Source organism: Melanotaenia boesemani, chromosome 5 (genome assembly GCF_017639745.1).
Source record: "Melanotaenia boesemani isolate fMelBoe1 chromosome 5, fMelBoe1.pri, whole genome shotgun sequence".
In the NCBI taxonomy this organism is placed as follows: Eukaryota; Metazoa; Chordata; class Actinopteri; order Atheriniformes; family Melanotaeniidae; genus Melanotaenia; species Melanotaenia boesemani.
Window position 1 is genome coordinate 9567815 of NC_055686.1, and position 144179 is coordinate 9711993.

The 144179-nt window shown below is 38.8% G+C and overlaps 8 protein-coding genes across 11 annotated transcripts; 5 read left to right on the forward strand and 3 right to left on the reverse strand.

Annotated features, from left to right (window-relative positions):
* Positions 1-1334: 1334 nt before the first annotated feature.
* On the reverse strand, positions 1335-21479 carry LOC121639728 (zinc finger protein 561-like). The gene is made up of 10 exons (XM_041985190.1): positions 21216-21479; positions 19462-19926; positions 17136-17321; positions 16476-17050; positions 16283-16385; positions 15919-15979; positions 15752-15822; positions 10134-10188; positions 8248-8433; positions 1335-5666 (listed from the first exon to the last, which is right to left on the reverse strand). Exons 2-10 carry the CDS (start codon positions 19694-19696, stop codon positions 5015-5017), a joined length of 2124 nt encoding a protein of 707 aa, XP_041841124.1. The 5' UTR covers positions 19697-19926; positions 21216-21479; the 3' UTR covers positions 1335-5014.
* A 12825-nt stretch (positions 21480-34304) lies between these two features.
* LOC121639721 (mucin-5AC-like) lies at positions 34305-38935 on the forward strand. Its single transcript, XM_041985179.1, has 4 exons — positions 34305-34472; positions 35105-35381; positions 35495-35655; positions 35804-38935. Exons 1-4 carry the CDS (start codon positions 34328-34330, stop codon positions 38110-38112), a joined length of 2892 nt encoding a protein of 963 aa, XP_041841113.1. The 5' UTR covers positions 34305-34327; the 3' UTR covers positions 38113-38935.
* Positions 38936-44905: 5970 nt separating this feature from the next.
* slc10a7 (solute carrier family 10 member 7) lies at positions 44906-57997 on the reverse strand. Of its 2 annotated transcripts, XM_041985272.1 has the most exons (13): positions 57752-57997; positions 56132-56214; positions 55906-56042; positions 53361-53436; positions 53230-53268; positions 53110-53145; positions 50424-50507; positions 50176-50341; positions 48639-48690; positions 48213-48286; positions 47218-47363; positions 47017-47068; positions 44906-45734 (listed from the first exon to the last, which is right to left on the reverse strand). In XM_041985272.1, the coding sequence occupies exons 1-12, from the start codon at positions 57849-57851 to the stop codon at positions 47048-47050; spliced, it is 1014 nt and encodes a 337-aa protein (XP_041841206.1). In that variant the 5' UTR covers positions 57852-57997; the 3' UTR covers positions 44906-45734; positions 47017-47047. The 2 variants fall into 2 exon arrangements, with proteins under 2 accessions (XP_041841206.1, XP_041841205.1); XM_041985271.1 differs by lacking the exon at positions 47017-47068 and having other exon boundaries at positions 57752-57996.
* A 1333-nt stretch (positions 57998-59330) lies between these two features.
* ttc29 (tetratricopeptide repeat domain 29) lies at positions 59331-67905 on the reverse strand. The gene is made up of 12 exons (XM_041985247.1): positions 67856-67905; positions 67156-67259; positions 64750-64827; positions 63653-63712; positions 62902-63065; positions 62517-62693; positions 62215-62427; positions 60880-60965; positions 60116-60207; positions 59851-59977; positions 59675-59764; positions 59331-59582 (listed from the first exon to the last, which is right to left on the reverse strand). The coding sequence occupies exons 2-12, from the start codon at positions 67239-67241 to the stop codon at positions 59502-59504; spliced, it is 1254 nt and encodes a 417-aa protein (XP_041841181.1). The 5' UTR covers positions 67242-67259; positions 67856-67905; the 3' UTR covers positions 59331-59501.
* A 5008-nt stretch (positions 67906-72913) lies between these two features.
* LOC121639764 (endothelin receptor type B-like) lies at positions 72914-84715 on the forward strand. Of its 2 annotated transcripts, none has more exons than XM_041985241.1 (8): positions 72914-73046; positions 75273-76151; positions 76406-76533; positions 78183-78381; positions 81076-81228; positions 81302-81435; positions 81517-81625; positions 83957-84715. In XM_041985241.1, exons 2-8 carry the CDS (start codon positions 75522-75524, stop codon positions 84002-84004), a joined length of 1401 nt encoding a protein of 466 aa, XP_041841175.1. In that variant the 5' UTR covers positions 72914-73046; positions 75273-75521; the 3' UTR covers positions 84005-84715. The 2 variants fall into 2 exon arrangements, with proteins under 2 accessions (XP_041841175.1, XP_041841174.1); XM_041985240.1 differs by having other exon boundaries at positions 83913-84712.
* Positions 84716-85667: 952 nt separating this feature from the next.
* LOC121639765 (transmembrane protein 184C-like) lies at positions 85668-94036 on the forward strand. Its single transcript, XM_041985243.1, has 12 exons — positions 85668-85952; positions 86631-86799; positions 86914-87044; positions 89582-89618; positions 89868-90073; positions 90157-90231; positions 91217-91310; positions 91444-91556; positions 91634-91733; positions 91847-91924; positions 92511-92604; positions 93121-94036. Exons 2-12 carry the CDS (start codon positions 86683-86685, stop codon positions 93393-93395), a joined length of 1320 nt encoding a protein of 439 aa, XP_041841177.1. The 5' UTR covers positions 85668-85952; positions 86631-86682; the 3' UTR covers positions 93396-94036.
* Positions 94037-112522: 18486 nt separating this feature from the next.
* On the forward strand, positions 112523-121635 carry LOC121639767. Of its 2 annotated transcripts, none has more exons than XM_041985245.1 (2): positions 112523-112626; positions 119562-121635. In XM_041985245.1, exon 2 carries the CDS (start codon positions 120068-120070, stop codon positions 121331-121333), a length of 1266 nt encoding a protein of 421 aa, XP_041841179.1. In that variant the 5' UTR covers positions 112523-112626; positions 119562-120067; the 3' UTR covers positions 121334-121635. The 2 variants fall into 2 exon arrangements, with proteins under 2 accessions (XP_041841179.1, XP_041841180.1); XM_041985246.1 differs by having other exon boundaries at positions 112574-112649.
* Positions 121636-138666: 17031 nt separating this feature from the next.
* On the forward strand, positions 138667-140303 carry LOC121639812. The gene is made up of 3 exons (XM_041985353.1): positions 138667-138715; positions 138815-139177; positions 139731-140303. Exons 1-3 carry the CDS (start codon positions 138667-138669, stop codon positions 139946-139948), a joined length of 630 nt encoding a protein of 209 aa, XP_041841287.1. The 3' UTR covers positions 139949-140303.
* The last annotated feature ends 3876 nt before the right edge of the window (positions 140304-144179 follow it).

The window sequence follows — 144179 nt, forward strand, 5'->3', positions numbered from 1 at the left end:
ACTTTAAATTCAGTCAACTGTTTTAATAGCCCTCAAGGCTGAAGGCTGTAAATTAGAACTTTCACTTTGGCTACTTGACAAAAAAAGATGATAGAGATATATATTGTATATTATGATTCAGGCAAAAAAAAAAGAGATATGAAATTTGGTTCATATTGCCCAGCCCTAATGGTGACAATCTATGAACCTTTGTAACATTAACCACATTCATGCAACAGATCACTGGCTTGAGATTCTTGCTTTCCAGTCACTAAACTTCACTTCCCCACACTTGCAGTTCTTTACGTTTCTACAGTGCTTTTACCAAAGAATTGTTAGGTTAAAAAGGAAGTCATTAGGGTTTAAATTAATGTATATAGATAGGGCTACATGTTACAAAAACATAGTTACACAATTACAAAAATCTGCCCTGTTATGGTTTATACAATCTTATAGTGATGCATCGTGAAAGAGAAACAGCCTTGGAAATGGTCACCATCTACCAAACAGGGATTGTGAAGCTATTGCGTACTTGCCAAATGTACTTTTTCACTGTTGGCTGATTAAACTGGATTGTGAAGATATATTGTTTGTTTAAAATGAACACTTTTGGTAGTTTAGTGTTGAATTTGTTTTGTTTTATAATGTGTTTTCCATGAGTTAAGGGTAATTTTAGGACCTAGATTTTTTACTGAGCAATGCTGTTGTGAAACATGCAGAATGTGTTTTTCGTCTTACTGAATGTATGAAAACCAAAACAGGTATTTTTCCTAAACCTAAAAAGGTTTAGAATCGTCCTTAATCTTACCAGGTACATTCGTTTCTAACTAACCAGACGTTTTATGTTGTAAATCTTACCAGATATGTGCTTTCCTAACCCAACCAGATGTTTTATTTCCTAAACCTAACCAGGTATTTGCTTTCATAATGCTAACTATTTTTTTATTTTCTAAACATAACCAAATAGTTGTAGGGTTTTGGTGAAATCAAGAAGTTAAGAAAGAGGATTATTAAAGCAGCAGAAAATTAATAATTTGAAAATGTTACTGAAGGAAAAAAGTTATGTTCCTACTTGACATAAATACCCACATCTGACATTTTTGAGTTCCTGAAAAACACTTATTAGTTCTGGGTGGTATAACGGTTCATACTTAATAACATTTTAAATTTTTTCTACTATGTAAATCATTGGTTTAAATAACCTTAAAATGTCTGATGCAACAGGAAACTGAAGGGGGGCAATTTTAACTGCTGCAAACATGCAGTAGAGCAGTTGTGTTATTGGAGATATTGGAGAAAGTTCGGATGGTGACGCTGTAGCAGATGTTGCAGTTGAACATGATGACACAGAAGAATATTTGCACTATATTGCGTTATCTTAGTTGTATTTAAAGGGATGCACACGAACCAAAACAATAATTTACTGCAAATCCGGTCGACATGAGCAATTTGCTGCACCACAAACATGCTTTGGAGTAGCAGGAAAGTAATAAACTGAGACTAACACGCTCCACATCTTCTAAAACTGAAGAAGCTGGAGGACACTCCAGTCAGATGCCACTCGTAGAGGTACTATGACAAAAAAGTAAGCAGCATCAAGATCACCTACACCACCATCATCCATACAGCCAAAGACCTGGTTCTGATAAGTTCTGTAGAGAAAAAAAGATTCAGGGTGATGACGAAGACATTAAAATGATTTTGTTTCCTCTTATAATTCTTATAACAATGGAGTTGGTATTCTTAGCCACTTTACTGCAGTAATTTTCTCTCAGTCAGTAGATTGTCAAAAACTGGAAAAAATGCCTTAAAATCTGTGTAATTTGTAAAATTACAGTGATATAATTTTGGTCATACCACCCAGCACTTCCACATTTTGTCTTGGAGACTTTGAAAAATTGTTTTCACCATTTTTTTTAGATGAGGCGAATCTGAACTGGTTGCAATTTGCCAGTTTTTTTTCTATTTTTATTTCTGAAAGATTCATGTTTCCAGGCTTTTGTTGACCTTATCAGTTGAGTATTTTTCTTAAACATAGTCCAAACTTGAACCAGGCTTTTCAACAGCACTGAACTTCTGTATCAAATGTAGGTTTTCAATGATAAACAATTCATTTTCTTTAACATTTCACACAGCGTCCCAACATTCCTGCAGATGAAACTGCAAATAAATCTGACCATAATTGTTAACTCCCATGAAACATAATTCAGCAGAACACAGATTTTCAGCCTGGATCACTCAGTTTTAGTCAAATTTCATATGTTAAACTCATTTCTGGTAGCTCTCATGATACTTTCACAGTTAAATAACAGGCAATAGATGCAGTGATACTGAAATGTCCTTAAAAATGTAGCTTTGGATTTCTCATTATTGTTTGCTGCCCTCCACAGGAAGGGAGGAGGCAAAGTGTGCAGCATGGTTTTAAATCCAGAACCTGATAGGAAATTTGTACACACAACTTTGTTCACCTCTCTGTAACACTGCTAAAGCTCTACAATTTACTAAATAATAGTTTCTGAAATTAATGTGTCCCACTATTTAAACCATTAAACATGCCAGTCATGGATCTACTGGTAAAACTGGATATTATTATGAAACCTAACCGGGTTGAATTTATTTGGCCATAGGTTTCAGCTTCTCCAAAATAAAAGCTCTCATGGGTTAGTAGAGTTAAAGAAATGGCTTCAGTGTTCTTAATCATTTTTTAGTCTCTGCAATGGCAAAACAACATTATAGTGCAACTCTGAGACGTATTAGACTCCTCTAAGCCCAAAGTATGTAAACACAAATACATCATCAATATACAACACAAATATTAGAAATTTCCTCACTGTCCTCCAGAAACAATGCACCTTTAAAAATCCTCAAAGAAAATATGCTGAACGATGTTTTTTTTTAGTATAATCACAGTTACTTTTTAAACTGATCTGTGATTTGTAGAATTTTCCACCAAATTAAGACCCACCACCTCTGTGCATGCTAACCTGTTAACCTGTTAATTAGTTGTTCAGACTGGTGCCATGTTAAAAGCGATAATCCCTCACAAAGATGCGTCACATCCTGATCAAATATCAATCCTACTATAAACTATATCTAATGACACAGCTGCACTGCATATTTGATGCTAATCAGCAAATATTAGCATACTATGCTAATTTGTTAGCCTCCAAAGCTGGAACTCTGAGCTAGCTGGGAATGATGTCACTTTCAAGTTCATAATATTCCAGTTAAAAGTTGAAAAACCAGTAAGATTTGCGCATTGTTGTGTTGGTTAGTTGTTATTAGCTAAACAAAATAGTAGCAGCTATATTTTCTCTAATAGACGCTGGACAGTAAAATGTGTTCAGATGATGTAATGAAACACAATGTAAAAAACCTGCAAATAAAGAGTTTATTGGGCAACGGTTACCAGTTAACCTTTTAATATTCTGCTCTGCTGTTCAGTAGAGCCAATGTTTCTGTGACTATAGTAAATTTTATAAAAAAAACTGTGGAAGTAAATCTGCCTGAGCCATCTCGACCGCTTACTTTGGGTATGTAAAACCGAACTTTAGTACATGCTATTCCATTTCTGTCTCAGATAAGTGAGCTATTTTTAATGTATTATCAACTATAACCCCAGCAACATGAGTTTCTGCGTGTTCCGTGTCTTCTTCTCTGTTTTGGGTGTCGTTCTGTGGAATCGTTACATTGCCACTTACAGGCCTGGAATATGTACTGCAGTATTTTTAGTGGTTTTTGTGTGAACAGACACATTTCTTGAAATATTCTGTCTTTATGGACGGAAAACCCTTTAAAAACTAAACCGGTTTAGTCTCAGTGTGGATGTAGCCTGCCTGCTTAATGTCTGTACAGCCCCGTTTCCAACATGGATCCTGGTCAGTAATTTTTTTCTTTTTGCATGTCTGCCGGCAAAAACTGGCAAGGGTGCCAGGATATCCAATCTAACTGGTCCTACTTTTTTGGGGGCTCTTGAGTTGGGGTCCCTGTTTTTCCAATCTGATCCAACAGTGTGGAGCTTGACACACTGCAATCTGTTGGTTGAAAATAATCCTTTGCAACTCAGCAATAAGAATAAAATGAGACCTGCACCCAGATTAAATATAGCACAGATTTTCTGTTGTTTAAAACGACATGCCAAGAAGGAAAAAAACAAACTGCTAGATGTACACTATACTCTTCGTGTTCTTCGTTATAATTCAAGGAAGGCATTGCGCTGGTATGACATCACACCATAACGTAGCTGATGCATCTATTGCTATCCGGCCTGTACGCTGCATATCTGTTAAGGGTATAGTTAGCTGTAAAAATGCAACAGAGATCAGAATTCACTAAACCAAACTGTATAAACTGTCCTGTCCCGATCTGGATCCCTTGGTGGAAATGGTGCTTAAGTTAGCCTTGTCACTCTGAAGCTATTTTGATGTTAAAGCTAACCTTTAGCTCTAAGAACTGCTGTGTCAAAGCTTAGCCTCAAACAACACTGTGTGTATTTTCTTCCCTGAAACTAAAATGTTGTTCAACTTGATTTTAAAAATGTCTTTGAGCAATCACCACCCTACTGGTTTGACCTTTTTTTCAGTAAGACGTTCACTCTTACATCAACAGGAATGTTTTTCTTTTACTTAATGAGTGATCTTTACACCAAAGCACCTGGTGCTCTAAAGGAATGTTTTTAAATAGAATTTTTAAGCTCAGGGTTTCTGGAGGACGAGAGACAAGCAATAAATATGTCACACGGTTAAATAGCTAAGAATTTAGAGCTTATATGACAAGCTAAAGCAGGCAAAAATGCAGCAAAAATTACGAGCATAATGCAAAAGTTGAATAAATACAAAACGTTCCTATCTGTGTGTGTTTTCAGTGCACTGAGCATAATAGTAGCTGTTTGACATTCTCATACATAGTGCTGAGTGACAGTACCTTGGATACATTAGAGCTTTACATCCATCACTTAAATAGTCCAGAAGATGGATAAAAGGGATGAAGGGACAGGAAAGGAAGAAGAGAGGAAGGAGGATGAGAAAAAAAACATTTACAAAGAAGTTGTCAGACCGAGGTAACCGAGGAAGGAGTGTTTAGTTGAGGAAAAGGCAGAGGAGGAGGATGAAAGTGAGTGTGGTTTCAGAGAGATGAGCGTTGTGATGGGGAGGAGTGGGGATAAATCCCTCCATCCTGCGCGGTCAGAGAGCGATGGCTGAAAAGGAGGATGAGAGAAGAAGGAGGAAGCAGCAGTGTGTGTGCTGGGCGGCGTGTGCAGCCGCTGAACGTGCTTACTCGCACGCTGATTGTCTCTGGGCACGTATGACCGGTGCGTGTGCACGTCGCCGGGTGATTCTGTTGCGCTCCCGTTGCCGTGCGCGCCGTGTTTCACCTTGCAGTGCAGCCGCAGACTGTCCCGCCGCTTGGCGCTGTAGGGGCACAGGTCGCAGGTGAAGGGCCGCTCCCCTGTGTGCACGCGCACGTGCTCCACCAGCTTGTTGGCTGTCCGTGTCAGGTGGCCGCACCGGTCGCACCGGTACTGGTTGCCTTGGCGATGACCCTGGAAGTGAACCAGCAGCTCCTGTTGCCCTGGAAACAACCTCTGGCAGATGCGGCAGCGATGCTCAGAGGTGCTTTTCTCTGGCTGGGTTGCCACGGCAACTGCCAGAGCACTGCTGGAGGCGGCAGGAAGGGTGATGGGGCATCTGGAAGTCAGGAGGGGAAATTAATGACACACACACACACATCACATGAAGAAAAAAAAACTGAGCACACACACCCAAACTTAAATTAAAAATGACCAATTATAAATGTGTTTATCATTAATCACTTTTAAATAATAAATAAATCCCCAACCTTATTTTTCATTAAAAAATTATATTGAAGCGGTCTAATACACACATTTTGAATGATAATTTTTCAATTATTAACCCATTAAACCCTGAATTTATTTACAATTATATAAAATCAAAATAATACAGTAAATAAATGTGCATAAAAGCAAAGCTAAAAAGACTGGTTAGCTACACGTTAGCTACAATGAAATATTAAGTAAATAATAAACAATAAATGAATAATAAACTAACAATTAATAAATAAATAATATAAAAATAAACATATAAATAAAAGTAATTTATCAAAATTAAATTAGTTGTTAAAATGAATAAAATGTAAAAAGACCAGGGTTGTCGCAAACTTACGATACTATACCTCAAGTATGGAGGAGCGAAACTGCCAAAATTAAAAATAATTACAGAAATATAAAAACGGCAAAAAAAAAGAAAGATGTGTCAATAAATTATACAGTAAAATTTTAGTTTTTCAATTAAGAAACCTATAAAACATTAAACAAATTTAGATTTCTTTTGCTATTTTTCAGCTGTTTTAATTTAACTTTGTGCTAATATTCCTATTTATTTACTTTTCCATGTCAATTTCAGTTTAATTTATTTATTTAATTGAAGCTTATTTTTATTTTTTCTCATTTATTTTTATGCCTGTATTTATTTCTGCATTTTTTTCCTTTTACATTTTCTTATCCCAAACATTATTTATTTCTGTATTTTACTTTCATTTAACATTTTAACATCTAACATTTATTTATTGACACTTTTTTTTTATTCAGTCGTATTTACATCCTCGTTATTTCCAATCTTGCATTTTATTCAGTTTTATATTTTTCCAAATGTATTTATTTCTGTCTTCTTTTTTGCATTTCTGCCTCATTATGTAAATAAGGGGGGGCGGCTTTTCAAGGCGTGTCCTCGGGGCAGATCCTCGCCTATTGATCAATCAACACTGAGCCGGTCACAGGCTGTTGTTGCAGGCAGAGCTATGTAGCCGATCCTGTTGGTCTGGCTCTGCAGAGTGTGGCTTCAAGAGGGAAATTAAGGTTTTAAGTCAGTAGAACCCCGGCAGAAATGTCTGACTTTCAACAGGAGATTGAAAAGGATCGTCTTTTTTAGCTGAAAGATCATTGATGACTGTTTACTGTTTGGCATGGATGCAGTAACTGTGAGGCTGTTCCAGCTGCAGATGTGCACAACTAACAGGCTGAAGGTTGGCTGTGATGCTCAGAGAACGTTGCCTGGATGGTTGGGATGAGAACTTTTCTAAATGTTCTGTGAACATCCACTAAAGGTCACAAGTAAAATATGAAGAACCTTTCCCGACCACCTTTTCCCTTCTTCCTCTCTCGGTCTACCTCACCCACTGCTCCCAGAAAAAACCAGCTTCTCTTGGATTGTAGAGCATATCCAAGCCTTCATTTAATTCAGTCATCATACAAATTTGCCTTACTTGTAAGGATATACAGGGAAAATAAATAAATTCAACTACTAGGTGGTTATTTTATTTCATTAATTCATACATCTCTCATTGTCAAGTACCAGCAGTCAGGACAGGGCCGACTGACCGAATGCACTGACCCTTTCCCGGATGAATCTCCCAGCTCTTCCCCAGTCAACTTGGAGCATCATTTTCTCAGTTTTGCACCATCTATATTAACTCAACATCACTCAGCAGCATTATCCATCCATTTGTTAGCTGTACTTGCTTTATACACTTTGATTTAGTGAATAAAAATGAGTAAAAATTGTTTATTTCGACGACAGGGCACACTGCACTGCAGCGTCGCATTTGTGAAACAAACTATTTTTATTTACCTAATTGAACTGTATAAAACAAGTACAAGCAAGTAATTCTTTTATCATTATTATGTCAGTAAGCAACACTTCATAAAGAAAATATTCACTAAAACTTAATTAAGTGGGCCAGGGTTTGTAGGCCTTTAATTATTTTATATCTATTATCATATGTTTTAAATTCTGGTTTTATCCCAAACTTAATATTGCAAAACTGCAACCACTAGTAAAATCTTTAGAGAATTAATTGTTTATAGTACAAGAATTATAATATTTGTGTGAAAAAACAGTGGTAATCAAATAGATGGAAAAACAAAGATCAAGTTTATTATTGTTGAAATAAGGAAATATTCATATTTGAGACCAAATCTAAAGATTCTTACCTGTACAGTCTTAATGAATTTTAACTTTGCAGTGTTCAATATTTTGGCCAGTGTATTAGCAGAAATGCCTCCTGTTGAGTTACTACAGCAGCCCAGAAATGATGAACAGAGAACTGGCTGTTTGGAGGGACTGCTGTTGTCAGATTTTAAGATTTTCTGCACAACTGACCTTGAAGTCAGCTCATCTGTTCATCATTTCTGGTTGTCAAGGAACAACATGAGCAGGTTTTTCAGGACTTAGACTATAGAAGTGAACTCACCTCAACTCTCCTACATCTCCCTGTATGTGCGTGTCCATATGGGCCCTCATTTCTGCCTCCTGATTGGTTGAGAGGTCGCACATGCAGCAGTGCAGTGTGAAGGAGTTGTGCTCCCATTGGCGGTGCTCCGTCATGTGACTCTGGAAAAGGGCCTGGCCTTCAGTCTCAAAGCCACACACGTGACACCTGACAGCAACAATGCCAGACAGACGTGAGGCAAGCAAAGGATGTTAGTAACCATGGTAACAGAGACTTACTTTATATGGTACATCCAACCTTGGTAAAATCCCTTGTTGTACTGCTGGCACTGCTTAACATTTTTCTTTTATTTATTTACTCTCAGTTACTTTTTATAAAGAAAATAAATAAATAACTAAAATAGAAAACTTAATCACACTACTTGAACTATGTCCTGACTTAGAGAAAGTCCATCTCGCCCTTTGTTCTGTGTGGGTCACTGCTTTAACCTCTTCAGAAATTAGTTGCTTAATGAGAGGAGGGGAGGGGGGACGTCGGAGCAGAGGAAGTTACTGGATCTTCCTGTTTAGCTGCGAATGTTTTGCTACCAGCTTTCCGAATAAACACCACACAGCTCTGCTAGTTCCAGCAGAGTCCCATGTCTGCTTCACCACTGCTGGGTAAAGTGAAGGGAGCTAAGCCTGAAATTAGCTGCTGCTTCACCCAGGAGGAATCACCTCTCCACCACCTTCTGACCTCGGTGTGGAGGTGGAAGGTTTACCAATGGTTTCTGTCTGAGTTTTCACCGATAGTGGAACCAACAGATCAGAGCTGCACAGTTACTTAACGCTCAGAAATGTTGCTTCAGGAGCAAAAAGACCAGACGGAGACACGAGGAAAATAACTGCTTTTGTTGTTGCTTAGCTATCCTGTGGGCGAGGTGTTTAGCTCACGTAGCATAGCAGCTGCTCCATTTAAGCAGTTTGATCCCGACATCTTCCTGACCCACTTCCTCATCTACCCGCTAAACAATAAAGGACACTAGAACCCACACAATGTTCAAAATATGACAATGTAAAATGCAGCAGCACGTCTGGTCTTCAACCAGCCCAAAAGAGCTCATGTCACTCCGCTGCTAATCGCTCTTCACTGGTTTCCAGTTGCAGTGTATCAAACTCAAAACAATAACCCAAACGACTTCGGTCTACCTTCACTCCTTAATCCAGAACTGCAGAATAGAATAGAATAGAACAGAATATACAAATAACAACTCACACATTTTACAATTTCCATTTGGAGATAAAGTACTTTTTCGTTTAATTTTTGATGACGTCATAATGACGTCACAACTAAATGATTTTGAAAAGCCTGACTAGTTGACTTTAAAAAATAGCATAAAACGACCATCCCTAATAAACATGCTGGAGGTGTGAAATTTCACAGTGAATGTGTAGCAAGATAATAACGTTGCATGTTCAACATGGTACACAAGGTTGGCGTAAAGCACCAATAAAGAAGAGGAGCTGCAGAGTCATTTTACAGATCCTATTCATAAATGGAAAAGGTAGCTGTGCATTTGTGCTGTAATTAAAAAAAGCAAAATACATCAAAATATCTCTTTAGATGCAAAAGTCAAGGACTCAATATTTTCCAAAAGAGGACAAATGTGACTGTTACACAATTTCTGGCAGGACTGGCGTCGAGTTGAGCTGAAGTTAAAACAAGTTAAACTTGGGCTCTGTGAAGATGCTAATGTGTTACAATAGGAGGGAATCTGGTAGATGGCATCAAACCGACCACCTCAGGCAGGTTACCAGACGTTCTACAGACTGATCAACGTCCTGTCCTTTAAATGGCTGCTACCTGGCGTTCAGTATTGACACAGAATGAGGATTAAACCAGAGAAGAAGAAGAAAGGTGTGTTTTACCTGAAGAAGTAAGAGCAACCTGTGGTTTGATCTCTGCTGAGGCTGGTTTGGGTTTCTGTGGAAAAAAAAGGGAAAAGAAAGTTGTTTTTAATTCTGCTAATAAATTCATGAATAAGTTCATCTTTATTATAAACCCGAAGGGCGTTCTGTGGCAGCGTAAATCCAGAACACAAACAGAAGCAATGCACTGGAAGACAGTCATTAAAACCCAATAACAGTAACAACAAGGGAAACAATAAAAACACTGCAGGCAAAGTAAATGCACCAATTCCCTGAAAGTATTCATCAGGAAGTGTCAGCGCAGGATAGTTTGTGCTGGTAGAAACTCGTATGAGGCGGCCTGCAGTGACCGGAGGTTTACAGTAATGAGGAGCGTGACAATTATCAGCCTCCTGTGTCTGAACCTGCATCACTCAACACTTCAGATTTAACACACGAGGAAGGTGTGAATAAAAGCTGCATGTCTGCAGGGTGTCAGAAGGTGATGTTTAAAACGTTTTCATGTCTTTTAAAATGTCTATTTTATACCAGAAATATAAAGGAAGACCAGAAGAGACTCTTTGGAAACATGATTTGATTTAAACCTTTTTACAAACAATGCCATGTCCAGATTTGTTTAAACCACCTCTCAGTAATTATCCTCATCACAGCAATCAAACAAGTTTATCTCCTGGGATTTTACACATTCTTCTAATATAATTTCCAGGTTTTCTGACTCTGAGGCTTTTTTTTTTATCTGTCATTCCCTGATCTTTTAAGAAAAAATAGTACATTAACATTTTTAGGAGCCTATCTTTCTGCCGCTCCTCACTTTCTGCCATGGTATTGTCATTCTCAATCAGAGAAAGGCTGATTTAAAAAAGTGAGGGTAAAGCAAAATTTGGCCTTGATCGGCATCATTTTAGGCTTCACTGTGTGTATGCAGGATTATTCATGATGCATGCGAAACAAATCATGATAAAGTGAAGTTCTGGTAAGAATTTACTGCAATTCCTTTAGACAGATAAGAAATAACTAAAATATTATTTTTTAAAATGTATAATTCAAAAGTAATTGAACACAAAAAAGAGGGTTGAGCGTGAAAATCCCAGCAGATCAGCAGTTTCTGAAATACTCAAACCAACAACCACGCCACATTCAAAGTCACTTACTGGAGCGTCTTCTTGACTAGAGCCCCCTGTACATGAGTTACATGCAATACAGAAGATGTTTGCAGGCACCAGGAAGCAGCAAAGCTAACATGTTGCATAGCAACATGACGGAGAGAAACTCAGCTAAAAGACTCAACAAAGTACTGGCATCCAAACAAAACACAGTACAAGCAATTAAATGGGAATGTAAGAAAAGCATAATTTCTCCACAAACAAGGAGACTGCTGATTACAAACACGTCCGTCTCATCGCGGTGGGACAGAAACTCTGGGGGCTAGCAGCCAGAATCAGAAATCAGGTCTTACTTTTGCTGTTTTGTGGTGAAAAGCTTCATTCCAGCTCTTGAAACTCAGCTCATGTGTTCTCCCATGGTGTTTCTACGGTGAATGTAGGGACTGGATCCTCCTGACTCTGACCATTAATAGAGGTGTCCATCATCAACATCAGCCAATGGCTTCCTGAGATATTTACACCTCTATTAAAACACCTGGAAAACTGCTCAGGTTCACTTTTTTAGCCTCCATTTTTTTTTCACAGTTTCCACTCAAGACATCACTTTAGTCAGTTAAACTGGGCTGCTATCTTTTGGTTTTCACTGGAAGTAACGTGGTTTTCTTTGACGTGGAGATAACTGTGTTCCAGGTGAATTTACTCTTACACAGTAAAACATATCTTGATGCTGATACTTCAGTAGTAATCTCATGTCTCAGCTTTCTGTGGAGACCAAGATTTTACATACAGTTTTGTAGTATTTGCAGATATACTTAATTTATTTTGAATGTCATTTCTTTCTGATTCTGATGCTCAGTTTGAACTTATATACCTAATAAAATGGCCGGTGAGTGCATGTCTTCAGTAATAATCAGTGAGTTTTGGTCTCTCAGATTAAAGTACTAAGAGACAGACTTCATGTAACATCCAGACATCTAATATTCGGAACATCAGCATCATCCTCCAGTGAACGAGTTGAGTTTGAAATGCTGAAGTTTTGGGAGCTCCCATCTCTCCAGCTTGTGCCAGTTTTCACTGTAAGTTTAGTTGGATCAGTATTTCTGCCTGTCAGCTCCTTTAATCCCTCCGCTCTGATAGACAGTGTCATTTTTCATTCCTGCATACTACGACAGGATTGGCAGGCAAACACATCAATGATGAGCAGAACGCGGTGACTCAGTGTGTGATTAAAAGAAAACAGTCCCACGAGACACTTCTCAACACTCAGAGATTTCTACGCCTCTTCAAGCACAAGAGGAGTGTTCGCTGTTCTCACTGCTGCTGTATTCTGATCTAAACAATGTGAGAGTCGTGCATCCTACTGTATCTTAGTACGAGTGTGTGCGCTGGCTGTATTCTAAGAAAAGCATGCTTTATTCACCAGATGCTTTCACCTTTACCTGTGTGACGTCCAGGGTTGTTTCATTGGTTTGTCAAGTCACCGTCATCGTCATTACAAACATCATGGATCCATTTCCATATATCAACATTGGGTGTGTTATCTTTACACACAAACAGGCATTTAAAAATATAAAATCCTAAAATACTTTTTGTTCTAACCTCGTTTCACTGAGGCTTTTTAAAAAGAAAACATGCAACAGGAGTCATGAAATGTGATGAAACAGGCGGTGATACCTGTAACCTTTCTGCTACAGTCTTAACAATCGGAATTTACTTCATTTAGGTTCTTCTTGTTTAATTAAAATAAAATAAAAGTAAGAAGAACTGGTGCTATTTTGTGAAGAATCAAGTTAAACAGACACACCGGTCAGGTAAGGAGTCAGTGCATGCACATGGACATGTACCTGTTTATTATCCTCCTTTTTATTCTGTTGTTTTTAATTATTTTCTTTTTCTTTCTATCTTTAAACTCCAAAATTTCTCTTCTGCCCGCCACTAGGAGTGCAGATGGAAACTAAAAAGCTATAATTTGGTGCAGTGCATCTCTACTCAGTCTGGTCTGACTTTAAAGTTTTACTGTAAATGGTCTCTGACAAATAAACTATTAAAAAACATAAATAAATAAATAAATAAATAAAAGAGAGCTGAGGATCACCACCAACTCCTGCCAAACCTACAGCCATTGTATACCTGGTGGGTTTATAAACAGATAAACTGATGCTTCTGGTGAATCTTCCCGTTAGCTAACGTCTTGATCCTGTTTTGTTAGAGGGACATACCCACCAACTAATGCAAGTTTACTTCTGTACCTACATTAATCCTGAAGGTAACTTACTCCACAGCGAGGAAGTAACCATTACAAATAGTTTCTTATTTACAGCACCGTACAGGTGTCCTCCGTGGACATATGATCAGTATGTCCAAGCAAAGAAAACTGTTCATTCCTTTATGATTATGAAACCTAATGTAGAATTCTTGGTAACTATTTAAATCAGCCATGGCTGGCAGGAGTTAATATGACAAGTTTCTGTAGTTAGATAAATGATTATTTCTGCTTTACACACAGTTTTAGTTTTGGAAATGAAGAACACGAGGCTTAAAGTCACACAATCAAACAGGGTAGTTTAAAAACTCAGGGGTGTCAAACTCATTTTAATTTTGGGGGTCACATACAGCAGAATTTAATCTCATGTGGGCTGGACCAGTAAAATAAAAACCTATAAATAGGAAAAATTCTATTTTCTCTCTTTGTTTTACTGCAAAGAAGCACAAGTAGATCATTAAGTTGTTTACATTAACTTAACTTATTTTACAAAACATATTATGAACAACCTGAAATTATTATTTTATTTTATTTTCATGTGCATTACAACATTATGGATCTACAAGATCACAAAACATTTCATCACAGGTACATGGAACTGAAAAACACAGTATTTCACGTTATGATTAGGATAACTTGTAAAGATGAGTACATACATTTCTAGATCTGCGTACTCATCCTAACCACCTGAACTGACTGACATCATACAAACCTATGTATAAAAATGATATGAGATGAAAGATAACCTTTAGCTGATAAATAATGAATTACTTTTATTAAATAATTTATAGTTCATTTCTTCAATATAATTTCCACATTCTCCAAATCCATCCTGCAGTCCAGACTGCACCCAGTTGCGGGCTGGTTTTGGCTCCCATGGTTGTTAGTTTGACACCCCTGCTTTAACTAGAAACCAATTTCTGTCACAACAGTAAATTAGGGATGGGTGTACCAATACTCTGTAATCAATACTTCCATATCTGCCTCTCAAAATTTTGGATTCAATACTTCTTGGAATACTACGATACCTCTGTGTTGATAGAAAATGTGCTATTTGTTTTCATTTGTGAGAGTTTTAGGCAATAAAGTTATGTGTGAAACCCAGTTCCAGTCTATTCCTGCTGTCTTCCCAGTCACATGACTGTGGCAGCCTATCAGATGTCATGATGACGATGATGCTGTTGGTGTGAGTGATGATGTTTTAAAGCAGGTTCTTGAGCACTATGTTTGTTCAATTTAATAAAGCGTAATCATTTTATATTAATTTGTAGTTTAATATTTTTTATTATTATTTTAACAAAATTTATTTTCATCTTATTTCTATTAATTTACTTATTAATATATTTTATTATAATTTCATAAGCACTACTTCCAAGTATTTAAAATCATGAGTTTTATTCATATTGCACTTATTATATTAATGCACACAGTACAATCATGTGATTTTCCTTTAAGGGGCAAAGAGTACTGATATTGATGAAAAGTACTGTAAATGAAGGGTATTATATTATATCGTTAACTCAAAGATGAAATCATTGTTCGGAATATCTGCATGTACATTAAAACCACCTCATTAACATTGTGTTGGTAAATGCGCTTGTACTTATACAACGCTTTTCCAGTCAGTTTAACCCCTCAAAGCGTTTTACACTACCTGTCACATTCACCCATTCACACACACACACACTCATACCCCGACAGGCACATCGGGAGGCAGCGTAGGGTTAAATGTCTTGCCCAAGGACACTTTGACATGCAGTCAGGGGAAGCCTGGAATTGATCAACCTTCCGGTTGAAACACCTGCTCTTCCTCCTGAGCTACAGCCGTCCCTGTATGCTGACTAAAGAGCCAGACCATCAGGGTTGCGTCCTCTGTGGGTGTCTAACACCGAGGCACAAACTAGGATCTGGGAAGTTTGGAGTTTTGAGGGTAGGTCCATTCCTCAGCAGGTTTTCTGTTAGGACAAACTGTCGTGCTGGGGTATGAGATACTGTCAGAGAATACTACTACATACCAGAACTTAACATTCCCAGGAAAACACTGGTTTGTAACCAGATTATTAATAGTTGGGCAATAAATCAATGCCAATCAATCAAATGTAAAATTTAAAAAGATCAGAAAAGATCAGGTCCTCTGATGACCAGCTGATGCGACGGACATGACAGAAAGCATTTGGTGAATAAGGTAGACGTCACAGCTCCTGTTTCTGTTCTCAAACACAGAACGTGTCAAGATGTGCTGGGTTAATTACCATCTGAAGGTTCCTGGGAGGTCAAGAATGGGGAAGGGCGGAGTTGGTCCACGTTCACCTTCAAATCAGGACTAGAGAGACGAGCACACACACAGGATATCGTCAAAACAAAGCAGATCAGAGGTACGTGTGAGATTGTTGATTGATGACAGGAAAAGTGCCGCTACCTGCTTCTGATGGGCGGAGTTGTCCTCTCCACCTGCTGATTGGTGGACTTACTGACCTTCTCTGCAGACACACAATAGAAAAATTATTATGGTGCTACCACAGCACAAACAGGACAACGTATTGTGGAGAAAAAGGACAAATAATGAACCCAAATCATGTAAATCTGGGTGCTGAGCCTTGGCTGGCTTCCCGATGTTAATGGAAATTACTTTAAATGATAGGAACTAAAACAGGTGAAGGTTCAGATTAATTGCGATATTCTAAAACTGTGAATCAAGCTAAGTTCCTTTACTTTAACTCCAAAATTAAAATAAAGAACTGAAAATGATTGTAATAAGTCCTTGAGAAAGTTTGTTTGGTTACCTGACAGCTGGTGCAGCAACGTAGACGCCAGGTTCACCGACATGTCCTGCCACAGCACTGCTCTGAGGCACTGATCAGCCATCTTGGCTCCAGAGGTAAGCTGGTCCTCCATCTTGGCTCCAAAGAAAAGCTGCTCCTCCGTCTTTGCCCCGGAGAAAACCTGGGTGGCCATCTTGGCTCCAGAGGTAAGCTGGTCCTCCATCTTGGCTCCAAAGAAAAGCTGCTCCTCCATCTTTGCCCCGGAGAAAACCTGGGTGGCCATCTTGGCTCCAGAGACAAGCTGGTTCTCCATCGTAGCCCCTGAGGAAAATTGGTCCTCCATCTTAACTCTAGACAGAAAATGGTTGCTCATCTTCGTTCCAGAGAGCAGCCTCTCTGTGCTTTTCACATTCACGACAAGCTGCTCTTTCATAGTAACACCATGATGCTCTATTTTGACTGGAAACTGAAACTTGTTAGCTCCAGAGATGCCACTAGCTGCTGTTTTGGAGGCAGACTGGCAGCCTCCAGCGTAAAATCTGTCCTCCATTTTGAAACCAAGGAGACACTGGTCCACCATTTTGGCTCCAGGGTGCAACTGTTGAGCTACTTTGTTCCCAGTGAGATCCCGACCTTCTGATTTAACAGTGAACAGATGATGGCTCCCCATCTTTTGGGTCGACCTAGCAATCTCCTCTGTAACTGGTCGACTTTGGGCCACCGTGCTGACATCCATTGGCTCTTCTTCCTCTTTGAGCCGTAACACCTGGCTGCTGACTTCCTGACGCTCTGTAATAGACATGAAGTAAGTATGTAGGTATTTTTCCTTTGAATGAGTTTTATTTGTACTAGTTTTGTGAAAGCCTTTTGGTACCTGCTAGCTTCCTTAGAAGGTCTGAAGCCAGTGTGTCGGTGGCTGTGTTGCCATCGGGTGTGTGTGTGAGGGACGGCGGCTCTGGACTCGCCCCGGGGCTGTCTGGGGAGAGTGCAACCCCAGGCTCGTCCTGCTGCTCAGCCTCCTCTTGGCTCCCAGGATGCATCTGGGCCTTCTGAGTGGCCTCTATAGAGAGAAGAGGGAAGAGACATTGAGTTAGTGGATGTGATTTGATTCAAGTTAAAGTGAAAAGTGCTCTCAGTGTGTCACAGCAGCACATGTTTGATAACTGCAGGACTAAAAGTATGTGGACACCAGGACAATGTGTTACCAGCCTCCCCCCTTTTGGTTTCTGGATTTCTACAAAAAATGGCTTTGTTGAAAAGAGTCACATTTTCTAGTTTAACATAGATTGTCTTTTTTTAAATGTCCTGTTTCAAACCATTTGTCTTCCTTGTCCAAAATGTGGACATCACCAATACTCAAAAGAGAGTCCCTTATCTTTAATATCAAGGTGGACATGTGAGTCTTGACCTGAGGAACTTGTTTTCTTGTGCTGCACCATGAACTTTCCCTACAGAAATGTCTGCACCATGACATGTTGCCTACAACGTTGCTCAGCTTGTGTTTAGGCGTTTTATAACATTTTATGTAGCAGACACAAAAATATCTTTTTTATGTGTAAGAAACACAACCTAGTTCATACCAAACCCTGCAACAACCTCAGGCGGAAACTAGTTCATCATGTGGATAAAACCTCAAACAGCATAGGCTGAAATTCAGCCCCATACCATGATAGGGCCGCCACCTTTAGATTGACATTCTCTTGAATTCTTCCCTATATAATATAAACTATTTAAACCAAACTTTGTGAGACCTGTTGTCACTGATTTTCAGTCAAGTTCTTGTGTCATTTGGCAAACCTAAACCTTCCTTTCTTTTTCTAAAGAATAGCTTCTGACAGCCACCCTCCCATGGAGACAATTTCCTTTGAGGCTTCTGTCAATGGTGAAATTAGAGGGGAGGTCCTGGGGGGGCCAGGCCCACCCCAGTTCTGATAGGTAGCTTGTCAAGTTCATTAACTTGGAAACCAAATTAAATGTCAGTCTTCTTGCTTTTATCACTATTTATTTCATTATATGATCTGTCTATTTTTCAATGTAAAACTGCATGTAGAAGCTCAGTCCTGTTAATCCCAGTCAGCATGCAGACATGATGTTTCCAGGACGGCCTCGGCTGTCTGATTATGAGGCGAAAACAAAGTAAAATGAATGTATCAATAGATACTACAGCATAAAGGCCAACCAAAACAAGAAAATAGAATTTATGACTAACAGTACTTTGTAAAAATAACACATACAAATAACAGTGACCCAGCCTTTTCTCATCTGCACATCATTCTTGATATGTAGCTTATAGTCTTGCTTCAAAGAGAAAAATATTGGCATTGAAACAAACACGCAACAGAAACTATTTACATATTTAGACTTTTTCCTCCGGCTGTTTTTACATCCATTTAAGATACTATTTATCCTCAATATTCACAAAACCGACTATAATTTGTTTTTGGGCACCACTGTGCATCAAAAACGTGGTCTTCTTGACTTTATTCCAGCCATAGAGGAGCATTGTTTTTCTTCTTTTCAGACAGACAGAACTTCCTGTTACTTGTTGATCTTTGTTTGCTTCTGATTGGATGTTACAAATCAATAAGCAATCTAATTGGTCGCAAAGTTTGACATGAAGTAAAATCATAATAATCACATAGTAGTGATAATGATGTCCAGATACATCTCTAAGGTCCTGTGTCTTATTTCTGGTTTGGATTGTTCTTTTGTCCTCCATTTGTCCAGTGTCTTCAAATATTATCACACCATGCTAGGATATGCCACATTTTCAGCTAATCTTTGGGAATTAACTTGTTGGTGCAAATATATAATCTGCCAAACTGGGTTTTATTTACAGTATATATGTTTGGATCAGGACTTTTTAACAATACGTTTAATTCTGACAAATAACAAATATGCCAAAAATAATGTCAGTTTCTGAAACTGGCACACGTACGCATCATGGCAGCCTTCGTGTGCGAAGCTAATCAAGATAATTCAACCCTGTCAGGACTTAGTATTTCTAACCCTAACACAACGTCCTGTCACACATTTGTCATGAACTGGCAAACAGCTGTTGTAGATAAAGATGGTCCTGGTTATTTTAGTTTATTATTGTCAATAATAACATTAATCTCAACAATTCGGAAATTAAAGCTGCATACGAGGATATTTTTCATTAATTATGCCGGTGGTGTCGCAGATGAAGTGTGTGTTACCTGAAAGCCTGATGAGGAGGTCAGACGCCATCTTGGTGGTGACATCAGGGCTGAACAGAGAGGTGGCTGCTGGGAAAGGACTCGAACCTGCGGTGTGCGTGTCCGGCGTCCGTTCAGGCACACTCAGCAAGCCCACATCACTGCCGGAGTGTGTCTTTGTGCGTGTGCTTGCAGGGTGTGTGTGTCGTTTGGCTGCATCAGAGGGAGGCTGCAACACACTCGACCCACGCTTCATTTTCCAGAGTGTTTGTGTATGTGTGTGTTTGAAAAAAAAAAAAAAAGAGTCAAAACTCAGAAAGAGAGGAGGACAAGAGAGAAGGAAGAGGAGGAAGAAGAGGAGGAGGAAGGCAGCACTGCTAAAATAAGATGACTGTGTTTTCTAACATATGGAAGCGAGGAGGGCATGGTAGAGAGAGAAAAAAGGAATGTGTGTTTCACACCGAGCTGTTGCTGGCTCTCATTGACCTGAAAGGCAGAGAAAGAGAAGGACAGAGGAAACGAGGGTGAACAAGGGCAGAGGGAGGAAAGAAGATGGATCGAGAGAGGAAGACACAAGGGGAACAGAGCAGGCAGGATGAAGGGCGGAAGAGAACAGGGGAGAGAAAAAGAAAGGGAAAAGAAGAAGAAGAGGAACATGAACAAAGTGAATCTGTGAATGAATAAATTATTGAATGGATAGGGTCTAATAATAAGGGGATAAATCACTCTGTTATCACCATGGTAACAAACCCAGCTGTGTCATCTCCTGCCCTGACCTACCTGCTTGCAAACAATCATCAATTATGATCAATAACTGTCAATAACCACTTCAACCTGCCAGCATCTGTTAGCCCTGATTATTTAATGCACATGCATCACGACTCTGGATCAAAACGTATGTAAATTCCACAGAAATTATTCACATTTATATTTTTATTTGCAATACAAAAATATTTAAAAAAAAAACAATAAAAATATGGAGGTCAACTAAAATAAAATATAAAGTCAAATTGGAAATTTTTGCTGAATAACAATTCAATTAAATAACTCCATTGAAACAATAAATTTCCAAATCCCAACTCTTTTAAATCGAGTTGAGCAATAAAATAAAATAAAACTAAAAAAATAAATAAAAAATAAATGTAACAGGCAGGTGTTTATCGCCTCGGTTTACTCACCAACCTCGACCCCGTTTCGTTGAGCCTCGCGCCCCTGTCTCTAGGCGACACCATGCGGACTGCTGCCGCCGCATCCGGCAGGGGAGCGAAAAATCACTGGGCGCCAGTTTTTCCACAAACCCCCTTTCCCTCCTCCTCCTGTCCCCCCCATTGTCGGTCGGTCGGTGTCAGAACCCCCGGAGCCCCGCTGTTAGCTAGGCACCTCTTCCTGTTACTGCAACATGGCTGAACGGCACTCCGACTCCCCGCCACACCGAGTCAGAAAGTCATTCACCCGTGTGGGATGTCGGTGCGCTATTTAGTGTCGTTAACTACCAATTCAGATTTTTTCAACGGTTTTCCCTCGCGCTGCTTCCTGTTAACGGGAACAAGGGCAGGTGTCAAGAGCCCAACCGCCCCCCCTTCCACCTCCGCGCGCTCCCTCCTCCCTGTCTATACTCTCCTCTCCCGCAACATGGCTGAATGGTAACCCGACCTCACAAGACCTCAAAAGTCAATTTTCACGGGTCAGTTAGCATCATTACCGGCCATAGCTTGCACCAAGCCGCCCCGGGATGAAACAGTTCTCTCCCGGCTCAGCCTCCCTCCGTGACTTACCGGTACCATGGGGGCAGGTGGCGGCGCTGGTGGTGGTGGTGCAGTCCAGGGCATAGCCTATATATAGACTATAGATCTCTTCCATGTCAAATTCGGTCTTTTTTCTTTTGTCACACCAGTCCTCCACGGTTTCTGCTCTTGTTTCCGCATCCACGGTGTGAAAGTAATACAGAAATGACTCCAGCGAGGAGATGATCCGTCTCCTCTCCGAGCCCGAGGATGACGGGTCGGTCACCGAGCAGGGCAGATGGAGGTTTCCGCCTCCTCTATTTCTGTGTGTGCGTGTGTGTGAGTGTGTGAGGGGAGATGCAGTGTGTCTGTATGAGACAATTACAAGATGTACGTTTTAACAGAGTTCGCACAGCACTTTACATCAGTAGAAACCACAAAGAGATTAAGCTCTATAAAAAATAAATAAAAAGAATTTGTTGGAATTTATTTGGTGTCTTCTTCATTCCTACTCTATAGGCTACTGGCAGCAAACAGTTGTCATTTGGAGCCTGTTAAAGTCAAGCTGTTAGGTAATAATAACTTTTTTTTTACAATGCTCTGCCAATTTATTAAATCTATATTTTATTCCAAATAGATCTTAGCATAAGTTGAAACTGGGGCGTTTTTTCATTTTATGGAAAAATTAACTCATTTTGAATTTGATGGAACAGCGGCAACAAAAGGCTGGAAAAAACTATTGTCTCTAACAACTGGAGGAGAACTGAACAACTACTTAACTGGCAACTGGTCTGTAACATGACTGGGTAGAAAAGGGAGCATTTCAGAGAGGTAGAGTCTCTCAGATGTAAATTGGCAAAGTTCTGCTTTACACTTCCAGCATTTTCAGTATATACCTGTTTTATATGTATGCTTTGGTAAATAGCTAAAATAACAAAACTTTTGTAAGTTTGCAGTGTACATATCAGATGTTGAAACTGACACATTTTACCACTTTAATGGAAAATATGAGCTCATTCTGAATTTGATGGCAGCAAACATCTGTAGAAGTTGAAATGGGCAACAAAGGACAGGAACATAAATTGGTACAAATAAATAACCACTGGAGGAGTTCTGACAACTAATTAGTTAAATTGGCAACAGGTCAATAACATGACTGGATATAAAAGGAACACTGAAGAGAGGCAGAGTCTCTCAGATGTAAAGATGAAGAGAGATTTACCAATCTGAGAAAAACAGTGTCTAAAGCTGTGGAACAATGTCAGAAAAATGTTTTCTTAATATAAAAAACTAAACTTTCCTCTGTATCTGGTTGCGTGCAGGCACACGTGACATATGTATAAATGACTAAAACTGGCCTTCAAACTGTTTATTGTCGACATAAAAAATTGAGTCCCAAGGCTCAATGAACAACAAATCAAACTGGAAAAAGTTTGAGGAATTCCTTCACCAGGGGCAAAATGTTCTTCTCTGATTTACAATATTAATAGCAAATCCAACTGGTTCTCATTGCCTGATTCAATGAAAAAAAATCAAGTTTGCCAAATACCTTAAAAAGATGGGGAATCTTGGCAGTGAGTAAGCTAATTCTACAGGAGGCTAGCAAGGTTTATTTTAAAGTATACAGCATTAAAATGTGGAGAAACATAGGATGTAGCCAAACTTATTTTGTACCGGAAAACATAAGAATGAACAGAAAGGGAGATATTTCTGACTTTCTTGCAAAGAAGGACCCAAGACAGACCCCAGCCCCTCCAACTCTTGTTATGGAGCTAGCAACACAAGTCATTGTGGTCAGACACAAGGTTCCAGTCTAGCACCACCAACACACAATAAACCAGAATTGCTGGTGGGAGAAGTCATTGATCCCCCTACTACCACATAAAGCTCCACATACTGTGTCCCAAAACAACCAACCTAGCTTATAATGGACCTTTTTGAACTTGTTGTAAATATTTCCACTTGGTGATCCAGATTATTATTGTAAAGATATTTTATTTCTCATGTTTTTCTAAAGCCCCATTTCCACCAACAGGGGCAGGTCGGGACACATTTCCTTGCGTTTCCACACATGAAAACTGGGAAAGGTACCCCAATATCCAACCTGACCTGTCTTACTTTTTTGGAACCCTTTCATTGGGGTACCAATCTACCAGATCCGACCCATAAAGGTGTAGCTTGGCACCCTGCAATATGTTGATTGGTTGAAAAAAAAAAATTGCTTCCTGTGCAACCTGACATAGAAACAAAGCAGGAACGACTCCTTGTTTAAAGCAACAGATTTTCTTTTTGTTGATTAAATTTCCGTTTAAAGTGGCGTTATGAAGCACCACCAAGAAGAAAGAACACAAACTGTTGGATGATCACCATTTTCCCCTGCTTCTGAGTTGTGTTTTGGTTATACTTTAAGGAAGGTGTTGGGCTGTGATGCATCATGCTGTTATGTAGCTGAGACATCTAACGCTATCTGGCTGATACTACAGCTGTCAGGTAATGGCTGTGGGAATGCAACGAGAAAACAGTTTACAAACCATATCTGCACCCTGACCGTCCCATCCCACACACAGTAGAAACGAGGCTTAATGCGACCACAGTTATTACTGCAGTGGATGTGATCATGTGTGTTAGAGAGAGGAACACTTCATTTCCTTAGTATATGGCCCCCTGATTAAGTATTACCCGGCCACCCCATGTATGGAAGTCTAGCTCTGCCACTGCAGTGAGTACAAGCAGTGTGATAGAGAGGGAAGATGTAGGGGGATGTTGCTGGTTCTTTCGACAGAGCTCTGGTCAGAGAGAAGGGCACAGAGAAGTCAGTTCCAGGCACACTTTAATAGTGAAGTTGGTTCACAGGACGGTGGTGGAGTTTGTATAGGTGTGTATGTGTGTGGTTTTTGTTTCTGCACACACACACGGGTGACCATCTCTTAACATGTGGTTTCAGTACAGAGGATACGCTCAGAAAGGAACATCACTAATGCGCAAGTTTAAAAATAAAATAACTTGGAAACATAAAAGACTTTCCAACAAGTTTATTTCCTGGAGGCACAAACAGCTGATTCCCATATTGCATGTGCCTTACTCGTCTCCTTACACACCTTAACTCACCAGGCATAACACCTTTTTTGCTGAACTTATTATCCTTTCTTCCTGTTTGTGATTTTATTCAGCTGTTTCTAATGTGCAACTTTAAAATGTCAGTGGGATCACAACTATTGTCAAACCAACAAACATGCAAACAACACGATGTTCATTCCTAGATAACCAAAGGAATTGATCCTGTACACTTGCTGGTTTAGACTAATCATAGTTGGACACCTGGATCTTGGGCCCTAAAACTCTAAAGACAACATCCAATCAAACCCTGCAGTGCTGCTGAGCTCCTGTTTGTATTTTACAGCGTGCAGTACCCTATTTCAGCCAACAGGTGGAGCCACAGTTTTCTGTTTATGTTTATGTTATTCCAGGATTTACTAGAGAAGGAAGTAAAATGCAATGTTATGTTTAAAGTAATGCTTTTGTAGTTTGAGTTTAAACAAAAATACAACACACAATAACCTAAAATCCAGACAGGTATCGAACACATCCAACAAAAAAACACTGATGCATCAAGAACTTGATTCTTATTGCTTACATGGTTTTACAGAGATTGTTGGTTTTCACCAGATGCTTTTCAAAGAGGATGATGATTTAAAAAAAAAACTGATATTCTTTTATCACCTTTTTATACCTGTCTCTCTTAAACACAGTTTAAAAGAGCACATTTTATTTAAATAAATTTGCCTAATTTCTTCTTGGACTTAAGCTTAAAAATCTATAGTTTAGATATTGATTCCTGGTACTGGACAAGCTTTACAGTTCTTGGTCTTCTCTCAGTCAAAACTACAAATTACACAGCTGTGTTATAAACTGAATGAAGTGGAACATGTGCAAAGGGAAACCTTTGAATAAATGGGACAGTTGTACATGTGGATCAAAAGATGTTTCCATCTTGAAGTTCCTTTTTTGTCTATTTTTTTTTAACTTGAAAAAAATAAATAAAAATTTGATTATTTATGAAGAAACGGTTTACTTTCCGTAGGAATTTGTTTTCAACTCCTCCACCGTATCAGTTTCTAAATTTCAGGGGTTGTAAGTTGCTAAAAGATAAATAGAAATAACATTTCTGTCATTTTACTGTGAAACATAAAACAAACATTTTCAAATAAAAATGTTAAACATTTGTACAGCAATGTCGTAATGGTAAGATTTTTTAATGCAAACAATTCAGAGATGAATAGATTTTTTCCCCTTTATAACCATATCAGACAGGAGGAACACAGTGGTGTGTAACTGAGTAAAGTACCTCTGCTTAAAGAACTGTGGACTAAACTGAGATGTTTTGTCACTAATTGTTGTAACAGTCTTGCCAAAAACCCCATTATAGATTCAGTTCTTTCTTGGTTCTATTTTGGCCCCTTAGTACCAGAAAACCAAAGAAAACCACCAAACCCGTGTCACCCTAACCACCCTTCTAGCACTGCCCCTGATAAGTACTTTAATGATCTGGCCTCAACTCCAGGCTTAAATCCACTGGATGACGTTGCAGTTGGGAACAGGTGGCAGGATGAGAGCGAGGTAGTTTGAACGACATGACACAGAGGGAGATGCAGCAAACAGGATGTTTTCTGAGTGTAAAGTAGCTCATCTGGTTGAGCTTTAATCTAAAGCAACTTACAAATGAAAAGCAATGTACTGAGGGACAATGTGGAATTCAGTATACTGACTTTAGGATTTTAACAGCCTTTTGATTGCAGGGTGATCACCCCACTTCCTGAGCCGCAGTCACTGCAATCAGAATCAGAATCAGAATCAGAAATACTTTATTAATCCCTTGCAGGGAAATTCATGTTTCACCTTTAGGCACTAGTTCAAAATAACACAGATTTTGACTTGTGTTTGACAAATTTATCCAGTCTTCTGTAAATAAAAAACAGCAGAAAAATAAATAAACTGCAGAGAAACTGAAATTCTTTAAATGGTATGTGCGGTTCAGATGTTCTGTACAAAATGTTCCAGTGTTGCCTGAACATGCTACTGGATGGGCATGAAGGACATGTTGAATGTTCCCCTGAGGCAGATGGGCGAGGCCGTGCAAAGAATGCTTTTTCGTACTTCGTGACAGTATTTCTTTGTGTATGCTCAGGTTTCCCTCTCTGCTGGGAAACCAAACTGGTAAAACCTGTGAATGGACCGCCTCTGTGGACACAAGCATATCATTGCAGCGGTTGTAAAGTCAGGGACTCAGAGCTTGCAGCAGCATGAAGAAGACTCATCACAACTGAAATGCAGCATAGACGACACGAGGAAGAGTTTCAGACAAGACTCAGGTGGGTGGACTGGAGTCGTGCTCATACCAGATTATTACAATTTACTTCTGAGATTGTGGAGAAATAGAGTTAAAAGTAAAATTTAAATTTAAAAGTAAAGAAAAATTATGAAAATAAAGTTAAAAAGCTCAGAAGAATAAAAAAAACATTTACTATTGAGAATAACATTAAAAAGTTGAGAATAAAGTTGAAGAAAAAAGTCAAAATATTTAAATTAAATTGAAATCTAAGGAATGAAATGGGGAAAAAGTTCAATATTATTTTTAACAATTAAATCATACTGAGACTAAAGTCAAACTGTTGAGAGTAAAGGTTATATAATATTTCCAGAATAAATTTGAGCATTTACATATGGGTGGAGAACGGGTGTGCTAGCTGCATGTTCGCAATTAGTAAAAGGGAGTTATTTAGTCATGTAGCTGCAGGCTGTAATGTACAACATTCTTTAGTTGTTCCTCATATCTACCACAGTTTTTTTCCTCTTCCTTCTGATAAACACATATTCCACTAAAGCAAAGCTTGTCGTATCTTTACCTGCTACACCTGGGAAAACAAATAAACTGGTCTGGATTTATTATGCAGTCATATTTTGTGGTTTGATAACAGTTGGTCCAAATTTTAAAAGGTGAAAATTTTTAAAAGATAATTTGATTCAACTTTTTAAAGAAGCCACGCCCCCCAGATTCACAAATCAACTCCATAAATGCAGACTATTCCCTTTTTTCAGCGATCTGGTAGAAACTGGTGATCAGACTGGATATAAAATACTGATGCAGTGATTAGCTGATCTATAATTGTCTATGATGTCAGCTGTCTGCTGCTGGAATACACAGTTTCGCCTGCAAAACAGACACGCATACCACACACACACCTTCCTGCCAGGATCTGCAAACTCATGATACTTCCTTATTGCTATGTGGCTGTAAACAACAATAAAATGATGTTTATTTAAACATAGAGCCTTTGTTCCTAGAGCAAGTCACACAGAAAGTGATAATTGTTTCAGCCTCTTAACAGATTCAGGTGTGTCAAGCTCCACCATTTTGAGTCTGATCTGTAGGACTAGAAGCCAGACTGAAGAGCCCTGAAAAAGTAGGTCAGGCCAGATTGAATGTTTTGTCACCAGTCCCAGTGGAAAAGTTATAAAAATGTGTGCCAAGCCGTCCTGTACCGACCTGGATCCGTTGGTGGAAATGGGGGTTAATGGCGCATTTACACTGGTGTTGTTTGGTCTACTTTAAACAGAGCCCAGCTAACACTGGTCTGCTTCAAAACCAGGCATCTCAGGTGCATTCACACCTAAGCCTTATGTTTTACAAAATGCGGAAAAATACCTATACTTTTAAGAGTTTGCTTCCCTGATTTACATCAGACTTTGGTTGCACATTAAAACCTCCACAGACCTTTGGCTTTTCAAGCAAACAAGCCAGGATCTGAATCAGGACTGGTGTGAATGCACTCTTTGTTAATTTGCAAGTGAAACCTGGTGCAGTTCACTGTCAGTGTGAAAGCAAGTGGACCAACCAGGGAACCAAAGAGGGGGAGCGACATAGAGTGCATCATAGTACACCATTTTGGATAGCTCGTTGTGTCTCCTGCTGCTAATACTGGACAGCTTTTTGTGAAATTCACATTAGGTTTTGAAAACTAAAGTAAAAACAGAAACTCCAAGACTGCATAGACTAAACTTGGTGTTGCTCCATCATTTACTTGCGGTAAATGAGCTGGCTGAAGGATTTCCTTTTTTGGTTTTGGTCAATCAACAATTCATGTCTCTTCTTGCCTTTTTTCTCCTCAGTCATTGGTTTTCCATTAACCTTTAGGGCTGGGATATACTTGCTGTTAATGCAAGCGTAGACGTCAACGTTCTGCTACGTTTGTGTATTTACTTGCTGCAAACGACGGAAGCATGGCACGGTCAAAACATTCAATACTGTAATACCACAAAAAGGAGTACACAGCACTTGGACTTTGAAACAGTGAAAATGTCAATCTACTGGTCACATTGTATTTCTGGGTCATCAATCGCCAAAACATTTCCAATTTGTTGACAACTGTTAAGCCACGAATGTTTATCACTGTGCAATGGGGGTAAAAATCATGTCGGAAGTTGTGGACAAAGACCAAGAGACGGTCTTCAAAACTATCCGCCATTGTGTTTACATCTGATCTGTCTTATTCATGCTCTTGTTTGCATGAGTGACCCTAAGTCAATATTGCAACTCAAGCACGTGACATGTTACCTCGCATCAACGCAAGCGGCCTCCGTACCAAACGAATGCTTGGAACTCATGGCGGCCATGACAAGTATGTGGACGTGTCGCTAATAGCAAGTATATCCCAGCCCTTAGAGCTCAAATGGCTCGAATCCTTGCTAAAAAAGCAGCACATAAAAATCAATACTTTGTGAAAAAAATCCTTCCTTACATCTATTTTCCATCCATCTGTGTCAGAGCTGACCTGAGCTTCGTTTTGACATCCTACACTGCATAGAGCAAGAGAAATGTTTAATTTGAAACGTGCAATTTTGTGTTTGTAGGATTTTCTAAAAAATTTTATCATGACTGGATCAAAGTGTTTTTTTTTGTAGAGACAGATAAAATAAATGCATGGTCATCTGAAACCACTTGCCCTTTGCTTTTTTCCCCCCACAGCTGTTCTGTTTGTTTTTTGTTCAACCAAAGTAAGAACATGAAAGTTGGAAATGGTTTATATCTAAACTTTGCATCCGTGCGAAGTTGCTGTGGTCATGTGGGTGAGCTTGGCAGCCACATTTGCATGGAGTCAATGTCGTAAGTCAATATGGATGAAACAAAACTGTAGATGTGGATCATATTTTGACCAAATTTTTATAATCTGGGTAGAAACAAAGAATATTTTGATATTATCTAATGTGGTTTTAGATTTAAAACTAATGTCTGTTCTGTTTGTTACTGCTCGTATTTCTGTCTCTGCAGATTACTCCCTGATGGTGGGTAGAGTGAGTTTAAACACTATCCACTGTTTCCTGTTCCACGGTCTGCAGACTGCTGGTTCTTGTCCTGGAATCTGAAGCTTTCCCATCTGTTTCTTCCCAGGGATCTACAGACTACCTGCTGGTTCCTGTCCTGGAATCTGAAGCTTTCCCATCTGTTTCTTCCCAGGGATCTACAGACTACCTGCTGGTTCCTGTCCCAGAATCTGAAGCTTTCCCATCTATTTCTGTCCAAGGTTCTGCAGACTACCTGCTGGTTCATGTCCCGGAATCTGAAGCTTTCCCATCTGTTTCTTCCTAGGGATCTGCAAACTGCTGGTTCCTGTCCTGGAATCTGAAGCTTTCCCATCTGTTTATTCCCAGGGATCTGCAAACTGCTGGTTCCTGTCCTGGAATCTGAAGCTTTCCCATCTTTTTCTGTCCAAGGTTCTGCGGACTACATGCTGGTTCATGTCCCAGAATCTGAAGCTTTCCCATTTGTTTCTTCCCAGGGATCTGCAAACTGCTGGTTCCTGTCCTGGAATCTGAAGCTTTCCCATCTGTTTCTTCCCAGGGATCTGCAAACTGCTGGTTCCTGTCCTGGAATCTGAAGCTTTCCCATCTGTTTCTTCCCAGGGATCTGCAGACTACCTGCTGGTTCCTTTCCCGGAATCTGAAGCTTTCCCATCTTTTTCTTCCCAGGGATCTGCAAACTGCTGGTTCCTTTCCCGGAATCTGAAGCTTTCCCAACTGTTTCTTCCCAGGGATCTGCAAACTGCTGGTTCCTTTCCTGGAATCTGAAGCTTTCCCATCTGTTTATTCCCAGGGATCTGCAGACTACCTGCTGGTTCCTTTCCCGGAATCTGAAGCTTTCCTATCTTTTTCTTCCCAGGGATCTGCAAACTACCTGCTGGTTCCTGCCCTGGAATCTGAAGCACTTTCTACTGTTTTTGTCCCAGGGTTTGGGACTATCTGCTGGTTCCTGTCCAGAGATCTGCAGACTACCCTGCAGCCCTTGTCCATGGTCCTAAAGACTACCTGCTGGCTCTCATTTAGGGGTTAGCAGACTACCTGCCAAGCCCTTTTAAGGATTTTGAAAGGCTACCAACAAGCTTCTGTCTAGGACTCTGCAGACTACCATCATCCAGCTACTAGCTTGCAGAGGTCATACAAAACCCAAGGATTTCCAGTACTAAAACTTTTTAATAGTGTTGTCAAAGTGAGTGCTGGAGATTAATCCAACTTTTGCATTATCTCTGCAAGAGAAACTGATTTCTGGGCATGTATATGCTTTGTCACCAAGGTGAACCAAATCCACCAAAGTCAACTTTACCCCCCTTATTTTATGAAGGTTCTGATAGTTGTCAAGCCTTATTTTAAAGCATCAGTGTTATCACACTGGTATAATGATATTTGGATCGATCCACACAGCACTAGATTGAATGGAGATTTATTTATTTTTTTTTTTACAAAATGATTCAGTCAGGTCCAGAATTATTGGATTTCCTGATAAAGAGACAAACAGATGCATCAACATTAACACATGGACAAAAATAAAAAAAATGTATTACTTCTGTATGTTGTCAATAAACACCTACACAAAAACTGCCTCTGACACATTTTTACTCAGACGTATCTGACTATAAGCCCATAACCAATAACAGGCAGGCTGGTAAATAAAGTCTGAAATTTGCTGACTCACTATTAATGTTAATGAATGATGGTTAAAAAATGTTTTCACATTCAATAAGATGATTTAGTTAACCAATGAACAGCAGCTGTTCTCCTGCTGGAAAGACTGATGTCATAATATAGTAAATGTGAGGAGACTTGGCAATAAAACAGCTGTTTTATTGACGTATTTTCATAACTTCATCATCAGACTTACTTGGTTTATTGGGTCTCTTTACTCAGAATAGAAGATCAGTGATTATCATCATCATCCACGGTAGCTGGTGAAGATCCTGCTGTTGCAAACATGTTAATTATTTTTGGATATTTGACAGCATTTGTTTTTTCTCCATACATTTGGGGAAACATTTCTACAAAGTAAAGTCAGAGCTTACACGTAAAGACTCACTAAGAGTTAAGAAAAACAAATATTGGTCTTTCACACCCACCTGCTCTCAGATAAACTTTCTGTTCCAAGTTATTGTTATAAAAGCAATAATTTTAACAAGTGTCAACCTCTATTATGTCATGCTCCACTTCCATCACATATAACCATCAATATGCCACTTATTTTAATATTTGTTCTTTTCTTAAATTAATTGTGAGCAAATCTTTTCAATATTATTAAACTGAACGGCAATACAACTTGGATTTAAGCAGAACTAACAAAGCTGGTTGAGCTACCATTGTAAACAAACATCATCCTTCACTGAAGTGAGCTGTGCAAAGGCCAGAATAGAAATAGCTGGAAGATCCTGGTAGGGAGGTGGCTACAGCTGGTGCACATCCTGTTTATGAGGGGTGGTTTGGTGGTGGATTTAATCCCACAGAAATACCCTCACTAGAAAGAATCACATCTAATACAATGTAAAACGGATGGGATTTCTGTAGAGTCAATTTAGACATGAAATAACATGTGTAAAAATACACTTTCACTAACATATAAGCCTATTTATTAATGCACAGCTATGTTTAATCAGTTATATAACAAAACCTTCCTCTTAAAAATGATCACATTATCTATAAATGCACATATATGCTTATAGCTTAATTATATTGTATTACAGGCTTTAGTTACATATTTATTTACTATAACTGGGATGTAGTGTCCAAAAACATCTGATTAACATATGATTAACTATTTTGGCACAAAATCTCATAGCGTATGAAAAAAAATTCTAACTTTAAAAAATTAAGACATACTAGCAACTAGGGCAAGCATAAATAATTTTAACAACATGCTAACTAGCTAAAACTACTCTAACCATAATGTGTCATTTCTTCTGTATTGGAATTAATTAGACAATATAGATAGTTTGTGAGTTAATCTTAAAAAGCTAATTGAAACCTTAAAAAATAGATTAAACATAACAAACAAGCAAGCAAACAAACAATGTTTTACATAAAGAAGTAGCTCTACAGATCATTAGCCACTTTGCTAGCCCCAGAGAAAGAGTTTTGATGTAGCACACATTGACAAATAGAGAAAGTCTTTAAGCCTTTACGCTCATCAGATTACTGATATTCTTTGTGAATACACATTTTAAAGTAAATATATTTCTGAGTTTTATGTAAAATTACCTGAAAATTTAAGCAAATTATGCTTAAACATGAGCAAAAACAGCCTGCATGCTAAATGTTAGCATGCTATTTAACATTTTGATGTTTAGTAGTATTTAATTAGAATGGATGCATACACACAGCACCTAATTAAAAATTAATTAATAATTATTTGCTTGAGAACTTTAATAGTTGAAATATTCAACTGAGTAAATTTTCAAATGATTCTCTAGATGTTTGGCAATGAAAAAGAGAAAAAAATCATGTTTCCATACTTTGATATTGATAACTAACTAACTAACTAACTAAATAAATAAATAAATAAACATTTGATTGACTGGATAAACTCCAGGTCTACAGGTTCCAGTTCTATGTGTCCCTCCTCCCTCTATATCCCAGAATGTGAAATTCTTTTCAAACTTGAGGGGGCTCAGTCATCTCGCTGTATTGGAAGTCAAACACCCCAGAAGCTTTCCGAAGCAGTCAAGCTGGCAATTACAACTGATCTGACAGACTTGCTGCAAACTAAGTAACTTTCTGAGGCTTACAGCTTTGAAAAGGTAAGGATGCTCATGCAGGCATTTAGAACCATTTTGCTCTTACACTACATTACCCATTCATTTGTAAATCTTCCTTTAAAGAATTGTTAAATCTAAAATACTTTTACAAGTTAAAAAAATCCTTCTGTGTTATACCTGTTAAATTTATCTTTACATTGCATTCCTTTCAAATGACTCTGTGTAAAGGATTAATGCATTATCTTTTAAATAATCAATATTGTTGACATTAGGCCAGAAATATTAAATTACATTTGATAATAGTTTCTGTTAGTATTAATTACAATTATCAAGAATCCCAAAATAATTTAAGGCCAAAAATACATTTCAACTAGAAGTACAGCAGTTTGGGGGGCTCCTAATAGTCTCTCACACTGTTGCTGCATTTTCATTCTGTTGTTGTTAATGAATAATGACACAGCTTGAAATGTCGTGTTAGGTCATATTTATCTGGCAAGGACCAGATGTTTTTAAAGAAATACAATTTTTTAATAAAAGTCTGAAGCTGTAGTTTGAGGCTGTAGCCTACTGTGTTTATCACAAGACCAGGTTGTAGTTTAGGCCATGAAGTCTGTTTTCTGATCAGTTATCTTACATTTCTGAGGGATTTTGGTCTATATCTTTTCCAATTATATTTAGTAGTTTTAAGCCTCTTCATGGCTGTTTCTTATTGGCAATGTCATATCATTCCTTTGCTCTTTGTTTTTAAACATCTTTTCATTTGTTTATTGTGGTTATTTTTGTCTTGAGTTTTCTTTTTTACTATTTTGCTTGTGTCATCTGTAATTATTTTAATAGACATTTATTTATGTAAACTAAAAATGTCCTCTGTACCAGCAGGTCTGCTAAGCAATCAACATAATGTCAGAATATAAGTTTATCTGTGGATAAATAATTATTCCAAAATAAATTCTGTCCAAATTGTATGTGTCTGCTGCCTTTCTGTGCTTTGACTGAAACATATTTTTCTGTTTGTGTGTGCATTTAGAGATGCCTCCCATTTTTGTTTTTCACGGGCTGGTTGTCATCTTATGCTCGCTGGCTCCGCCCATCATGTCGTTCTCCCACGGTGCAAGCCACGCCTCATGTCGGGAGATGGCTCCTGGCCACATCAGGGCTCATCCCCTGGATCCGCAACACAGCTATGTCAGTGTACGCACATCCGCCTCTTCATACCTCCCTGGACATTTAATAACAGGTACTAATTAACTATCTGTTACCTCATGGATTAGACTGGCAGTTGCCATTTTAGATGATCTGATCATTTTTTCCGTTGAGGATACACAAATAATAACATTTGAAAAAAAAAAAAGTATAGATAGAAATAGAAATAGAAACCCACAAACACAACTTTTTTATCGGCCATAGTATCCGGTTTTACAAGGTCTATCAATGTCAAATAAAAACTGGGAGAGAGTTTCATATTGCATAATATGTAAACTGGTTGATGTTGGAAAATTCGTGAGCGTACCACTGGAGGAAACCAGATTGCCATCGGTGGTACGCGTAACACATTGAAAACCATGAGATTAGACCAACAAAATTGTTTCAGGTGCATTTAAAATGTTTGTCATTTAATTCTCATAATGTCTGACACATGAAACCAAATGTTGCTGTATTATTATGCACTTTATTTAATTTCAGATGTATTTTAGTTTGTAAAGCACTTTGGGCAGGATAACCTGTTGGAAATGTGCTACATAAATAAACTTGACATGACCTGACTTGATCTGTTATTTGAAATTTACTTTGTCAAACTAAACCCTGGGACACTGTGGTTCATGGTCATGCTTGGTCAACCTCTCGTATTTCATCCATACCTCTGTACAGTGACTGTCCGAAGCGCTCGAGACTTCATGGGTTTTCTGCTCCAGGCTCGCAGTGTTGAGGTTACGAAGAGTTCAGCTAGAGGACGTGCTGGAATTAAGTCTATGAGACTGGGCCTGCTCCTGGTGGGTGGCTCCTGGATCCTGACTCCCCCAGGTACCCACACCTTGCATTGCTTCTCAGAGGATGACACCGTCACACACTCCAACAAACAGCGAAAGAGAAACCTCTCGTTTATCTGGAGGGCTCCTGATGAACCAATGGGAGACGTACAGTTCCAGTAAGGCCGTCGCCATCCTGTTTTAAGTTATAAAGCAAGGACAAGATTTTGTCTTCATATTATAATAGTTATCTTAATCAGTAATGCACAAACATCTGTGTCCTGTGTTTCAGCATCACTGTGGTACAATCCTACTTTGTGTATTGGGCTGGTGTTGCATCTGCAGTGGTGCGTGATGGGAGTCATAGAGCTTGGAGAGGCAGTAACACCACAGTGGTGGATGAAGCAAGTACAGTTTTTGTGTTTCAGGAAGAAAAAGCAACTTCTCTGCAAGGTAGGCAAAATGCAGTGTTAAGTGACAGACATCTACCTACCTTGCCGATAAGAATGAAAACAGAGGGGTAGAGACAAAGGGATTGGTAAGGACTGCACCTATGTTTCAACCAAAACTCAATGATTATTCTTTCCTTAATGTCTCGCAGATCTCATAGCCCGCAGAGCTTCAAAAAAACAAAGAACCAGGATTACTAGTCCTGCTACTACCTCGACACAATGGACAAAAACAAGCAGTAGAACTCAGATTTCCAAATTTCTGAAAACATTTACAGATGTCAGTCAGCTTGCCTTGACATCAACCAGCTCTGTTACTTTGTCAAACCATCCAGTGAGCAAAGGGAACAACTTGACTTTAGGATCTCGTCAAAGTGAAGTAGATACAACTCCAGCATCTCTTTCAAGTGTCACCGAAGAGATGGGCATCCACTCAGTTTCTCATACCAATGACCCCAAGAGCTCCCTGCCTTGTACAACCTCTATCGTCCCAGCTGATGTTAAAAGGATGGATGCTTCTACAACACTCCTTCCAAACACCACAGAGCAAATCTCAATCAGTCCTCTTTCCCCACCGAACCCCACTCTTCCCTTCTTCCCTCTGAGTGATGTAGAGACTGAAAGGAAAGAGCCTACAACAAATTCCTTGGAACCAAAACTGAACACTGATCCTGAACTTAAAGCTGCAACGTTAACTTTGAAAACCACCACAGCAACATCGACCATACACAGCTTTCACAGTACAAACACCCCAATAGCCACAAAGCAAAGACGTCCAACTAAGTTAGAGACCCAGACTAGACCAGAAGAAATCAATGGACCTACCCCATCTGAGTCCCTAATAAGTACAATACAAGCAAAGAAAGGTACACACATCCAAATGTCTTCATCAAAACCTGTCCTCAAGTCCCATTCTAATTATAGTGAAGGCGCTATTTTCTCCCAATCTTCCCCTAAGCCCCAAACATCACCAGCAATGCCAGTTCTACCACCAAACACTCCAACTCTTTCCAAGTCCTTCCCCACTTTATTCCTTACTCAGGCCAAACTTCAGTCTATTAACAAATCTTCTGGACCCAAAAGTACCACAAAACAAACCAATTTGTCTCAAACAGCCACATCTCTAAACAGTATCGCTCAGTCTCAATCTCTTAGCAGCTTTCACCGAAGTGTAACAGAAACTACCCAAGCTCAAGATGAGGCTTTAACTCAATCCTCTGTAACTCCTCGGCTTGTCAACGCTCATTTCTTCACATCAAGGTTTGATCCAGTGTTCACTCTGGGAAAAGATCTCAAGTCTCAATCAAGTATCAAAACTGCAAGTGCTGACTTTGGTATTGTTCCCTCAGCCTCTCCTTCACCTTCTTTTTCAACTTTTCCTGGTTTTGAATCATCATCTCCCTCCACTGATTCTTACCCCACCGCTTCTATGATTCACCCCAGTGTTGAACCTCCTTTACATCCATTTGCAGCATCAACCCTGGTGCATCCATCTGTCAGGTCAACATTACTCACCCATTCCTCTTCCCCCTCTTTAAAAAGCCAACTCAAAACAGCCCCAGCTCTTTCTGCTGTCCCTTCTCCTTCCCCAATCCCCACACCTCATCAGTTATCCTCTGCCCAACCTTCCTCTGCTTCTCATCTGCCATTCTTTTTCACTTCTACTGCCATTCCTTCCTCCAACACCTCAAGCTATCCATCACCAGCTTCTTTGTTTTCTTCAGCCTCAGTATCTACTTTACCTCCCTTTAACTCTTCTCAGTGTATAACAAATGCTACCTCTTCATCTGCTACTTCCTTCAATATGGTCCCAGCTATCACCTCATCCTCACTGGCAACTTCTACTTCAGCTCCATCTTTTTTTTCACCAACCTCAACATCTTCCTTCTTCAAGGAAGGTTCCTCATCTTCTTTTACCTCCTCTGATTTAAGACCTTCTCCAGTCCCCCACCATTCTCTACACACCTCCCCGACATCCTCTTTACCCTCTGTACTCTCCCATAAAATAACTGTAGGTCACCCAAATTTCAACCCACCAAAACAAAGAACAGTTGTTCATCCAAACCCCAAACCTCATCCGAACCTCAGGCTAAATCATGGCCCAGACTTTAAACCGAAAATCCTGAGCGTTAAACCCTCAAAACCTGCTGAAACACCAAACAAGGAAGGGAAGTATCCAGAAATTATCCCCAGACACAGTTCCTGGGAGTTGGGCATGCTGTTGGGCTGCTCAGCTGGCCTGGGCATGGTGCTGGTCATCGGGGTGAGGTACGTGTACCGGCAGGCCTGTGGCAGGCGGACTGAGGTGACGCTAAATGACCGAGAGAGGGAATATGAAAGAGGGGACAGAGCGTTGATCCAAGTCCAAGAGTGTGGAGACTTGGTCAGAGTGCGGAAAATCCGAGAGAACAGTTTTGTGCTTCTGACAGAGTACGATGTGGTGGCATCACCTGGGTCCTAAAACCGAGATTTCCAACCATTCAGCACAAAGTTTCAACCAAGGCTGCAGTGGGAAAAAGAATGGGTTCTGCTGTCCTTCCAGTGGTCATCATTGACATGTGACTTATGTTTAATATTTATTTGCTGAAACTGTTACCAGTTACCTTGTTTTTACCAACTTCTCCAAATCTGCCTGGTAACACCCGATCCATGAAAAACTTAACTTCAGTAAAGACTTCAGGAAATCTGAAGTCTTTAATATTATTGATTAAATGAAGAACTTTGTAGCTGAGTTGATTTATACCTTGATTTTCTTTCCATAGTTATCCAGTGTTTTCTCTTCATTAGTGTTTAATAAATGCTATTTTATGTCTCAACCATGTCTATTAATATAATATAATCAAAACAGTGGGATTATTTCTTGTGTGTCTGTTATATGTTTATTTGTACGTTGTCTGTAGAAAACTGGATCCCATATTTTAAACCTTAAGTAGCTTCCTTTGGAAGACCCTTTCACTATATTTCACATATATATATATATATATATATATATATATATATATACACATATCAGTTTCATATACATTTCACTGTATTTTACTGTTTGAATAAAATAAACTAAATAGTAACACTGAGTAATGTTTTTAGCATAAAGTGATGCATTAGGTCTCAGAAATGTATCAAAAATGATTCATCAGGTGTCAAAAGGTTCATATATTGTTTTTACACTTATGACACAGTTCTGATAATCTGCTTTAAAACATTTGCCAATAAAAAAATATAAATATGAAATAACATGTAAAATGCAACAAGCCATATAAAACATAGTCGTGTATTATTTAATATCTTCGGCGTCTTACATTTTTTAGCAACTCATTTGGTCTGTGTGAAGTGCAGGACCTTCCAGGAAGGAGGCAGGGTATTTTTACTGGTTAATTGTGGATTAGTGTTTGTTGGCTTTAATTCAGTGTGGTAAATAGTGTAAACACAAACAATGTAATTAAATAAAATTATTTTTCTGTTTTTGACCTTGAAGCATTTTTGTCTCTTAGTTTGCCAGATGTTGCTACAGCAGTCCAGGTTCAAGCATCTTGATGGCTTCATGGTTACTGGTCTTGTGAATAAATTGCATGTCCATTCAGTTGCATTTCTATTTTCTATGAATTTTAGGGGTATATGGCCAACATGTGTTTAGCGCCATGTAGGTAATAAATAGATTGAAATATAGATCCTAAATGGGACTCTATGGGTTCCACATGGGACCACTGTTAAACACTGGTTTCGGTCAGGTACCTGGGTAAATCATGGGAAGATATCTTATTTGGGGCCCACTTGAGTCAAGATAAGTGGTCAATGAATGACAGAAATAGGGCCCCATTTGGATTCCACAAATATATTTCAAAATGAATATGGGCCCTGGTCACACCCAGTGTAATCCTACACCCTACCGACATGGGTTTTTAACAGGACCAATAAGAACCTGCGGACCGACTCATACAGGCTCTGATTTTCAGCTAATTTGGTAGCTATACTCAAAATTGTCTGGAATTTCGTTAATTAATGACACTTAGAATAATTATGGAGAAGTGTTTCATCCCTATACAGTACATGGAGCGAAGTTACATGCAAATAGCAATAAATGTGTGTTAAGAGGTAAAATTATGTGGGAAGTTATGTCGTTTTATGGGAGCAAGTTGCCCCATAGCTTAAAGTCGCTTGTGTTTAGCCAATAAAAGTTTTGGTGCCTGAAAGTTATGTAAACAGGGACCCTGACAGATTCTCACAAAGCTCTCCCTGGTCATGAGCCTCACGGGATGAATCTCTTTTTGTTGTTATTTTGGCCAAAGTGCTGCTGGATTTTATTCAGCATCATTTTTAGAGTTTGCATGTTCTTGGAGGCAAAGGCGTGATAAAAACGGCCCCACAATTATACTATTTTTATGCTGCCTGGGTGACAGAAAAGAATTTCATGTGCATTCATTCACATGACTGCTAGAGGTTGCATTCTTCTGAATTTTAAAAATAATTCATTCTTGTTTTAGAAACCACTTTTTGTGGGAAGCAGGTTTTAAACGTTACTAACTTAAGCTGAAAAGAAATTTTCTTTGCTAATTCTTTCAGTTATTCAAGAGATTTTTCTCAAACTAACATGTTCTTTCTAATAAAAATACAGCAAACTATCTAATTAGGATGGGAAAATGCATTATAAATAACTGTAGGTGTAAAATCATGCTGAAAGATATTTGGATTCCCATAATTAAATCACAGCTGTTTAAAACGGAGCTTTACATGCAAAGAAGTCAAACTGCTCATCAATAACTTTCATTATTAATTGTCAAATTATATCAATAGGAGACAATATTTTCAATTTGTACAATGTGTGTTTATTTTTAACTCTGTCTCTTGCAGTTTGAAGCTCTGTGGATGACAGAAACATTTTAAATGATTTAATTGGGCATTAAATGCAACACAAAGCCTCAATAAAGCCCTGGCAGTTTTCACAGGTTTGTTTAATCATTACTTCCTCCAAATGATGTGACAGAGAAGCCATCTGTCCTGAAGAAGTCCGGTCAGTGAAATGAATGAGCCGCCAACTTGTTCCATTTGGCCAGACAACAAATACCAGGATTTATTCTGGGCCCTGGGAACAAATTAAGCCTCATTAGTAATGTTTAAATTTAAAGAGACAAGACAACAAACTCCAGGTGCTGAGAGCTCAGATCTGAATATGTATGAGATTAAATATAATAATAAAGACAAGGAAGGAAGAGGTCCTGAAAAGGGAAAAATATGTTTATTTTGTTGTACTTTCTCAGCAAGTAAAGGAACGGAAAACTTATTTTTTCTGCACCAAAAATCTAACAGGAACATCAACCACACAGTAAACAGACAGAAACTGGCTGTAAACTTAAACTGATGACCATTGAAAACACCATTAATTCTGCAAAGGCTTCATTATTGTTCCCAGTACAAGTATTGCACTTTAATGGAAAATGTAACAATTTTAATGAGATTTGTATCGAAAATGAGCTTCGGTTTGTCTTTCGCTCAATTTATGAGCAAACAGCACAGATTTGTTGGCCAAAAAAACCAAAACAAAACATTACTGGGTCTGAAAACGGCTTTCAGAGAGGTACACGGCTTCAGCACTTTGTGAGAGATTGTGAAAGTACTGGACTACCGCTCACAATGTGGAATTAAAATAAGAAGTTAAGGATTTAATAATCTAGTGTGTGAATGTAGCCTAGCTTACATTTATTGGTGGGGGGTGGTAGGGGACCTGGATAATGGATCGTGGGGGAACTGGCTCAAAAAAATGTTGAGAACCACTGATCGACTTGACATATGAAATCTCTGTAGAGAGGGGATACCTGGGAGTAAATAATGAATGTTAATCATTTTTGAACCCTTAGGCTAAGAATAAATTCATGGGAATAAAAATTGAGTTGAAACTCCATCACGCCACAAAAACAAGACAAACAAAACAAAAACAAACTAAAAAGAACTAGAATGTCAATAATAGTGACCAATGGATCCTCCAAGCTAATGACAAATGTATCTTTCAGCTTGTCGGCATAGCACAGTAAGAAAAACAATCTTGGAATGAACTTTTACAAACTATGAAGGCTCCATTAATTCCGACAAATATCAGATTTGCAGCTTTATTTGCTGCCATTCAGATGGTGTTTTTTTCAGTGATGACTGCTTATTTCAGCAAGACACTGGCGAAACACATACTGTACATACAATACTTTGTTTATGTTGTTGTTGTGCTGTTGTTTATTAAATAAAGGGTTTAAATTAAAGCTGTCAAACAATTAAAGTTTTAATCTGATAAATCATTGGACAGCTGTGGATTAATTACAAGCTTGCGGTCTGCCAAAAAACTAGGTGTTAAACGTGAAATTAAAGCCTCAGCAAACGCATACTTGATCTGGAGATGGAGGTGCTTCGGTAAAATGAAGCAATAAATGTTTTTATTGTTTTTTTATATTCTCAAACTTCCCGTTTTAAGGGCAAGTAGGTTTCTTTTTGGATTCTTCCATCCCGCTCCAGTCACAATCAGCTCAGGCGGTGGGCACGCAGCGACGCTTTACCGCCACCAACAGGACGGTAGACCAGAATGTCAGATGCAATGACTGAGTGGTTTATTGTGTGATATATATGTTATGGGTCATCCTGTGCCTGCGTTAAATGAACACAATTCTACAAATTATTCTCTGCATTAACACGTTAATTTTGACAGCCCTAATTTAAATAAATTCAATCTAAACAACTGAATTTCAGATTTGGATGTTTAAAAGTTAAAAGACGCATCAAATTTTTCTACACATATTCTAACAGTAAGGTTTCAATAGACTGCTAACATGCTCTTAGAGGATGCTGTAACATGTTATATAAACTGGATTAACATGTGAAACTGAAGCTCATATCAGTTTTATAGAGTAGGGGCACCCAATCCAGTCCTCAAATGGGTGAATTTCTTCATCTGCATGTCACTCAGCTCTGCAGAGGCCTGCTAACGGGACATTCATTTGATTCAGGTGTGCTGAAGAAGAGTTGCATCTAAAAGCTGCAGGATAGTAGCTCTAGAGGACCGGACTTAGGCTCTCCTGAGTAGCGTTTTAGCTTTACTGATACACCACAAAAGCTCAGAAAATAAAGCAGCGCACTCTGTATTTAGTGCTGAACACATCCAGCAGCTCACGAGCCAGATATTTGCTGAAAGGGGGACCAACAAAAAAAAAAAAAATAAAAAAAAAAAAAAATCATGAACTGCTCAATACTAACAGTTAACACATGACCCAGAAGCAGAGGTCCCCAACCCTGGTCCTCCTGGCCCACTATCCTGCAGGTCTTAGATGTCTCCCTGCACTGAAAGACAGCTTGGTTTTGAGTACAAATCTTCTTTCCACTTTCTCAATGTGGCTAAAACCCCTCATACTCCAGTTTTGAGGTCACTGGGAGGTAAAACCACAGAATTCTGCACACAGTGGATTTTAAACACATTTTAACAAACATATTTCAGGCAGAAGTGTCTTTATCAATATTTCCAGACCTGTTTTGTGCTCTTACATACATCATTTATCTGATGGTGGTCTGAGGACAGAAATGTTGTTAAAAAAGGAAAATTCATGATCATCTCAATCTGATTATCTAGCATGGTTCTATAGATCATGCTTTATTGGCATTGTTTGTTTTCTTTGAAGGAGAGCAACAAAAGGCTCCTAACTAATTTGTTCACTTTCCATCAACAAAAGAAATGTGTAAAGTTTTTCATGTATTTTTAGGTGTTCTTGGAAAGCTTCTGCTTTGTGTGACTAATAATCTAATGAGAAAGATGCTTGATGAGCTCCACACCCCAACAATCTGTTGACTCCCCTGCACAGCCTCTGAATGTTGGCCCCGGAGGACCAGCTTGTTCTCCAGTACAAACACATTTCCCAGAGATTCGGGCTGGAAATGCTTTAGAAAGGCAGACAGCAGGTGTAAAAGCTGCCAACAAGCACGACTGGCAACGCTCCAACTCCCAGCGGTTAGCTAAAGAGCTGCTGCTCATGAAACTGATTGAAGGAAGACAACGACGATACTTTAAACACGCTAATTTTAACTTGTGACGCGTCACAAATACAGTCCAATGTTTACATATATGATGACACCAAATTAATCAACATGAAAGCCCTCAAACATGTTAAAAGGGATATAAGTTTGGTATAAAAGATATGAAGGAAACGGCCTAGGGAAGTCAGTTCTTTTGTAGGAAAGGATGCAAAATAAAAAACTTCTGAATATAATCTGCTGCTGCTGATTGCGATGATGAATTTCCCACTGAAAGAACTCTGGTTCAGATTTCCAATTCCATGCCCATGTCTCGTGACTTTTCAGAAAAATCAAGGCCATGAATGGACCGTAATCCAACAAATTCATGTGTTTAGACTGGGGCTGGGCACGTTCATGAGTTAAGTACGGGTGCCACCCATTTTACCCCCCCTCAAGCTCCGCCCCTGTTCGCACCACAGAATAACTGTAAAGCCGAAACGCCAAAATCTTTTTACAGCATTTTTTATTTTAAGGCTTTAAGTTTTACAAAGTTGTTAAAAAATGTTTTTTTCTTCCCAATATAGCCTAGAAGTGCTTTTCGTCTGTTCCAACTGGGAAACACACCTGATGGATCAGATACTGTTCCCTCTGTGAGGGTTCACATGCTGACCTGTATAATTTTACAAAAAAAAATCAAATTTTTTGTCAGTCTTTCCAATTCCAATTCCATGCCCATGTCTCGTGACTTTTCAGAAAAATCAAGGCCATGAATGGACTGTAATCCAACACATTCATGTGTTTAGAATGGGGCTTAAGTACGGGTGCCACCCTATCCCCCCCCTCAAGCTCCGCCCTTGTTCGTACCACAGAATAACTGTAAAGCAAAAAGGCCAAAAATTTTTTTACAGCATTTTTTATTTTAAGGCTTTAAGTTTTAAAAAAAATGTTAAAAAAAATGTTTTTTCTTCCCAATATAGCCTAGAAGTGCTTTTCGTCTGTTCCAGCAGGGAAACGGACCTGATGGATCAGATATTGTTCCCATGCTGACTTTTATAATTTTACAAAAAAAACAAAAAAGCTTTTGTCAGTCTATAATTTTTATCTCATGACATTAATATTCGGGATTCACAACTATTTAATCTGCTGCTGTGTAAAGGGAACACTGCTGCTAAAATGCTGATGTTTGTTTAAAAACACCTGAAAATTTATTTTGTGTACCAATGCAATTGATTGCAGAAAATATTCATTTTATCATCATTAATCAAGAGATTAAGTCAGGATTGAAAACTTTAATGGTTGCCCAGCAATAGTTTAAAATAAATTAAAGAATGTTGCATTATTTACTCAGAGTCATCGACGTATAGATGAGTAATTATAAGAAATACTAAATATTCATCTATATGCAAATGACTTATTATTAAGTTATATTTTGTGCTTTTTATCCATTATTACCTTTTTGTTCATTTCGATGCTGCTTGATAGAGAGGTTAGATCTCACAACCACATAGTTGGTTAAAATCCAAACAGGACAGGAAGTGGTGGAGAAATCGGGACATAAATGTTTGTATTACAAAAGAAAACAGCTTTGTTAACCCAGAGTTTAATGTTCATGTCTTACTTTTGCCACCATCCCTCACCTATGTCACAGCTTCCTCTAAAATAAAATCCAGATGTTATGATGCTGTAAATTAGTAGGATACTTGTTGGCAGTCACATCTGGACGAACAAGAGTAGAAAACATCATAAATAACAGAATGGTCCCAGTAACTCCAGCTTTCAGACGCTGTTTTCAAAGAAAGAAAAGTCCTTTTTCCCCTTCATGAATATTTCAATTTACATCATATAAAAATAAAACATTTGTTTCTTTTAAATATAAAACGATATATATGATGCAAATGTGTGTTCTTTGTTATTGTAAAAACAGAATATCAAGGCAAGGGGTTCATCTCGCTCCTGCCACGATGAGGTCTTTGTTGGCTGGTAATAAGGCACTTCTAGCTACTGTAACCCTCCATCGTCTGCTTTCGTAACAGCAACGTCTACACCATCAAAGCTGCCGTCTCATCCCCGTCAGATGGGCTGAAGAATCGAGAGCTTCATCGCCTGAAGAGAGAAACGAAGCGGAAGGTGTCAGACAGAAAGATCGTGTCATCTGAGAAGTCGTGGTGAAATGTGCACCGAGGGAACCGCCACCAGAAAGAAAGCATGAAAATTATTTACAAAGAGGAAATTAGGTGAGAGAGGAAAAATGTTTCACACATTTCTATAAAAGAAAATATTCATCTGAATTGAGCTGCAACAATTACTTTACGTCCCACCACAAAAAAAAAAAAAAAAACTAAACCGACTGATGCTCCGTCTGATGTTTAGGTTTCTGCCAGCAGAGGGCGCCGTCGCACCCACAGCTCATCTGCAAACACTCAGGACCTCAGATGGAGTTCAGATTCCTACATTTATCTGCACCCACAGGATTAAAATAGTATTTATCGCTCATTTTCATTCATTTCTAAGATAAGATTAAGGATTTAGCTCATTTTCATCTGCTCTGTGGAGGAGGGCAAAAGTTAGTATTAATCACATGACATCAACAGGATATTAGATATTTTAAAAAGTAATTAATAAAGATATATGAAAAATTATTTAATTTAAATTAATTAAAAACAACTTAATGTTTTAAATGTTTAACAAACAGTACAAATCTTAATGATATGATTTAAGAGGAAGATATTTTGTAGGTAAAAAAATTCAAAATTAAGATTTTTTCCTCAGTGAAATAAAACCTTTTCACAATTTATTATTTAAGAAAAAGACATTTTTTAATATGAAATCTTTATTTTTAATTTGTCTTCCAACAAAATGTTCTTTTCTTAAATGATTTTTAGTCATTTTATTTAATCTTTTACCATTTTTGCCAATTTTGTTATATTTTTAAGTTAAAGTCTTTTTTTTTAAATTAAGTCTGTTTTTTCTCATTTTATTTCATTTATTCACTTATTAGAGTTGTAAACTATTTTTGTGCTTGTTGATTTCATGTGATTAATACGTTTTTTGTAATGAGTGAAATTATTGGATAAAACTTTGACAGTAGCTGTCTTTGGTCTGAGTTTTGACTTCTAGTGTAATGTTTTACTTTTCACAGAAATATCAGAATGTATTAAAAACACTTGCCTCTAAGTTTAAATAAATGGCCATATCATTAAGAATTATCAGGAAAAATGGTTAAAATAAAATGAAAATGATCTCCCGTGGATTGAAAAAAGGATTGAAACTATGAAGCAGATGATTCAGAGCAGCCTGCTGGACCATCTGTAGTGATCTAAATATCATCAGCAGCATCCGTTTCCTCCTCATTAACAGGGTTATTTTTTCATCAGTTCTTACTCACTCAGGACAAACAGAAGAGTTGGAATGGGACCCTATCTCAACAACAGACTAGACTGTGAGGGAGGAGACAAGGTGAGGAGGTTAGTGTTGGAATGCAGCCGCCTCTCAGAGACAGGGAGGCAGTTTGTGGCCGGAGGAGCAGAGCAGCTCCCCGCTGCAGGAAATCTGCAAAGTCTTTAAGTTTGTGTGAATGTTTTTGTACCTTCTGTCGACTGGTCATCCAGCGCCGGATGGTCGGCACGAGGACGGAGCCGAGCAGGATCTGAGCTGGATGGTAGATCAGAAGTGGGACTGAGATCAAGGAAAGGTGCTCGTAGCCTTCGAAGACGATCTGTAACATGGGAATACCTGCAGGGAAAGAAAGCAAAATACTGATGCTACCTCTGAGCTTCAGTCAAAACACCAAGACATCGCATGAAAACAAGAACAAATTAATCTTTTAGCATGTTGATGCTAACATATTTGTGACATTTTCACTTAGTTCCTTCTGAAATGAGATTAATTCAAAGAACCAAAAACTTGACTTTTTGCCAACAGATTGTCATTTTCTACTTGAATTCTATGTTTTATATATGGTGCAGGTAATATTTAGTTTTTATACTGACATTTTGTGCAGTACATTGAAAGTAATTTATAATAAAACTCTTTAAATACAAACAAAAGTTGTAAAAGTGTGCAGGACTCGAAGGTCTTACTTCTGCCTACTACTCCATTTTTTATACCATAATAAATATATGATTACAGGTATCTTTTGTTTTCTTTGTTATTGAGTATGGACCTCTATTTCATTCATATTAATTTAATCTGTTTTCCCCCCTTTTCCAGCTTTGTTTTCTTTTATGTTTAAAAATGAACTTGATAAACTAAACTAAATGAATTCAATCTATAACCACTGCAGTCGCTAACTGCTGGCTGCAGTGTTTATTGATTGGTTAAACTTTTCAGAACTGTTCCTGTGGCTCGTTTTAGTCGATTTTGTTTTAATTATTCGTGGTGTGACGACTGTAAGACTGAGGTTGGAGTGAGCACACAGCAACATAGACAAGATATACATATTGCCAGTAGAAGCTTGTAGCAGAGACGAGCAGCAGATTACAGAAGCCTGAAATACTCCATTCAGCTCAGATACTCATGGTTACCTCTCAGTGATGCCTTTATGTGTAAAATCTGTGATTTAATGTAGAATCAGTGTCATACCCAGAGTGAGAGACTTGTGTGTAGAGCAGAACATGATGGCGATGGTGTCTGCAGGGCTGAATCCTGAGCTGGGCCTGTGGGGACAATCAGGAAGTTAAAACTGTCATTCGCTGCTCTCTGATCAGATTTTATTTCCTGCTGCAACTTCTATTACAGCTCATTGATTTCTCCTACATTTCTTACAGAAAATACTTCTATAAAAGCTGTTTTCTCACGATGAAATACAGTCTCAAAGTCTGGAAGATGAAGCATTTAAGCTAGTTTTGGGACAAATGACAGCAAAGTAACTTAAAGACTTATGTTCAAACAACAAGAACGTCTCTCAGACTGGTGTTTAAAATGGGAAAGTAGAGAAAAAAGTGGACAGAGTGAGACATGGAGACAAAGACGAAGGGAATCTAGACAACAGACGATGAGGAGACTCACCTGGTGGACAAGGCAAATGTGAGCAGCATGAAGCTCATCTGGATGGAGAAAACTGCAGAGGACAACCAGAGAGGAAGCTTTCATGACAGTCTAAAACTTGAACATACATATTAAGACTTTTTTTGTTTTTTATCTACTTGGTTTTCTAGCGAAGAAATGAGAGAAATTACAGAAATCAGGCAGTGTGTTGAAACAAAGGTTCAACATTTTGTAAGTTACGGTACTTTGATGGTTAATTAGCTAACCGGTGTAGCTAGCTTTATGTTCTCATGGAACTGCTGCATTAATTAAAACATGCAGAGGTTCATAAATTTCATTGTGCGAGGAGCTGTTTGTTTCAGGAATTATTTCTTGATCACAATCAGTTTCCAAACTGAAGGAAGTTGCTTGCACCAATAAAAAAAAGCTTGTTTGGATTTCATTCAACCCACCTTTCAGGAAATAAATAAGGTTGCTGCTGCAGTTATGCATAAAAAAAACGCTTCCACACACACTGATGAGATGAAACTGGTGAACTAATTCATATTATTTATATTATCACAGTATTTTTCTTTGTACTAAATACCATGTTAGAGTAAAAGAAAAAAGAGTAAAAAGCGTTTCAAAGTGGTTGGAAATTCACTGTTTCTACCATATATTTTATATAAAAAGGTGGCTGTAGCCATTCTGATTTTCTCCATTTTATCACCTAATTTTCTTTCAAATGAACCATAATTTACTAAGTAAACTTCTTGGAGTATTGAATCACAAGGCCACTGAGACAAAAATAATCTGAGAAGTCAGATACGGTATTGTTCCAATAAACCTGGTAACTCAGCCGTTATTTTAGCAGTTAGCATCCAGGCTACAAACAGTGTTTTGGGGATCGAGTACAGTATCTGGATAGAGGAACACATCCGGTTCCATGCAACTCTATGACAACATATTCAAACTTTTTTTTTCCTTTTTAATTTTCTAACTTATTGGTTTTATCCACATTCACCCAATTTGGTCTTAAATTAATGAATAATGATACTACTACTACTACTACTACTATATACTGATAATACTCAGGCTAGATGTGGAAACCTCAAAAGCATCCAGCAACTAAAAATGTGACTCCCTTCCAACAGAGTAAGACTTTTTTTTAAAAACTGATTTTCATACAATCCAAGTCATAACCACAGAAGTCGCCACCTGCTGGTTAGCAGAAAGAATGCAGTTTTAATTGGCTTAACTTTTCTGACCTGCAGGCTGTGTCTATTTTCGACCTCATGGTTTACACTTTCCATCTTCATGCTGCATTACAATAACTAAGTTTGTTTTACTCTGCAAACATACGTCCTAAAATGGCAAATTTAAATGAGATTAAAACCTGAGATAAGCAAAAGTGGTATAACCAGGTCCAATTCTGAAGAAAGAAAAAATTATCTTTCTCATGATGGTGCTATTATTTATTGATGTCACCAGATGTCACTTTAATTTTTCAGTTAAAACTTTTGTCTGACTAAATGCCACAACATTTTTTTAGTATTTAAAATCTCATTAATGTACTGACTGATGAGGATGACCAGCAGCAGGCTGGTGGCGTCCAGCTCAATGTTGGGGTTGCTGAAGGTGTCGCAGAAGGTGGTGTAGATGATCATGAGGAGGACGGCGCTGCTGATGGCGCCAAACGGAGGCTTCCGCCGCTCCAGGAACTCCCTGAGGAACCTACGACACACCTGCACACAGACAAACACATAAATTCAATGAAATAAGAACCAAACAGCTCAGAGAAGAGCCGACAGGCTCGTCTGAACCTACCTGACCCACGATTAGAGGCACTACCACCGTCATGAAGAGCTGCGAGAAGATGGAAGAAAAGGGAACGGAGGACGAAGAGCCGAGCTGGAGGAGAAAAGAAAAATAAGATAAATACACCTTTTTAATAAATAAATTAATTAAATCCAGAAACATTTTTCGTAGAAAACAAATCCAAACTACTAAGCAACACAAGTTATTTCTGTGTCCGAGTTTAAGAACCTCCTGTTTGCCCATGAAATGATTAGTTCAGGACCCGCAGGTAGGAAAGACCTCCTGTGGCGTTCAGTGGAGCTCCTCGGTGGTCTGGTCTACGACTGAAAAAGCTCTGACATGACGTCAGGGTGGCATGCAGGGGGTCAGAGACATTGTCCATGATACTGAGGAGCTTGCTCAGCATCCTCCTCTCAAACACCTCCGCCACAGACTCCAGTTCAACTCCTGGGACAGATGCAGCTCCCCTGATGAGCTTGTTGAGTCTGTTAGTGTCGACTGCCTTCAGCCTCAGCACACTACAGTGTAGAAGATGACGCCGGATACCACCGAGTGATAAAACATCTGCAGCAGGGTTGAAAGATCTAGATGTTGATTTTAATAATCAGTGTATTTTATCATTTTTACAAGTCAAATAGAGCTAAGAGGACAAAATTAAGAACTTGTAATGCAACAGAATCAGAGATTTGTACAGAAGCTTAGAGTGGCCATTTCTGCATTTATGAATTTTTTATGCCGTTATCTTCTCATCTTAAAATAAGTTAAACTTTCTGATCATAATGAAAAATCTGCCTTTTCTTCAGATAACCATCTACTGTAACTGGCTATCTCAAGAAATCAAGCATTATTTTCTTTTAATGAGAGGATCAAGGGGCCTTGGCACCAAATTTAACTAATAATTGCTGACATTGGTCATAATTTATGACGGCAAGTTGAAGAAAACATGTGCTATTTTGTTAGCTTCCTGGCAATGGCTTCCCTAAACTTTAACCATGATAGACCACTTTGTTTTGTTATAGTTCCTAAAACCTTTATAGTAAAGGTAAAAAATTATTCCATAAAAATGCTAAAAAGAAATTTCAGTCATGGCCTCTTTTGGCTTCTGTAGCTTTGCCGTCTATCCCGAGGTGATTTCAGAGAAATCTGTGAGTCCCACTGCAATGAGTCATGCTGAGTGAAAGGGTTTGATGTATAAACCAGGACGTTCTGTGTAACATTAACCATTAACCTTAGCACAGTCTACTAAAAATGATTAAACAGTCAACCAAATATATCCAACAACCCACTCATACAGTCTATTTTATGATCCAAAGTAGTAAAATCTGTAGCTGCAGAGCAACATCAGCTCCTCTCTGCATGGTGCACAGAGAGGATGCTCATGTTGCTGCTTCAGTGATTAAAAACATGTGGTATCTGACACAAGACGGACCACGAACAACAGCTGACAGATATGTTATGTTAACAGATATGTTAAAAAAAATAAGAAAAATATTAAAACAAAACGTATGTTACTGGGTGCTGCTGAAATACACATCCAACCACCTCTAAACTAACTTTTATGTCTGTGACATCATTGAACTATTACTTGAGCATTTAACAGAAAAAAATACAAGAAGGAAAATAAATATCATTATACAATCTCATTTTTTTAGTTTTTACAGTTTAGGGTGACTTTTATAAACATGATAACAAAAACTTGCAGCTACTCTCAACCGAGATGCATAATAATAAAGATACTCAAAGCTTTCGCACTGAAATGTTAAACAATATGTTTCCATATTACATAAAACATCCAGACACATTTAGTTCAGCTTATTTCAATTGTTTGTTTATATTATTAAAGCTGCACAGGCAGCAAATCTTCAGGAAAAAATTGTCTCAAAAGTCACAAAAAGATTGTTTATGACAGAGGGAAGGCATTACGGAGAGTTTCTGTTAGGGCTGGGTATCACCATTAACTATTGATTTAATCAGATTTACAACCACCTGATTCAATTCGATTTTGTTTAAATCTAATTCAATATCAATTAGTTCACAGATATTTATGTAACACTAAATTATCTTGAATATTAAAGACATTTTCAGATAAATATTTTTACATAATCAAACTGAGATTAATCGTATTACTGTAATAATCTGATATAACACGACTACATGCACTTCTGAAATATTCAAAAGAGTATTGTCTACATTTACTAGTGTATTATTGAATTTATTTTGGAGTATGTACGTGTCCTTTTATTTTTAAAAAATTCATTGTTTGTTGAACATGGGGTCCATGTTTTTAGCGTTAGCTGCTAATGTGAGAGGTATTAAGCTGCTCAGTGGTTTACAGGTGAATGTAATGCAGTGGTGAATGAAAAAAATCTGAATTTGGCATCATCTCTGAGTGGGAAGCTGATTTTGGACATTTACTGTAAGTGTCTTCTCACAGTTGTGAACACAACCCACCACATTATCCTCCTTATTTATGAGGTTTCTGGTAGTTTTCCAGCCTTACATTTAGCATTTTTATCATCAGGTGTCCAGAAACAAAGTTATTCCAAGTGCTATTTTAAAAATCGGAATTTGGCCTTATCCTGGCGAAAGAAGCTGATTTTGGATGGAAGTGGCACCGGCAACCTTGAAGTTGTGTACATATGCTAATGTGTGCTGTAAGTATATTTAAGCATCTTTTAGTGCAGGTGTTACTTACAAACAGCAGCAGCAGCAGCGGCGTCACCACGATTCCCTGCAGGAAACGCGTGAATGATCAGCTCAGACTCAGATTTACTATCAGAACCTGCACTTAACTTTAACCAGACCAGAAACTTACCAGAAAACTTCCAAACGCAGAGTTGAAGATAGCAGCAGCCTGCAAACACCGAAAACAATCAGTCTCCATAGCAACAACAACATGCCAACACGGTGCTCATCACTCTGGTCAAACACTGGTGTGTGTGTTACCTCATTGCCTCCGACAGCCTTAGTGAGAATAACAGCGGAGGACACAGGAGGGGGCATGCAGCTCACTGTCTGTAACCTAGGAAACAATAAGAGGATGAAGAGGAGGATGAGGAGACAGAACTGACTCACTTCCTGCCTCCTGGGATGCAGAGAGAAACGTGTCACGCTTGGGTGATTTTCCAGAGTTTATCGAGCCGTCTTGGGCCGTTTCTGATGGCTTTAACAGACCATGAGGGATAAAATAACACTTACAGACGTTCTGACATGGAAAAGGCTAAAGATGCAGCAACTAATATACTTAACGAGGTGCAGTTTGAGGCAAATTTGAGTTTTACATTCAATCATAGCTGCAACAAACAATTATTAGTTATTGCTAAATTAATGTATCATTAAATCCGTGCAAAGTGTTTCAGAAAGAAGTATCCATGCAAAAGGATGCTTGGTTTAAAAAATTTGATCAGTTTATTTTTCATCACTTCATCTGCAACCAACACGTCTACTGCTGCATTACGGCATTCCTCCCTATAGCTCCTACTAACCACATCCTCAAACTGCACACAAGCTTCACATTATTTATCTAACTTCACCTTCCTCCTGCCTGTGTCCTGGAACAATTTAGAGGAGATCTTAGTGAGTGAGGAAAGAGGAGGCTTTCTGGAGGAGCTATAAACCAGGACACACCTTTGACTCTTTTGTTAAAGTCTTTTATAAGAGATTTAAAAGTAAATATTTACCTTTAACAAACAGATTTTATGCACATGTAAGATTACTGATCTCATCTCAGGGGGGAGGAGCATCCAGGAATTAAGTGTTATTAGGTAAATGGGATTAAAACGGTCTCATAAAAAGCTAACACAGTTTCCATCTTTTTATTAAATCTACGTGATCTTCACTAATGTAATAAACCACCTTGTTCTGCACTGGAGAGTCGTGTCTGTTCTTGCTCGTGGTTGGACGTGATCTTTGTTAGCGATGCATCGATCTGCTTTCAATTCCAATATCTGCTGATACCAATGTTTTCCCACATCAAACCAGCTTACATGCGTTTTACAGTGACTATCATTATAACTGTTACTGTGTAAGATTTCATTAGGCTGTAGTAAACCACGCAACACTTATTAATAAGAGTAACTGAAACTAAATTTATCCAATTTAAATGTTTTCCAAAATTATACGGAAACTCTTTTGGAGTGTTTGCCGAGCGCTATTTTCTCCTCCCCTCTGAGCTGAACAACTTTGTAACCCAGAAAGCTTGGCTGGACGCACATTTCAGGTTACCATCTTGCTTTTTTGTTTTCAGACTAACATATCAAAACTAGTGACCTGCTAAAGCAGCAAAGACAACTCATCCCCGTTAGACATGAAAAGTCCTCTGTGGATCGGTGAGGTGGTTCTGGGAATTCAGTCCCATACACGATCCATAAATAAAGTCAATATCAGAGCCTGATACCAATATAGAAACTCTAATCTTTGTGGTTTGAGCTTTGTTTTGCTCAGTCATGGTGAGAGGACATGCAGCAGGTGGCGTCTCAGTGCTGGTTCTTGATGTCGGTTTGATGTGTTAAAGCTACGAGTCCTGTGAAACGTTTCTTCACAAGGAAGTTGTAAGCAAAAAAGTTTAAACAAAAATATGTTTTTAGTTTATATTTTCGTACCACCAGGGGGTGTGTGCTAGCAACATTCACACTCTGATCATTTTCATATAAACCTATCTTCATATTAAAGCAATAATGTGTGTTAATGCTGGGAGTGGTGGCAGACAGATGGCATTCATGTTATGTGTTTATGGAGACTGCAGATCCCAGTCTGACTCCGGGTGAAGGTTACTTTAGGCTAGTCTGATTCCAGCTGCAGTCCTATTGAGAAGAGTTAGTTTTAATGACTTTAAAATGTTTTCATACATGTGCTGTCCACGCACTCAACTCTAGCAGTGATTGGCTGGAGAGGTGTGGGTATGGGAGGGTTTTGGATAGATTACAACACTTGGAGGGAGAAAAAATATTAACAACCTCTGCAGACTCTTGTAATCTGTTGAACCTGACTTCCTGCTGCAGCATAATAAATGATGTAAAAGAAAACTCGAGCTTTATGGATTTATTTCTCACTGACGTGTTTATCAGACTGGATGTCTGATCTGTTCATGGATTTTAGAAGAGAAACAAGATGTCAGAAAATTGTATGATCTTCTGGCCTGATCGTCTTATTCCTGCAGCTTCTGTGTTTCATATATTTTAGTCATGAACTAACTGTTTGACATAGATCTATTATTACCACATACTGTGCAAAGTTGCAGCTTCTTTATGCTTTTACTGCTCGCCAATACTGCTGGAAAAGTAGATTATGTTTCACTAGCAAGACCCCCACCGACCTTAGTTTTTCCACTAGGTCTGAATATTTGGTTTGAAACCATCACAACGTCATACAGAGCGTTGCCTGTTATAACCCTCAATGTGGGTCTTTGTGTTCGTCCATAAGAGGCTCCTCAGGTAGACCTGAAGGACGGCACTCACACACACAAACCTGTAAACACACACACACAACTTACCCTCTGAGCAACCATTGGTCAATGGCTGTCAGCGCGAGCACCCTGAGCAGCAGCCAGACGGCGAGCGGGAAGAAAACGAGCGTGAAGGACTGAACAAACAGGTGGAGGCGGACGTGAAGCAGCGCGCTCGTCAGCTCCTGTAAAAAGAGATGCTCACAGCATCAGACACGTGGGAAACTTTTCCAGACTGCACCTGAACGCATCAGAGCGCTGCTTGGTTTCTTACCTCGGTTTTTAAAGACAGGCCGCTGTTGAAGAAGATGAGCGACACCGCTATGTAGGCGATGGTGATCTCTGGCTTTAAAGGACCTGACAGAGAGTCATTAAAGTTTAATAACATCCGCATTAAAACAGTCAGGATGGATTATATCCAATAAACATGCATAATGGATGCAGAAGAACACTATCATTAAATATGGGAGTTACAAATTAGCACAGTGGTTCCCAACCTGGGGTCTATGGACAACCAATGGAGTCTCCCAAAAAGCACAGGGGTCCCTGAGACTTTGACTGTTCAAGGCCAGTGTGATTTAAATTAAGGCCATGTCCACACAGAAACGAGCTGAGGTGTATTCGCTTAAGTTTTTTATAATTTATGTGTTTCACTCACATGGAACCAGTGTTTTGGGAGCCAAAATACACCAACTTTGCACCATTTCACTAATGGTCACAATGCTGATGATTTGTTCTTATTTTAAAGACAAAAGAAAGACTGTATGTTGCTAATTAGCTTAACTTTGGTTTAATCAACAGACAGAACTCAGTCAGAAAGCATCATTAATGGCGAGAAGCAGCTAAAGAAAGCAGAAAACCAAACAGGGTTTCAACTCGGCGCAGGCTGGGGGTTCACAACCAGTTTCATGAAGGCGGTCTTCAGGGAAATTAGGTTGGGAACACTGGTCTGGTGAATCTGCCTTTAATATCACTATGACTGATATATAAAAAGAAGAACAAAACTTTATAAATGAGGCAAAAAGAAATCACATCCATATTTCTGCTTTTGTGAATACACAATTTTAGTAAAGAAACAAAAACGTTTTATACATCTGGCCACACGTTTTAACAAAACACAACAAACAGTAAAAACTGTCCTGTATTTGAATGGATATCTTTGGATATGGATTAACTGTAAAACTATGTGATCTTTTAACAAAGAAACTAGAGAAAGGTTTCCCATGTTTGTTTCAGTGACTCAGGAGGAAAAAAGGTGACACAGAGGCGATATCTGGTGATCCACCAGCTCATTGTGTGCAAGCTTTCTTTAAATTAATAATAAGCTGAAATAAAGGAGTTGCCAGTAGCAGCAGATTATCTAATCTACAGGTGAGATAGCAAAGTGAAAGAGATCCTTTTATCAACTCAGGTTAAAACTGCCTTTTATAACTCTGATAAACGCTTTTTATCTTTAAACACAAATTTTTCTTTCTAAAACTGGTCTGACGAGTATGACGACCTGTTTTAGGGGCTGTCACATAAAAATACCAAGTATGACATGAAGGAGCGCGCGCAGGGTGCGCAGGTGTGTGTTGACATGACTGCAACGTGTCACTACAGCGCCAGGTGTGACACCAGGAAACATACACATCTAGGTCACAAAACACCTCCTAATTACACAGGAATATAATATTTTCAATAAATTATCTTTTTATTCCAACTATCTCCATCTTGGTGCGATTTTAAATATTTCATGTGTTAAAAGATTGAAGTTAGTCTCTTTTAAATAAAGGGATGCTATAAGTAAGTAGTAAAATAAATATATTTAAGCTTTTTGTAAAGTTAATATATATATATTTTAAGGCCAACGGTGAACTTCAGATGGGTGTATGCTATGATGAAACTCTCTCACCTCCTTTGACACCGACGCTGGGCTGCAGTTTGGCCGATAAGATGACGAGTACTATCCCGATAATGAACCACTCCTTCCGCAACCGTGCCAGGAGGCCCATGCTTCCAGTCCCGGGGCTCGGCTACTGGCCTCCTCGCCGCCGGCCGTCCTGTCACAGCAGCCGGGCCGAACTTCTTCAACTCCGCCGTTTCTTATGTGAAGAGTTTTCTATCGGAAAACACAAGTAGAGCATCCGAAGATACTTCCGGTCACGTGGGCCACAGTGCGGCCGTAACGACTGGAGCCGAGACGCAGCCCATTTTTCATGTTTTTATTACCGTAAAAAAAGTAGTGTATGTACAGTTAAAATAATTATCTTAATAATGAAAATAATAATTAAATTAATATGGATAAAATATTACACACATTACCTGAAAAACGCTAAGTATATGAGGTAACTCCTACCTTTTTCTCTCATAGTATGGAGTCCCTAAAGTGCCATTAATACATTTTATAAATTTCTTTTATATTTTATTTTTAAGTCCTGAGCACACAGAACGCGGAACAATAAAATAAATAATCAGAGGCTGTACCTTTCTAATAACAAACCTGTATTTTTTTCTCATGAATATAAACAATATCACATTTTCTAATTATTTCTGGACTGATAAGAATAAAACATGACATTAAAACTGTCATGTAAATTTTATCCATAAACACAGTAATTATATTGTTAAGGGTACTGAAAGAACACGAGTCTATTTATTTTTGTTTGATGCTGATTGATTACAATGTCCTGTGGTGTTTATTTGTAAGTTTACAAGACATTTAAAAGCGATGTGGGTTTTTTTTTTAAGCATTCTTGAGTACTTTTGTTTACTTGACCTCTGAAGCTTAACCACAATAAAATTATTAATATCACATTCACAAAATTTGTTTAAGAATATGTTATTCTTTCTACATGAATAAATTGTGGTTCATTAAAAAGTTTAACAAATCAGAGGTAAATTTAAGAAAAACCTAGATAAGCTCACAATGTATATAAGATTTGAGTAATTTTACTGTTATTCTCTAGTAACTTTACTGAAACAATACAAAACATTCAAGACTGAAAAGTAGGTTAAGATCTATGTTTAATATTATGAGCAAGATTCTGTTCTGTTTATCTCATATCAGGTTTATTCTGACTTTGCTTACTAACATGTCGAATACTGGACTCGCATGATCTGAGTAGTGAATGGTTATTAAACTACCTGCAGAGGAGATCCAAAGCTCAGTGTTGATCCAGAAGACCACCACTTCTGTCTGGACCTTTTTTCCCATAGTTTAACCAGGATGACTCTTTCACTCCCTTTAGACCCCATGTCTTCCACATATCCCAGACTGAGGACATAACTGTCTTCAAAGGAAAGGAAGGTCTGGCTCTGATGTGTTGAGCAAAAAATTTCTGTGTTGTTTAGATTCTCCTTCACAAAGGTCTGACCACTCCAAAGAGCACAAATACACAGAAAAATGCCCATTATTGAAGTGGACATGTTCTCTTAAATTGCTAATTTGACTCAATGAGGAGATGAAATTCAATAAAAGGGATTCACAGAGGAACAAAACAAATCAGAAGTTTTTATTTAGTGTAAAATGTGAGTTGTTTGTTATGAGAGCAACTCAGTATGTTTCTCCATCTTTGAATTATCAGATAAAGAGTACCAGGCAGCAGCAGAGTCTGTGCAGAGGTCCCGATGTCCTCTGGTCTCCTTTTAGGCCACCTGTTGTTTCATGGAGGCAGAGGAGGCGACTCCATGTCAACGCTGTATTTTCCTATAAAAAGCAGAGCGCGAGTGCTGCCCACCAACACCTGGCAGAGACAACAGACAGGCAGAGAGTGAACAGCTGCTATCATGTGGAAGGAATAAAAACATCTGGACAGAGATGTTAAAAACGAGTCACCTGTGCTTTCTGCAGCAGAGCTACATCTCCTGCTTCAGAGGCGAATTCATAACTCTGCAGGAAGTACTCGTACGCTCTGGCATACTGCCTCTAGAAAGAGGGAAAGCAGCAGTAAAAAACCTCTTATGCTAACAGTATCAGTTTAATCAGCCAGTGTGTGTGTGTGTGTGTGATACCATGTTGAGGTGGATGTTTCCCACATACAGACAGATGTCAGATGCCAGTCTGTTCTGCTGCCCGCTGCTGCAGCAGATGTCGACTGATTTCTCCAGATACTCCAGAGTTTCAACCATGTTTCCTTTACTGTTACACACAAACACACACACACACAGGGTATACACCTATATACAACAAACTCATACATGCAGAATCAGACTCAGATATGAGCAACCAGTGATTAAAAAGATCAGAAAAATAAAAATAAAACTGAAATGTGTGTACTTTTCTGATGACTTTGCCATAGCTTTGTAGGTCTCTGCCAGTCCGCCTGCATCTTGCAGTGCGCCGTAAATCTGTAAGCAGGTGCTGAAGAGCTGAAATACACCAGAAAATCATCTCCTGTTGTTGCAGGACTATTATAGATGATCTTTAAAGAAAATATTTAAACCAACATTTAACTAACTTACAAAATGCAGAACTATTAGTTTCTGATTCATCTTTTTGTACGTCTGTTACTTTGTAGTGTTTCACAAAATAATTTAGTTTTGGAAACTAAATATTTTGTTTTATTGTGTTTTTTTCATTTGAAATAAATAAATGTTCAAATAAACTGTTAACTATCAACAGATTTTCCCGCTGAGTGGTACAGTTCGGGTCGGTACAGTACAGCACACTATTTTGTGTATTTCTGTTATTAAAAAAGTGCCCATACAACTGAACAGATATGTGACCTCTTCAGATATAGATCCAGAGGAGAATGGTATGGTACGGTTAGAACGGAGCTACTGGCGTCTGTTGCTTGATGGACAGAAAAATGTCACTTCAGAAATGTACATAAGGAAAGTCAGTGTACCATCAAAATGAGTCAGAGGCACAGTTTCATTTTTTTAATTATACCACATATTTATGAGCTACATGATGATATGCATATTTAGTTAAACTCGGGCTTGAGATCAGAAATTGTTAACACAATATTATAAATATATTGGCTTGGGTTTCCTTTATGGGAGCTGAAGACATTAGGTCCTGATTAAGCTCATATTTACCTGTTTTGCTGAGTCATGGTCTCCTGAACTCTGATAGGTCAGTCCTAGTTTAAGGGTTGCTCTTCCCTCGGTCTGTTTGTCCTCACCTGAAACAAACCATGAGTTGTTGTAATGAGTTTTAAAGCAGAACTGTGCTAAACATTTTTTTAATGTTGCCAAATGTATTAACTGAAGAAATAAGGGATGGTTTAAAACTTTACACGGTCCTGACTTTGCATGCAGGACATTGCAGTGTTGCTACATTTACCTATTCTGACCCTTTCAGACCGCCAGCGTGCACGGCATCGGGAAGGATCCCGTCAGAAGTGCTGGGACGCCTGATGTCGGTGTGACTTTAAGACCATGAGTTTTAAAGGCTTACATCAGCTTACATATTTTCCTTGAAAACCCCTCAATGCAGCTATCAAGAAGCTGTGATTCTCCCTCAGACATGTTTTATTAATGAAATGTTGAATGAAAAATTAAACGAACTACTCCAGCACCGTAGCTCCACCAGCTCAACGACCTCACTGAACCAGAGTACATAGGTCAAAGTAGATTGAATGCACAAGGTTTGACTTAATAAGTAGCTTTTTTTAAATTATTGACTAAGGATATATGCTTTAAAATAGTTGTATAACAGATTTTGATGACCTCTACTTATTGACTTTAAACCTGGCTTATTGTATTTTTTTTTTTTATCTTTGAAACCTTTAAAGATTTTAAATCTGGTTTTAAAAATGAGAAGTTTCAGGTTTTCAAAACACCCTGTGCTCTTTGGGGACTCCGTGGTGGGTCAGGAACCCCAGTTTGGGAACCACTGTATTAAATAAAAACCAAAAAAACAAAAAAGACTGCCTTTGCTGATTGCTCTGTGCATCTTTGAATAACTCTAGAAGTATAGTTTCATCCTCTGTGTGTATAATTATATATAAACTGATCAGTGAAATATTTCATATTATTATTTTCGTTTTACTGTTTTGTTAATCGGTGCTGTCAAAGTTTGTTTTCTCTGCTCGTTTATAAGAAATGTGACTTAGATCAATGGCTGGTAAATGTTGCTGTCCAAAAATTCATATAACTGCCTCATCATCATCATCCCCATGAAAACTAAAACACAATATATGTAAGAGTAGAAATATTTTTTGGAGTTCATGAACATTTTGGAGAAACATTGAATGTTTTATGTTTTCACTTCTTTTGTTAGTGTAAATCTGTCAGCACTAAAACCACCTACTGTATCTAATTTAAGTGTAGACGCTGTTTCGTGGGTCTGTATGTTTCTGTGTGGTCATTCTCTCACTCAGACCTTCCGCCTTCCAGTAAACTCCCAGCATGCACTCCGCTTCCACCTACACTCTGTGGCCATGCTGTAGCCCTTGAGGTTCAGCGCTAGGGCTGTGCTGCGGTCGGTGCTGGCCAGAGCAGCATCAGCCAGCCGGTTGTAGATCTTCGCCAGCACCTGACAAGACCGGCGCCTCAGAGGCCGACCTGTCGAATCCAGCCAGCCGCCCTCCTCCGCCTGTTTCAGACACAACTCCGCCTGCTGTCTCGCCTCCTCCACATCACCTGCAAATCCAGTTTTTTTTCCACCATGTATGCATATTGTTTTATCTTGATCTTTTCCAAAGGTTTGAAGGACACTGAGTGCTGCCCACCTTGCTGCAGGTAGATGTCAGCCAGGCAGGCCCGGGCCTCCGTGGCCCATCTGGAATTTCCTCCTTTCTTTCTGTCTGCACAGCTGTGGTAAAAGTACAAACTGAGCCAAATATCCTCTGGAGCAGAGAAGTACTGGCCCAAAAGCAGACGCTGCTCACACGCAACTGACCAGGAACCTGCAAACAAAACCTCTAACTGTAACTCGTCCCACCGCATGGACAACTCCAGGACTCAGACTTGTACACAGAGCTTAATCTCTCCCAAAGTGAGAACAGCCCAAAACTAAAAATGCTTCTAGTCCAAAGTCTGTAGTTTTGTCTTTAAAATAAAAACAGCAAAAAATGTTTATTTGGAAACTGATAGATTATACTGCAGTACAATCACCTGTCCTTTCAGCCTGCTCGGCTCGGGTCAGGTGCAGCTTTATTATCTCCAGTTTGTCCCGTTGCTCCTCCAGTGGTGGAGTCTGACGCCTGGCTGATTCTGAATGTGCTGCTGCCCTCTGGTCCCTATCCAAGCCCAGCAGAGAGAAGAGCTCCGAGAAGGATCTGACAGACAGACAGAGGTTCCTTAAGCTGGATTGATGGATAATCAAATCAGACATGAATAATTTGGTCAATTTCATGCTAAGATCTGATTATTTTGTTAAATGATGATATTTTGGTGCTTGAAGTGTCAGGAGAAATAATGACATATGTAAGAGATGTTTAATGTTTCAATAAGTGTTGACCCATAAGCCGGATATCAAGGAAGCTTATTCCAGAGCTCCTTATAAAATAAGCACAGCCAAGCAGGCAGGTAAAGTATCAACACACGCAGCAACAAGGTAGGAAAAAATAGAAAAAGAACAGGCAGGAAACAATAAACAAAGAGAAAATGATAAGTGGAGGCTGAACATGAGATGAACAATAAGTTAAGGCTGCTGAGGAAAAACAGATGGAAAACTGAACCAGTGGTGAAAACTGGGCTGAAGTAAGAACAAAACACTACAAAGAAAGATTAGTCAGCACCAAAAACCATGACGGTACATAATCACATTTGATGAGACTTGCTGACAGTAAGAAACACAAGAACAACCTGATAACAAACCAGTTTGCAGCGCATCAGCTCTCAGTGCAGGTGGAAGCGGACGTACCTGTGGTAGCCATCTTGCAGCAGCTCCACACAGACGAACTGCTTTGAACTGTTTCTGAACCTGAGGCGAAAGAGGAGGAAGACCAGCAGATGTTATGGGAATGAGTAGCAGGCTGCTGATTTCAGCAGTAGCAGGAATCAGAGGTTAGAAATGAGTCCTGACGTGTATCCTCAGTGGCAGCAGAGGGCGCATGAGACTAAGGCTGAGCTACATGCCTGGTGTTTACTCCTTTTTCCTTTTTCTGGGTAAAACCTTGACACAAACATAAAAGTCTAACTAGTCTAAATAGTCTGTTGGACAACCAGACGTCTTCGACTGTTGATTATTTAAAAAGGAGTTTAAGCCTCTTTTTTAAAATAGCAAAAGCTTCTAGTTATATTGGTTTTATGACATCATATAAATTTGTTTTTATGTTATCTCAACAGTATTTTATTATCTTAATATTTCTGATTCTTTTATTATGTTTCTGTAAAAAAGTTTAAGATTTCTACCTGTGATATATTAAACTTTACTCAATTCAAAAGACAATAAGTTTTGATGGCGACAGGTTTTAAGTTACTATGGAAATAAAAAAAGTTCTGAAATTCATAGAGGGGAGCTTCAGACTTAAACCACAATCCCCTGAGAAAACCAACCTAACAGGAAAAACTTGGTAAAGTCGAGAGGAAGAACTGAGGGACACGACGTGATAATGAGGTAAAGAGGCTTGTGAAAGTAAGTTATTTAAAAATAATTTTTACTAAAGAAAGTGAAAAAAAAAAACATTTATTTACTTATTAACTTTAATTTGCTTTGGTCTAAAGCTGTGAGGTAGGGAAGTATTACTAACGCTTGGAAATAAAGTCGTCACTGTTTCAGTTTCAGATATTTTGTTCAGATTTTCGTTGCTGTCTTTATAATTATTATTCTACATCCTGAATTAAGTTTTTATTACAGTGTAACTCAACTAAAGAATAGGCAAATCACTCGTAGACTGAACTGTGTTTGAGATCATTCATGTAAATTAAATAAACAAAATTTCTAAAATAAAAGTTTTCTTTGGTTGGCTGGGTAGCTCTCCAGGTACAACACCTGGTTACCATGGACACTGAACTTACAGTGCTATTTCCTTCTTGGACAGAAGCTGAGAGGATCCATCTGAAAGCCATCTCGTCTCCTTTGGCTGCTTCGTCCTGCTGACCACACACACGTCACACAGAGTTTAAACCCTCCGGGTAACATTGCGTTTTCATCACAGAGATTCACAGCCGTCTGATGTAAAACAGATGCCAAAAAGCACCATCAGTATTATTGTAAAAGCAGATTTATGTCACCACAATATGAACAACACATGTACACACACAGCTGTGGCTGTATATTCCAAACATGCCAAAACACAAGTTGATTATCAGCTCAGTGTACTTTAACTGAAGTAGGGGTCGTCTGTATGTACACATTAGGTTACTTATATAAAGTTTCTCATTTCGATGCCCATTCGGGTTCAGTTTCAGCGCTCTATTCTGTCTTACATCTTCACCAAATCTTTACAGAATACAATCTGAACCCAATCCTTCTGTAGTGCATATGTTGTTGTGTTGTGTGTATTTAATAGTAATACGTTTGTGTGTGCCAGTGTGTCTCCTCCTGAATGTTGGTGAGATGTTTGTCAGTCCAGACACTTGACCCGAAGTCAAATTCCTGGTGCACGTAAACAAACTTACTGAAAAAACGTTTAAAATTAATCAAATTCTTAAGTTAGTTTTTTTTTTCTCAACTCTATAAAATCATTTATTTTACATTATGTTTACCTTAAAGCTGTTTAACATAAATCAAATGTTTATGTTAATATCAAAATAGTAGAATATGATACTAAACGTGGAGGCCACCTACAATATTAGAACAGTTTAGTCCTGATAGAAACACAAGTCAGATCAGGAGTACAGATGTTACGTGTATATCTGTGCTGAAATATTATCTTTAATGTGAAATTTCTGTGATTTTCTTTAGTATTCTCTTTCATTGTGTTATGGATGGACTCCTCTGAGACAAAGAAGAATTAACAATACTAAATGCTGGTTTAAGGTTTCTCCTTTTTATTATTTGTTCTGACCTAGATTCCCATTTTACTCCAATCTTTAGGTTTTAAAGTGCTTTTAACGTATTAATCCCTTAACACCTGCTAAACTAAAGAATATATCATACTGCAGTATACAACGCTGCAGTATACAATCTGATGCTTGTCTTCTGCCCCCTAGTGGAGATATTTTGCACTACAACAATTCTGACATTGCATGATAAAAAACCAATGTAAAATAATTTTGTTTATTTTAATTGATCTCCTTTTGTGTTTGTTTTTTTAAATCTTGTTAGGGGGACAAATACAAACTTCAGATATTAAAAAAATGGGAATTTTCAACCCATTATATCAAGGGTCAGGGGTTAAGCTGCAGCTTTCAGTTACTTTCACATGTTGAAGATCCTTTGAGCCATTTTTTAATTTAGAGGTGGAAACAAACTTTTAAAGTAAAGTCAGCTCCACATCAGGCATTTTCTGTATGATTTATTCTTTATTATTTATTTATTTTTATGATTTATTTATTCTTTATTCCTAAAGATTTTTACTGCAAAGAGTTGTTCCTAGATGCCAAATTCTAAAAATATTCTTAGAATCATGTTTTCTTAGAATTTCCCCTAAACGTGAAGAGTAGATTCTAGTAAAGATAAAAGGCATTCCTAAAGAATCCTAGCTCTTAAGAGAGCTCCTAAGTTGAGATCTGTTAAGAGCAGGGAAGAGGACCTTGAAGAGGTTTCGGAGTTGCCTGAGTGGATGAGAAAATGGTGACAGAAGAGGCAGGAGACATATTCTCCAAACACTGGGTGACTGATTGGATCGTGCAGGATTTTTGTGGATGTCCAATTCAACCAGAAACAAACACGTTCCCCTGTCTGTTTGGGTTTCCCTGTTCTTTTCTTCTCCATTGCTGTTCACTGGTAACCAACACTGCTTCTTATAGGTCGCTCAGTAATAACAGACAATGATGGAAACTGAGCCCTTTTATGAGCCCATTATTAATACAAAATGGTGTTGAAAAGCTGAAAGCGCAAAAATGAACAGCATGGCAAATAAATGTAGGCAAAAAAATATAACTAACAGGATCATTTTAGCTTACTATAAATTTAACAGAGATTTTCTTTTAATGTAAAATATTATTTGTAATTACACAGTCTTCATAGAGATTAGATTCTATAATTAAGTCTATTGATCTGATGGCCCATTCTATGCCCATTATCACTAAAAGTGTATTTTTATACACTCAACCAATCACAGCCTCTGAAATGACTCCCAGCTATGGGGTCAACCACAGCTCCTCACTAAGACAAGAGTTTGGGTCCATTTCAGCTCTCTGTGAATGTTCTCAATCACTCCTAAAAAGACTGTTTGCTGGAAGTTTTAGGCTAAGTTAGGAGCTCTCTGAGAGGATTCTCAGAATCTTTAGGAAAACCGGCCCAGATCTGTAGTCTACCTTTGCCGGGAACTTCTCTGTTTGTTGCTGTTTGTTGAGATTTCTGGTAGAAATGGCTCATTGGGTTGCAGTTCTTCTGCATACATCCTCAGCTTGTATTTAACCTGGAGGACAGTCAGAACAGGATCCTTTTAACTATAGCAGACAATTGGTTTATTGAATTAATTAATAAAATAGAAAGAAATGCTATTTTGTTGATATTTTACTATAAAATCTACCACAAATTTTCTGCTAAAACGTGACAGTCACGTAAAGCTGGTAAATAAATGCCACTTTATTTAAATTAAAGTAAAAGATAAGACAATCTTAATTACACTAAAAGCTATACAGAACTGAAGAACAAAGCTAGAAAGTAAAATTTGAGCTGTAATATCGTTTAATTAGATCAGATACCTGATAATATTTATTATGACTAATAAGCTAAAGTGACACGTTAGCAAGTTTGTTTTAGAGCACCAAACTGTGATTTTCATTTATGTTTTTAAGCTTTTTTAATCTCACCTGAACGTCCTGTTGTTTCCGTGGACAAGTCAATGTAAATGTAAATATACCGTTAACAGAAACAACCGACGTTCACAAAGAGTTCCTGTAGGCTCATTTAATTGTTGCCGTCAATAAGAAAACTCAATGTATAAAGCAGTATTTTTCTAACCAGTTTAAAGAAGAACACACTAAAATATGGACAGAAATGTGAGCTTACCGCACTACTTTGTTTTAAAAGTTTCCACCGCAGACACAACTTTCGGTTAAGCTGTCACCATGGCAACGCAGAAGGGACGCATTCCAACATGAAGTGTTGTAAAGTTGTTTGTCTGGTTCCATTCAGAAGATAAAACATGCCCATTTTTGTTATGTGGTGTTAGTTTACTTGTTAATTCATTTAAAAGAATTAATATAAGGTAAATACATAAAAATAACACTATCTGTTGTCATAATATCCAGCTTGCTAAGTCACTTTAGAACCAAATAACAAGTTCAGCTGTCATTCACTCATATTTAGTTTTATTTAAGAAAGAGCACTATTGTATTATCAAGTTCCCATGACTGAAGTATAATATTAACTCACAGAAATACCATTCATTCTCTAATTTGTAGTAGAGGATTTGAAGTTGTTTTTGTTGTTTAATTAATATTCCATATTGTATTCTCTCGTGTCTTTAACATGCGTGCCATTGAAACGTCACCAGAGCTGCATGCGCCGCCAGGGGTAAAAAGGTAGTGCTCATCCAGGTTTATTTGATAAATCTGAGCTGATACTGAGATTACATGGACATTAACTTTACCAGTTGCCTAAAAATGTTGGCTTTAAAATTATTATTATTATTATTATTGTTGTTGTTGTTGTTATTGTTATTTTATTTATTTATTTTTTACAAAACTCTGACAAGCTAAAGAATTTTCTTAAGTTTTAAATTATTTATTCAATTTGACTATTTATTTGGCACAAATTCAAAGAAATTATTTTCACTATTAACTTTTAACTTTTGTTTTTAGAAAATATAAACAACATTTAAAGCAATGTACTCAAAAAGAAACTCAAATATATATATACCTCTGCAGAAAAATTGGAGATTGGTAAGGGTGTCAGGATTGGGTATAAAAGGAGCAGTGCCCAAAAGCTAAGTCTTTGGGTCTTGGTTCATCACTATCAGAAAATCATCACTAAGTTAAAAATATAATTTTTCAAAGCATGATTGCAAAGAACTTTAGTTGTTTGTCATCTTCAGAGCCTTACAATATGAAAAAATTCAGGGAGTCTGGGCAATTCAGGTGCATAAAAGTCAAGAACAAAAATGACTGGATCTAGATGAACCACAGGCCTTCAGGCAACACTGAACTATTCCTTCGTCAAAAGATCCACATGGGTATAGAAGTTGCTTGAAAATCTGCTTTCATTACATTGCTGCATCCAGAGTTAGACCCTTAAACTGTATTAAAGGAAGAAGAAGCCATACTGACCCTATGCCTGAACATTACTGTTATTTGGAAATGTGATCTGTGTATAACACACTGAAGAAAAGGGTTACACCCAGATGACATACACTGACTTCTTAACACTATCTTTATTGAAATGACAGTAACTGATTACAAAGTTTACTTTAAGGAACATCTTTACATGTTATTTTATACGTTTGACCATGAACAAATGAAATATATAAAACTTTTTACTACTTTCCAAAAACATACCGAATTTCAGTATGACAGATGAGATCACACTTGTTTTTTTTATTAGAAATAAAAGAGATCATTGTTTTGATGGATGATGTCATAAACACATGATAAGATTTGATGATAATCTTTCAGATCAGCATTTATATAATACCAAACTATATAGACTTTGCAGGATTTTACAAGAAATTGTAGATGTTGACACACAGCAGGGTAAGCTTTAATATTCATGATTCAATCTGTGATGGAAGGCCTTCCATAGCTCCTTCTTTTTTTATTGTGCATTTATTCATACATGTTACAAACATATATGTTATTGGCAGTATGAACACGCTCTGATTCCCACATCTGCTGAACAAACATAAAGCTTTTCTTTCTTAGATGTTTTGATTTGTACAAAGCAGATGTTGATCTTCCATCAAACTTCACCCCAGCCGGGTGGAAACTTGTTTGGAGTGGGCCTGCGCTCGCTTTGTGGTGGTAGACGAGTTTCTCGTCTTCAAAGAGTTTCTAATAAAATTTCAGATTCAGGGTGGAAATCATCAGCGGCTGTGAACAGTGGCTGTTTCCTGTTTGCTCTCACTGAGTATCTGCGCTCGATTTGCTCCCTTTGAATTTGGCTTGTTTGTTCCTCTTGTTTTAATTACTTTCAAGAGTAATTTGTCCATTTACCAGCGGTGCTTTTGAAGAGAGAAGTGAGAATTAAATAGTTTTTTTCCTTCATAATAATTCCACAAGAGGAGACTAACAACATTAACAGGCAGTTGATGGTCTAAGAAACAGAATACTGTCTCTGGTTCAAATTAAATGTACTTTGTTTTTCCAGTTACAACATGCCCTTTTCATCTCTGTAATTGAGTCAGGGAATAGTCTAATAAAACAAAATTAATAAAACAAATGCTTGCTTCCCTGTTTGCCCAGTCAAGCTTCCTGTTCTCAAACCAACATGATGCTGTTTGTGAATACAACAGATAAAACTGTCAGACATGTGAGTTATCTTTGGTCTCATGTAGTTTCATGTATGGGTGGAAAAAGAGCAAAAAATCTTGGAAATAATAAATAAACTTTATTCATAGTAACGTTTGCATATTTCAATCTAAAATCTTTGTTCTCTACGGCCAAAGAAACTCTACGGCCAAAGAAACTCAAAACATTTAGTTTAAATCAGAGTTTAACAGCTTTTTTTCCCTTTATGTTTAAAATGTTTCCCCATCCCACCTGATTAAAATGATCAGGTTACAGCATCAGTGCAGACACATGTAAAACATGCAGGGCAGGGGTCCATGAGACCAGGACCAGGCTTGAAAAACACATCTCTGAATGCTTGTTGGACTTTTTATCGCTTATGCTGACACGGTACACCCTATGAAATGTTTGTAAAAATAGGATAAAATATACTTTAAAACTAGGAAGGAATTTTTCTTTGTAACTTTTCTGAGTATTTTACCTGTATTTAAGACATGCACTGCATCTTGGGAACAAAAACTCTTCTCCAAACTATATATATATATATATGTACAGCCTTTAGTGTTGATGGCTTCAATGCTGGATAGAGTTCGCTAACACTCCATACACACCTCTCTGCTCTGCTTTGTTACCCTCTTTTGGAAAAAACCGCACTTACCATACCAGACCATTTTATTTCTACAGCACTTTAAAATCAACATAAATAAATTAAAAAGATAAAAAAGCATAAAAACTACACAAATAAAGAACACGGATAAAAATACAAATAAGACTATAAATGACCACAAGCGATATTCTTACACAATATTATTTCTTTTGGGGGCGGGGTGCTGCATTGTAACTGAGCTTTTAATGGTGACGGTAAAATATATCTTGTGTTGATAAGATGGTTACTATAAATAACTACATGTGGTTTATGCCTCTTTATTTTAATGCCTGGTAACTACATCAATTGGGTGAAGCATGAACGTGACCTGCAGTGTGAACGCAGCCTTGTTTTAACACCTGCTGGTAGATTTGGCTTTCAAATGCTGTGCTCCCCCCCCAGCAGATGGCGCCCTAGGAGACCGCCTACGTCGCCTACAGGAAAGACTGGCACTGGTAATAATGATAACAAAAAATAAATAAATAAAAAAGCTTCCAAACACAATGTAAGACATCACTTTGAAATTCAGTGGTGATCATCTGCTGCCTTCGGGCTTCGAGCCAGAGTGTTACATGTGTGTGTGTGTGCCGAGAGATTCATTATCTGGATGCATGGTTCAAGTCACGTAGAGCTTTCATCTGTTTATTTCTGTGCTTATTGTAATAAATAAACAACACACACACACACAGACTCACACACAGATGCACCACATATCTCTGCTGGCACTTAGTAATAAAGATAATGCAGACTTCTTAAAACAAACTTAGCTGTGACATCAGCTCCCCAGGGTCAAAGGTCAGACTGAACTGAGCTTAGACAGAGACATGCATAAATATTACAGATAACATGTGTGTTACAGATGTGTGTGTGTGCTATGACTGAACCAGTGTCAGAGTCATAGGGTGGTCCCGGGCCATGTTGATGAGGCCAGTTGCAGAGGGAAAGAAACTGTTTTTATGGCTTGAGGTTTTGGTCCTGATGGACTGCAGCCTCTTACCAGAGTAGAGCATCTCTGGCAAGAGCAACCCTGTTGCTAAGAGACCTCCATTTTGAACAAGAAATCAGACTTTCCACCAATCAGGGGGATATTTCAAGAAGTGCATGTACTTGTTTAGATTGTTAACCAAGTCTAAAAAGTAATCTTGGGTTTTCTGTTCCAGAATAGCTAATCTGGGTGAATTAATACGGAAACATGCTGTGAAAATAGTCTGGTAGGAAGCAGGCTTTGTTCACTCTATGCCCAACATATCTCCACATAATGATTTAAAGGAAAATCATTGTGTTCAGATTTCTATATTTCTAAACAAATGTCTTTTGAAAACATGATTGCGTACCAACATCCAACAGCCTATAAGGATTTGCACAATGACTCATTAGTTTGAGTCAGATGTGTCGGTGCAGGGATGCATGGAAAACCTGCAGGTTTGTGGCTCTTGAGGACCGACATTGGCCACCACTGCGTAATTACTGTAAACTGTATTGTTTTTTATGGTAAAATAGATTAAAAAAAACTTATAAATATATACATCTGTTTCACTGATGTCTGGATAGATTGGATTTATTGTTGAATCAGTATGAAAAAAGTTTTCAGAGATGAACAGTAAAGTCTCTAAGTGGTTACAATAAACTGAGTCTGTGTTCAAACACTCGTGAAACACGGGCAAAGTTTACAACCTGAATTTCCACAACATTGTTTTATCAACCAGATCTTAACTGGGAAATTTGGTTTGGCGCCCGTTACATTCAGCATGTGTGAGTGTGTCAGGCTGTAAAAGTTCAGAGTCACTTCTCGTCTTCACAGCTTTTATGAGATGTTCCACTGAAACCGAGTGAAGAGGAGAGGAAGAGGAGGGAGGGAGGACGGAGACGAGGAGGAGGAAAGCTGAAAATACAGCTGATGAAAGATGAGAGAGGACGGATGACGAGGAAGGAAGGAGGAGAGAAGAGTGAGGAAGGGGTGAGCAGGAGAGAGAGAGAGGGGGAGTAAAAACTGAGCTCCATAAGACTTGATCAGTTTTGTCTTGACTGAGCAGAGCGAACATTTCTCCCTCTGCTTTTGAAGAATCTGGATGGAATTAAGCTGACATAAAATCAGGAAAGACACAAACAGGTGAGATTTTAATACTGTTTTCTTAACATAATGACATTTATTCTAAAGGGATTTTAAGTTATTTAGCATCGAGATCACATCTAAAAAGAAAACTATTTGTTTTTATTTGTATTTTTTAGCCATATTTGTAGTTGAATGGCTCAGCACTCTTTCCAGTTTTGTTGCCCTTTTTAATAAAAATCCGGACTGTCTTTTACGTATAGAGAAAAAAAAAGATTTATTTTTTTATTTGATCACAGCTCCTCCAGGTTAATGCGTTCAAACTAAGTTCAGGCAAAAATTCACAGGAATTTTATCGATTTTGTAACTTGTCATTTACAATTTCAGACTGCAGTGATCAGTATGTTCAAACATAGTTTAAAGTAACTGTACAACCTGTGGAAAAGCAAACTTTTCCAAAGGATTTTAGCAAAATGTTTAGTGTTGCATCTTCACACTGGTACTGTTATGGTAAACCTGGTGGTAAACCATTAAAAAGGCATAAAACAGCAATATTAACAGTAGGTTTCTTCATGTTTACATCTTGTTTGAGAAAATGTCTCAGAAGTTATCTCTGAAATATTAATGTAAAGGTGGAATAAGTTTCTAAACAAAGTCTGACCCAAAGTGAGGAGATTTTCCTGATGTTCGGTGTGCTGCAGTGTGTCACCAGTACCGACCAGACCTCATTTCTACACTCCCAGACTTTCTTATATTCTTTGAAATTGTTCTTGAGCAGAAGTTTCCAGCTTCTTGGAGATCTTTAAAAACATTTTCTTTGAATATTAGTTTCTTTTTCACTCATTTTCAGTCTAGTTCTTCTATTTATTCTCAGAAGAATGTTTCTTTTGTTTGTTAAGCTATTTAATACTGAATTTTGAACCATTCAAGAAGAACAGAAGTGCTCACACTGAATATTAACGTTTGATCTTGTTGAATTGGTAGAAACTCTGGTCTACGTCATCACTCATGCTTGCACATGTTTCAATATATCAATGCACCCATTCTCTGTTTTCTGGAAATGCTGTGACTCAGGACTTTTGCACAATACATGTCATAGCTTTGGATAAATGTTTCTATGTTTTCTGAAAAATGTGACATGTATTATCATGGGGCATTAATAACTAGCTCATTATGTAGTCAGTTCCTTTTAAAATCAGCCACTGCTCTGTCTTTCTGGTCCACCATATTCAGTGCACAAAAACTGCTTCTCAGTGCACTATTTATTTCATAGTGTTGCCTGGTGTCAGTCGACTCCACCATAACTGTGATCTTGCATACCCTAAAGCTTTGCATATCCAGCAATATTCCAAACTAAACTTTTGGATTGGCTTTATTAAATCATATTTCAGGTGCATTCAGTTTATGTTGATTTGAGATTTATAAACCACAGGTGCTTAAATCAGAGATGGATCTGGTATTCAGCCTGATAGATTATATGTTCAGATGATTTTGTTACTTGGATATGAAAATACTCTTTAAAATGATCTTAAAATCAAGTACAAATTTCAGAAAATTTGTAAAAAATGAGGCTCTTCAGGCTGGTCTAAATCTATGAAAACTACCTGTGATATTTGGTAACAATAATTATTTTGATTAAGGTCTCTTGACACTAGCTTTAAAAATTATTTAATTACACCATAAGACCTAGAAAATTGATGGGAAGCCTGCTGAGGTACAACTATGTATTTTAACCCTCATGTTTTGGACTGAAATACAAAATCATTACAATTTCTAAAGACTGATTTTGCCACTTTCTGGAAGTCCTCACCTTTCAAAGATGACTGTTGATTGGTTTCTTGTACATCAAAAGGTAAACTAAAGTGTCTGTTAGCACATGTCACAGGTTAGCATATGCAGCATGTTAACCAAAACAAAAAAGACAAAAGTGATAATTTAATCTATAACTCACTAGATGTGTGTGGTGGTGTATTTCTCTGCTGTTACCATGGGAACACATTGCCTTGCACCTAAGACCAGGAGGCCCCACTGCATCTGCTTCCCTGGTTTTTCATTCTCCAGTTCTAGGATGTTTTGGGGAGGATGGTTCTGGATTATGATGATAAATATAGCAAACAGTTCAGATCACCTTTAACACCTTCCAGGACAGGTTTGTAGAGATGTGGATAACCACTGTAAAATGACACTAAAACGACATTGTGTTCCTTTAAATAAACATATTACTTACTATTTTCCTTAAAGACTTGTCATCTGATCGACCTCTGCTTTGTTTTTATTTCTCTCCAGGTTTAGTCTGAGCCCACAATCACCACCATCACCTGAGAACTCCAAACAGTTCCTTTTCCCTTCAATGTCAACGTTACAGCTTCTTGAAGAACACAAGCCCTAACCCTAGAATCACGGTGGATTCTTGATTTATTCTGAGATTATAAACGTCTGGAAATACTGCAGGTTCCAAAGTGGTCAAGATTTAGTTTTCCAGGAACTTGGTTCAGGCATCACAACAAGCACCAGAATTGTTGTGGAGTCACAGCAATGGATCTAGTAAAAGGTTTTGGAATCAAAATGACTTTCAGTGTAGGACAAAAAAAATCCTCTATGCTCAGTAAGTTCGCCCTGCTGCCAGTGGTCTGGAGTTTGGTGTTTATCAGTACTGTTAGCTGTGAAAGTAACTTAACATCTCAGCCTCATCTTCATCTATCAGACCTCAGGACACATGACTTCGTCAGCACTGATCTGCCTCTCCCAGACCATCACATCCAAACCTCAAATGGAGAGACGTACATCTCACAAGAGACTGTGCATCAGCCCTCGATCTTGATGGAGTCTGAGCCAGAAAAACTAAAACATTCAAGCAAGCTAAAGCACAAACATGAACGAAAGCCTCCGTCTCCCTCATCTTCCCCCAACTCCTCCGTCCTTCATCATAAGAACACATCACCCCCCACCTGCTTGCAAACCACCTCTATAAAAACAGCTTTTAAATACATCAACACGGTGCTGTCCTGCCTGATCTTTGCTGTGGGGATCATTGGTAACACCACCTTGCTGAGGATTATCTACCAAAACAAAAGTATGAGAAATGGGCCCAACGCCCTCATCGCCAGCCTGGCCCTGGGGGACCTGATTTACATTGCTATAGACATACCAATCAACGTCTACAAGGTAGAGCACTGCATGTATTTTATTATCAAACTGTGTTTATCACAAACAACATGATGGATTATTCCTGGTTGCAGCTGTGTGTGCTGAGAGTCTGTCAGGAGGTTGAGTGTCACACTGATAACAGCACAAAAATATCCCTCTGATCATGATAACACACCAAACACTCACACTGAGGAAACACGAGAATGCACACACTCAACGGTACCACGTCAATCCGTTCATTCATGCTTTGTTGTTGTTTTGTGCATGTGCAGCTTTTGGCGATGAAGTGGCCCTTCGCCGACACCACCTTCGGTCTCTTCCTCTGTAAGCTTTTTCCCTTCCTGCAGAAAGCTTCAGTAGGCATCACCGTCCTCAACCTGTGTGCTCTGAGTGTGGACAGGTAACAAAAAAGACACAGCCTGCAGACACAGCACCCACAACACAAATGTCCTCATAACAACTATTGTTTACACAGGTCCCCGCAGTGCAACAACTCTGGAAGGTTTCTGTGTTTCTATAACTGGTGTCAAGCAATAGAATAACCTAAGTGAGGTCCAAATATCAACCAGTTCAAGAAAATGTACAAAAACATGCTGTTTAGTGGGTATAATGGCAATAATCATTAATGATTTTAGTAATTATTTTTCATTACTCCTTAAACATGTAAACATGTTATTTTTTATTTTTACAATGTGATGGGAGCTAATAAGCTTCATCTCACTCCTTTTCAAACATGTCAACTATTTTCATTTTTATGTTTTTATTTTTGCTTCCTTTCATTTATTCTACATTATCATGTGCAAAGAACATGTTTAGTAGTAATTGGGAAGCCTAGTACTGTCTGCATGCATGAATGAATGAATGAATGAATGAATCAGTCAGTCAACGATCAGTAAGCTAATAGAACTGACTTAAATACAAATTTTAAACCTTGATCAAACATAATAATGATTAGTGTGAAACACTTAGGAAAGAACATGTATAACTGTTTACATTTGCCTTGTTGCTTTGTTGTAGATTGATGTTATTTAAATGTTTCATTGAGCTCAGAAATAAATAAATAAAATTTATATTTTAGTTGCTTTTGTGATTAGATACAAATGAAAGTGTTAAATCTGTCTGTGATATTGTCTCATATTGATCATTGGCTCCTGAAATTTAATGGTATAGTGGTAGAATTTGTGATTCTTTCATTCGGATCTCCATTAGCTGCCACTAAGGTGGTGGCTACTCTTCCTGGTGTCTGCATACATAAAAGGAAAAAAAAGCAAGCATTCAATCATTATGCACTGAATCAATTTAAGACGGTATCAAACTTGTGATTTACTGGATATATTTCCTGGGTGAAAGTTCAGTCCCTTTATAAAGATTATCTGGGTTTTATCTATTCATAGAGTAATCACAGAGTCTGATTATATCATGAAAGCTACTGTAACTCCAGTTCAGTTAATTAAAAGTTAATAAATGATTAATAGCAACATTAATTAATGCTCCATGCGACACATGTTGTGTTTAATATATTTTGTGCTGCTGGCCAACACAGCTGTGACATCTTAATAACTTTGAGAGAATTTGTTGACAATTCATCACATCTAAAACTAACTCTACACTTAACCCCCAAAATAGTCCTGAACCTTCAATCAGCCTCAGTGGAGGTTCAGATAATCCTCATGATGATCTAAATTTAAATAGGTCCCCACAATAAAATAAAAGAAGGAACACAAAGAAACTAAAACGATATTTTCTTATTAGGATCTTCATATTTTTTATTACTGGAAGTTAAATGGGCTTGTTTGACCCTATGGATGAAATAAAATAAGATTAAATTAAATGAAAATAATCCCAGAGGGTATGAATTCTATGAATTATCCAGAACTATCTGAATGTGTAATAACAAGATGAGTACTACTTATTCATGAAGTATTTTTTTGCAAATTTTTGGCTTTAAATGTGAGTTTTCTGTCATTTACAATAAACATAAAAATCCAACAAACACTGAGCTTTAAAACACTGAAAGTCATTTAGAAGTTTGTAATACGTTGCATACAGGTATCGTGCGGTTGCCTCCTGGTCTCGGGTGCAAGGCACCGGTGTTCCCACGGTAACAGCAGTGGAGATCGTGGTGATCTGGCTGCTCTCCATCGGGCTGGCTGTGCCTGAAGCCATCGGCTTCAACATGGTTTCCTTCGAGTACAGGAACGCCACCATCAGGACCTGCATGCTGCAGGCCGAGATGCCCTTTATGACGGTGAGTGTGAGCATGCATCTGTTTAAAGTGTGTGTGGTCTACGTGTGTGTGGTTACGTCAGCATGCTGATAGACATCTGAAAGGATGGGTGGCTGCAGCTTCTTCAGAGACTTCAAACAGATCTGTTTCTGTGCTGTTAGGACACAAAGACGCACAAATACTTATGCAAAGAAAGTTATAATTTTTAAGGAAATGTGAGTTTATTTGTTTAAGATGTTTCTTATACAAGACAATTTGAAGTATTACAGCAGGGTTCAGAAAAAGATAAAAATGAGATAAAAATGAATCTAAATAATCACAGGCTTCACAAAAAAGTCATAATTTATCTAAACTAGGTTATATTGGTAAACAATGTGTTAATGTTTTCTAACATTAAATTTCCAGGTCAAGATGGTGAACAACCAAAAATAAATCTCGGTTCTATCATTTAATAGATTTTGGGTAAACACTTAAGTGCGGGTGGAGGTTTGATCCTGACTCCTCTGGATGACGCATGGTCTCTGTGGGAAAAAGAAGCCATTAGTCTGGTCCATTTCCACGATCTCTCTGTTGCTGAGTTTCTGGGCGAGGTCACAAAGTCCGATAGTTTGGAACAACATTTCCTGTTTATGTCTCCAGGTCATGACCGAACTAAACAAGTCCAGCACACACACTTGAATCTGAACCTGAGTCAGCTGACCTGCCGTCAGATTTTATCCATCAGTCTCTAGAACATAACAGCTGGAACAGTAAAAATCTAACTCTTAATTAGTAATTGAGTTATTAACTGAGAAATCAGAGGTTTAGGAAGTGCTGCTGGGTCTTTTGTGGTGATTTCTAAATGTGCTTTTTTGATCCTTTAGGTGTGATGACTTCTTAATGTGGAAAAGAATAAAAAGTTGTTTAAAAAATCCTTTTGCAATGTCAAAATATTTATTTATTTTTTTTAAACTTGTCCTGTCCAGCATCGTAGCAGCAGAAAGATGATCTGGCTGCACAATTGTGTTGAACAAATTTTATTTAGATAATAAAAATAACATTTTTTTTTATTTATAAATTAGTCTGTTGCTGAATTTATATATTAATGCTGGACCTGACAAAAGAGGGTTTGAAAAAAAAAATCATGAATCACAACAACAAAAACATCAGCAACACAAAGAAAAAACATGAAGATAACTGTAGTTGTTGGTGATTAAACCCACACAACAATGATGGTATCAGCAAATTATCCGGCATGAATTGAACTTTTTGTAGGCCATTTGCTCTTTTGAATAAAGTTTTTTTCACCTTAAGCATACAGTTAAAATGAGTTACTGCAACAATTATAATCAAGGATCTGGAATAATTTGAGATGGCTGGTATGGAAACATATAGTTTTCCATTTTAAATAAATAAAACTTTTTCTGAATCTATGGGATAATTTTGTAAAATGCACAAAAGGATGGGGAGCTCGGGTGTTAGCAAAATATCAGGCCACAATTTCTGTGTTTACTTTTAGTCAGTGTGTGAAAAACTGTTGAAATAAATTACACGTTCAAGCTTACACACACTTTGTTGTGTTTGAATCCCGTCACACAGGGGGAGAGTTTAGTTATTTTGATCCACAGCCACACAGGTAGCACATTAGTGGGAAACCCATTAAAGAATGTCTCTTTGCAGTTTACATCTTAAGAAAAATCTGTTGTATCTGACTCAGTGTGCCACCCAACGGTAGTGTGTCCTGTGCTTTACATCAACTTACCATGGAATCTTAATGAGACCTAAATATTACCCAACCAGGAATAAACTAGGACTAAAAATCAACCCAAGACTTTGTCCTCAACAGGTCCACAATAAATAACTCGAGCACACACAGCCACCACCAAAGCTATTAATTTTACATCATATAAGTCAAAGTAGAGGATTTACAATAATAATAGAGGAAAATACAACCAGATATGGATTAGAAACTATTTCTTACTGTCAGCTTTCATAATCTACTAAAAGTATCGTCCTCCTGTGGTGATATGTTTCTTCACCAGGCTGGAGGCGACTATATTTAACCAGGAGTGCACTGAGAGAAGCACATCACTTGAGTCCAGCCTCAAACTTTAGAGATAAAGGTCACAGTGCAGAGGTTAGCAGGTTGTAAAGCTATAAGGAACAATGGAATAACACACTGTCAGAAATCTGTGTAAGTAATAACATAATAGATTTATCTCAAGAATGAATCCCTTTTGTTGTGTTTTGCTTGTTGTTTGCATTATATCTAATTTAAATGTGTTTTGTGGGGATTATTAGCCAGAAGTCTGAAAAAACAAAATGGTTAAGTAAAAGAAAAGAAATAATAATAATAAAAATAACTATATCCATCCACCTCAAAGTCCACTTTCCACTGTAACTAAAAAATTTCCATCCATCCCATTCATCCATGTTCTATACCGCTTTGTCCAGTTAAAGGTTGCTGGGAAGCTGGAGTCCATCCCAGGAATTCACAGGCAGAATTTCCTAACATGCTAATTAATCCTAAATTTGTTGTATATTTTGTGGCTGTATATTTATTTTGCACCTGTAACTGTTCTACTTGTACTCATTTCACTAGACTGCAGCTAATTTTATACATTATGTGGAGACCAGGGTTTCTAACGTTGTTCCTCACCCTGACTTAAAGTTCGTTTGTGGGAGCAGCTTTTTGTCCTGGTTCCTGCTTTGAATGTGTGTTTCTGTGTGTTTCAGTTCTACCGGGATGCAAAGGACTGGTGGCTGTTCGGGTTCTACTTCTGCGTTCCTCTGACCTGCTCGGCCGTTTTTTACGGCCTCATGACCTGCGAGATGCTCAGACACCAGAAAGGAAGTTTAAGGATCTCGCTGAGTGAACATCTGAAACAGGTAGGAACACAAGATGTGAGTAAAACAGGTTATTTTTAAAAAGGAAGGTCATGATAAGTTTTCCTCTCTGCAGCGTCGAGAAGTGGCCAAAGCCGTCTTCTGCCTGGTGTTGATCTTTGCTCTCTGCTGGTTTCCTCTTCACCTGAGTCGCCTGCTGAAGAGGACCGCCTACAAATCCTACGACGCTCATCGCTGCGAACTCCTAAAGTACGAGCAGAAAATACACAAACCTTTCTACTTCTACTTTGTTGTTGTCAGCGTACTTTAAATTCCTCATCTCTTCTGAAGCTTCCTGCTGGTGCTCGACTACTTCAGCATCAACATGGCGACCATCAACTCCTGCATCAACCCCATCATCCTCTTCTTCGTCTCCAAGAAGTTCAAAAACTGCTTCAAGGTAAAAACCAAATGAATCTTTCTAATTTGTTTGTTACATAAAACATAAACATCAGCAATTTCACTAGAAGTCAGTGTGACATCACAGCGAGGTCACAGGGTCAGAGGGCGTGAGACATAGATAGCACACTGTGAGAGAGAGACCTTTAAAGATGTTTTGAGATTGCAGTTATCTGGAAGACAGAAGGGAGTTGACTAAACTTAGAGAGGTTGTGACCTGTGATAAAACGCTTATGGGAAGTGAGCAGCGTCATGTTGGTTTAAAGGGGCACTCCACCAACTTTGCACGTACAGTCACGACGATGTTCTTCGTAGATCTGGTAACCTTCAGACCTCTGCTCCAGCTTTATCTCCGACATCATGTGGGGAGTAGCTGAAGTGTCTCTGAAAAGTTCTCATGTAGGAAGTTTGCTCTGGGATGATTGTCTGCAATTGTCTGTGTGGTTCTGAACTGAATAGCTACTGTGTTACATGCAGTCTTAAAGGGTAAGAAATGTAAATTAAATCATTTTAAAATAATTTAAATGACTTATCTGGTAAAAACTGTACAACAAATCAAATGTTGAGATGGAGATATGTTGTTGTGTATTAAAATGTGTTCATTTTAATTTAATTTAAGCAACATTATTTAAAAAAACAAACTAGTTTGAGGGCATTTTGTAGTAAGGAGATGAACTAAACCTCCACTTCAGCAGCACTTGCAAATTTTCCAGATATGCTCCTACTTGTGTTGTCAAAGTTTTTACCGAAGGTTTTTTTTTATATATACATCTTATTCTCACCATGATTTAAAGAAGATTTCATCCCAAAAATATAGCTAAAATTGGGATTTTTCTGGTTGTTGACAGTATTTTCCTGATTTGTGATAAATAGAAATTTCTAAAATTATTTGCAAATTAGTGCACATTTGACTATATAATATCTAATTATCATATTTAAAGATAAAATTAAAGAAAACCAGCAATATAAAAATATAAAAAGTAAAATATATAAAAAGTAAGTCTTCGTGTGGCTGTTCTGTTATAAATGTCGGCCTATCCACCTGTGATGTCTTATCTTAATTCCAGCAACATTAATAAAAACAAGCTGGTTTGTAGTCATTTAGGAAGTAATGAGGTGAACTGTGGTCTTTTCTATTCTGGTTGTCCAGGAGTTCAGCAGCTAAATATTTCTGCCCCTTTTTTCTTCTATTGTTTTTTTGCTAAAACATGATATAAAGCTGTGTTTATTTACTCATATCTGATCATAAAAAGTCTAACCATGTTGGTTGTTTTATTGTCAAGCCTAATCATGTTGTAATTAGTACCTAAATATAACCAAATATGTTATTATTTCTAACCCAAACCAACCGAGACAGTGAGATTATAACACATAATGCAAAATGTAGCCGGCTTACTGCCATGGAAAACATAGGCTGGTATTGTCTCTTCAGACCTTATAAACCTAATTTTACAACTTACATGCATGACAGTTTTGCATACACACATCAGATGAATATCTTCAAAAGATAAAGCTCAGGAGCTGTAGCTCAGAAATTGTTGTAAATTTTCATTGTTTTGATCTTGATAATATGAACTGCTGTGATTTGTAAAGCAAACAAACACACTGTAACCACATCTGCAGTCTGTCTTTGCATGTGTGTGTGGCAGCCAAAACTCAGCCTCCCATGGGCCGTGTGGAAATTGTCACAATCTACATCCAGATCAGAAACTGACATCTGGATCACCTCTGGCAAATACAACATTTGGTAATGCCGTAACTGAGCCATAAGCACCAGTGTGGCCCAAATTAGCCTCAAACATGTTTGCTATCTTGGTCTGGTGTCAGAGCGCAGGGACAGCGGACAGAAAGCTGTACTCATCTTGTTGAAATCAGCCAAATCTTCCGCGAAAGTGATAAAATGTGGACGGCAGCAGATGCCTCCCAGGTGATGTCATGAATTCATCTCCTCATGGATGCTTTCTTTTGCACTGTTGTGATAGCATTTAGCCTGGAGGACACAACATCCCAAGAAGAATTCTGTATGGTTTTATACTATATGTATAGTTTGCTGGTTGAGAAACTTTATTTAGTGAACTATTTTTCACCGTTTGCAGAGTGTGGAATTTCACATCTTTACTTCTGGGAGTCTCAGCCTCTCCAGGATGCTCTATTTATACCCAGTCATGTGACTAAACTGATGCCAGTTGTGAGGTGTCCCAGCAGGTTTAATGGTAAAGGAATTAAAGTAAAATGGTTGGAGTGCTCCTTTGATCTAACTGTCCCTGTCTCTCTCTGTTTCTCTGCAGTCCTGTCTGTGTTGCTGGTGTTACTCTGGCTCTCTCTCCAACAGCATGCTGCCTCTCCACCATGGGACGAGTCTGCAGTACAAACACACTGACCACTGAAACCAGAGACTCACCTCCACCTGCCGACCGATACCACAGAGTCTTTACCTCATCCTGGGCACTTAGTCTGTTCTATGTATTATATTCATGTACATATTAAATGTGATGCAGTACTGGGTCATGTGGTTCCAGTGGGGGACCTTTTGTTTTTGAATAGAACCATTAGAAGGATTCATGATTAAATAGTCTGATAATAATAATAATGTTGTTGTTCTTTCTTCTTGCTATATGTGTGTTTTATCTTGTTTTATATGTAAAATATTTCAAAGCAATGCCCCATGTACATATAGGAAGCAGTGTGGGTGCATTAGCAGCCTCTGGAGGCTGAATTTTACATCACATGCAAGAAAAACTATATTTTTTTTCTGTTCAGGGATCTACAGCTACAGCTGCAGAATAAATTTAAAATGTGACTTGTTGTGCTAAAGGAAAAAGAAAAGCACTAAAATAAAATAAACTTCACCAGAATAGTTTCTTTTGCATTTATTGTTTTGTTTTTAAATTTTAATTTAAAGTCATTTGTATTTATCAATAAATGACTCTTAATGAGCTCATAAGAACCTGTTTAGGTATATATATGTGTGATGATTTATTTCCTGTTCTTTCCCCTGCCACACACACACACACACACACTGTGCACAGTTCAGAACCACAAGTCTGCAACCAATTAGTTTATTTTAGGACTTATGGCATAATTTCATTTCTTTATCAATGCAACTTTAAAAATTTGTACTTTAATCTCAGAAATTATTACAAGATAAGAAATAAATAATTGATTTCAAATTTATATACTTTGTAAATTTTATTTTTTCCAACAAATAATTTAATTACATTAATTTTAATTTATTTATATATCTTAAATATGTGTATTATAATATACATGTATTATAAATGTAACATTTTGTTTTAAAACTTTAACTTTAACTTTTTCATTGACCCCTTCTTAAAATAAAAACATTTTTTCTAAACGCAACATCCTTTTATAGTTTTATGTTTTAATCTCAAATTTTGTAGTCATAAATTCCATGATACACACCCAATAATCTCCACATCTTTATTATATAATTTTTTAACATTTTTGTTCTCCAGATAAAATATTTCAGAAGCAGTGCTCATTAACAAAAAAGACCTCACCAAGAGGCTCCATTTCTACCATTTATAATTTATATATCATTTAAACAAACAATCTATTGTTTTTAAATTATTATTAAATGCCATTAACATTTAAAAAAATAACATTTTACAAATTATCATTAAAAATGTCCCTTGAGTACTAATAAAGTTTTTTATTGTTTCATTTCAATCTATTTTTATTTTTAAAAGTTGCATTATCACACAATAATGGTGTGATATGAGTGATAAGTGCATTTTCCCTAATATTTTTCTTATATTTTGACTTTTAAGTCTAACATTAGATATGTAAAATATAGCTGGAAAATGGAAATTTTGTCTCCTAATTTTCGTTATTACCTTAAAAATTTAGAACGTTTGACTTATTTATTCATTCATTCATTCATTGTGTGTGTGTGTGTGTGTGTGCACACGCAACTTCAAGTGCTGGAAAAAGGTTTTCGTGACTTTAAAATGTTCAGTTTGGGATTTAATTTGCTTGTGAAAGCCTGTTTGTGTCTGTTCCGTCAGTCACGTGACCGCTGTGCAGAGACGGAGATGGCTGAGATTCCTGACGGTGACGTCGGGACGTAAAACGGGAGAGGAGGACAGAAGGAGGCTTGCGGACATCTGTCGACACGGACGGTCGCAGAGTGATTTATTGATCAGCCGCTGATCGGGAACGATTGAAGGGGTCATAATTGGAGCTGATCGGCGGTTTGCGCGTGCGGTGACGGGCGGAGGAGGGATGCGTTGCCTGGTAACAGAAACGGGGCTGAGGGGGGAAAACAGGCCAACCGTCACTTTGAGTGAACGTCTCCAGCTTCAACGGTTTCTCTCTTTCACTTTCATTTAACAGCATTTTAACAGTTTCCCCAAAACGTTCATTATATTTTCGCTGTTTACAATATAAATGCGGTCGTAATGGAGTACTTTAGCCAACAGGAAACACGCTTTGCTGACCTCACTGTACATGATGCGAATTGTTTTTGTTAATGACATTAAATATTTAATGTTATTTTAAACGTTTAAAAAGCAAACAAAACTCAGAAAATGAGTTAATTCACTACGTTAACATGTTTATCAGTAGTCCAATATTAACCCACAGGCAGTTTGTGACAATAAAAAAAAAAAAAAAAAAGGTTAATAGCGACGCTGGACGTCTGTTATATATAGTTTGACCTATGTTTACTTGGCGCATGCTCACACTGTCATTTTTAGGAAACTTATGTCCCAGATTTCTTTCATTTTAATCACATTTTTCTGTTCTGTCTGCGTTAAAGTGAAACAACACAGGAACCATAGAAAACTTGTAGGACCCACCCAGTTTAATTAATTCTCAGTTATTTTATACATGAATAAATTTGTCAGCAGGATGTTACAACAGGTTATATCTGTTCAACCATTTTCCCAGAGTTAAAAAGACTTATAACAAGCAAAACTAGGTTTTCTCATTCTGCTTCAGTGTAATAAACCACCTGTGTGACTGGTAACCTGCCTGCTGTCTAGGTGGTGTAGGATGTGCCAGTAGTCGGTCGGTGCTCAGGGTGAAGCAGTCATCATGCCGTGTACCTGTGCAGAGTGGAGGAGGTGGATCCGCCCGCTGGTTCTGGTTCTCTATGCTCTTCTGCTGTTGGCTGTGCTGCCACTGTGCATTTGGGAGCTGCAGAAAGACAAGGTGCACTTCATCACCTCCACCTGAGCCACACCTCTTTTCTCAGACTTTAATCTTTTACATCCTGACTGAGGATTTTGTGTTCGGGAGTCTGAAGCTCTAAATCTGTCTGTGCAGGTTGGGACTCATAGTAAAGCCTGGTTCATAGCTGGTGTGTTTGTGTTCCTCACGATCCCAATCTCACTGTGGGGTATTCTGCAACACATGGTGCATTACACCCAGCCTGAGCTGCAGAAACCCATCATCAGGTAAACACACTTGCACCTTTCCTTCAACCATCAGATTCCTGAATGCACATGAGAACAGATTCTGATTATTTAAACTAATCAATCTCTTTCTGAACTGCATCCAGTCTGGTACAGGGAATTTTATTCATTTCAATATTATAATTTATCACTTATTCTAGACAGGAGGATGCGTCAGCCAGTTGAATAATGTTAATTTGGTGGTTTAGTGTCCAAAGTTTCCTTGCAGTTTTGAGTTGCAATGACAGAACATAAAGATAAAATTTTCTGCTAATAAGGGCGTCACTTTGGAAGCTACCTATTAAACTGAATGACATGTGTACTTGTATTTATACAAGCCTTAGACCATCTTCAGTCAAACAGAAAGAATCACAAACTTGACAACACCCAAGAAAGGATCTGATAATGGACAGTGTAATCAGGAAGCATGATTACAGCAGCTGCTTTCAGAGGCTTCTGATGGTTGTTTTTTTTACTTCTTGAGAATATCCTTCAATCAGAAATACACTTAAGTCTTTGTTTTATCAAAATGATAGAATTTAATGATAAAACAATATATCAAATAAATCATTAGGTTCTTCAGTTGATGCAGCAGACATATTTATTGTGCTTGTTTCCAACTAAAATCATACTAAATAAAACCTCCACAGTAACAAAAACAATTAGATCTATATACGCTGCATTTGATGAAACTTAAGTTAAAAAAAAAAGCAAATGACTGATATAATTAAAGAACCAGAGTGTATTCAAGGATGTTAGCCAACTTTTAAATATTTCCAACAAATTCATCATTTTCCTTTGTGTTCAAGAAGTAAAATAAAAAGGAACGACCAGGTTGTAAGACATCAAGACAGGATGAATTTCAAAATATCCTCAGTTCATTTAATAAATGCAGAGAAATCATGAGTGATCTAAACAAACCACCCCAAAAAAGTGAACTCCAAACAACACATAAGGAAAGCAATAAAGAGTTGAAGAACAGGCGAAACGAAAGTAAAAAACAAGTTTATTCACACACTCCAACTATTAAGCTACTTTCTTTAGGAAGCACAGGACGGGAATACATTTATTGATCCAAGTATGTCAGGATACACAGGTTACACATCAATAAAAAATTAGTTTGATTGATAGTTAGGAGTTAAATTAGGAGTTAAAAATGTAAAATGTATTAGAAACCAAACAGAGATCATTGTAAGACAGAGATCTGGTTGTAATCATGGACTCTGACCTCGTCTTGGTCAAGTCACTGTTACCTGAAGAGTATTTCTAACGTCTCAGAGTGAACTCGTCGATGCATTTCTCTTTATTTAACATGATTACTGCGACAGTGTGTTTAAAGATCAGTAGAACCGCTGATCCAGGATGTTGCTGCCTGAGTTCTCACTAAGACCACAACGGTAGATCAGATCTCTCCAGTCCTGAGATCTCTACTTCAACTTCCTGTCCATCAGAGTCCATTCTAAAATACTGCTGCTGGTTTATGAATGAAGACCAGTATCGATTTCAGATCTTTTTGTTTGTTATTAACCTTCCATCAAGAACAGGTTGACTTTGTGTTTCCAGAGTTAAAACTAAACATTAGGATGATGCTTTCACCTTTTATGCTTCATAAATGGAAAACTGACTCCTCTGGACCCACAGATCTGACCTTCCTGTTCACTACTGCATCTGATTGAATTAAACTAAAGGGATGTGCTTTTTAATGCATTACATTCTCTGTAAAGCACTTTCAGTCACTTTGCTGATGATGTAGCACATTATTTATTTATTTATTTATTTATTTACAAATGAGACACACACAAACTTGTAGTTATTCTTTGTCTCACCTCTGGGTCAAAATCAAGGTCAGGAACTGTGGAGCTAGCTCAAATGCTATGGTCAACTGACCTCCCATCAAATGTTTAAAAGCAGGAGTAATTCAATTTCCAGCTGAATGGATGCATCAGTCTAACTTTTAGAGATTAAATTCAGTATTATTTTAATTGACTTAACATGTTAATGTGTAATCTAAAAATCCAGTTTTACTAAACAAATGAGGGAAGAGCGGTAAACCCGGTTTGTCCCTTTCACTTGTTATCTGAGTGTTGGATGTGAAGAGGAGGGATGAGGAGGATGGAGTCCAGGCATTGGAGAACATCTTGATAATTGAGATGAAGGATAGAGGAGAACAGGAGCTTCATATTTGACATATAAGATGAAGCACAAAAACACAAGGCCAAAGATGGAAGCTGATAGCTGATCCTCAAATATTTCATTATTCGTTCATGCTGTTTTGTTGTTTTTGAGTACAAAAAGTGTACTTATATGGCACTACATCTGGACCTGATGTCGCAAAGCGAATCACGGTAAAAGATAAAAGAGACATAATGAAGACGTGGTATAAAAATAAAGAAAATTGAGATTTTTTAAGCACCTTTCTTAAAGCATTCAGAGAATCTACAGATTTTGTGGCACCTGGAAGCTGTTCATTTAGAAAAAACGGAAAATTTCAGAAACTCAAATAAACAACGACTGGTTGCTGTCCTGTTTTCCTCTTCCAGGATATTATGGATGGTGCCCATCTACAGTTTGGACAGCGTGAGTCATTAATGCACACACAAACACACAGTGAGCAGCACCATTCAGCCGTTGCCTGGCAACTCAGTCTAATTGGAAACGATGGGGGCAGTGTCACAAGACCGGGCATCACGTTCCACACAGACTTGTCTCATTTCAGTTAATTCCATTACAGCAAATAACATTCCCTCTTTTTGTCATGTGACTGCAAACATGCGGGAAATTATGTTTCATCCCTAATCTCCTCTTTATCCTCCTCCTCCTGTTCAGTGGCTGGCCCTGCGATACCCCAACCTGGCCATCTATGTGGACACATGCAGGGAGTGCTACGAGGCCTATGTCATCTACAACTTCCTGGTGTTCCTTCTGAACTTCCTCAGTAACCAGTATCCAAGCCTGGTGCTGATGCTGGAGGTGCAGCAGCAGCAGCCACACCTGCCGCCGCTGTGCTGCTGCCCACCCTGGCCTATGGGAGAGTAAGACGGGGGGAGCAGCACGAGGTCACAGTTTATGATGACGGGATTAATGTAAAGCTGTTAATGCTCTGTCTGTTTGTCAGGGTGCTGCTGTTCAGGTGTAAACTGGGAGTCCTCCAGTACACAGTGGTCAGACCCGTCACCACGGTGATAGCACTGTAAGTTTCAGTATGTATTGTGAAGAAATGTAACTTTTGAAGTGTCATATTGGAAATTAAGCTGTATGTTTACATCAGTCGCCATGGTGATGTGGCTTTAAGTCTTATTCTATCACTACAAACCAAAAGTTTCCTCCTGTAACCATGGTGATAGTGTTATAAATTTCCTCTTTACAGTGGTGATCGTAGTCCTAAATTCTGACTGTAACTGCGGAAACAGCATTAAGTTTCCATTTGTAACCATGGTGATAGCACTTTAACTTTCCTACTGTTACTACGGTGACAACACTGTAAGCTCTTCTGTAACTTGCCAAAAGTGCTGAAAGTTTCCTGCTTTCATGTGGCAACATGCTTAAATGTTTTCAGAAACCCTAGAGATGTCAAAGTAGACTTTACCTACTGTTACCATGGTCATAGGGATGTAAGTTCTCCTCTGTAACCAGGGTGATTATGCGGCAAGTTTCGTGCTTTCACCATGACAGCATGCTTAAAATTTCTTGACATCATTATGGTGATCAAACTTTAAGTTTTTACAGTGTTGTAGCTGCAGATTTGGTATGAATGTGCATATCATCCTGTAACCACAGTGATGAAGCTGGAAGCAGCTATTTGTAACCATAGTAACAGCTTTCCAAATTTGATTCCTGTAACCATGGTGATAATTATTTTCGGTGTGAACATATGTGAAACTATGGTGTTTTTTTAAATTATATCTGTGGTGAATTAACTAATTAGTGAAACACTTGGACGTGCAGGATTTCCAAGCTTGTAACGTAACAGTCACAGAATGCATCACCATAGTAACATGGAAAGTGATGCGATGTTTTGTGCAATAAAATATAATTCACTGTGTACCTTGTGGTCTTCTTAACTTTAAGCAAGTACATTTAATGCCTAACAAAGTGCACTTTCAGTCAAACTTGAATTATCTGAAGTTTGTGATCTGATGAGTTTAACATGTGACTCAATGTTTCTGTCTGTGCAGCATCTGTCAGCTCTGTGGAGTTTATGATGAAGCCAACTTCAGCTTCAGAAACGCCTGGTCCTACTTGGTCATAGTCAACAACATATCACAGCTGGTATTGATACACTACAGACACAACACCTTGCTAGAATAAAGAATGAAAACACCACTCTAAAGAAATTAGGATTGTGATTCACAAGAATTAAAATTCTGCATGCTGTTCCGTTTACATCTCTCTCTCTCTACAGTTTGCTATGTACTGTCTAGTGTTGCTCTACCGAGCTCTCAGAGATGAGCTGACTCCCATCAGGCCTGTGGGCAAGTTCCTCTGCGTCAAACTGGTTGTGTTTGTCTCATTCTGGTAAGACTGGTGGCTTCTGAAGTTTCATGTATATTGAATACATGTTTTCAGAGCTGATGAGCTCATTTTCCCTGCAGGCAAGCAGTTCTGATAGCATTTCTGGTGAAAGTCGGTGTGATCTCTGACAAACACACGTGGGACTGGGACAGCGTGGAGGCCGTGGCAACTGGGCTGCAGGTGAACACATTTATAAACAAATAATATCATTGTTGTCTCCCAGTCAGATGACCTCTGAATTACCTCAATCTTTGTTTGTTAACCTCTGCTTGCTGATGGATCAACCAACACAGGACTTCATCATCTGCATAGAGATGTTCCTGGCAGCCATCGCTCACCACTACACCTTCACCTACAAGCCCTATGTACAGGTAATGCTTGTTTATTCTTTCACCCAGAGGGCTGGCTGATAAATAGATTTGATCAATTCATTCAAATTTGTTATTTCTGATATTTTGCTTTTATTAACTTTTTGTTTTTGTTTGTTTTACAACTTCTGACTTGGAACAAGTACTGACATATAAAATTAGTTTAAAAGCTGTTGATAACAAACGTTACAACACCTTAAGCAGACGTGATTTTAAGTCAGAGACACACTGTCCTTTACGAGAGACAAGATAGCAGCAGCCCATCAATTCCTGCTAAAAGATGACCAACATTAAGGCGATAGTTTTCAGTGTGTAACACGTATGAGACAGTGGCTTAGTTTTAGACATCTGGAAAATGTGTAGTCAAAGTTGTTTCACCCCACCTCTACCACTGCACATGTGAAAAAAAGTATTAAGAGAGTTGGAAGAGGTATATTTTGGACAGCACATTTCATGATAAAATTATCCTGATTACTTCTTTTTTTATACTTTATATTTAGATAAACTACAGGAAGGGATGATTTTGAGCCGTTTCACCAAGTCCTCCCATCTCTCACTTATCTGTCTTACTCTTTATGTGATGCTTCAGGAAGCAGAGGAGGGGTCGTGCTTCGACAGCTTTTTGGCCATGTGGGACTTCTCTGACATCAGAGCTGATGTCACAGAGCAGGTCCGCCATGTTGGTGAGTGTCAGAGTATTTGTAACTGAGACTGTTAAATAAATAAAAACAATGTGCACATGCAATTTGTTTATTTCAGATGATATTTAACCATTTAATGCCTAATGCATCATATACACTGCTTCTGAGACAATTGTACCACCATCTGGTATAAACTGAAGTGGTTTATACCAGATGGTATGAACCACTAGGGGGCAGAAGTGGTCTTGCAGAAGACCTGGTGGGTCTTGTTTGCACTGCAAGAATTCTGGGATCACATACACATGTAGTGTACAACCATTTTGTTAAAGGGCCTAAAAAATACTATCCATAATTTCTTAGTTCAGGCAATAAAACTATGAAATTTGACTTGATAAATGAATCATACATGTAGTAAAACGTGTTTTAGGTTGAGTTTTTTCTATGAATATTTTTATTTTTACTATCGTGTTACACCAGGTTTTTAGTCTTTTGTGGCTCCATTTGCAGGTATGTTGAACCTGTTTTTGTTTAAAAGTCACCTCCTCCCCCCCCCCCCAGGTCGTACGTTCCTGGGTCGTCCCAACAAGATGTACTTTGGTTCAGCAGCTCAACCTGAACACACCGAGCACACTGGCCTCCTTAACGCCACCTCCCAGGATCCCATCGCCGTGGCAGCCACGTCCATGCCCTCTTCCCCTTCGTCAAGCGGGCGGTACCAAGGCCTTGGTCACACCCCTGCCCCTCACTCCATCTCCGCCCCTGCAGGGTTCACGTCTTCATCCTGGGAGGACGACAGCGACGGCTCGCCTCCACAGCCAGGTGCCGGCCAATGACAAACACACCCCAGCGTGGAGAAAGAAACCATTTAAACTAGAAAGAAACTGGAAACATGGACTCTTCTGAACTTTCCTCCACACATTTATGAAGAAAAGCTGAAGTGAGATGAAGGAAAGCAGAGAGGAAGACTGCGGTCTGTGATGTTACAGCCATTGTTTGTTGAGAAACGGATGTCGTTTTTTAAACAACAGCTCAGATTTAAATGTTTAAAATCTGTATTTTGCTGTCAGATTGTGTAGATTTGATAACTGTACCTGCAGTTTAAGATTTCTTCAGTAGAAGAAGATGCAGGTTGTTGTCATGGTTTATTCCCTCGGTGCTGAAGTGTCCTTCAGATAGCTTTACTGCTTGTTTTGATAAAAATAAATATTGTCATATTTAACCACCAAAAACTGACAAGAAGCTACAACAGTGGTCCTCCAATAACAGACTCTTACAGGCAGATATAACATTAGTCGCTTCCTTTATTCATGTTGGTCTTAAATATTAACTCACATGTTTGTCTCAGAGGTAAATATTTATCCATAACATCCATGATTTGGGTCATAAATGTCAATTACTGAAGCCATAAAACATTTGAAGATGGATATAAGGCTGGAGCATCATCTTTTTAAAACAAATAAAATCTTATTCTATGTGGATTCAATGCTGAAAAAAGTTCAGAGTAAATTATTTATTTTCATTGTTTCATTTGTTCTAAAAACGACATCACAGAAGTTTAATGACGCTCCTGCCTGGATCTTATTAATACGTCACATCTTTAGGAACCAACAGTCAGAAATACTGTTTTCATGGGATTAATATAACAAAATATTTACAGAATCATCACTTTTAATGCTGTTAATTAGTTTTAAATTACATAGACTGAATAGTGAATCCTTAGTCAATTATATATAATTATTATTATTAAACGGGAATGAAGAAGTACAAGTTTATAACAAATGAGATAATTGTTGACTTCAGGAGGAACATAAGTAAACAAAACAATGTTTACATCCTGGGAGAAGAGGTGGTGGAAGAATACAGACTAGACTGGAACTGCAACACAGAGGCATCTACATGAAGCGACAGCACAGATTACTTCTTAACGTCTGTAGTGGAAAGTATAATCAGCTTTGCAGCATCTGTGGGGGCAACAGCATCAGTCAGAGACTGAACAAACTAATCTAGAATGCTGGTTCTGTGCTGGGAATAACTCTGGAGCTGATCCAGAAGAGATTCTGCCACAAGCTGCTGGAAATAATGAATTCTTTGCACCCTCTTCACAACACAGTGAAGTTTGTGTTAAGTGCGAGGCTTCTAGAACAAGACATTATCTTCTAATTATCTAATTAAATATTTTTTATTTTCAATAATTGAAAAAAATCAATAAATACCTACTGTAATATTGTAATTTACCTCTGGAATTTTTAAAGTATTTTAAATTTAATTTAATTTTCATTTAGATTAACACTAGTTTTTAAAAGTTCAATCCTAAAATATCAAAACGAAGGAAAGAAGGAAGCAGAATCGTTCATGAAAGCTGAAAGTGTTTCTGATCATAACCTTGCTGTGCAGTAAACTGTAGTAATCAGTAATTTAGTGACAGAGCAAAGAAAAGGAAAAAAGTCGACTGAATATTTCTCACATTTTACATTTCATCCACAAAATTTGTTACAATGTTAATTTTCTCTTTTTATAGGAAAAACTTTGTCCCATTTGACTCTGTAAATACATCAAGACAACATTTCAGGTTAGTATCATTTATGTCCAGTAGATGGAGGTGAAGACCCTTAAAACTAAGCCTCTGTTCCTCTGAATGTTGGTGGACACAACATAAGGAACGTCATCAGCCCAAGACTGGACATTGTTTCTTTACACTACAAAAACTGTAAGCTTTTTATGTTTTACTGAAATTTAAAATGTGGCTGACATATTTGACAATTAAAGTTTTCAAACTGGTTGTTTTCATATTTAGAAATAAGGAGAAGAAGTAGAGAAAACTGTTTTATTTTTATAGAAACTATAGAATAGAATAGTGTCAGAATAAGCATACACATCCACCAACCTCATCATGAACACTGGTGTGCTGCAGGGTTGTGTGCTCAGGGATTTCCCACCACTGCTACTGCCTCCTGTCCCTGTTCCACCCAGCGGCTTGCTCCACCTCTGCTGCTGCCTCCAGTCCTGCTCCACCCAGTGGCTGTTCCACCTCTGCTGCCTCCAGTCCTGCTCCACCCAGCGGCTGCTCCACCACTGCTGCTGCACCTGTCCTGCTTCACTCAGCGGGTGGTCATCCTCTGCTTTAGGGGCACTCTGCAGTGATTTTTTCCACTGTGGATGAGAGCAGAGCTGGGAAGAGGTGCCAGAGTCCTGGGCAAGTCAGCTGGACCTGATATAACACCAAGGCTACTGAAGAACTGTGCTGCAGAGCTCTTCAACTGAGCATACATAAGGATAAGGTGCCAGAGCCAGTGGAAAACATCCTACATTGTGCCAGTGACTAAGGTCAGGGGGCCGTCTGGTGTCAGGGATTCCAGACCAGTGGCCCTGACGTGTGTGATCATGAAGGACCCTTGAAAGGCTCCTCCTCCAGCTCCAGGAGGCCAAGACATTAAATCCCTTTCAGCAGGAATGTCCAGCTCTGGTCCTCGAAGGCCTCAATTCTGCAGGCTTTAGATGACTCCTAATTCAAATTAAATGGATCTCCTCAACAGCTTGTTGTCAACTGCTGCCCAAGAATGTTCACCCATCGGTCTGATTCAGGTGTGCTGCTGCAGGACACCATCCAACCTGCAGGACAGCGTACACCTCAATTTCCCCAGTTGGAGATGAATAAAGTATGTCTTGTCTTATCTTCAATTACAACTTTTAAATATTCTTTTACATCTTCCTCTTGTTCTACTGACTTCTACTTCATTATTTACTATTTTCATGTAATTAAACAGTGGCAGTATCATTTAATTTCATGCCAATAAAGAAGATTAAACTATTTGCTGAAACCTGCATCATCACTCAGAGAGTTTCCGTAGGTTGCCGGTTTGTGAGAGGACAGTTCTTTTATACAGTCTATGAAGGACGGAGAACATAACTCCAGCAAACATCATGATGAGGACCGAAGATGATTTAAAACACACAGTGAGTGCTATGCTTTGCAAAGTTAGCGCTAATTTCACGTGCTAATTTACATTAGCATACAAATATAGTGTAAACAAAGGCTACATTAATCAACAAATGCCCCACTTAAATGCCTCACCTTAGTCTCACTTAATAAATTAATTTGATAGTAATTTCATAAGTTTATAAGGACAAACAAAACTGTTCACTTGGCCCAAACATCATTACATTTGTTGTTGTAAACTAACAGGCCACCAATTTACTCCACTAATATATCTGTACAGTCAAACAAATTAATTAATGAGTTGCCGAGAAATAAATTAGACAAAATCTTTGTAAATCTTGTAAATTGTAACTAGGCTTGGTATCGATACAGTCGATGTTTGGATCACCCGGAGGCCTCCATCACACTCCCCACTCCCTAACACCACTGCATGCACTCTTCACACTCCTGTGCAATATGTGGTCTTTAACATGTTTCTTCAGTTCATATTTATATGTTGTAAATAACCTGCTTATTAATATGTTCCTGCTCATATACAGTATACATGTGTATGTATGTGTACATGTGTGTGCGTGTATGTAAGTAAATATGTATCTATGTACATATAGATATGAATATGTGTTCATATATGTATATCTTGTTCTTATCTCTGAATTGCTGTCGGTGCTATATGACTGTCACAACAAAGTTTTCATTGTAAATTTACAATGACAATAAAGTCTCTCTCTCTCTAACAATTTATAAAGAATTAATTTATAGGTTTCTTCCTTTTCTTAATGGAGGTTATTGTACTAGCTTAGTTTGCCTAAAGTATACACTACTCACCAAAAATGATTGATATAAAACTTTCAGATGAAATTTATAATTGTTGGAAACATGATGAATGTTGAATGTAGGTTCTTTAAGTAGAATCATGAAATGGTAATTCTTTCATCATGTTAGGTGTTCTCTGTCTTATGTATACACAAGGCAGTTCTAACCAGAACTAAACGTGCTCTAACAGAGTGTTACAGTTTTTTATCTGCAGGTTTCAGGGAGGAACTGAAACTTCTGTGACCGAGGCCACAGAATAGAAACAGTTCTGTTGATGCACCACTTCTTCTTCTGCTAAAAACAGAGTAAGTTATTGAACATAGTTACGTTTGAACATGCAGGTGTATGGTGGAAAAGATTCTGAGCCTAAACTGCTTTGTATATATGAGACATCTAAACTTATATAGCTCTAAATAACCTTTCTATCATATTCTCCTTTGTTTGATCATAATAAAACCTTGTTTTATATTAACCACTCAAAGAATAATTACAGACAATATTTTTCACACAAATCACACTATCATGAAGAAAACATCAAATGATCAATTCTATCAATCACTTAATAAAAATCACACAAATACCATCACTAGTACAGAGAAATATGAGGTCATCAACCTTATAACACCCAATAGATCCAAGTATATATATATATATATATATATATATATATATATATATATATATATATATATGATATATATATATATAAAAAACCAACAGTAGGGATGTCTCTGACGACATCTGGATGCGAGGACTGACAGAACAGCTTGCTTTGTTTCTAAGAAATGTCCTTAAAGCCTTGTTTTAAATCTACTGGGTGTAATAAGGTCGAGGACCTCACATTTTTCTGTCTTTATGATGGTGTTTCAGATGTGTGATTTATTTTATTGTGTGATTTGTATAATTTGATCATTTCACATTTTCTTTATGATATTGTTCTTAACGTGAGATTTAATGCAATTATACTTTGAGTGATTAATTTAGGAGGAAAATGTGATGGAAATTTTATTCAGAACAGAACAGTAGAAACACAGATGCAAAACTACATGCAAAAACAGTTTGTATGGTAAGAAGCTCAGCTTGGTTTAATGATAACTATGTGCAAAGACAGTTTCCACTTTGGGGTGCAGTAAAAGCAGGTTTAACCTTTGCACCAGGGAAACTTTTTCTAGTGGTTCTCATACACTCGTTATCAACGTGTTCAGACAACACCTGTTTGCACAAAACGAGCGATCTCAAACACAGAAGTTTTGGTGTCCCTCTCCTGTTATTTTTAGTCTGTTCCTACGCTCTGTGGATAAAAACAGCAGACACTATGGGATAAGCTTTGTGCCACTGGGGAGCGAATCTGAATTCTTTATATTTGAATTTGAATCATTCAATTGAATATGAATATGCCTGTTTGAAATAATTGCTTTTAAAAAACTGAATCCAAATGACCATATTTGATATTGAATCTTTGTTTTTTTTAATGTGTATATTGGTAAAGTTGAAACTTTTGTATTTGAAAAATTCAGATCTGAAATTCAAATTCAGATCTAAAATTCAAATTCAGATCTAAAATACAAATTCAGATCTAAAAATACAAATTCAGATCTGAAATTCAAATTCAAGATCTGAAATTCAAACTTTTGTGCCACACATCCGGGACTGACGTGAGGCAAAACTAGTCGATCGCAGATGGAGTAGTAACGTCAGTTTTTGTGCAGTTGTTCTCAACAGCTACAAGCAGAGGGAGGGCGAGGGGAGGGTGGCGGTGGGGAGAGAGAGAGAGAGAAATTGGAGAAACGCTAAGATCCAGGCCAGCCACTCTCGCTACAACGGCAGTTACCGTTCCTGCAATGGCACTTGCCGTTTCTGTAGCGGTAGTTACCGTTTCCTCAACGGTCTCAGCGGTTTGCTGTGGGCTGGTTGCAGACTTTTCACATTAGTGGTAACTCCTAATACAAGAAAAAATATGTGTAGGTTTGCACAGATTAATCTGCACCTCAAGTGACGTACATACACCATGTAAGCTATAACGGCCAGATTTTTTTTGCATTGGTTTGGAAACATTTTAGTAATATCGCTTATTGATAACAAAAAATAATGACACGGTTATTGTTAACACAATAAAAATATACTACATATATATGTGTATGTGTATATATATATATATATATATATATATATATATATAATATATATATATATATATAGTAACTTTCCAGATCTGTTCCATTTTGATATAAAATAATCAATGCAATAACCATCATGTAGGCTGAAGATCAAGCTCCTTTGTTGTACTTCTGTCTGCGACCTTCATATGCCAGAGGAGGGCGCAACCTTGAAAGATTTAAGTCCGTTTTGTATTTGGGACATCATTTGGTTGTTTTGTGTGATTAAAACATGGAATGGTCTGGGTGAATACTCGATTTCTTATTTGGCTGTAGGGTTGTCCATATGGACACCTATAAAAGAAGTTCCGGTCAAATAGCCTTATTGTTGTAATTGTTGTTTTAACGCTAGTTGGTAACCGTGGCAACAGAAACTTGCCGGGATGCAGACACGCCAGATCACAGTCTGTGACGGCGCATCGTTGTGGCCTGAGCCAGGGACTGGTTTGAAAATCCTAGATCCTAGATTCCAAGCCAGATGATCCGCACAGTCCTTCAGCACCCGTCCTGGGAAAACCATCAGGTCCCACGGCCTTCCTTCGACTTCCTTGACTGCCCTCAGTGGGCTGTCAAGAGTATAACCTCAGGTTCTTCAACACTGAGGGTAAAGCTGCTGTGGGCTGTGGGGTGTGGTGGTGGCTGCCTCTGGTGACTTCCCCTCAAAAGTATGGAAAGCCGTTTTATTCAAATTAAATAAATAGAAAAATAACTAAATTATTGAATATATATATAAATAAGTAAATATATATATAAATAAATATATATATATATCTATATATATATATATAAATATATATAAATAAATATATATATAAAAAAAAAATATATATATATATATATATATATATATATTAATATATATATATAAAAATATATATATATATAATATATATATATTATTATATATATATATATTATATATATATATGCATTAATTTATTTAATTGGGATCATGAGGACACTTTTATTTTGGAGTAATTTTTGGGAGCAACATATAGTGCAGCACCACATTGTGCTGCGCCTATTTCGTGCTTCTGTTTTATTTCGGATCCTTATATTCAAATTAAGGGGCGGGGCTTCTAGACGTGGGCTGAACTAGAGTGCCTCTAGAGAGAGTGGCGTCATCTCTGTTCACTGCAATGGTTCAGTTTTTTCACAACAATGGCGGCGTATGGAGCCCCTCAAAAGTTCCCGGAAGTTAGCAAAAGCTAAGCGACGGTCAATGTATTTCAATGGAGCAGATTGTTGGAGCTACACTTCTTCAAGGTAAGATGTTTTAATAGTCATATTTCCATATCAGTTGTGCATCTAAATCAACTTGACAGGAGTAATTAAATATGTCGACGGATTGTCACCGTCTAGATTAATATATTTAGAGATTACAAACCGATAAAAGTTTATGCTAGCACACTGATAGCAACAGATGCCACAGGCTGATGAATGTAAATTCTGTTTGTCAATATAAATTGATCCAACGCCGTTGATAGCGAGGTTAATGTGTAGGGAGAGCGATTGTAGTTACATTTTTATTTAATTTTAATGTATTTATAAGGCTGTGGAATTATGGACAAAGATATGAAGATGATTCTGTATGTGGGTCATAATGTGTGACCACCGCATTTCACACATTTAACACTATAGGCCAGGCCAATAATTACACCGTTCATTTTACATAATAACTAGAAAGTGAGCTGTTTTGTCGAATAGTACAGCCCATACAATTATACAATATTAGGGCTGTCATTTGATATTGCAGTTCAGTCATATATATTCACTATATATTATACTATTATATATTAATTATGTTGTATTATCAGTTCTGGGGTTGCCTGACGTTAACTGGGATACTGTTCTTCTTCACCTTCCTGGTTTGGCCACTTTTAAGTGTTGTTTCCTGTCTTTTTTTCTATATTCTGCAACCTCAACCATATAAATCTGCCTGTGATGTGTTTAATTTAAAAATAAACTTCCCAATGATATGGTCTTTGAAAATGTGTAAATGCATTGTTTTAATATGATTACCGCACATATTTTTTTGTTTTCACAGTCCCTGATGGTGGTCAAATGTATCCTGTTGAATTTGGCCATCCATATTTTCCTTCTGTCCCTGTCTTTGGGGAAGCCATACATACGCACACCTTTCTCTGAGCGATTGGAGCATCCCCATGCAGCACAGCATACCATGGTGAAGACTGTATTCAAGGATAGCAGAGAAAAGAAATGGCTAGACATGCTGATCTAGTCGAGTTTTATTGTAAAGGAATTCTTTTAGGTATTAAATGCATTTGGAAAACAAAGGGTGTTTGTCTGATTTATTATGTATATGTAGGGAGTAAGTCTTGGGATAGTTAACAAGTAGTGATAGAAAGCCATGTATTTTCCATGAATTGAAATCAAAATTTTATTTATTTGCCATGGATTTTCTGTAATAACACATTATATTGTGAGTCAGACTGTGTAGTTATCAGTCTGCCTCAGTCAAAAATAAGTCTTAAGACTTAAAAGCAATTCACACAAGTAGATAGTAATAAGTAAGAATAGATAACCCATTTATTTGAAATGAATTGGGATCTAAATTTTATTTATTGGATATAGTTTTCCTGTAAGAGCAGTTATCATTATTGCTGTGAGCCTAGATTTATTGTGTAGTCACTTGGTAAATCATTGTCGTCACCTGTTTGGTATGCCTCAGTCTGAAAGATAAAGTTTAAAAAAACAGAAAATATTACGATTTACATTGCTGTTGATGTCATACAGGTTAGTTAACATGATTCATATCCTGAACACAACTATAAAAATATTGCAAAGCAAAGCCTTCATTGATCATTATTTACCGATTATCGTAGTTTTCTTATTATTTTGTATTGGCCGCCAAGCACTTCCTGGAACTTTTGGAGGCTACATGGACCACGTGATCGGCAAGCGTTTTGGTGGCGCCACTCTCTCTCTAGAGGCACTCTGCTCTGCCCCTACTACGTTCAGCCTAGTGTGCCTCTAGAGAGAGAGTGGCGCCACCGGAAGCTCAAAACGCTTGCCGATCACGTGGTCCATGTAGCCTCCAAAGTTCCAGGAAGTGCTTGGCGGCCAATACAAAATAATAGGAAACTACGATATCGGTAAATAATGATCAATGAAGGCTTTTGCTCTGCAATATTTTTATAGTTGTTGTTCATTTGATATGAATCATCAAAGTTTACTAAACCTGTTTGACATCAACAGCAATGTAATCATAATATTTTCTGTTTTTTTTAACTTTATCTTTCGACTGAGGCATACACAACAGGTGACGACAATGATTTACCAATTGACTACACAATAAATCTAGGCTCACAGCATAATGATAACTGTTCTTACAGGAAATCTATATCCAATAAATAAAATTTAGATCCCCAATTCATTTCAAATAAATGGGTTATCTATTTCGACTTATTAGTATCTACTTGTGTGAATTGCTTTTAAGTCTTAAGACTTATTTTGACTGACGCAGACTGACTCACAATATAATGTGTTCTTACAGAAAATCCATGGCAAATAAATAAAATTTTGATTTCAATTCATGGAAAATACATGGGCTTTCTATCACTATTTGTTAACTATCCCAAGACTTACTCCCCTACATATTACATAAAAAATCAGACAAACACCCTTTGTTTTCCAAATGCATTTAATACCTAAAAGAATTCCTTTACAATAAAAACTCGACTAGATCAGCATGTCTAGCCATTTCTTTTCTCTGCTATCCTTGAATACAGTCTTCACCATAGTATGCTGTGCTGCATGGGGATGCTCCAATCGCTCAGAGAAAGGTGTGCGTATGTATGGCTTCCCCAAAGACAGGGACCAGAAGGAAAATATGGATGGCCAAATCAACAGGATACATTTGACCACCATCAGGGACTGTGAAAACAAAAAATATGTGAAGTAATCATATTAAAACAATGCATTACACATTTTCAAAGACCATCTCATTGGGAACTTTAATATTTTAAAATTAAACACAGAGAACACATCACAGGGAGATTTATATGGTTGAGGTTGCAGAATGTAGAAAAAAAAAGACAGGAAACAACACTTAAAAGTGGCCCAAACCAGGAAGGTGAAGAAGAACAGTATCCCAGTTAACATCAGGCAACCCCAGAACTGCTTGAAAGTTTTCCAGGACAAAGCTGCACGAGGGAAGAGTGATATACTTCCCTAAGCATCTCTCTGCTTCTCTGCTCTCATCCTGCACACTGATTGCTGAGTGCTGAGTTGCTGTCTAGTGCAGCAAATGCATTCAAGTACAATCAGCCACTTATTTTGTATATGTATATTTTGTTAAGTTCTTAAGGTTAACATGTTTGTACATTTAACAGTTAGGTTTTATAGTTGCAAAAAGATTGTAAACTATATACTAGAGTATTGTGCTATCTAATACTGTGTATTCATTTTTCATATCTTTGTCCATAATTCCACAGCCTTATAAATACATTAAAATTAAATAAAAATGTAACTACAATCGCTCTCCCTACACATTAACCTCGCTATCAACGGTGTTGGGATCAATTTATATTGACGAACAGAATTTACATCATCAGCCTGTGGCATCTGTTGCTATCAGTGTGCTAGGCATAAACTTTTATCGGTTTAAATCTCTAAATATATTAATCTAAACGGGGACAATCCGTCGACAATTTAATTACTCCTGTCAAGGTGATTCGATGCACAACTTGATATGGAAATATGACTATTAAAACATCTTACCTTGAAGAAGTGTAGCTCCGACAATCTGCTCCATTGAAATACAGTAGTAGCGGTTTAAAAGTTCCCATCCAAGCTGAAAGCCAGCCGAATACCTGCCGGCTTCCAGCCCAGTTCCATTCCAGTTCCAGCCAGCTGCCTTCCAACTTCCAGCCGCCAGAGGAGGCCCCCTCCTTCTCCTGGGAGTGTCGATGTTTTAATCAAACTCCACCCATTCCTTGTAATATAGGGTAGAACCCAGAAGAATGGCGCTCTCTCACAGACTTCTCATCGCCCGTCAGTCCTGTCAGATTTTATCTGAATTTACACTGACCGGCAGAGGCGCCCTCAAAGCACCTCTGATGGCCAGTCACAATTCATAAAAATGCATAAAACTTAATACATAATCATCGTTTGACGTGGGAATGTGAAATTGTAACATGCTTGTGCGCTGCCAATTGTTTTATTCAGAAATGAATGCTAGTAGGTTAATAAAACCTTTCAAATACTGGATCACAGCCCCTAGCTCTATCTCAATAGGATGTATTTATCATACTGATTAATCTTTTAATATTCGCATTATTAACATAGACAAATCAGATTTGGATCAAGCAACACAGAATCTGTTTGAGGTAGCTAGGAAGGGTTATTTTATTCTCATATTATTTATTTCACCTCCATAAGAAGACAGGGCGACAGATAAAAGCCCCCACGGCAGGATCGGAGATAATTTCTTCACTTCAATGTGTCTAATCGCGGGGGACATCCAACACTCGCTGTGCTGCGACTTCCTGCTCGCCGGGAATCCCGATTACGTCACCCCTCCAGGTGGGCTATTCCACGACACGCTCTGATTACCATTCCAAAAGGTACTGTATGCAGCCCCCAACTTGAACATGCGCCTTCTTCAACATTCGCACTTGCTCCAGAAAAATTACCATCTCTGAGGCCCCTCCACCACCACTTTGACTGTGGATTGATACGTAAATGAGCCGCAATGAGGCAGCTGAACAAGTGGCCCAGTTTTGTGATTGTTGCAATTGGGTAAGAGTGGTCAAACGAGTCCAGTTTGTGTTGTCATGCTACCAGAAATTCAGTAGGCTAGTCGGTCCTAATGCAGTCGAATTTTCCATGTTAATGTTGCCAAATTCAATAGCATAGCAAGAGATGAAAAAAGAAACAACGATATTTCTTCAACATGTTAACCAAATATTTACCTCTTAAAGCATTAAACCAAGTATTTACAACAAGCAGTGTGCTTTTTAACGTTAACCGTGTTGCCATAGCCTACTGCACCGCTGTTCCTCTCCAAGGCTTCTTTTTTATTATATTGTTGTTTTATCATCTGAATATACTACAACAACACAGAGAAAATATATGAAAGTTTATTTTACGCTGGTATTTGCGCAGCAGAGTTTTCTGCCGCCGGATTTGTAGTCCAGGAACGGAGAACACAGCTGCTGCCAGGAAAGGTGGATTACATTTTGTTAAAGCACAGCAATCTCCGAGTAGCCTATTATAAATACCTCTCAGTGGCAAAATAAAACACACTGGTCTGGTTTAGTCTTCACTCTGAAATGGTTCAGTCAGAGGAATATAAAGCTGTTTTAAAAATGTTGAGCAAGCTTAAAATAAACATTCATAGGCTATCTATGTGTTTTAGATTAACACAATGATAAAACAACACTAGGCTATAATAATGGAAAAGAAGCGGTGCAGCATGGCAATGATGCGTTATGGCTCGGGTCGCGGGTTAAACAATCAGTCTGGTTCGGATTTAAATGGAATAAATACATTGGTGACGAGTCGGGTTCGGGAAGTCATTTCTAACGGGTTAGAGCAGGTATGCGTAGCAAACGGAAACCGTGCAGGACTCTGCTCTAAGCAGTTCGGACTTGGTTGACCTGGAACCATTTGACAATAAAATCTGGAGCCATCCTGCAACGCGCTCGCTTAGGCGTCCAGTTAAACCGTGTTTATTCAACCAGTCCCTACTTCATTGCATTCATTCTTTCCTCATAGCCTACGTGCACATTTTTTTTCAAGATTGTTTATGTCAGTTTTGTTTTGGAAAATGAAAAAGGAAGTCTTTGCGCAGAACTTTATAACATTATTCTAATCTTGCCACTTGCCTATTTTATTATTGTGTATTTTTGTAATAACATGTAAATCACTGCATAGGAACCAACTAGTCTACTGAATTTTGTGTGACAACACTAACAGAACTGTTTTTGACAATGCAACAATTACAAAACTGCGGCTCATTTACTTATCAATCCATAGTCAAAGTGGTGGTGGAGGAGCCTTGGAGATGGTAATTTATGGAGCAAGTGCGAATGTTGAGGAATTTAGCCTTTGTTCAAGTTGTGGGCTGCATATATGCAGCCCACAACTTAGTATACCTTCAGAATGATAATAAACAGAACAAGACACCACCAAACCAGGAGCTAAGACCACGAAGTTCAGCATCATGCTTATCTATCTTTGGCGTTTTTACACCAACATTTTTTATACACGGATAATGATAATAATTATCGATTAAGTCACGGATAAAACTGCTGTTGTTAAAACACACCCATCTCTTACAAAATCTAAAATGTAAAACAAAAAAAACAACAAACAAAAATCTGGATCACCTGTAGAAATATCTTTATTCATTGCTGATCATCTGGCCATTGAAGCATTTTTATTTGGAATTGGGAACCAAATATTTTCCACCCTGTTATATTCTGTTCCACTCTGTTATGTCCATTCACCCTGTTAGTAAGGTGTTTTTTTTTTAATTTTTTTTTTACTAAAACATTGAGGACTGTGAACCTTGTTGCACCATATTAGGAAGTGAGGAACATTAAATTGATTTTGCTTTTCTGTTCCCAGGTCAAAAGGAATGTAATTTATCTCTCATTTGAAATACTGATTATGCTTTCCTTCTTGCCTTTGTGGAAACAGAAACGTGATAATCTCTCACTTGAAAGCAAGCTGGGCGTACAATAGTGTGATGACGATTGAAAACTCACATGACCAATGCTCAATAAAGGTACATGAAAAGTGAGAAATGGTCAAAAGCACAAATACCGTTGTGGTGAGTGAAACTATACAGCACAGTCCACAAGGCTCTTTTCAAGCACCACTCCTCCCCCCAAGGAGTATGCTTGAACAGCTAACGGCAGGTAATGGCTGTGTTTACAAAGTTAAAGGTGCTAATTGTTGGCCATTGAATTGTTAATTTCAAACCGGGGCATGCCTTTTGGTTGTACTCTGGGCATGGTAGAGGGATAAGAAATCTCTGGGTTTTTCTAGTGTTAAACACTGGAAGCGTCGCCAGCGGTCTTTTGATGACCTGTCAGTCACGCTACCATGCTTATAGTGTATTAAAAACTAACGGCCATGAACCTGGTATTTTAGGACTTTTATTATATAGTTGTTGTCTATAGTTTTACCTGCTTACTTGTTTGGAAAAGTAAAACACATCAATATTTACGAGTAGTTTAGCACGTCTAAACTTCCACAGAGCCGCTCAGGGACTCTTTCTCAGCCAAACTGTCGTATATCACGGCTATGGAAGTTGTAATAAATGGCCGCCCTACTCTGCTTCTGATTGGCTGTAAGATCACAAAACCCTGTGTGATGATAGGCTGCTGGTTCCTGTCATTCCTACCAGCCTTTGCGCATGTGCCTGCTTCAGACAGCGGGCAGGGCAGCTGTCCCACCACTTGAGACACAGTTGTATGAAGTTTATCACGTTTTATCACTAGATCGCTATGAATAAAATCCAGGGACACTTCATTTCACAGTATAAACCATTTATTACTTATCTACTTAGGATAATAGCACTTTGAGGCCTAATTCAGAATATAGGTTGGGTGGGTCCGGACTTTTGTGATCCCTGCTTTACACATTATCAGTATTATGTTATTTTTACCTGCCGATATTACGTTATGATTTTGTCAATATTCAGTTATGCAAGCAGCTGTATCAACCCCCACTGTGAATAACTACGTTGCAGTCAAATGACCGCTGGCCAGCACTCCCTCGGGATGTTTAGAAAGCTCGCTGCTAGTGACTTCACCACTTAGCCGACTTGAGGAGGTTGTGCTTTGCCTCATAACACCATTAGCTACACATGTCGGCTTTTTGATACATTTATTTGATTGCCATTTTCAAATCAAATCATTTTTTAAATGTTGGCAAAAAATGCAACAAATGAGCGACACAGCTCATTATAAACTGTTTAGAGAGCAGCAAGATCAAATCACTGCTCCTCCCCGTGGACAAAAGAGGGATTGCAGCTGTTTTTATACTTGGGCTGCTTAGGGGCAGAGCAGCCTCGCTGACGACGTCATTGCGGGGGATTACATTACCCCCACAGGACCTGTGAAGGATCGGCCAAGGATCAGTCAAGCACCAGTCAAGGACCAGTCAAGAACCAGTCAAGGACCCATCATGGAAACAGGGGAACTTTTAAACCGCTACTACTGTACATTGACCGTACGCTTAGCTTTTGCTAACTACCGGGAACTTTTGAGGGGCTCCATACGCCGCCATTGTTGTTGAAAAAAACTGAACCATTGCAGTGAACGGAGATGGCGCCACTCTCTCTCTAGAGGCACTCTGCTCTGCCCCTACTACATTCAGCCCACGTCTAGAAGCCCCGCCCCTTAATTTGAATATAAGGATCCGAAATAAACAGAAGCACGAAATAGGCGCAGCACAATGTGGTGCTGCACTATATGTTGCTCCCAAAAATTACTCCAAAATAAAAGTGTCCTCATGATCCCAATTAAATAAATTAATGCATATATATATATATATATATATATTTATTATATATATATTTATTTATATATATTTATTTATATATATATATATACTTTATATATATTTATTTATATATATATATATATAATATATTTACTTATTTATATATATATTCAATAATTTAGTTATTTTTCTATTATTTTAATTTTGAATAAAACGGCCTTTTCCATACAAAACGGGGCAAAGAAAAGGTTCAGCTCCTCTGCCAGCGTGGCACCTTCTGCAGCAGCTCCGGGGGTAGACCTGTAGTTAGTGAGCTGATGGACTCCCTGCCACACCTGCCTGCTGTTGTTATTATCCAGGTAGTCCTCGATCTTCCTCTTGTAGTCCTGTTTGGCCTTCCTGATGCCTCTCCTCAGGTTGGCTCGGTCCATGCTGTAGCGAGCCCGATCACCAGACCTGAAGGCGGTGTCTCTTTCTCTGATCAGTCGCTGGACGTATGGGGACATCCAGGGTTTCCGATTTGGATAGACCCGGATGCGTTTATCCTGTGTGACTGTGTCAATACAATGTTTTATATAACTAAGTTCACTGTCCGTAAACACATCCAGGTCTTGATGTATATTGTTTATTTGATGTTTTTAGAGGTTGGATGGGATCCGTCAAGTTTAATGTAACCATACTGTCATGCAAAATAGATTACCAAAACTTTTTTCTTTTGAAAGAAAAAACACAATTAATGGAAATAAAATTATATTTCAGGTTGAAATCAGATATGCTGAGTCAGCTAGCTTAGCATGTAGTGAACTGGCAGCCATTTTATGTTAAAATTTACCACCCCGTCACATTTTTCATTGTGAAGGGATGGTATGTATGAAGCACATACACCTGTGAAGTTGTTTTAAATTTGAACTATGTTTTTAATTATTAATATCCAATAAAGGACACTTTACTGGTAGGAACACACAAATTTATTTATTTATTTTTAATGTATCTTGGCCAAATGTTCACATATTGTTCCGTGACGGAGTGGTACAAGAATTGAACCCCTGGGTCTGAATAAACATAGGTAATATTAATATTACAGGTAAAATTAAAAAGTATTTTATACCAGAGGTGGGAAAATATGTTTTTCTTTGAAGATTTAACGTATATTTTATATTGTGGACTTTTAAAAATAATTTTTGCCCTTAATGAAAATTTTTTTTAAATTCCAAAGTGGAAATCGTCGTTTCATAGAATGACTCAGGTACAGATTGATCAACAGCTTTAAAATGACATTTTTATATTACAACTGTACTCAAGGGTTAAGACACTAATCTGAGAACAAATCAGAACAAAACAGTTTGTGAGTAAACAGAGTCCAACACAGAGATAATTCAATGCTAATAAAATTCAAACTTTAAAAAAAGAACCAGAACACAGTTAAAAGCCATAAAACTTACATGAACAAATGAAAACAAAAAACTGTGGTTATCTTCCTGTTTCGATGTTAATGTGGTTTTAATGAGATGCCACATAGTATTCAACACACATCATTACATAATAGTGCAGTTGTTCCTTGTTAATACAGCTGTCAAAGCTCCCACTGCAGCTCCTGTTGCAGCTCCCATCGGGCCTCCAAATACAGCTCCAACAGCAGCACCAACAGTTGTAAAACTGACCATGGTAACACCAGCTGTATAGTTGTCCTGTGCATCTCTTCTTGCTTGCATCATCGCATTGCAGGCAACGGCAAAAGCATTTTTCTCTTCTCGCCATCTCGCAATCTCCGAATTGCTGTGTCCTGAAATGAAAATTATCATTAAATCTCTATTAGCAGCTAAATTTTATATGTAACTGCAGAAAACAATCTATGGAGTGAGAGAGGTCACGCTTGTATGTTTTTTTTTTCTTTTTTTTTTAAACATTGTTATTGCTTGATAACAGGATAACTTTTGTACCTACAGAAAAAAATCCATTAATTTTAAATGGCTGTGTTTTATAGGTAAACCTGTAAGTCATGTTACCTCCTGCTCATGTCGTCCTGGTTGGTAAATCTACTGCTTGTGGGCACGTTTCCTTCCTGTATGGGATATTTATACTATTTATTTTAGGGGGTAGATCGGAAAGCTTTCAACAGCACAGCAGTCTTGCAGGCAGCTGCCACCAGCAAACCACCACCCCTGCTGATCATCCCACTTACTGCTGCTGCTTTGCTTTGTTTTACTTTCTTTTAAAGATATTTTATTTGCTGTTGCTTCTGCTGGATGCCCGTGCTGCTTCGCCTTTCTAGGCTCGGCTATCTGTCGCTGCTACAATTGCTGCATGTTACAGGCTGCAATGATCTTTTGTTCAGTAAAATGTCTCCCTACCTGCTTTTGTTCTTCAGTTCTATCGAAGTGCTGCTGCAATTTGTTGGTGACCCACATTGAGGGCCTGGGCTTCCATCCTCAGTATTAGCCTCCCTCCCATTTTACTACTTGCTTTTATTTTGATTATTTAAATTAAGACAGTTTTACTTAGTTTGTGTGCCACCATTTTATCGTCGGCTCCCTTTCTGGTGTGGCCCTCCCGTCTTCTGCATGCTGATCATGTGTGGGTGTAGTGCTGTGTGGTAGTGTGCATGTTTGGCAGGTGGGTTTGGGTGAACCTTCTGAGTTCCAGACAGTTTCAGCCCAGCTGTCCCACAGTCCTCAGCTGTGTTTTTTTTTTTTTTTGATCCTTGTCCTATACCTCCAGCAGTATAACAAACCTGAATGCCTTTTGTAGAGAAAAGTTGATAATCTTTGGGTGAAAGTCCCAGAGTGGCATTGTTGTTTTTTTTTATTATGACTGAAGTTTACATACTTCCCATCATCTCATCATGTGTAATTTTTATTCTATTTCCTCCACACCCCAGTAAAAAACTCTGCCCAAACTAGTTAACAGGAAGCTTCTCAGCACTGCTCCTTGCAAATGGAGCAAAAGCAAAAGAGGTGTGGTTGTGTCAAGGTATATAAGTTTTAGCATTTTACTATTATCTTAAGTTTGATTACATTCATTTACAAGTCTTTGTATCATCATTTTATAGTCCCTTTGTTATGTTTCCTCTATGAATATATTTAATTTTACTTTCATATTTGAAGAGAATCTTTAACATATTAAGAAATATGTTTTAAAACAAAATGTGGAGAAAAGTTATTCATATACTTACCAAACGGAGCGAGCTGGAAATCCTTTTCCTCTTTTTCTGCCAGCCGACCAGCCATTGCTTCAACAGCTGATGTTCTGATCCCAAATAATTTAGTTTCTGTTTGACTCTGTGTTTTATTGTTCGCTTCTGGTCATTCCAGTTTAACGTATGTCACCTGTATTTGTGAGGGTGGAAATTGATTTATCTTGGAAACAACAGTAAATGTCCTCTACAGTACATGACTGTAAATACAAAGAGCTATGTTACATTCATTATTAAAGTACGTTTGAAGTGACCACATTAAAAAATAAATAAATAAACATTTAAAAGATAGGTCCACCCCCTCTGATTCCTAACAGTGGTTTGGTCTACTTATTGTGCTGCTCCTTTGAAACAGAGGTGATTCATTTTCTACTTTCACCAGGAAGAAGGAAGTGCAAAATGAGGTTGATTCTACTTTTTAACGGTCCTATTCTATTTTATCACAGAGAGGCACCATAGAGATGAGAATAGGAAGTAAACACCATGTAAGTGGTTTGTCTATATACATGTAAGTTATGTTCTATTTTTAAGTTTCAAAGTCTAATAAAAGCTGAGAAACATTTAATTTTTGTTATTGAATGGTGCCTTCTGCAGGATGTTTTTGTTCATCATACTGTGGTTAGATGTGGTTAACTGGCTGTATATCAGCGACACATTACGTACTGTAATCTACTGTTTATCAGTGCAAATCTGTCGAAGAGTTTAAAAGAATTTCAAAGAACCTTAGTATCGCGTCAAATTTTTGTCAAAACCAGGGAGAGCAAAATAAACATGCTCGCGCGCAGATTACACTACCATCGCGCAGAAATTCATTTACCGAGAGGACAAAAGATCCTCTCGCGTGACAGACGACCAACTCCCGCGCGCGTGTGGAAGGCCTCGCGCGCGCATTTGTTACGTTCCGAGCGCGCGAAGCTGGATCAGACGCGCGCGCGTTTCTGTCATGCCGCCCCCGCTTGAGGATGGCTGCGCTCTCGCCAGCGTCTCTGCCCTCGCGGTGACGTTTTCCTCGCGCGGATCAAAATGTGTTTTGACACATGGGGGCGGGACAAATCTCCATTCTATAAGCCTTCTCCTGATTGGTCCGCGTACACAGGAAGTTGTGTCAGGAAGACCTTGACTGACAAGACGGCTGGAGCCGGGACAGTTGCGGTGGTTTTGGCATTTTGGCAACGATACTTTGCTTGAGGTAAGTGGAATTCACAGCAGTTCTTCCCGAAAAGTACGGATACTCCTCAGTAAACTATGCCGTTTTCGAATTAACAATTCTACAAGGACAAAAATCAATTCGATAACTTAGAATTATCTAAAAAACCAGTCTGTTTTTGGTTTCTGCAAGTGCCTTTTATACCAGGAAAACAAACTGTCAAAAAGTACCTTGGTCTATTGACATATTTTACTCGTGCTAACTACATATTCCTAAGCAATTCTAAGTTATCGAATTGATTTTTGTCCTTGTAGAATTGTTAATTCGAAAACGGCATAGTTTACTGAGGAGTATCCGTACTTTTCGGGAAGAACTGCTGTGAATTCCACTTACCTCAAGCAAGAACTGCTGTGAATTCCACTTACCTCAAGCAAAGTATCGTTGCCAAAATGCCAAAACCACCGCAACTGTCCCGGCTCCAGCCGTCTTGTCAGTCAAGGTCTTCCTGACACAACTTCCTGTGTACGCGGACCAATCAGGAGAAGGCTTATAGAAATGGAGATTTGTCCCGCCCCATGTGTCAAAAACACATTTTGATCCGCGCGAGGAAAACGTCACCGCGAGGGCAGAGACGCTGGCGATGAGCGCAAGCCATCCTCAAGCGGGGGCGGCATGACAGAAACGCAGCGCGCGTCTGATCCAGCTTCGCGCGCTCGGAACGTAAAATGCGCGCGCGAGGCTTCCACACGCGCGCGGGAGTTGTCGTCTGTCACGCGAGAGGATCTTTTGTCCTCTCGGTAAATGAATTTCTGCGCGATGGTAGTGTAATCTGCGCGCGAGCATGTTTATTTTGCTCTCCCTGGTTTTGACAAAAATTTGACGCGATACCTTTGTTCTTTTAGTTTTAAAGTTAAGCAAAAAGCTTAAGGGGAGCGATGAAGGAAAAGAGAGTAAGACAGGAGGAAAAAAAAAGAGGACACTCAGGATAGAGGGAACAAATAGATGAGGGAAAAGAGGAGAGGATAGGACAGATTTTCTGGATATGGGGCAGGCGTAATCCTTTCCTTGTACTTTTTTGTCAGCAGGATAATATTGAAACATTGTTAGTAGAACATTGTTAAATGTAGTTTAACATTTTTTAAACTGCATTTAACAATCCATTTAAAACTCATACTTTTACATAACTATCCTATTTTATGCAGAAATATTTGCAGGCATTTTTATGTTTGCATGCATTTATTTATATTAATATTGATGCCAATTCAAATCAGATGTCCCTGTGAAGACATACAGAACAGCATTTTATGTATGGCGTAAATTTTAAATTTATCTAAATTATTTGTTTTTGTATGTTTTAGTTTTTAGTTTGTATCCATCTGTAGTTGCCCAGGTGTTTTGTGTTCACTATGCAGTTTATAGATTAGCTCATAATTTTGTCTGCTCCAACAGTTTATTTGTACAGCACATTTGAGAAATTTAGGTGTTTCCTTGGTTTTCATTGTGATATTCAGGTTTTGTGCAATTCTATGTAGAATGGAAACTCAGCTAGAGATCAGCTGTGTGAGTCATTCTATGAAACGGTGCCATTTGAGTCCACAAAATTTGATGAGATTAAAAAACCATAAAACTGTGTCCAACTGTATTTCCGAAGTTTCAAGCTGTAAAGATATTTGTTTTTAATCACATAATAAGAGACAATGCTATTTTAAAAGAACAATATTCCATTTTCATTATTTTTAATTAGCACATGGCCATTTTTGTCAAATCCACAGTGACCAACAAGGAATTTGCAACATATCAACAAAAATGTATATTTTTTAAAATAAAATTGTTTTGTTTTCATGAATAAATAGATATCCTTGATACTATTAATTATATTATTTAAAAGAATGACTATTATTTTTAGTAAAAAAAAAAAAAAAAAATGAGTGTGTTCCTTAGTTTGACTTACCACCCCGTCACACTTACTCTTTTGCCTATCCACAATTTTCTTGAAGCGGTTCATAGGGGGCGCCATTATCAACAGTTATGGGCGAAACTTCCGTCGCAACCGGAAGTAGCGGTTGTTTAGCTGGGGAGATTCGAGTTGGTCGGCGGGAGCTACGGGCTAAAGTTAGCGGTCGATTGTTAGAAAGTGAGAAATAACGAAATGTCCCGGAGTTCAGGAACATCGTGTGCTGTGCGTGGTTGTACATACAACCAGCGGAAACTAAATGAGTGGCTTAATTCAGAGTGCCTCGAACCAGATCATGAGCGGAAGAGAAAAGCTGACTGCCCGTGTCCGCAGATCTACAGTTTCTATCCACTCCCAAAAGACGAGGAAGTGAAAATTAATTGGCTCAAAAATCTCAACCTAAAAAAGCCTCCAAAGACCTTGTATGTCTGTTCTTTTCATTTTGTCAACAAAAGCCATCGGATGACTACCCTTATTCCGACGCTTTTTCTCGGCTATGACAGACCACCGGCAAAGAGAAGACGCCGCTTAATCAGGAACGTTCAACAAACTGCCACAGGTATGTTAAACAGTTTGGTAAAGTTAGGCTGGGCAGGTTATGTTAATCTTTTGTGTATGTTAATCTTTTGTGATCGCTGTTGAGGATATTCTGTTTTTATTTTTTGCAAAGTTTACAACATGTGTAGGAACCCTGTGATGACCTGTACTGTACACTGGACTAACCTTCCACATGATGGCAGCAGCGTGGCTGCAGGAGCGCCCAGCACCTGCAATGCAGGTACAACCCGCTGTCTGAATTTCACCTGACAGCTCTGCCAAAACCCAAGCCTGGTGGTGCGACACAGTCAGGGCTTGACTGGGCTCAACGCTGGCTTTAAGGTACACCAGGTCTTCTCCAACACAACTAATCAACACGGGCCCTACTTTATTGCTGTGGAGGTACTGGTATGCTTCGGCACTCTTCATATTTTGCATAGCTTCACCATCGCAATCCGTTGCGTTGATTACGTAGCTAAAGATGTTAGCATAAGTTATTCTCGGCCACTTCTTTACCTCATCCTCCCAATCCGTAATTGAGGAGGGAATGGGCAACGATATATCGCCTCTTCTGATCACTGTTTTACTGTGCTCCCATCTCGCCATCATGTCTTAAGTGAAGATTATGAACCATTAAAAATATAATACTGTAAAGTAAATACGCCGGTTGCCAAGCGACAGCGGCTTCAAACCGGAAGTTTCGCCCACAAATTTTGGCCACGCCCACAACCCGGAAGAAGCCGCAGGAAAATTGTGGATAAAAATATACTCTTATTTTGGATGGCATCACAAACAGGAAATGACATCATGTGAGCCTCTGTTGGAGCCAAGTTGAAAAGCAGGCTATTGTATATTGTTTATTTGATGTTTTTAGAGGTTGGATGGGATCCGTCAAGTTTAATGTAACCATACTGTCATGCAAAATAGATTACCAAAACTTTTTTCTGTTGAAAGAAAAAACACAATAAATAGAAATAAAATGATGTTTCAGGTTGAAATCAGATATACTGAGTCAGCTAGCTTAGCGTGTAGTGAACTGGCAGCCATTTTATGTTAAAATTTACCACCCCGTCACATTTTTCATTGTGGAGGGATGGTATGTATGAAGCATATACACCTGTGAAGTTGTTTTAAATTTATGTTTTTAACTATTAATATCCAATAAAGCACACTTTACTGGTAGGAAAACACACAAATTTTATTTTATTTTTTTTTGGTATTCTTGGTCAAATTGTGTGCATATTGTCCGTGACGGGGTGGTACAAGAATGACCCCTGGGTCTGAATAAACATAGGGAATATTAATATTACAGGTAATATTAAAAAGTATTTTATACCTGAGCGCTTTATAAATAAAGTTTGATTTGATTTGATTTGATTTGATGAAGGCAGTGTACAAAAATTTGTATATAAAAAGAATGGCTCACAAATGAACAGCTCACAGCTGTGAATCGGTTCCCATCGTTCATTTAAAAGAGTCGTTCAAAAGAATCGATTCGTTCATCTCTAATTTGTCTACAGCCTGACCAACTCAACCACAATGACTGACTAGTGACAAAGGCTGGTTAAGAATGAGATGCTTTCCCACAAGAGTGTGCAACAATCTGGTGACCAGCATGAGAAGGAAATACCAGGATGTTGTGGTAATGGATGGTTCCTCCAAATGCTACTGAGGCCTCTGTTTGTTAAAGTAAATACGAGTAAACTGTTAAAGGTCCCATATTATACACTTTATTCCCAATCTGAGACCATTCATTAATATCTAAATGAAATATTTCCGCCATGGTATGGACAAATCGACCCTCAGTTTGAGTGCAGCGGCTTCTCTTCACCTCCCTCTTTTTAGCAGCTTCAGAAATGTGCCGTTTATGGTGGGCGGAACCCTGGTGGAGCAGCTCAGCTGTTGGCTCCGCCCATCGCATCGCATCACTTGGCTACATTTACAACAGTGCTAATATATTTTCAAGCTATCAGACTAATAAGGCCGAAACGATAAAATAACTGCCAGCTCCTACCTCTCCAGCTGTGTCACGGACAGTTGGTATTGAACCTGGCTTCAGCTTCAAACGGTTGGCGAAGCCTGCTTTCCATGCCCCCATGTTGTGGAAACAGTCCTCTTTGAAATGCTGGCCACAGACATGCAAAACCTTTGGAAGTTTTCCGGGTACATTTCCTCCAAAAATAAAATTAATCCACTCAGTCCTCGTGGGTTCAGTGGATGGAAGTAAAAAAACGTTTTCGTGTTCATTTATGCAGCCACAAACAGAACAGTGCTTCTGTCGCTTAGCCATGTCCGCTAACGAGGGTTGCCGAAGAGGGAAAAACACTGGGCGCTAGGTGATTTTTAGAGGGCGGGCTTTGAGAGCCGGTAGACGGGTCCATCGCTCTGTGGGGAGTGGTTATTGTCCCTTATGACGTCATAACGTACACGCTTTCAAACAAGCTCATTTCAGCGCTTACTTCCCTAGAGGTGGAGCAGGGGGGAGAGAGAGCGCCTGAAAGAGTTTCACACTTACGGGTCTCCTACACATTGCGGGGGGACCAGTATGACTGTTCCAAAAACCATTAAAAAAGTGAATTTTGCATAATATGGGACCTTTAAATTACCCAGATGTCTTGTTTCTTCAGACTTTAATCATCCAAAACAATTACACTAAACAATAGTCAACAGCAGAATCAGCTGTTTGGTATTTGCAGAGAAGATTTAGCAAGTTTTAAGCCCACATACTCAACTCTGCTGCTCATCCTACAAACACATTTTTATTACAAATGAACAGATCTTCCAACAACAGAGGATTCATTGCCAAGAAGCAGCCAGAAAGCTGTAGAGTTTCAGCTGTTTGATCTGGTTCAAATATTTTAATCGGGTCTGCACTCTTCACATTTACAATGGAAACAGTGTTTGGAAGGTTTTAATCCAAACAAATTAATCCCATACTGCTGAATAATTTTATCTGGATTATGGTTGGTTTCCAACAATGAACAAAGATTTCATATGCATATATTTCTAGCAAACACATTTACAAGTGACATATAACTCAAGTATCCTCCAGCTTTTGCAGTTTTACCTGAGGATGTGGAAAGTGTCGACTTTAGTTACTGTATTTAGTTAGTGTTAGTTGGTACTTGAAATCATGTTTGCAGCTAACGTTGTGCATCACATTGCTCATGCTGCCTATAACATTAACTTAACATTTGAAGCAAGCTTCGGTTGATATTGTTAACTGTCCAACATTTCCTATCATATAAACTGCAGTAAGCTGAACACAGGAATTAACTGATGAAGCACAATTGTTGGGGAAATTTCATATTATTCCCTTTATTATATTGTGTCTAATGATCACTCTCAGGGTAAACAGGTTGTTTAGGTTCTTGGTAATTAAGTTTAATACTGAGTAGCCTGTTGCTATCATGCATTCTTTAGAACAGTTCGCTCTGACCTGTGTGACTTATCTGATACCAGCCAGGCGCCTCAGGATGACCCAGCCGGGCATCCTGCCTTAATGTCACTGGGGTTGTTTACGTGCTCAATAAATTGAAAACAGCTCATTAGGTTTGCTGAAGTGTCTAATCCTGTGTGAGGAACAGACAATCTCTTTGTTTGTATTTCATGATGTGTTGTGACGTGATCATTCTGCTTAAAAGATGCTGCATGTATGTTTCTTATCAGATTCTCTTCAGAACTCTGTGCTGTCAGACCTCTGAACAGTGTCTCGGATTGCAATTCTGTTCTTTATATTTTAATCCTGTGTTAAAAAAACTTGTAATCATTTTTCACTTCAGAACAGACTCCTCATCCTTGACAGAGTAACTTTTTTGCCTCAACAACCTGGTGTCAGAAGTGCTCCTGCGTGGTCAGTTTCGGGTTTTACGACGGGTGTCTGATCAACCTGAGTACGTCTCAGCCTCTGTTTCTGGGGGACTCCTCGTGGATCTCCTTACTGGCCCGCCAGGACCTCGAACATCTTCCATCCTGTCAAGGAAGTCTGGTGAGTGAGAAATTACTCTAGGATTTTAATTTGCTCTCACGCACACACACATCTCTCCCTTTTTAGAAAAGGAAGGAAGCCGGGCAGCCGGGGGGTTTTGGGAGCTCCGCTTACTAGGAGCAGGCCTGGAAGTCTCATTAGGAGATCTGGGCAGGTTAAAATCCCTTCACAAGGGTGTGAGTGGGTCTCTCGCTGGAAAGCAGTGAGATAGGGCGGACGGATTAGCCGTTATTCCGTATTCTACAGAGACGTCTGTAGTCTAAGGTGTGGGAATAATCCTCCCCGTGCTTAAGTGTAAACATGGGTAATGTAGGCTCCAAAACACCGGCGACGCCCCGTGGTGAACTCTTCGAGTTCATGGAACATAAGTATGGGAAAATGTGTGTGGAGGTGTGTGCAGAGTGGATTCAGAATGGTATTTTTCCAGCCGAAGGCTCTTTGAGCCCGGCGGCATTAAAAATAACTAAAGAAGGATTAGATAAGATGAGGGACAAATTAAAATCACAGAAACGGGTGAAGGTCTCAGATTGGGACCGCTTAGAAAAACATCAGGCGGCTTTAACAAACTGGCTCGCAGAATGTGAGCGTCGGCAGAGAAAACAGAACGCCCGAGTTCTTCCAAAACTTACTGACCCTCCACAGACTGACCTGCACCGACCTGACAACAGCCATGATAAGCTGACGACAACCTCTGTTACTGTGTCTCATTTTTCTCAGCTGAAAACTAACCCATTGTATCCCCCTCTACCTGCATGTCCATCATCGGGCCCGAGGGGCCAGAACACCTCATTCCCGTGCCCAGACCTGACGATGCATGGAGCCTCTCCGGATCCGGACTTGGATTGCCTCCCCCCAGTCCCACCACCTCCTCCCGCTGACCAAGATCCATCCCTGGCGGGAGCTGCTGCCCATGAACTGATACCGCCCAAGGCCAAACCCCAGCCCGATCCGCAGACCACAGAGGAAAAGAAAAAGTCCAAAGCCCCTCACAAAAGCGGCAGAACCTCCCCGGTGACCCTGAGGAAAGATGGCCTGAAATCAGATTCCACCACTCACTTATGCCCCATGGTCGAAGTGGCGGGTCCCACGGGGCCCGTTCTGGTCTTCCGAACATGGACGGAGACCGAGGTCGGGGAGGTGGGGGCCCAATTGCCAGACCCTGTTTCTTTTGGGCCAAAGTTTGCTGATGAATTTCCTCTTTTCTGCCAGGAGTTCCGCCCCACAGGTGCAGAGATCCGCCGGATGATGGCTAGACGGCTTAAGGTGACTGAACTGTCTAAGATCCAGGCCAAACTCCCCGCCGCTGATCTGAGGCTGGGGAATCCTGACTGGGGCCATGCTGATGACCTCCTTTACAAAACCGCGGTAGACAAACTGGCAGAGGAGGTACGTACCAATTTCCCGGCCTCAATGAACATGACCACCGAGTCTGTGTCACAGTCTCAACTTTTGGAGGCCAGACTGCACCCTCACCGGGCTGGGAAGCCTGTTCCCCCACCCCTTGGGAAAATATGTGCGCTGATGCTGTCATTAAGGGCCTCCACCCTGAAGTCGCGGACGAACTAAAGCGACAGTTGGTTGGGTGGGATGTCAGTCCACGTATGGATGACGTTCGCAAATATGCCAGGCATGCTCAACGCCTGGTTGAGGAAAAGCTGTCAAAGAGAAAGGCTAAAGAGGACAAGGAACTACATTTGGCCGCAATGACAATGGATTCAGCTCTGTCTGGTCCAAAACAAAACGGGGCCAGACGGCGTGACTTTCCACGTGGACGTGGGCGTGGTTTTCGAGGACGGGGCCACCATCATGACGCATGTCATATCTGCGGACAGCTGGGACACTGGAAGGCTGAGTGTCCGCGTCGCCAGCAAAACGGGGGCCGGCAGCTTGCCCTTTCAGACTGACTGGGTGGGGGGGCTGACAAGGATGGATCAAGAAGACGCCCCACATCTCTGGGTGACATAACTCGCACACACACACACACAAAGTTTTGACCAAGTAACTGAAAGCTCTCTCTCTTTTTCCTCCTGCTCTGCTGCTGGCACACAGACTTGAGTGTAACCAGGAGAAATTAACCTAAGGTTAACTCCCGCTGACGCATGGCCTGAGAACATTATAGAAGCTTTATTTAGGTAAAAAGAAGTACGAGCTAACAGTATAGAAGCTACCGGTAGCAAAACTCTCGTTTCCCGCGGTGGAGTAGTCAATGGCCATTAGCGGCGGTAGTTAACTTCCGGTAAATCCTTCACAATAACAGCGGAGAAACAAACAGTTTCCGGTTATTGTCAAAATAAGAGTTGCGGTTCTGAAATGCATGATTACTGTTTAAATTCTTGTTAATGTTGTTTTAATAGCAATAAGAGGTTATAAAGGAGTGTTAACTGTTGTGTATCCAAGACAGTACTAGCTGTAATTGCACAAATCTTATACAGTAGTTTGGGTACTCAGGGATTGAACACAGGTTTCTGTATTTGGTATATAAGATGTTATTTTCTGATCCTTTCACTGTGATGGAAGTGATATGTGTGAACTGACAACATCACCAGTAGAGTGAGTTGTCAGGCAGATACGTGTAACGCAGCAGCACATGAGACACAGCCACTAAGTGCCTTTCTTTGTTATGTTCCAACAGGAATAAAATTTAATTGTGCTACACCAGAATTGTCAATGGAGCATTCTTAAAAGTGTAACATAATTTTGGCGAGCCAGCCAGGAGAAGTACTGGTACTGGTACACATCCCTGATAGGAAAGTCACATACATACCAGTCCCAGTCGCCAACACCACAGACCACCCCATCTATATGGAGCGACATAGGATAATTGGACATTTAGAGACATTGAAAACTGTATACTGAGCAGGCTTTCAGCCCAGAGAAAACAGCCAGAACCAGACTCTGGACCATGCACAACCAGTAGGCACCAGAGCTGAGAAGCCAAGAGTGTGGGACCCCCCGATTGACCTCAGCCACCTTTCTGAAAGTCAACAGGAGTTAGCCAAGGCAATGCTGAGAGAGGAATGTGAAGCTTTTGCTTACGATGGGGATGATGTTGGCTGCATCCCATCATTAAAAATGCACATAACCCTAAATGACACCAGCCCCGTCCAAAAGACTTATATGTCTGTACCCAGACCCCTTCACAAGGAGGTGAAGGAGTACCTGCAAGATCTGCTGAATAGGGGCTGGATAACCCCTTCCTGGTCTCCCTACTCATTGCCAGTGGTGTGTGTCAGGAAGAAGGATGGCAGCTTACGTCTCTGCTGTGACTACAGGGAACTAAATCGCAAGTCAGTGCCTGACCGCCACCCGATACCAAGAATACAGGACATGCTGGACACTCTTGGTGGGAGCTCGTGGTTTTCGGTGTTGGATCAAGGCAAGGCGTACCACCAGGGTTTCCTGGATGAAGAGAGTCGCCCACTTACAGCTTTCATCACACCCTGGGGGCTCTACGAGTGGGTACGCATACCTTTCGGCCTGAGTTCTGCACCTGCTGAGTTTCAACGGAGTATGGAGCACTGCTTAATGGGCTTGAGAGACAGTATCTGCCTCCCCTACCTGGATGACAACTTGGTGCATAGTAGCAGTTTTGACCAGCACCTGGAACACATCCGTCTGGTTCTCCAGCGCTACAAGGAGCATGGCGTAAAGCTTACACCAAAGAAATGTGAGTTGTTCAGAAAACAGGTCAGGTTCTTAGAGAAGATGGTGACAGGGGAGGGTTACACTATGGACCCAGCAGAGATTGCACCTGTTGTGGCTCTGAAAGAGAGAACACCAACAACAGTGGGGAACCTGTGACAGATGCTGGGCTTCCTCTCGTATTACCGCTCTTTCATCCCTAACTTCGCCCGCAGAGCTAAGCCGTTGTACAGCCTCCTGACACCAACAGTCAGAAGTCACCAAAAGTCTGAACAGCAGAACCCAGCACCTCTGGAAAGTCAACAGAAGGTGGGAAAGACTACAAAGGGTCACTTACCATCCCGTACTCCGATCCAGTGGACCACAGAACACCAGGTCGCACTGGATCAGCTGATCGAGACCCTCACCAAACCCCCCATCCTTGGGTACCCCGACTTTGACCAGCCTTTTGCACTCCACTGTGACGCATCCCACGATGGATTGGGTGCGGTGCTGTATCAAAGGCAAGAGGGCAAGATGAGAGTGATAGCCTATGGCTCGCGCAGTCTCAGTCCATCAGAAAAGAGGTACCACTCAGGAAAGCTGGAATTTCTGGCATTGAAGTGGGCCATCTGTGAGCGCTTCCGGGATTATCTGTACCACGCTCCATCTTTCGTTGTATATACAGATAATAACCCGCTGACTTATGTCCGGACGACTGCCAAACTCAATGCGGCGGGTCACAGATGGGTGGCAGAGCTGGCTGACTATCGCTTCACGATACGCTATCGCCCTGGGAAGAAGAACAACGATGCTGACGGACTGTCTCGAATGCCACTCAACATTGAGGATTACCTAAAGCTGCACAACAGAGGTTAGTGGAGAGACCATCATTGCATTCGTGGAGGGTGTCACAGCCGAAAAGACAGACCCCCACAGAGGTGTTGGTGTCGTACAGATCTGTGCTCTGGAACTGGTAAGGGATAGTAGTAGCAACAGTGGTCCACCCCTAACTCAGTCACAGATTAGAGAGGCTCAAAAAGGAGATGAAGCTCTGGCGCGAGTCATCTGGTATAAGAACAGAAAGTGCAGACCAGATAGGGCTGAGATTAGGACAGAGCAGCCAGACGTTCAGATACTGCTGAAACAGTGGACAAAGCTTGTCCTGGGTGAAGATGGTGTGCTGCGTCGTAGGACTTCTCGACGTGAGGAACTGGTGGCACCCAAATCCTACCACCCACTGATCTTCAAGGAGTTGCACCAAGACATGGGACACTTGGGTGTAGAGAGGACACTGGATTTGATCCGCGAACGATTCTACTGGCCGCAAATGCAAAAGACTGAAGAACACTTTGTGACCAACCTCTGTGAATGTGTCAAAAGGAAGAAACCAAGTAGACCGACTCGTGCCCCTCTGGTCCCGATCCAGACCACATGCCCATTCGAGCTGGTGTCGATTGACTTTCTGCACTTGGATAAGTGTAAAAATGGCTACGAATGTATATTGGTGGTTATGGATCACTTTACGAGGTTCGTGCAGGCCTACGCGACAAGAAACAAATCAGCAAAGACTGTAGCTGAAAAGCTCTTCAATGATTTTGCACTGAAATTTGGCTTCCCCCAGAAACTACACCACGACATGGGGGCTGAGTTTGAAAACAAACTGATGGCTAGGTTGAAAGAACTCTCAGACATCCAGGGCTCTCACACAACACCGTATCATCCCCAGGGAAACGGGCAGGTGGAGCGGTTCAATCGAACCCTGCTCTCCATGCTGAGAACCCTAGAAGAGGAGGAGAAGAAGGATTGGAAGGAGTCCTTGGCAAAGGTTGTGCACGCATATAATTGCACCAGAAATGAAAGCACAGGATATGCACCCTACCACCTTATCTTTGGCCGCCCTCCACGCCTGCCAATCAATCTCCCGTTTAACTTTGAGAAAAACAAAGTCCACGGGAGCTACGAGAACTATGTGAGTGAATGGAAACAGAGGATGCAGGAGGCGTACCAGATCGCGGCCAGGATTGCAGAGAAAGGAGCAGCCAGCGGAAAGCCAACTATGACAAGAAAGTCAGAGGTAGTGCTCTGGAGCCTGGTGATCGGGTTCTCATACGGAACCTTACTCAAAGAGGAGGCACAGGGAAAATTCAGTCCTACTGGGAGGACCAAGTTTTCAGAGTGAAGGAGAGGAGGGGTGATGACAGCCCAGTGTATCGAATCAGTCCGGAGAACGGCAAGGGGCGGGACCGGGTGGTCCACAGAAATCTACTGTTGCCATGCAGCTGTCTACCCCTTGAGCTGTCTTTAGCACCAAGTGGACCGCAGCAGAAGAGGATTTAGCAGCCTGCAACGGAGAAGAGGGTATCCCATCACAACCAGAGGTAGCAGATGACACCCGAAAGCAACTCGGAGGATGATGAGGAAGGTGGCGTCTACCAGTGGCACCTTCGGTCAGCCAGCATAGAGAGGCAGCAGACTGGAGCACAGCAGCAGACTCGGGCATCTCTGAATCCAGAGGCAGAACCCTTCCAGCCCGAGAAGGGTACTTCAGAAGAAGATGCACCACTGCAGAGCGAAGAGGTTGCTGATGCGTTGTCACCTACGGCACAAGATGAACTGCACCTAGCGGTCTCGCCAGTCCCTGAATGTGGTGGGTGGGGTTAAAATCTAGCGCCAGTGGTAAGAACGCACCCGCACAGACTCAGACACCCACCGGTCATATTGAGTTACGAGGAACTAGGACAACCATCATTGGTCGCACGACAGTGTGAAATTTCAGAGACTCAACACAGTGAGCAGAGACTTTTATGGCGACCGTGGTAATGTTTAGGTCTGAAATATCGGGAGACATTCCAAAAAGTGGGGGAGAGTGTGGTGCTATGTGTTCATAAAGACTGAGCAGAGTGTTCTGTTAAATACCTCACCCCCCGTAATTTTAACTTGTAGAGGACCATATTAATTACCATTATTGTCTGTGTGATCCACTTTTATGTTGGAAGAGCACGTATAACTTTTGGCCAACAGAGGGAGCTGTGGGTTGGTGTTGCTGCAAGTCGACACAAAGTCACCAGTAGAGTGAGTTGTCAGGCAGATACGTGTAACGCAGCAGCACATGAGACACAGCCACTAAGTGCCTTTCTTTGTTATGTTCCAACAGGTAAGAAGCCAAGAAATCACAAACAGTAAATTTATAAGGTCGGATCGGATATGAGTACCAGGAATGTGTGAACAGTCACAGTGATTTAAGCATGGGTGTGAGAGAGACTAAACGTCTGTAATGATAGGATGTACGGGAACAAGTAAGTTAATGCTAACGAGGCTAATAATGCTTCAGCATCTTGTTAAAAGGTTCTAAGCGCTTTACAGACTTGAGTGTAACCAGGAGAAATTAACCTAAGGTTAACTCCCGCTGACGCATGGCCTGAGAACATTATAGAAGCTTTATTTAGGTAAAAAGAAGTACGAGCTAACAGTATAGAAGCTACCGGTAGCAAAACTCTCGTTTCCCGCGGTGGAGTAGTCAATGGCCATTAGCGGCGGTAGTTAACTGCCGGTAAATCCTTCACAATAACAGCGGAGTATTAAACAGTTTCCGGTTATTGTCAAAATAAGAGTTGCGGTTCTGAAATGCATGATTACTGTTTAAATTCTTGTTAATGTTGTTTTAATAGCAATAAGAGGTTATAAAGGAGTGTTAACTGTTGTGTATCCAAGACAGTACTAGCTGTAATTGCACAAATCTTATACAGTAGTTTGGGTACTCAGAGATTGAACACAGGTTTCTGTATTTGGTATATAAGATGTTATTTTCTGATCCTTTCACTGTGATGGAAGTGATATGTGTGAACTGACAACGTCACCAGTAGAGTGAGTTGTCAGGCAGATACGTGTAACGCAGCAGCACATGAGACACAGCCACTAAGTGCCTTTCTTTGTTATGTTCCAACAGGAATAAAATTTAATTGTGCTACACCAGAATTGTCAATGGAGCATTCTTAAAAGTGTAACACAAACAGACACAGAGGAGGAAGTGTTTTTCTAAACTAACTTTCATCTTCAGACTGTGTTAATCAGTAAATAGAAAATTTAGTCTCACACCATTAAACTAATCTTTAACCAGTTTCATTTTTAACCAAACTAGTTTTTCTTCTTGATGCTGTGAATCAACAGCTTATTCTTCATATCAGTATTTTATCAGAATTACCACTAATTATACTTTGATGTGCTTGTCTCTACATATTTTATCATGTAACTCTGTATTTCTGTACTGAAATGTGAGTCAGTGAAGCCTGATCCTCCATCACAGTGAACATCAGGTCTCATCATGTTCCAGCTTCCCAGATGTGTCATCACGTAGGTCAAAGTTCAGACTGATATTAAAACGTGTTTCCTGCTTTCTGACTCCTCAATAACACACATGAAGCATCAGGAACAGACATGAGAAGCCTCCAGTTCAGGAAATCCACACTGTGGACCAGATTGTAGCTGAAGCAGCAGAGAGAAGCTCTCTGGAGAGGATGTGTTTTACACAAGTTTTATTCACTTTGATTTAGTTTTCATCTAAACATATTGATTATATGATCAGTGGCAACATGATCAGAAGAAAATCTAAGAAGAGTTGATATTCCAGTCACTGGTTTCTGTGAGCAGGTTTAAAGCTTTACTGCAGGAACTCTGCACATCTGCAGTGAAAGGAGCTTTTTAAAGCTGTCAATCATTTCAGTTCAAAAAGCTACATAAATCTGATCCATTAATAAATAAAGTAAGAAAACATAAAAGATAAAAGAAAAAAAACTAAAAATATACTGATGTTGACATGTTAGAGATAAAACAGGAGACAGATAGTCAGGAGGAATTTAGCTGCTGTGTGTAACATAACAGCAGAATATAAATGTGTGTTGGTAAATGTAACAAATGGTAATTAGATAACGTCTCATTTACAGAGACTACAGGTCCTCAACTCAGCTGGTCCAGGTTCAGATCCCACCATGAAGCCCTTTGTTGAAAGCCATTCCCTGCTCTCTCTGATACTGTTACATGTTAAGCTTGTTACTTATTAGTTATAGATGACCGTAAACTATTAGAAAAAATAAAGAAGATTCTATTATTTTCTCTTCTTTGTCCATGTCTTCACTTGACATCTGTACACACCTGAGTCATCAGTTTTGAGTCTGGACACATGAAGTCTGATTCGTCCTTCTCTGAGGACGTCTTTGTCACTCTGGACTCGTCCTGCAAACTGTCCATCTGTCTGCAAGGAGACTTGTACACACTTAAAAACATGAAACGGGACTTTGAGTTTGTGAGCAGCTTTATTTCTATTTATCACAGTTTTACCTTCATCTATAAATCTGCTGTCTTCTTTGGAAACAAATCAAAAAGACGTTCACTGCAATGAAGCATGTTGACAGGATATTTACAGTCGTGTCCCATGTTCACATTTCAACTGGAACCAGAGCCAGTACCTGGTGTTCAGTATCACCGTCTCTGCCAACAGTTCAGTTGTGTGAATCTATAAATTTAAACTCTGAAATGTCGTATCTGTGAGTGAAAGGACAAGAAAAAACTGACAAATGCTTCAACAAGAGTAAAACAACAAAAAATAATTTCCTGAACAGCCTTCCTGGCTGTTTCAACAGGTTTAATATGTCCTTGAATGCACCATGATGTTTCACTGGTTTAGTAGATTACAGAATTAGAGACACTTCTACTCATCACACTCATCACACTCATCTCACGTATGTCAGACTTCATATGTTCAGACTCAGAACTCGGGACTCTGGTCTGGATGTTTGACATGAAGACAGATTCTGGCTTCAGCTGCAGTTTAGCTCTTTAAAAATAATAAAATAAAGATTTCACTCACAGATGGACTGACTGGGTTGTAAAACTGTTGATGATGAAGTTTGAGATTTGTATTACCATTTATACTTAAACCATTTTATAACTCGTGTATTGAGTAAACACCGGGGAGTTTAAGTTGAAACGATCCTGGATTTTATTATAAGACGCATGACTTATTTATTTCAGCTTCAACCTCAGAGACAAGTCCTTTTTCAGGTCCAGAACCAGAACCTGAGGAGAACTGGACTCTATACTGTATTGTACTGGAAATAACAGCAGTTCATTCATTCACTTTGTGTAAATGTTCATTCATTCATAAACTAACAATGGTTTAATAATTACTCACATTATAAATACAAAAATTTATTTAATATCAGCTGTTATGCCCGTCTAGGAGAGGCCGAGGCATTACATGGAAAAAACTAATTTTCCTCAAGTCTCAAACAGCCACAGACAAAAATGTCTCAGTTACAAAACTTTATTGTTCACTTAGCATTAACAAAGTAAAGTTTATTTATAAAGCACTTTACACAGGTAAAAATCACAAAGAGCTGTACATAAAATGGGTGCAATAAAACATAATTTCATAAAATAAATCATCAGTAAAAACTGTTCCTGAATAAATTTTCATCTGATTTTTAAAAGAGTCCACAGAGTCGACCACACAGAGGGACAGGAGCAAGTCTTTCCAGAGTCTGGGGGCTTCAGCCTGAAATCCAGGTCTCCCCTGGTTTTAAAATGGGTCTTTGAGACATTCAGGAGGCTCTGGCCTGAATATCGAAGGGTGTGTCCTGAGGAGTAGAAACACAGACAAAAGGAGCTGAAAAAAAGATGTTACTTCAGGGTGGGCCGAGGCCAAAACAACAAACAAAACCAAACTATGAGAAAAACCAAAAGACGCACCCTCCAAAAGGCCGTTGTATGCTCAAAACACAACTGTCATGAACAAAGTTTTTAAGAGGCAGAGCAGAACTAAACACTATTGGGACGGCATGGTGTACCAGACCAGTGGTGGAGCCAAACATTTTGGATTTGTGATTATTTTTGGGATGGGTTAGGGTCCCACTACACAGTGAGTCGGTGTGTAAAGTAAAATTCTGCTGCAACATCCTGGAAGAAAAACATGTGAAGTGCAGTTTCTCAGCATCATGATGCTGCTGGACTGAGACGGCTCCAGAAATGTGCATGAAAAATATCAGTGCACCATCAAACTAGTCAGGAACACTGAGTTATAGGTTGGAAGGTTACATAGTGCAACTTTAACAACATCATGATAATAATTTTTACTTTATTCATCCCAATTGAGAATTTCAGCTCTGCTTTTAATCCATTTCTAGATGGACTAGAGAGCAGTGGGCGGCCATGTTTCAGCATCTGGGGAGCTGTTGGGAGGGGTTAGGGTCCTCAGTGGTTCACCTCTGTTGCCACACTGGGGACTAGAACCCGAGTTCTACAGACCCAAGACCACCTCTGCAAACACAAGGCTGCCACGCCCAAATATTTAGGTTCTACCAAGATTAACCCTGCACCTCTCTGATATCTGGAAAGCAGATAGTGGTGGAAGATTAAATAATATTTGGTGTATCTAGATTTTTTTCCTTATTTGTGCAGATAAAGTAAAAAGAAACTTACATTAAACAGCAGCAGCACATTTTCCAGATGACTGTTGAGTTTTACTGCTTTTCTAAAAAGAGATGCTCAACTTAGTTTATGGTGATCAGCAGCATTATGAGCTCATTCTCTGTGTATCACCAGGGACCCACATATACATCATTTATTTTTTCTGATCGTAGTCTGATCTATCTTTACATACACACAAATATCATATATAAACACAGTCTCCTCTCTGATATAGCTGACCTGTGATTATCTGCAGAGGTGATTCTGGAGTCTCCTGTGGACCAAGGCAACATTTCACAGGGGCTCCTCCAACCAGCGTTCATCACCTTTTATTATATTTTATAACAATAACATTTTAACTTTATAGGCTTGGTTGCTAATATATTAAATTCCTTAAATCTAACTTTTGGATTTTCTTTGACAACTTCCACTGTTTTTCTCCTTTATTTTTTTTTTATTTTATTTTTTTTCTAATTTCATTAAGCAATATGATTTAACATGGTTCCAATACAGAATATTAAGCTATGTGCTGAGGCCTGTATGACTCTTTAGAATCACATTAACAGCATACAGGATATTAAAGAATAAAAGCTTTATGTTTCCGAAATGCAGTTTTCAGAAACAAAAAGCCAACTGGACACATGGAAAAAACAATATAAACACCACCCTCAGACAACACACAACTTACTTTTATAAACTTTAGAAGTTCATTATCTAAATCTCTTGCCAACAAATTCTAGCTTAACATTATTATCTTGACAGTTTTACTGCACCCAGCTTTAATTTGATAAAGAAAGAGTATTATCCAAGATACATTTTTTTTCAGCCTTCTGACAGCCAGGAACGCCCTTCCCTTTTTTATTTCCTATTTAAAAAAAAAAAAAAAAAAAAAAAACCTATTTATTCATTTTACAGACGTCTTCATTTTGATTAACCGCTCTGCCCGTCCTGTTCACAAGACACCACAACATTTTGGATTCAAACCGCTGACTGAACACATGAAAGTGTGTTTTCTCAGTTATTTGTTTTAACGTAACTAAAGTGTCGGAGTGTTTCTAAAAATATTTTCCAGCAGTTTCTGAGACAATTAATGTTTTCTAGCTACATCGTCAGTCTTAATACATTTCAGAGTAAACCGAATTAGCTGAAATTGCAGTCCCATTATAACATATACATATTAATATACAAATTAAAAAATACTTACATATTCAGACCATTGATGTGTAATGATGTCATAATATAACTTTTTTATTACTCAAAAGCATGAGTTCAGATAGCATGCCATTAAACATTGACTTTGTATTGGGATGTGGCTGTCCCAACCTCCAACACCTACATTTCCAAATATGAAAATTTATTTAAATTTTTTTTTAAATGCATTTTTATGCATTTCTTTGTCTTATTTTAAAGGGAACTTGATATATTCAAACTGATTTTTGGTTTATTAAATGAATTCAAGGAATATATGAAAAAAACATTGTCCTCCTGTTACTACAGAAACAATGAGCTACGGCTCATAGCTTTTTGTTCTTTTACATGAGCCACATTTCCACCAACAACAATACTTCCTCTCTTTGGTAGCCACATTGTGAGCACAGCAGTAATGCCATTTTTTTTAAAAAAAAAAAAAAAAAAAAAAAAAAATCTAAGCATTTTTTAAAGACTGTCAAACATGTCATTTCTGCTACTAAATAACTGTTTTTGTTTTTGTTATTAAATGTTACATTTCTGTTTATGAACGTCTTTTCAAATCTGTAATTGGTAGCTGTTTTTAGCCTGGCATTGCAGAGTGTGGTTAAGAAATAACTGATATTGTCACCACCAAAACAGTCACATACAACACTGACACATAGTAAAGTCACCACTGCAACTTGATTGTTTCGGTAATGACAAAATTAATTATTGTCAAATATTTTTATACCAAAGAATATATTTAAGTTTTCAAATATATATTATTTTAAATTCTTTTTCTAGCTTGTATTTTCCTAGGGAGAAATAAAACATGAAAACGCCTACCAATACAGGAAAAAGTGGTACACAGCAATTAAGCGTGTACAGGGAACGACTGGGAAAAGAACCTAGTAAAATACCAAAAATATTTTAAAAAGGAAAGAAAAAGAACTCAAAAATAAAAAGAAGAAGGAAAGCAGAAACCCATCAATGAATTATCAGATAGAGAGAAAAGAAGGGTCACGGCACAACAGAGGAAAAGACAACAGGGTCACTGGAGATTTGTGAAAATACAGGTAGAGATTGAGATTATTTACATGGTTTCCACACCAACTAGCACCTCCAGGGAGACTGATTAAACACCAGGACTGATGTCTGAGCCAACACCAGAGCTAAAACCTGGACCTACACCAAGATGTAGGCTTTCAGAACAAGAAAGGGCAACAGCAAGAACACACAACTACAGAAAATACAGACATTAAAGCAACAGATCAAAACATTGAAGAAGAGGAAGGGAAAGTATAGAAAAAGGTGTCAGATGTTGAAGTTAAGGTTGACAACAGACCTGTCAAAAAGTTTCCCAAGAACTGAAACTCTGAGAGAATTATTGAAGCACAAACTTCCCTCTGATTTCAGAAAGATCCTTGTTTTTCATAACATGCTTGTGCAGCATATTCAGGAAAAATAAAAGTCTTCAAGAAACATAAATATTAGTACAGGCAATGTTTTTGTGCTTATATTGCTTAGTTATTTGGGTTGTCAGTTATAGTGCAATAGTACAGAAAAAACATTGGTATGTTGCTGCAGCTTTACCTGGTAAGTGGAACTTTGTAGGGGTTTCTGTTTGTTCTGGGAAATGTTTTTGTTATTGGATGATTGCTCGCTGGCTCTGGTGTGGAAAGATTCGTCTGCACTGGTTCTAGAGCGTTCAACAATCTGTGATTGTCCTGCAGATTGTACAGTGCTGCCATCTTCAGTAAAGGAAGATAAAAGTTATATTACTAGTCCAAAGAGATCTTTTACACTGCACACAGCCATCAAAATATCTCCTGTTAGCCAAAGCTAACAGTATCAAAGTGTTGTCTCAGCCAGGTTACTCAGAAAATACAGACTTGTTTCCATGGCCAGAAATGCTTTTTGTATCTCGCACGAAACAAATCATAGGAAGGAAAGTAAAAAGACTACAGAAAGAATCAAAATGATCTTAAGCCGAGATGACAACAGTCAAGAATCAGCAGGAAAAAATGAAACAATTACAAAATTTAAACAGAAGAAACAAAAGAGGTTCCTCTCTGACATTACGTTGAATTTGCATAAGAAACTGATGCAGGAGAAGCCCCTAACATAACTTACCCCTAACATTAACAACAGAGAGACCTGTGTTTGCAAAGTGCATGAAAATACTCTAATGAAAGCAGACAGACTCAAGCAGCTTGGAATTATTAACTCACAGAGCTTGAACAAGGTGGCAGAAAACTTGTGCTGTGGCTTACAAACAAAAGCTTGTATGTTCAGAGAATGTCTCTCATATGTTAACAAGTCTGTTTCACACACCTCTAGTAGATCCAGGACAGGACTTACATGGTGGTACCAGTGGCTCACAAAGAAAGAGGACTATGAAAAAGAGATCAATTTTAATAAAAATTTGAAAAAGAAATGAAAACTAAAGTGTGCAAGCACCTCTTCATCATCAATAATCTATTCATACAGCTGCATTACTTGAACAAATCCCTTAAAGAAGACAAAGCCATTCTTCACATTGACTGTGCTGAAAACTGGCAGTGCAAATATGCAAAAGAGGTGCAGGAAGTTTACTTTGAAGCATCTCACATCTCACATCTCACGACACTGCACAATGTTGTTACGTACACCACAGATAGTATCATTTCATTCTGTGTTTTGTCATCGTCTATGAAACACGATGCTGCTGCCGTTTGAGCTCAACTTGAACCAATTCTTCAGTTCTTGAAGGAGAGCTATCCAAAAGATAAAAAATTCTTCATTATCAGTGATGGGCAAACCATGCAATATACAGGGAAGAACAATTTTTACCTTATGAGTACTGCTCCATTCCAGGTGGGATTTAATGGTGTAACCTGGAGTTTCCTGGAAGCGGGTCATGGCAAAGGATCTGCTGATGGTGTCAGAGCCACCACAAAGCATAAAACAGCAGATTCACTGGTAGCCAGGGGACATACCCACAGCTAAAGCCCTCTATGATGCAGTTCTTCCACTTACCAAAGTTAAGCTCATCTATGTGGAGGACAAACAGATAAACAGAGTTGGCACATTCCTACCAAAAGGACTGCAAACTATCAAAGGTACACTGAGCATTCATCAAGTTATCTGTACTATCCCTGGCAAAATCGTTAAATGCCCTTAAGATCAAAGTCATGCACAACACTGGGTAAAACCACTTTTTTTAGCCACGAATGGAGGACAAGATATGGTAGACCATGGACAAGGTCATCACTTTAATCCATCCTCCTGAAAATGTCACAAGAGGCATGTCCAAACAAGTCCGACTGTGTTTAAAGGAGTGTGTGAAAAGTTATATCTTTTAATACATTGTTATGATGAAATCACTTGAAAACTGAGAACACTTTATTTTGTTTTTTTGACACCAAGGAATCTTTATTTCATATAAACACTTACAACACAAAACACTAAATTAAAATACTGGTTAAAACAGATGTATTAAAAAGCAGAGATGTATAAAAAATGTTATGTTTGGTTTGATTGGTTAATGGTTCCTTTTCTTCTTCTGAAAAGAGCTCTTAGGGTAGAGTTAACCAGTTATTGTTCACACATAGCAGATTTAGTCGTGGAAAGTTGGGATATTTTGTTGCCTTCATTAGTTTTCATAACTTTACTGTTTGTTTTGAATGTTATCAGTAATGTATCTTTGTTGGTATATCCACATAAATGGAAATACAATTAAATCCTGCAGTCATGTCATTTATAATAATTTATTATATTTAACTGATAAGCTTAAAGTCGCATTCCTTATGTTACACATACATATGTGAAGTTTGTTGTCTGCATGTGACACAGTTTGTTAGGAGAAGTTTGCTGCACCTGTAACTTTGGGTGATCTTATCCTACCAGTACAACTTTTAATGGTAAATACCAAGCATGGGATATTTTATCATTTAATTTCTAACTTCAATTATGTTACTGGCTTAAATTTACAACAACAAAAAGATACAATAACATAACCTTTCAATCAAATAATTTTGGTCACTACCGGATCATAATAGTCACGACCGAAACACAGGTTATTTATTAACATACAGGGTATGTTGGAGTTTACCCTAGAGAGGGTCTGGACTCGAGGGTCCAGCCCCTTGAGTCCAGACTCTCGAGTCAAACGTTGAGGTGAGTCCAACTATATCTAGCCGGAACCGCTTAACCTCGTGCACCAGCTCAGGCTCCTTCCCTGCCAGGGAGGTGACGTTCCACGTCGCTAGAGCTAGCCTCTGCAGTCGAGGATCAGACCGCCAGGGTTGCTGCCTTCAGCCACCGCCCAGCTAACACTGCATCTCACCCCTATGACCCCTCCTGCAGGTGGTGAGCCCACAGGAGGAGCGCCTATGTCACCCTTTCAAGTTGAGCCTGACTGGGCCCCATGGGCAAAGGCCCGACCACCAGGTGTTCGCCTTCGTGTCCCACCTCCTGGCCTGGCTCCAGACCCATGTCCAGGCAAGGAAAACCTGGGTCTATAGTTTTTTGTCATCATAGGGATCTTTTTGAGCCACTCTTTGTCTGGTCTCTCCCCTAGAGACCAGTTTGGCTTGGTTGACCCTACCAGGGACATAAAGCCTCTGACAACATAACTCCTAGGGTCATCAGGACGCGCAAACCTGCGTGTGGCGGCTCAGGGAGGAGTTTTCCAACCATTGAAATCTATTCTCAAAAAGAGGGTGGAGACTTACATGTAGAGGTGTGTTACGACCCCTCCTCAAAATCCAGGGGACCAAGGGGTCGACAACAAAAACAAGCTGGACCAAACTTAAAGATATATACGTTTTATTACAAACCCAGGTTCCAATTCAAACACAAAAAACAAAAACAACAAAAGGTGTCCAAGGTACGTAATATCTAGTCCGGTTAAAGGAAAAATGAAAGCCAATTAACTAAAGGTGTCCTCAATTGAGGTAACAATTAGCAAATACAAAATAAATAGTTTTCTTTACTTATTTAACTTTAACAATCTATACAATCTTAAACCATTATACAAACCAAAATCTTATTAAACTTACTCTAAGCTTCTTTTGTAAGACAAACCAAAATCAGTACCACAAAATAAATCAGAAAGCTATTTAAATCACTAACCAAATATAGCTACAAAACTTAACAAAAAAAGCTACTCACAAACAATGAGAGCAAACAATCTCAATTTATCTTAAATCAAACACAATCGTGTAACTATCGGGAAAACCAAACGCTCCTACAATCAACCAACACTTCACTAACACTTCTCAGATGGCAAGATGAGGGCCTATTGACCAGCTGCCCCAAATGTTGGTGCTTCCTCCCTTTTAAAGGCCAGGTGTTCCGCTGGTTGGTTTGGCTGGATGGCAGTCGTCCAATCAGGGAGTCGGAAGAGCAGGGAGGTCTCTCAGATCCACAGCCAATTGCAGAGTTGCAATCACACAGTAGGCTTGACATTAACACAGAACCCGGCCACAAGCTGGGGGATGTGACAAGGTGTCATGCAGAAATGAAGAGATAGTCTCTGAGAAACAATCCATGAAATTATCCAGGTCCTGAAGTCAAAGCAGATATTAAAAAAACAGAAATCCAGTACAATAAAAATTGTACTAAAAAGAAGGGTGTGGGGTCAAAACCAGGCAGGCAGTCTGAGTCCAGAAAACCAGAATCAGGGATCAGATTACAAACTCATGTGTGCAGGGGGGCCAGAGACAGAGAACAGGATCGGGTCCAAAACAGGTCAGATAAAAGAACGCTGGAAAGTTGCTAACTGACAGGCTGGTCTGCAGACATGTTGGGTGACAGTCCTGCTTACAAGGAGAGAAACAGGTTAACCAGATCAGAGGCTGACTGTCATGAGCTGTGAAGGTAACAACAAGGATGGCTACATAAGGCATGAACATTTATGGCATATGGCCTTTGATGCATTGAATAAAGTTATGAAGTGTTTATTAAAAATGAACAAATAAGTAAAACTCATGGGAATGGTGGTGATTATCTACTCGTGATTTCTTGGTCACTAAGCTTCTCATTAGCATGCTAACATTTCAGTAGTAAATCTTCCTGCATTGAGACCTGATGAAGCAACTCAGTTTTACTCCACTCATCTCTCTGATCTGAAACAACACTTTTATTTTGTGGAAAAGGAAATCTTTGATGTTTCTGATGAAGAGATGTATTTGGTTCATGTACATTTAATGGACACTTAAGGTAACTTTCTTTAGTACAGTATTTAATGACATAAAAAGTAAACAAACAACTAGTAATTAATGCTATTTACTGGTAAATATGATAGAAGGATGCTTTATCATTTACCTCCAGATGTCTTTGATTTGCTGGATGATTTGGACTTTAATGGGAAAAACTAACTTGTCTTCACTGCTGAACTTTTCTGCATGTTGATTAAAAAGTAAAGATGTATTTAAAAAGGTTACTTTTAGGTTTAGAAGTAAATACCTCACTTTACTTATTCCATGTGAAAGACTCATTTTAACATGATGAAAGACATTAATATGTTTCTGTAGAAAGAAATCCACATTGAATAAATCAATATGAGAAAAAGATTCTCAGTCTGTAGAATATAATATTATTCAAGGTTATAACAGATTAGAAAATTAATCTTCACCTCTGTCTCCTCTCACATTAAGAAGATGATCTGCAGGATGCTGCTGCTCCTCATCCTCATCTCATCTGTCTGTGGTCAGTTTACATCTTCAGAAACTTCTAGATGTAGTTTAAAGCCTCCATGTTCCAGTTCTCAGTGTGTCTGCTCCTCTCTTTCTCTCTCTGTCTCCTCAGCAGCAACATTTGTAGTGAATGTGACACAGAGCTCCTATCAGGCAGAGGAGAACCACAACATCACTCTGGAGTGGACCTTCACCACCAAACCTGACGTCTCCTGGAGGTTCCTGTTTATCATCTGTAACCTGATAACTGATCACAGAGTCTTCACCCTGTATCATGTCCATGATGGAGTTGAGGTACCAGAGTCTCAGGATGGACAGTTTGCAGGACGAGTCCAGAGTGACAAAGACGTCCTCAGAGAAGGACGAATCAGACTTCATGTGTCCAGACTCAGAACTAATGATTCTGGTCTGTATGTGTGTGATGTGAAGACAGATTACGGCTTCAGCTCTGAAAAATGTCAACTGAACGTTAGCGGTGAGTTAACCAACTTTCTCCTTTTTTCCTAAAAGATTTTCTTCTTCCCAAAACAAATTTAGGATTTTCTCTTCTTGTGTTTGTTCATGTTTTTACACCAAAACCAACAAATGTTTCTCTCGTGTGTGAATGAAAACCTTGTGATGCTCATGGTGGTAAAACTTTGTCATTAAGAGTTACATTTTCTTTCTCAGCAGCAGCTTTTCAAGAAAAAGTTAAAGTGAATTTTCTGTGTGAACCAGATAAAATGTTGCAGTTAACCATGAAAACCTCAGCTGACACTTGGAAATCAAAGCTGATGTTCAACATCCCTCCACACACACTGAGCTTCATTTAACTTAAAGACTTTTCAGTAGTTAACAACACATGAATGTTCAATTTCAGGAAAGTTTTACAGAAATTTCACAGTCCAGTTCTTTATGAAGTGACCTTGTAAATGGTGGAAAAAGAACAGCTTCTATCACAGTTTTACCTCCATCTAGAAATCTGATGTCTTCTTTCTTTTCTTAAAAACAGTCATGAGTTTTTATTTTATATGTTTGGTCCTTTACAGCAGCTGCTGGTCAGGATCAACTTCAGAGACCAACTGAGAATCAACAACCAGACAATCGAGGAAGAATCGGCCTCGTTGCTGCACTGGGACTGATAGCAGCAGCAGCAGCAGCAGCAGCTCTGATGATCAAACTCATCTCAATCATTCATTTTATTAAATCTACTGAGAAGATGACAAACTTCAGATCAGCTGTTAAACAGACACCTGAAGGTCCATGATGCTGATTTTCATCCTGACAGACCTCTGACCTTTTCTCTTTTCTATCTTCACCCACTGAGACAAGCAACCAGGATGAGAGACAGAGAGATGACCCACATCTGATTAGAGACTGAGGAACTCGTGGCCTCTTCTCCACTGATGTATAAATGTAAAAATATTTGTAAAAGGTGGAAAAAGAAGAACCATCATCCCTGAGACTGCTGCAGGGTTTTAACTCAAGATGGGAACAAACTTGTCTTGGTGCCTCATGTGGTTTCAGCAGAGCAGATATGGATTTTAGACCAGAACCATTCAGTGTCTTGTACAGCAGCATGTGTCTAAATGACTCTCCCCTTTTTCCTCCTTTGTTTACAATGAAAATGCTTTTCTGTCATTATCTCGGGGCGGCGTGGCTCAGCAAGGTAGAGCGGTTGTCGTAACCCGAGGGTTGCCGGTTCGATCCTCGGCCAAGTTGGGTTCATGTCGAGGTGTCCTTGGGCAAGACACCGAACCCCTAATTGCTCCTGATGGGTCGTGGTCGAGCGCCTTGCATGGCAGCTTCCGCCATCAGTGTGTGAATGTGTGTGTGAATGGGTGAATGTGATGTATAATGTAAAGCGTTTTGGGTATCATCCCAGGTACATTAAAGCGCTATATAAATACGGACCATTTACCATCTCCCAGTACATGAACTCTGTATCTCTCTTTAGGCAGTTTATTTGTATAGCACATTTCATGTACAGGACAATTCAAAGTGCTTTACATAAAACAAAGACATTACAGATATTTAGAATAGTAAAAGGCATCAACAAATAATCACAATAAAATAATAAATTACGTTAAAATGATTAAAAGCAAGATAAGTTAAGAAAGTTTCCGTGCAGATTTCATGCATAGGCGCATGAGAAAAAATATGTTTTTAACCTGGATTTAAAAATGTCTACATTTGGGGAAAGTTTAATCTCCACTGGCAGTTTGTTCCATTTGTTTGCAGCATAACAGCTAAATGCTGCTTCTTCTTCTTTAGACTTGCTGATATAGACTCCTACGAAGTAGCTGTGAAAAGTGAACATATATGAGCTGCTGGCATGACTCCCCACAATTTGCCTTGGTCTGTAAAGAAGCTGCTGTAGATAGAAATCTGTAAACATCCAGCTCAGTAACCTGCAGTGGAAACACTGAACATGTTACAGAGAAATGTGCTCTGTATGAGATGTAATCAGCCAAAAAGATTGAAAATTATTGGTGTAGCCAACAGTGACACAAAATAGATTGTAGACAGACAGAACACTCAACTATTGGCCTGTGAACCCTCATATACATTCGTCCTCTTGCTATTCACAGTTTTTTCTGACTAATGTGCAGTTACTAGGCAAAGTCCCATTGCCATCTAACAGCACTCTCCTCATAGTCTTTACCTAGCGCTGGCTTCCTACCCTCTGTAAGGGAGAGATGAAAAAACAAAACAAAAAAACACACACACAAGCCCAAATGTGATTTTCCTTTACAAAGCTGCACTCAGTAGATTCTAGTAATCAATCTCTCATATATCCTTTTTCACCTCCTTCCCATATGAGTCTTACAGTTACATAAGGATTCATAACACACTTCTGTATTATTACTCTGTGTAGTGTACTTTTTAACAAATATGATTTTGTTTATATAAGATGATCAGCAAATGCTGTTTATATGCAGTATATTTGTCTGAATAAGGTTTTAATGAAGGTAGTAGAATTATGTGTAAGTGTACCATTATAGCAAATTTGTGCCTTAAACACTTTCAAATTTCAGTAAAAAGTCAACACTGTACAACTGCAGATATAAAACATGTACTGTACACTTTATTTCTTTTCTTTTTCTTTTTTTTTTAAACTTTATTTTTTCATAAGGTTTTTTTTTTTAACAGTTATGAACATAACAGAAAGAAAAAACAGAGTCACAGGCATATTCACAGAGTTTCACATAGAGTCAGAATCAACATATTGTTTACTATCCACAGATTTTATAAAACAGTCCCACTTTCTCCAATAATCTGTCCCTTTGTGTTGTTGTAGACGTATTGTAAATGTCATCATCTCCATGAGGTGAATGTGCTTAATAGTACTTATTAGCAATGCCATTGAGGGAGGTGCTTGTTTGAGCCAGCATTTGGTAATGGCTTTTTTACAAGCGGCAACTATTACCCTAAAAAGGTATACATCTTGATTACCTACCCTTTCTGGGGTAATACCAAGAAACAATGTGGAAAAAGACAGGTCGATTTGAATACCCAACACTGAAGACATTAGTTTTATCACATTTTTCCAAAATACAATAATACCTGGACACGACCAAAATATATGGACATGATCAGCTTGGGATGATCCACAATCCCTCCAACAAGGACACCCAATGGAAGACAGCTTCGATTTTCTAACAGGTGTTATAAAATAACGGACCAGACTCTTCCAGCAAAAATCTCTCCAAGTGAGCGAATTAGTTGTAGCGCTCTGAGATTTCCAACCATCTATCCAAACCTCCTCAGGTATCTCCACCCCTAAATCTTTTTCCCACTGATGTTTTACATGATTATGTGTATCATTATTCATGGAACTGAGGGCTAAGTAGAGCTTACCAATAATGTTTTTGTTACTCAATCCTTTGTATGCATCTATAAATATTTGAATCAATTTGGGAGGGTTTTCCATCTCAGGACATTGTACTTCTTTCATAAAATAGTGACGGAGCTGCAGATACCTGAAGAAGTCCTGCCTGGCGAGGCCAAACTTTTTAGAGAGATTCTGAAAGCTATCCATTTGTCCTTTTGAAAGTATTCCACACATAACTGTTATACCAAGGTGGGTCCATTGTCTAAATCTGTGATCATGAATGGCTGGTTGGAAGTGCGGATCACACAAAGGCCAGCTTAAAATCTTAACCTGCCTATTAAGTTGATATGTCTTTACCACTTGCAACCATGTTTTGATAGACAAATTCACACAGAAATTCTCTAATTGTGTGACTGCTCTGGCACTGTCCACACAGCCGAGAACAGACTGTATTGGGGATTCAGTCAGAGAATGCTCCAATCCCTTCCATTTGGCCTCAAAGGGTTCGGTACACCAAAGTATAAGCCACCTCAACTGCGCTGCAATATAGTAGTGTCTAAAACAAGGTAACGCCATGCCTCCCCTGTCTCTTGGCAACTGTAAGATGGAGTATTTTATCCTTGGTCTTTTTGTTTTCCATGCAAATCTAGATACATGTTTGTCCCAATCTCTAAATTGTTTTAATGGAATCTCTACTGGTAGAGCAGTAAACAAATACAATAGTTTAGGAAGAATTGTCATTTTTATTGACCTTATTCTGTCTCCAATATCTAAGGGAAGCAAGGCCCACCTTTCCAAATCTTTGTATATTTTCTTACTGATGTCTTCATAGTTTATAGTGAAAAGAGAGGACAGGTCCTTTGGTAGAGATACTCCTAGATATCGAATATGCAACATATTCCAGTTGAATTTATACTTTTCAGTTAACTCTGAGGTGGGAGAAAAATTAAATATAAGAGCCTGTGTTTTCTGCACATTAAGCGAGTACCCTGAGAGAGACCCGTAGGCTTCTAGAGCGTCCATCAGCAAGGGCACTCCGGAGCTGGGATTTTGTAATGTCAATAGCACGTCATCGGCATACAAGCAGATTTTATATTCTATACCCCTTATGATTATGCCCTCTAGACCTCGTTCCTGTCTAATCATTTGGGCTAAAGGTTCAATAAACAGGTTGAAGAGACTTGGGCTGAGCTGGCAACCCTGACGACAACCCCTTTGAAGTGTAATTGGGTTTGATAGGCTGCCATTTATTTTGATCATTGCAGTTGGGGACAAGTATAGAGCCTTTATACACTGGATAAAACCTGGGGGAAAACCAAAACGACCCATTGCTTGATAGAGGAAGTGCCAGCTCACCGAGTCGAAGGCCTTCTCAGCATCTAAGCTGAGAAGGATTGCACTGCAATTTGTCTTTGATATATGATCTATAATATGAATGGTGCAACGTATATTGTCATGTGTTTGCCTGTCTCTGATAAAACCTGTTTGGTCTTCATCTATGAGAAATGACATGGCTTCTTCCATTCTTTTAGCTAGAATTGAGGCAAACAACTTGTAATCCGTGTTTAAAACACTAATGGGTCGATATGACTTACAGTCTAATTTGTCCTTTCCCTCTTTATGAATAACGGAAATAAAGGCCTCCCTCCAAGAAGGAGGGGGC

What these genes read in the sequence shown, in the direction of transcription:
- LOC121639728 (XM_041985190.1), bottom strand. Translation starts at nt 19,696, where the DNA reads ATGAAGCGTGGGTCGAGTGTGTTGCAGCCTCCCTCTGATGCAGCCAAA. An exon ending in CCTCCTCATCAGGCTTTCAG is followed by an intron (nt 17,322 to 19,461) that starts GTAACACACACT and finishes TTCTCTCTATAG; the next exon opens with AGGCCACTCAGAAGGCCCAG. An exon ending in GGAGATGTAGGAGAGTTGAG is followed by an intron (nt 5,667 to 8,247) that starts GTGAGTTCACTT and finishes CCTGACTTCCAG; the next exon opens with ATGCCCCATCACCCTTCCTG.
- LOC121639721 (XM_041985179.1), top strand. Translation starts at nt 34,328, where the DNA reads ATGTCGTTCTCCCACGGTGCAAGCCACGCCTCATGTCGGGAGATGGCT. An exon ending in CCCTGGACATTTAATAACAG is followed by an intron (nt 34,473 to 35,104) that starts GTACTAATTAAC and finishes ACCTCTGTACAG; the next exon opens with TGACTGTCCGAAGCGCTCGA. An exon ending in ATGGGAGACGTACAGTTCCA is followed by an intron (nt 35,382 to 35,494) that starts GTAAGGCCGTCG and finishes CCTGTGTTTCAG; the next exon opens with CATCACTGTGGTACAATCCT.
- slc10a7 (XM_041985271.1), bottom strand. Translation starts at nt 57,851, where the DNA reads ATGGGCCTCCTGGCACGGTTGCGGAAGGAGTGGTTCATTATCGGGATA. An exon ending in CAGCGTCGGTGTCAAAGGAG is followed by an intron (nt 56,215 to 57,751) that starts GTGAGAGAGTTT and finishes ACTCTCTGTCAG; the next exon opens with GTCCTTTAAAGCCAGAGATC. An exon ending in ACACAAGTCTCTCACTCTGG is followed by an intron (nt 47,364 to 48,212) that starts GTATGACACTGA and finishes CTTTCCCTGCAG; the next exon opens with GTATTCCCATGTTACAGATC.
- ttc29 (XM_041985247.1), bottom strand. Translation starts at nt 67,241, where the DNA reads ATGTATGCAGAAGAACTGCAACCCAATGAGCCATTTCTACCAGAAATC. An exon ending in TCCAAGAAGGAAATAGCACT is followed by an intron (nt 63,713 to 64,749) that starts GTAAGTTCAGTG and finishes CTTTCGCCTCAG; the next exon opens with GTTCAGAAACAGTTCAAAGC. An exon ending in CTGCAAGATGGCTACCACAG is followed by an intron (nt 63,066 to 63,652) that starts GTACGTCCGCTT and finishes TCTGTCTGTCAG; the next exon opens with ATCCTTCTCGGAGCTCTTCT.
- LOC121639764 (XM_041985240.1), top strand. Translation starts at nt 75,522, where the DNA reads ATGGATCTAGTAAAAGGTTTTGGAATCAAAATGACTTTCAGTGTAGGA. An exon ending in TACCAATCAACGTCTACAAG is followed by an intron (nt 76,152 to 76,405) that starts GTAGAGCACTGC and finishes GTGCATGTGCAG; the next exon opens with CTTTTGGCGATGAAGTGGCC. An exon ending in CATCGCTGCGAACTCCTAAA is followed by an intron (nt 81,436 to 81,516) that starts GTACGAGCAGAA and finishes TCTCTTCTGAAG; the next exon opens with CTTCCTGCTGGTGCTCGACT.
- LOC121639765 (XM_041985243.1), top strand. Translation starts at nt 86,683, where the DNA reads ATGCCGTGTACCTGTGCAGAGTGGAGGAGGTGGATCCGCCCGCTGGTT. An exon ending in GGGAGCTGCAGAAAGACAAG is followed by an intron (nt 86,800 to 86,913) that starts GTGCACTTCATC and finishes CTGTCTGTGCAG; the next exon opens with GTTGGGACTCATAGTAAAGC. An exon ending in CCATCTACAGTTTGGACAGC is followed by an intron (nt 89,619 to 89,867) that starts GTGAGTCATTAA and finishes CCTCCTGTTCAG; the next exon opens with TGGCTGGCCCTGCGATACCC.
- LOC121639767 (XM_041985245.1), top strand. Translation starts at nt 120,068, where the DNA reads ATGGGTAATGTAGGCTCCAAAACACCGGCGACGCCCCGTGGTGAACTC.
- LOC121639812 (XM_041985353.1), top strand. Translation starts at nt 138,667, where the DNA reads ATGATCTGCAGGATGCTGCTGCTCCTCATCCTCATCTCATCTGTCTGT. An exon ending in CCTCATCTCATCTGTCTGTG is followed by an intron (nt 138,716 to 138,814) that starts GTCAGTTTACAT and finishes CTGTCTCCTCAG; the next exon opens with CAGCAACATTTGTAGTGAAT. An exon ending in ATGTCAACTGAACGTTAGCG is followed by an intron (nt 139,178 to 139,730) that starts GTGAGTTAACCA and finishes GGTCCTTTACAG; the next exon opens with CAGCTGCTGGTCAGGATCAA.